General features: G+C 32.8%; 2 protein-coding genes across 2 annotated transcripts; both read right to left on the reverse strand.

Moving 5' to 3' along the window:
- Positions 1-14287: 14287 nt before the first annotated feature.
- LOC140450326 (myrosinase 1-like) lies at positions 14288-65227 on the reverse strand. Its single transcript, XM_072543907.1, has 9 exons — positions 65069-65227; positions 59248-59333; positions 36942-37142; positions 31720-32112; positions 23147-23241; positions 21481-21780; positions 17845-17979; positions 17649-17755; positions 14288-14442 (listed from the first exon to the last, which is right to left on the reverse strand). Exons 1-9 carry the CDS (start codon positions 65116-65118, stop codon positions 14307-14309), a joined length of 1503 nt encoding a protein of 500 aa, XP_072400008.1. The 5' UTR covers positions 65119-65227; the 3' UTR covers positions 14288-14306.
- Positions 65228-87182: 21955 nt separating this feature from the next.
- Positions 87183-136499, reverse strand: LOC140450333 (myrosinase 1-like). The gene is made up of 9 exons (XM_072543920.1): positions 136342-136499; positions 134752-134834; positions 127795-127995; positions 115508-115900; positions 108714-108808; positions 101507-101809; positions 91475-91606; positions 87407-87513; positions 87183-87348 (listed from the first exon to the last, which is right to left on the reverse strand). Exons 1-9 carry the CDS (start codon positions 136377-136379, stop codon positions 87219-87221), a joined length of 1482 nt encoding a protein of 493 aa, XP_072400021.1. The 5' UTR covers positions 136380-136499; the 3' UTR covers positions 87183-87218.
- Between the last annotated feature and the right edge of the window lie 7680 nt (positions 136500-144179).

Consider the following 144179-nt stretch of genomic DNA (forward strand, 5'->3'; position numbering starts at 1 on the left):
AACAAGGTTACGACAGCAGCTCCTGGCATAAATAATAAACCAGCACCTGATAGTAGTAGTAGCAGTACTTCAAAACGGTCTAAAAAGCGACTTTGCCAACGTTCAAAGTGGACTAAGAATATAAAAAAATATATGCGCAATTCTGGGCAAGCTTTTGCAAATCCTGCTGGGAAAAAAATTCCAGCCCGTAAAGTGCAAGGATATTGCACTGAGAAATGCAGACTAAAATGTCCGACGAAAATAACTGACGAAGAGAGGCAACAGATTCACACAAGATATTGGTCTTTGCCATCAACAGACAACGAGACTTCTTAGTTAAAATCTAAAACCTGTCAGGCCTAAATATCGTCGCCGTGGATGTGAAGAGAGCTAACCAACAAAAGGCAGTTTCGAGATAATGAGCATTTTAGATTACCATGTCCAGGAAAAAATTCATTTTAGCTTATAACTTTCCTGTTCATTGAACTATTCCTAAAATTTTTTTAGGATTTATCAAACAAAGTGTTACTTTGTACTGAACCAAACACTAATAAAACATTGATTTATATGAGGTTGAAGGGTTTCATTCACTTAGCTCCATTCACCACTAGATAACTTTTCACAAGTCATACTGTTTTTTGTTGTGTGAAAAAATCTAAGTCTACGAAATTAAATAATACAAGGTGATATTATGCTTAAAATGTTTAATTTTGGATACAAAAATTACACAAAAGTATGAGAAATTCAATTTAGTTCTTAGTCTTTAACATTGAATATTATTTAACATTGAATATACAGAAATCTTATTATTTTATCGCTACTCGGATTCTGAATCGTCTGCAGCGATTCTCTCTATTGGTTTTAGAAGTCGGAGGTAGTAATCATGGTAGGTGGCTGGGATAGTACCTGACCTACAAAGGTCTTGTAGATCTTTTAGTTTCTTAGATTCCTTAAGCAAAAGGATACAGTTTCGGAACCTCACTGAAAACATTGTTGTCAACTCGAGTGTTTCTACGAATGCACAAATGTTTGAAGTCTACCTGACTACGTTGTGTTTTATAGAAGATTATATCAAGGTGTTCTTTTCTATATTGCAGCCATTTGATATTTAACCACTTCATAACATCGCTATCGACTGTCTTCGTTTTGTTAATAATTAATTTTTCGCTGTTTTAAAATCTAAAAAATGACTGTAAGCTAATTTCTTAACGAAGTATAGAGGGTAATTTACTTTGGCTGTTCTTGCCACTGTATACCACCCGTCAGGCATATATATTTTAATTTTTCGTCCCCTACTTTCAATCGCAGAATGAAAGCTGTCGCATTCCATTCTGGAATGTCCAGATTCCATGAACTTTTGATTAATAATTTGTAAATTATCAAAAGAAGACAAAGCTTTTATAAACAATGCAGATAAAATGAAATTTCTATTTTGACCTGTTGCAGTATCAGAATAATAATGCAGCTACTTCTGATGATCATTTTGTACCATTCAATTCGTGCCACATGTAGTTAATAGCAACAGTAGTTTTGAGATTATACACCGTAAAATTGTAGGTTTTTACCGTTTATAATATAATTGCCCCACTTCTAATTGAGAAGTCAGTAAAAGCTTTTCCATATCCATAGTGAAGGTATTGAAAGTATTATAAATTTTAGAACGATCTTTGTCAATTTTCTTATGCTCTCTAGCCTTCTTCTTTCGAATTTGATGTAGATTGCATTCATCTTGATGTTTTTCTTTTTCGTCTTCGGTTTTATTTGTGAATTGTGTTCAAAAGCTACATAGGTCTGTTTTTGGTTTATGGAAACCATAGTTAAATTCGGTACTGAATATATGTTTATAATAATAAAACGACACTGAATCTTCCTGATACTTTTCGCAGTATTTTAAATAATCCTGGTAAAGTCGTTTTTCAGACAAACCAGAAGGTACGCATTTCCTCTTGGTTGAACTTCGACAATAGTGAAAATCAATCACCGGTAGTGATTTAATGTGATTGCGTACTACCTCCTTTTAATTATCTGGGATTTTATTAGGGGGGACTTTTTTACCTATCTTGTCCTCCTCTATGATACCTGACGACTTTGACTTTTTTAAAGCCGTTTCAACTTTTTTTCCAGATATATCAAATGTACCCAGAAAAAACTTTTTACATACTTGGATGTTCTTGTCGTCCAACCTTAAATTGTACACCATAGTGTATTGGCGTCTAGAAGCGGCATCTTCATTATTTGTTTTATATCGCCGATTAGGTATTTTTTGCGTAATTCTACTACTGATAAAGCTCCATCTTCCTATTTTATCTTGAGTGGAGTGAAAATCATCAAATAATTTTTGCCTCTTTTTCTGGCTAATTTTTTCTGTGCACCTCTAGTGACATTTACAATTAATGGGTTTAACAGATTTTCCTCTAACAATATTAACTTTTTGCGAAAGATGTTCTTTTAAAGAAAGTCTGAGGCTCCTTTGTTGATTGCGTTTCCAAGTTAATGGAAGCCTTTTGCGTTTACGTATAAAATAAATTTAATACTTGTTACAATCGAGTACCGTGAGATTTTGCTTTAACAGCAAACCCCAGCTAACGATAAGGTGACTAATCGACTGTGTCATAATAATTTATCTCTCTGTTGTTATTTGCATACTAAGCTCAAGCGTCTGATAGCTCTGTTCACCACTGACAATATGTTCAGTACCCGGTGGTGGTAAGTGGCATAGATCACTTCACTTCAAAAAATAAGGATTGTGAGTTCACTTAGCATCCTTTCACACTTTAGAATATAAACCATTTGAAACAACATATTTACTTAAATCTCTTCATTTTAGCTCATTTTTAAGAAAATTTAAGTTAGCTTCTCTTCACATCCACGACGACGATATTTTATAAAGCAGCCTGAAAGTACAAGGACATGCAATTATAGATACCATTTCAATTTACACAAAAATGAAATTGGAGTCTGTAAGATCTATTTCAAAAATACATTAATTCTAAACAACAGAGTTATACATACAGCTTTAAAGAATATTACAAATACAGGTTTTATAGAAAAATTGCAAGAAGGCACATATATATTTCCCCGTAGTAGAATCTCATTACTGCCGAGTACGCACACAAATAACATATTTACAGGGGGACTTGAACTTATCTAAAATGTATCGATTGTATTTGAAGCAGTGTACAGAAAACAATTGTCAGTCTATTAAAAAGAATTTATATGAAAATATTTTTAATGCTGAGTATAATATTTCATTTTTTTCAACCAAAAAAAGATGCATGTTGTTTTTGTGAATATTTTAAGAATCTATACAATGAAGAGAAGCTGAAAAACTAGGAAAGCTTTGATACTCATATTAACGAAAAGAACCAAAGTCGATTAGAAAAAGAAAATGATTTAAAAATGTCTTCTTCGTTAACTGTAGTATGTTGTTTTTACTTAAGCAGTTCAAGTTGTTCCAAACTGAGACCACTGATTTTTTTATAAACGAAGGCTTTCCTGTTATAACATCACAATTTACGATATAAATAATAAATTAGGATATTGTTATTTATGGCACGAAGGAATAGCTCGTAGAAATGTTAACGAAATAGGTAGTTGTTTGCTAAAATATTTGAGGAATCATGTTACGGTAAAACATGTCATATTTTACTCAAATAATTGCCATGGGCAAAATAAAACTAAGTTTATATGGGCTCTTTACTCCTAGATTGCACTAAATACACATATTGAAATCATCACTCATAAGTTTTTTGATGCAATGAATGCTCTTATAGAACGTGAGAAAAACGTGCTCTGAAAGGAGGACCACTGTATGTGCATTCACAACTAACACCTTTAATAAATTTGGCAAAGAAAAATGGAAAACCCTATATTACTAACGAATTTCGAAATTTCATGGATAATAAAGTAAAATGGAGTGGTATTGTGAGTGCATATTGTTCAAGTAGAAAAATCCGCTCCCTACGCATAATTTTTTGAGAAAGAATTCAAAAGTATAAATGTTGATCGGAGAACAAGAGGACAGCGAGCAGACATTAAGCTAAACCCTGCTTATAGCTATCCACCAGGTATTTCACTTTTATAGAAAAAAGACCTGATTTCCCTGTGCAATTCTGGATCGATTCCAAGAGCATATTAGGATTTTTGTCACGGCCTTCCTGTAGCCTCCACAACGGTAGGCGAAGAAAACGTATTACCAGATTAATAAATTACGGTTTTGTAGTATATTTAATAAATATAGAACCATACGTTTTTTTTTGTTTTATTCAAGCAAATCTCATACCTAATTAGAACTTTCAATGAAATATGAAAAATCTTTGTTTCCAAAGTGTAACTAGACAAATACCTTCAAATTACTTATTTTATATGTATACATTTCTTTTTTAATAACATAGTTTAGCTTGTATCTCTTGAAACATTAATAAAATATGTCCATTGTTATTATATTAACAAAATAATATAATTATCTGAAACAAACATATTGGAGAATAGATTTTCCCTGTTTTGGAATTGATTTATCGATTTATACATTCGATACCTATTCCATAAATCATAATTCCACCGTATATTTGCGTAAATGTGAAAAAAAATGCTTAATTTTATATCAGAGGATTTGAGATAGAATTTTGTAGAGTACAGAGAGAGATATTCGTAAACCTTTTGGTTTGTATTTGTTATACTACAATAATGTGTAATGTCTCTTTTCAGCCTGATCAAAATCAAGTTGATAATTTCCCAATCTGTATCAGATTTTGTAACTTTTGTATCTTTAATTTAAGTTTTTTGCCGTTAATAATTATTATAATTTTGTATTTCAGTTTAACTCAGTCTTTTTTATCTTCAGTAATTAATGTACTATTTCGTACTTCAAGAATTTTGTAACATTGCGGGACTACACAGTTTCTTATTTTTTTGATTTATACAATTATCTTCTGCAATAATTATAATATTAGAAATTATTATTAAATTAAATATTACACTTAGTGTTATAGGAACGTTAGTTCTCGCCCTGACCTCGTTTTAATCGCCTTCAGTAAGTTAAAATTATAAATTATATTTGGTCACAGTTTTGACTGAAATTAATGCTTTTGTTGTTGTAACAAATATTGTAAAATATGAATTTATGAATCAGTAATATTTATTGGAACATGGCTAAATAACTATGCACATAGTTTAGAGAAAGGTCAAGTATAAAAGATCGTTTTAATTTTTTTGGACGGAGACAGTCTAGACACATTTAATAGATGATTTTCTTAACATGACTGGATTATTGCTATGCACAAATTAATCCTAACATTAAACCCTACTTATTAGGGTAATAAGTGAAATAAGCACAAAGGAGTTAACTAAACTGATTAACGCCATATACGATTCAGGTAATATCCCAGAGGAATAGCTATTGTCAACATTTGTAACACTACCAAAAAAACTATCTGCGAAAACCTGCGAAGATTTTCTAACTAGCAGCCTTATGAGTCATGTCCTTAAGATTTTTCTTAAAATCATACATGCCAGAATTTACAAGAAATGCGAAGAAAATGTCGGTAAAATGCAATTTAGATTCCGCAATTCCATGGGTACACGTGAAGCATTTTTCACCTTACAAGTCTTACTTCAGAGATGCCGCGATGTCAGTTGTGATGATGTCAGATGTCTATATTTGTTTTATTGACTACACCAAGGCATTTGAACGTTGTCAGCACTAGAAGATGTTCGCCGCTCTACAAAGAGTAGGATTGGATGAGAAGGACATTCGGATCATCATGAATTTGTACTGGAACCAGCGTGCTTAATTCTAGGTCGAAGACCAGCTGACCGACCAAGTGAAGATTATACGATATATCGCCGACTCTTTTCAATATATACTCTAAGGAAATTTTTACTAAAGCCTTCACAAGCCTAGAGAAGGGAATCCGAGTGAACGGTGAATACATCAATAATATCCGCTACGCCGATGACACTGTTTTACTAGCAACCAACCGAAATGATCTACAAGCTTTACTAGACCGAGTGAGAACTGTGAGCATAACATACGGACTATACCTTAACCCTTAATATCCTGACTTATTATATTTCTGAAAAATGATATATTTTATGGTAATTTATTGTTAGTATGAGTTCTCAGCAAAATAAGAAAAAATGCGAAAGCTTTATTAAATTCTATATTTAAACAAAAAATGTGTTGTATGAAACAGTAGTTCTAACATAGTATCTATCTATCGAACATAGTATCTAACCATAGATTCATCATAGCATATTTCTTCTTCTGGCACGAAGTTCTTTATAAACTTATTTTGTAAATAATCCATAAGGGGACGGACTTTCCATGCTTTATCCTTTGGGTTTATGCTATTATTATCTGCCCAATGTACAAATTGCATAATTTGCTCGAATCGATTACGCCTCATTGCTTTTTTAACAAAACGATGCTCCATGTCTGGTTTTGAATCCCAGTAATATCTCTTTCCTGGTTTTGGATCGTATCCACTAAGAATCAAAATGCCAATACAGCATTTCAGTTCTTTAAGTGAGATAGGTGGGTCGGCAACATTTTTGAACAGAGCATACTTTTTAGTTTCTGAAACTAAGAATTGGAATAACGGACCATCCCAGAATAACTCAAACAATTCAACAGGTGTTAAATTCTCATAATCAGAAAAATTTGGTGTCGGAAAAGTATCCAGACGATTTTGAAAATCACCTCCTTTTAACCACGAATATGAACATTTTGATGGCGCACCTCTAGGTGCTCTGGCTTCAGTGGCGCCAATTCTATCATTATTTAAAAGTTTTACCTCGGCTTGGGCACGAAGTTGTCTCCCTGGCAAATGGTCAAGATCTCCATCATCATTTTTATTTCCAGATTCTTCGTCTGTTCTGTGAGGACGTTTACTTCTGGAGGTTCTGTGTAGATGGCATCTAAATCTAACTCTACGTCACCGTAAGCTATTTGAAGTGCTTCTTCAAGAGTAAAACCGCGCCTAAAATGGAAAAATCCCTTAAATGCCAAATAAGAAATACATTCTCAGAAAGGCGTTTATGTATTACATAAAAACAAAATAGTTTCTTAAACTTCTGTTTTTTTTTATAGCGTTACATATATGTATAATACTGAATTTTGGGGCTACACAGAACTAAGTGATAGTAAAATATTTAAATAAAATTTGAAAGATGTAGGTTATGTACCTTTATGTAAAGCTTAACTTACTTTTTGAGCTAAAAAATTGCAAGATAAAAAAATAAATGTACTTACTCTAGATTGATGTCCATTTTTTATAAATATTTATCGACAGCTTATTTTAAATGTTTACAGGCACAACATTTTCGCACACTATGTCTGCAAACTAGTAAACATGCATTAGAGGAAGTGTCAAATTGCACTATACTTACACCATTTATGCGATCCTATCACAAGTTTCCTTACAAGGCGCTGTTTAAATTAGACAATATTGCGTAACTTATATGTCACGCTAGGATATTAAGGGTTAATATTAAAAAAACTAAATTCATGGTTATCAGCCGTGTAAATTTAGATCCCGGGGCACTAATGGCAGGTAGCGAAAGATAAAAAGAGTCGACAGATTCACTAACCTCGGAACTACCCTCAACTCACAATGGGACGACGCTCAAGAGATTAAATCCAGAATTGAAATGGCATGATCTACATTTATCAAGTTAAATTCCTAGCTGTGCTGCAGTGATCTCAGTTTGGTAAGCAAGATGCAGATAGTGATGCTACATTCGTCCAGTGTTACTACAGGAGGACACTAAAAATATCGTTTATGGACCATGTCACCAATGTTAAGACCCTACAGCGCATGAGAAAAGAAAAAGAAGTGTTTAATTTAGTGAAGTCCACGTAACCTTGAGTACCTCGGGCATGTAATGCGGAACGAAGAAAAATATTGAAGTTTTCAACTCGTTATGCAGGGTAAAGTATTTGACAGGAGAGGACCGGGACGCCGTCGTATCTCGTGGTTAAAAAACATCCGACAATGGTTTGGGATGACCTCCGCGGATCTGTTTCGCAGAGCAATCAACAAAACCACGATAGCCTTGATGATCGCCAACATCCGGACCGGATAAGGCACTGAAGAAGAAGAAGATGAAGAATAAACCCTATGCTACACAAACCAGAAGACATTGCCAAAAAAAATATTCAATCTCTCACAACAAGTCATAGAAAAACCATTAGCGAAGTTCGGTATCAGTTAAAAGAATTCAAGGAAAATAAACAAAGCTATCAATTATAAAGCTCATAAGTTCTGACGAATTAGCACATGTACTAAACTCCATTAAATGTCAATAAGGCATAGGGCGAAAAGCTTAACCATCTTTGTTTCGCAGATGGCATTGTCCTTATCACAAATAATTTAGGAGAAGCCACAGATATGTTAAATGAAGTGGACTTTGCATGTTGGAAGGAGGGCGTCAGAATGAACTTGGCCAAAACTAAGTTTATGACAAATATGGTCCCCAATAACCATTTAACTATTCGAGACAAAGTGGTAGAACTGGAGAGAAATATACGTATTTGGGTCATGAAATAAGAATCAGTTGCGTTACCGAATAAGAAACGAAGATCTGCGAAGAAGGACGCTTATTGCTGATATTGTGAAACGCATAGCGGAACTAAAATGGAACTGAGTGGGCCATGTAGCGAGAATGAACAACTCACGATGGACGAGTAAAATGACAAATTGAAGACCAAGAGCAGACAAACGTAGTAGAGGAAGACCACCTACACGTTGGGCTGACGACATCAGGCGTATCACCACAATTGACAACAAAGAGCACAATTTCGTAAAGAATGGAAGAGTTTAAGAAAGGTCTATGTTCAGCAGTAGACGTGATAAATGCAGGCTGGATGATGATGATGATGATGATGAAGGCACAGGAGCTGCCAAAATTATCCCGAACTTATAAAATATACTGAACCAAAAGCACGTAAGCAGCTCCTTGAATTATACAGCCAAATAATGTTTAAACACAAGTTGCCTATTTCATTAACAAAAAGTAAAATGCTTGCAATATCTAAACCGGGAAAAAACTCTGCATTATCTAAGAGCTACTAGCCTACTGCTGTTTTAACCGTCTGCTACAAGGTGTTTGAGAGAATAATCTATACGAGCCTTCCTCCGTTTTAAAACCCAAAAATCTTCATACGACAAGCTAGATTTATACCAGGAAGAAGCTGCTGCGATTAAGTTCTTGCCCAAATAACAATTATTGAGAACCGATTAAGAAAATTAACTGAAAATAGGAACAGAAATAATTTTCATAGATCTGATCTAATCTAATTGTTCTAAAATTTGACACAAATCCAGAATACCTCGGAGTAACACTAGACCGTATTCTCACATTCAAACAACAATTGCAAAATACTGCAGCCAAAGTAAAAATGCCTGTTGGCGCCCTGAATGTGGTGTACTCTACTACAGAATATTGAGCATCTGCTGATAAATACAGACATCGATCAGCTAGATTAACAACAATTGTGACTAAAATCCATATAACTATCAACAACAACTGTGAATAAAATGGAAAACTTCATATCTAAGGAGCAATAAATGGTAAATGGAGTCACGACATATAAATCTAGAATTTTGTAGAGAACTTCCTAACCAAGCCAAACGGTTTGTCTGTTCTTTATCGTCGATGGTGCAATCTGAACATGACACGAGTTGGCCATTAAGTTTGTAAAAAATCGCTAAACCAATGGTTCATATTGTCGCTAGCCTGGCATGTGACAAACTAAAGCAGCGTTGCTGAACAAACAATCAACCACATTGTCTGCAAATATCCAGTTTTTAAATTTCAAGACAACCTACAATATATCCAGTAACTCATTTCCGTTGCAAAAGAGTGGCACCAAGGCTGTACCCTTCGACTGTAACGATAATTTAATTTTTATATTTATTTTTGTAATGCAATGAAATGTAATAATTAAAGAAATGGTTATGTATTAATACTACTCGTAATTTAAATACAAAATAGTTATTTTTTCCTATTGAAAAAAGGGTTTTTTACATATCATTGAAAGTATTTAGCCTCAACCCTCTGTGAAATACTTAAAGTAGTAGTAAAAATACATACTCTATTCTAGACCAAATTTAAGAAGATTAATATTAAAATATATCATCTTCCCTCGAATATCTTTCATGTGTTCCTAAAGCTAGAGGTAATTTGCATAAAAAAATCAGGGACTAGTATAAAAAATCAGTTTCTGAGGTAAAATAAAACCTATTAGAGACAAGACGTTTTTTCAAAAATGCTATTTTGCATGTGTTTCTAAATTTTTTATTACCATTTTGACATAGTTTCTGACCAAGTACGTTACATAAACTTTTGTTACGATAAAGTTATCTTCTATATTATTGACTGCATCGAGTTTCTCACTCTCGAAAATAAAGTTGCTGTCAGTTAAACTATCTTTATCTTCAACCTTGTCCGGGTTTTTTTCTCATCTTCAACATGTGTTTTTATTGTCCACCCAATTTTAGATAAACTATTTCTTCTTTGACTTTTTCTGCGATTTCTTTCATTTCAGAGGGGTCTGTTGCAGTAATTCACTCTCACGGTTTTCTTCTTTTTGCATGTATTTTTCCATTCGGGTGCTTTTGAGATGGAAAAAAATTATTTAATTGACGCAAAAGGTGACTGTAACGACATTGATCCAACTGTAACTTAAACTAGGATGGATCTTCAGGTGAAGCATGATTTTCTTCAGAGTAAGAGGCAGCAGAAACCTGCTATAAAAACATTCTCTGTTTTGAGTATGTATTAATCAAACGCAATGTGTATTTAAACACAGATTTAATATTCACATGTGTGGCTGCTATTTTCCATGATTGAAAGTCTATCGAAAACAAACTATATGTTGAAATGGTTTAAACATAATGAGGAATTATCAAAAATTAACTGCACTTTTATAAAGCATCTTCCGCATAATCGATACTGTTGTGTTGAGTGGTTATAATTTATTTAACATATGTAACGAAAACGTCAACAATACAATTTCATTACCTCAACAATACTCAATGCCTCTAATGGTAAATTTGATTCATAATTATCTAGGATTAAAAGGATTTTACTATCATCTAAAAAATTTGTGTTTTTCTGCTTAATGCTTCAATACTCCTATGAAACAAGGCTCAAGAGAAACCTTTGCAGGCCCAGAGCTATTCTGTGGCACCACTAAAGATGCTACAAAAACCGAGGTTCAGAAGTGACTAATAAGAAATCAATAATAAAAGTAGAGAGCCACTCAAGAGAAAATCCAGACCAAGAAAATAACCAAGAATATTGATAAAAAATTGTCGGATAATTTGAGGCATTGCAATATTATTTATTTATTCACTTACCTCTTCATTTTAATACTTTTATTCTCTAAATTCCAATTTTAATTTATTCTTAATATTCTAATTCCCTGTATTTAGACCCCATTATATGATACACATTTAGAACATAATAATATAGACCATATATCAATATCTATGCCCACTTAAGTCAGCAACTATTATATCTGTCAGTTGGCAAGACTGCTCAGTCATGTCACTTTAATTCTGAAGAGGTGAATTATTTTTCTTTATTTTATAATGCCTACTTTTTACTTATTTAAGCAGGATTTTCAGTTGAAAATTAATTTATATTGTTAAATATTTTCCGCGGTGAGTACATTTTTAGCTGATAATTTGTCTTTGATATCTGTCTTTTTATAATTTTATTTTTGACTTTTTTTATACAAACATAACCTTCACCGCACATATTTCTTTCAACCTTATAATTCGTCCCGTACGCAGTTAGTGTCTTTAAGAAACATATAATACAAGATAGACTGACTGCTGCAATAAAGTCGAGTTCCCCCAGTGCGACAAAGATAACTGACGCAAAGCAGTTCCTGTTTCTCTGTCTAATGAGCCATGTTTATCACCACATGACTTTTTCATTGGTCATTTAGGTTACGTGGTATATAAACCTGGCAAATTAGAAAGATATGCAGGGACTGCCTTGTGTCAGTTTTCTCTGTCGCTCTGGAGAACGGGCTGGTATTGCAACGATCAGTTTATTTTGTATTAAATATCTATGGTATCTTTAATATAATTTAACTAATTTGTTTTGTAATAATTATGTTCATTTTATTCTTGCCAATTGGCTATTTTCTATTTAATATTTTAATTATTTGTAATCTTTATATGGCAAGGAAATAATTAAAAATGATGGTGCTATGTATATATATAGATATATATATATATATATATATATATATATATATATATATATATATATATATATATATATATATATAATCAATAACCCTTCTACCCTAAGGTGTTGGGTGTAAAGTCTCTTTTTAGGTTTCATATACAAACTTCCTCCAATTCTTCTTGTTTCTTGCCAATTTCTTCGCTTGTTCCTTGGTGCCTCCTCTCCTGTCTAGGATGGCGGCAATTTCATCGTCCCACGTCTTCATGGGTCTGTCCCTCTATATATGTATATATATATACATATATATATATATATATATATATATATATATATATGTATATATATATATATATATATATATATATATATATATATATACAAGAAATGCTGAATATTAGTGACTGTCGATATAAACAAACAACACAGTTTATTAGGGTTGCAGTCAGAAAATTGGCCGAGATGTTAATGAAACACTCTTTTGACTTTTTTTCTATTTTTTTAGCTTTCGGAATGGTTTTATTCCTTTTTCAAGACGCTGTAATAAGAAAAATATGTAAATATTTATAAAATATCACAATTCTTCAGTGCAACTTACTAGTCGTTGAGATTATTTATAAAAGCATTGATACTCAACATTACAAACACACATATAAAATATAAAATAATGGACAAAATACCTACATTCTAAAATTTTTAAAATTTAAGTTTTGTTCAGATTTACATTTAAGATAAGACGTTCTCACACCTGAGAAACTGATCTAGACGAGGCCTAACAATTGGCTCTCAAAAAAAGTTGTCAGTTTGGCTGGTACATTGGCTCCCAACTTTCGGAGGTAGTTATATTGTTACAAACCAGAGAATAAAACAGTCATTTGTAAGGTGAATGGACCATCGTCCAGAAAATCCGAAATGGAAGAAGACACTGCAATATGTTAAGCGATATGATATATGCATTCACTGGTCAACTGAGGATTGAATCAAAAGAGATTCTAAAATAACCAATAAAGAAACTGTTGCCTTTCGTTAAGGCCACAGGACTTATTAGAGTTTAATGGAAAAAAACAAGGTATGGTACAAATACAAAGATCTTACGAATAATTACCAGAGATTAACGAATCTTACATAAACTAAGAAGAAAAAGACCCTTATCAAATTTGCTTACTTATCTCATGGCTTCAGATTCATTTACGCCATGCTTCATTTTAAACATATCAAAACGTTTATTCGGAAAGATCCAAACTGGTGGCAGTATAATGCCTGCAGCACAAGTGATGCCCACTTGAGTAACTTTAAGTTCTATTCTCTGGAGTGATCTTACTTGTTCGATCTTAAAACATACAGAAATATTAGTATAAGGAAAGGAGTAAGGAAGGGGTATGTATTGTCGCTTAATTCTGTTTAACCCTTTCTCGGCACTGATATTTATGAAAGTCTTGAAAAATCGATCTACAGCTATAAAAATGAATTAAGAATAAATTTCTAATATAAGATTTGCAGATGACTCTGTCATACTAACTGATACAGCCTTAGACCAACATAATCATGCTTGTCGGCAGTTTGAAATGAAGACTAATATGAAAAAAACAAAGATAAACGTAATCCAAAAGGTTATCACGTAGTATTTTTTTATAGCATAAAAAATACTCTTAGAGCCTTAAAAAAACTGAACTCAAGAGTAAGTGAAGAGTAATAAGTGTTTTCACCTGACGCTGTTCTCTCAGATATATTTTCTGTAGAATTAACAAACATGTGAACACAACAACATGGAGATTCTGATAAAACGCAGGGCACTAGTTCGCCAGTATATTCTTTTAGAAGCTGGTTAGGTAATAACCGTATCTTCGAAACTGATAATACACATATTTTTTTAGATACCTCAATTTGTTGAATTAAAAAATGTAGGTAGGTTACACTTAAATATCCAATAAGTGTGGCATGGTCTATTATAGAAAATAACTATATTAAATCGTTAATATAGACAAAATTTAAATTTTTTTTATTTCCTAACCCATTTTTTGTACCTATTGTTCCTCTATATTCCTATTCTAATTGCTATTTTTTCTTAGCCTAGATTTGGATTATGTAAATAAATATAAAGAGCTGTGACAATAATTAATTTATTAATAATCTACACATTCATCTTGATCTACTAGACATCTAGTATGACAAACATTTTGGAAGAACTTTCCAGATTGCTTTATGGTTCTTGTTCTGTTGGGACTGCTAAAGTCCACGCTATATAGACCGAACTTTTGCCTAAAATAAAAACATAAACATATATAGTTATATAATTATTGAGGATAAAAGACTGACTAAATGCAGAATTTTTTAATTTGTTGAGTAATCCGTGAATACCAAATTTAAGGTTTATTTTAGTAGTCGTATTTTATTTTACTGTTTGTTTTTGTTACCCATAATCATATTTTTTATTTTATTGAATTATTTTAACACAAAATTGTTTTGCTTTCTATAATATTTTCTCGTTATTTTTTGAAGTAATATTAAGAAGTAAAAAAGACACGGGTGACACAAAATAAAAGTACAATGTTTTGCAGAAATAAAAATGGTAAGTTACTAGGGGACATGACAAAAAAATTAAACCGATAAACAAAGTATTTCGATGAACTATTAAACGATAAAGGCCAAACAGGAACAAAGTACAACAACAAACAGTACAACAACGAACACAAGAAACAAAACAACAAACATAAGAACCGACAAAGCAGTAGGTAATAGAACTAATAAAAGACTTAAAAAATAATAAAAGTGCAGAAGAAAGCGGAGAATATTAGAAGTAGGAGGAGATATAGGTATTGAACTAAAAATTTAATGGAATACAGCACTAATCTGCCCAATTCTCAAGAAAAGTGATAAAACTGTACGTGAAAATTACAGAGAAATCGAAATTAGAAGTAGTATAATATAAAGTATTAGCAAAAATTATACGAAGTAGATTAAAAATCTACGAAACAAAGCGAATAGTGTTAGCAATTCTGCAACTAGTTTAATTTTGTAAGTGGGCAATGAAAAAATAAAAGAAAAATACAGCTTTAAAAAAAACAACAAAAAAAATATAACAAATAAAATTAAACACAAAAAAAACCAAAGATAAAAAAATAACAACAAAAAAAGTTAAAATAACCAAGAAAAAGAAAACAAAACAAAAATTTGCTCAAAGATTAACTTTTTACTAATATTTTGTGCATTGTAATCGTGAAGAAGGATGAGTTTTCAATTAAGTAAAATTACTATGGTTAAAAATTATTATAGTTAAAAAAAAATTGTCTGGCTAATTGGTCTTTACCAAAGCCATCTAATTAAGAAAAAAAGCTAATAGTAGAAAACGAAGCTTGTTTCAGGCCAGAGAAAAACGACAATCGTCCAAATTTTTATGCTTAAGTTACTAAAAAATAACAGTTACTAACAAAACCTAAGTTTGCATATGCACTTTATTCATTTTATATATATATATATATATATATATATATATATATATATATATATATATATATATATATATATATATATAAATATATATATACCCGGTATTTAGGCGTTCGACGCCCTTCCGGTAGGGATCTATGGAGGAGTATCACCTAGCCGCAAGCCCTTATCTCTTGCCGTACTGCTCCACCATAGGCCGATCAGATACCAGCATATTCTAGTCTAAGCAGCAGGTTCATTTTAGAATTTTAAACTGCTGCGTTAGCCTTTTTGTTTTCTGCACACCGAGCCGGGGATCGAACTGACATCTCTCGCATTGAAGCGAAGGAGAAGCCAGCCGCCCAGCCCGCTTGGCTAATCCGATCGACATTCATTTTAAACAGTCCTAAACCTGACTCCATCTTATGAAACTGACTATAAGAAGCAATGAAGCAATATTACTATAGACAGGGCCAAAAGCTCGAGTTCCCAGTTCTTATTTTCCCAGTCTATTGAAAGATATTTTCTAGGGCAGCTGTAAATAATTTTGGAAATATTGTGTCTCCTTGTCTTACTCCTCGGTTGATTTTTACTGGTCTTGTTTCGATTCCGTTACCCAACGTCACTATCATTTTAGCTTGTTCGTAAATATTATGTATTAATATTCTGTACCTGAAGTCGATCCTATTGTTGACTAATGTTTCTTCTATTGCCCACAGTTCTACGCTATCAAAAGCTTTTTCATAATCTATAAAAGCCAAACATAATGGGAGATTGTATTCATTAGTCTTTTCTATAAGGATTTTCAAAGTATATAGATGGTCACAGGTGCTGTATCCTTTTCTAAATCCGGCTTGTTCTACTGGTTGATATCCATCAAATTTAATTGTTAACCTGTTTGTAATAATCTTTGTAAAGGTTTTGCAAAGTTCTTGTCTCCGCTGCATATATATTAGGATTGGTCTTACTGTTGTCTTGTATACTTTCATTTTGCTTTCCGTGGTCAGATATTTGTTTCTCCATATGGTTTCTCAGAGGCAACCACTTATGCTTGCCGCTTTTGATGCTTGCCTTGTGGTCTCTGTTCTTATATCCCTGTCACTAGTGATCTCTACTCCTAGGTAATTGAATTTCATTACTTTTTCTACAATTTTGCCGTCTATTTCTAGTTTGCATCTACGCGGCTCTTTACTGATCACTATACATTGGGTTTTTTCTACTGATATTCTCATATTAAGTTTGTTTGCTGTGATATTGAAGGTGTGGAGCTGCCTTTGTAGATCATCTTCGTTATCAGCAATTAGTATTGCATCATCGGCATAGCATAGTATCGTGATTTTATGCGCTCCCATGTGGTATCCGTGTCGTTTTCTTACTTCGTGAATTATTTGATTTATCACCATATTGAATAACAATGGGCTGAGCGAGTCTCCTTGGCGGATTCCTCCTTTTAGTTCTATGCATTCTGTTTCCCCTGTTGGCATTATAACTCTGGTCTTGTTGTTCTTGTTAATTTTGTTAATTGTCCTTATTATCTGATGGTCTATTTGTTCAGCTTGTAATAAATTTAAGATGTCATTTCGCTTCACCCTGTCAAAAGCACTTTTTAAATCTACAAAGCACATGTATACTGGTTTTCCATATTCTATATATAATAGACTTCTCTATTATTTGTCTAATAATTTTTATCAAAGAGTGATTTTTATTTTAAAAAATTACATCTTACATCATCTAGTATTAAATTTAAGATCACTGTAGTCAGAGTAGTTGTAAAGATTATTTATAATTTCTAATGACTTATTTTTATTGAAGCTTCTCTTTATTAAAAAAAAAGTTTTTAGAGCATTCTTCTTACTTTTGTGTTTAATTATTTCCTATCTTTCTTAAATTTTTTTTTACGTTCTTAACTGCCTCTACTAAGATTTAAGAAAAATCATTAAATAGAATTTGTTTTTAGTTTTTTTTTGTTGTATTTTTACCTTGATAGAATATTAATTAATTTGCAATATAAAAAAATATATCAAAATTAAAGTACTTACGAATAACCTGATGCCCATTCGAAATTGTCCATAAGACTCCAAGCGGTGTATCCGAAAACTTTAACTTGATCATTGATCATTGCGTCATGAATATAACTCAAATAAAGCTTTAAAAGAAAAAAAACAATAGGTTTACTAGTACATAAATGGCTTTGAATAAATAAAATAAAATATTTGATCATATATCTCAACTTACTTTATGATAATTGACTCTTCGAGGATCATCTAGTCCCCCCAAATCACAGAGCCCGTTCTCTGTAACAATAATATCAGGATTATTGTAGTTATTTTTTATCCAATTCAAAAGATCAACAATACCCCAAGGAGCTACCTACAAATATAAAGAAATCCAATCAATTATATAACAATAACATAATAATATTATCAGCTTTTTATATACCGAGATTATTTATTCATTGCATATTTTTATCGTTTTTACTTATAGTTCCCTTACAAAGTCTATATTTATAGAAGTAAATAATTAAAGATAAAATAAAAAGGTAAGTGAAAAGGCAGGTGATTACATATTGATATCGGCGTTTTAAATTTATTCTAATGTAGTCAGGGATGTCTTGGGGCAAATACTCTGTATATGCTTTTAAATGACCTTCATCGCGAGGTGCAATCTGCCAGAACGTGGAGCGGCGTTCTTCATCGGCAAAGAAAAATAGAAAATACATAATATAAAAACCTGTACCAACCCAATGTGGATTACTGTGGTTTATCCTCAATATTTGTGGTTTATGATCCCTGTGATAGGGCAAAATGGTCTATTGATGGCCACCGTGGCTAGGCCAGCCATTTGTAGGTACATTTATACAGTTCAGAGGAAGATGGAAGCTGATTTATATCACATACTTACCCCATCAAACCTTTCGACGTGACTAGGGTTCAGTAAGCGTCGTAATCATTTTACTATGGAGCGGTTTAACGAAGTGTGTTGGAATTTTTATCATTTTATAAATTACCCAACTTAATAGAATTTTTAATGGCAACGCTGGAGGACCAATCTTACTTAAACCTCAATATCGAAGGGGCACACACCATTTAAGCAGTTATTAAAAAGTAAATATTTATTAATTTCATACTAACATCCAACGTGACAACGCCCACCGTTGTCTCTTTTCTTTTTATTAATATCGATTTTCTGTTTCTCTCTGTCGACGTGAACCAGCGAAGAGTTTCCACTAGCTGTGAGTAACTGGCTATAGATGTGCTGGATCGTCTGTCTAGGGGCGCCGCATTCACACTACGGTGATATCACTCTTCCCCATTTGTGCAGAGAATGCTCACACCTACCATGGCCAGTGCGCACTTAATTTAATGCGGACCATTGTTTGCGATTTAATATCATGCGGGCAATATTGCAGGTGAAGCCTTCAAACCATTATACTACATTACATTACATTACATTAACTTATTATACTAGATGGTCCCCAGGGTAGACCTCGTCTCCTGGATTAAGTTTTTTATTAAATTAGAATATTTTATTTCATGCAAATATCATAAATTAAAATTAGCAAAATAGATCCGGTACTTATTATAAAAAATTTTTAAAACAATTTATTAAAAAAAAATAAATTACGCTTTCATAACAAATAAGTCACTTCTAGAGAATCGCTCAACTTTTTCGTGAAGTCGTTATAGGTGGCGTAGTTACCCTACCGGACAAACAGTGTGACCTGTCGTCCTAGCCTTTTATATAGATAGATGGTAATTATGCTTTGGATTAAATCTTTCTAAAATCACGCAGTTTGGCCTTGGCATTTATGTGAAGATCAGGGAGTAGTACATTACATAGCACCGGTAGCGAGTTTATGGGTGTCGACCTAATAGTACCAGAAATTAGCCTCACTGCATTATTCAATTGTCTATTAATAAGTTTGGTATGACAGGTATTTATCCAAATTGTATTTTCTAGGTGTTTTTGATACGAGAGGGTATGATCAAGTGTTATGAATTCTGGATCAAGTATTTTGGATACTTGTTATGCATAAATTTGGTATTTCCGAGTTGTGAAAGTCGCCGATTCAGTTTTGTTGAGTTTCAGCTTAAGTCTCTATTTCTTGAAATAATTATAGAGAATTTCAAGGTCAATATTAAGGATTTCTTTTAAATTCAAGAAATACTTGTCTTTAATGACCAGAGCTATGTCCTCAGCATAGCAAAATTTTGTGTCTGGGAGATTGGATATATAAAGGTTGAATAGGAGAGGAGCCAGTTCTGAGCCTTGTGAAAGACTATTATTGATAAGGTTTGGCATGTTTATCTCTCCATTGAGAGTTACTTGGAGATTGCTGTTACACAGCATATTTTGTATTGAGCGTACCACTGTCTTCTTCTAATAGTTCCAGATAGTGCCAGACCACCGTCTGGCAAGGAATTACTCTTAGGAGTTTGTAAGTTACTACTATTTTCCAGAAATAGGCGGATGTTCTTCTTCTTTTTCTTCTATCATTTTTGGACATAGGCCTCTCCTAACTCCGTTCATCGACCTTTATCCTGAGCAACATACTTTCAATTTGTTGCTGATGAGGCTAATGTTAGGTCTAGGAATACAGCATTTAATTTTAGATTCTGTTGAAAATAAGCCTTCCTTTAGAATATAAATTCTAGTACTTGGCCACAGCAAAACAAAAAAGGACAAAAGGACAAAAAACAAGGTGTGTTATGTTTTCATAGAATACTACTGAACAAAGAAAAACCAACTACATATCTTACTTATAAGATCTAATTTAAGTCAACAACACCGATTGGTTAGGATCGATAAACAAGTGAAGGGTCGAAAACTATCCATTAAATATCTAGAGCTATCTATTTTATGGCCACATGAAAGACCCATATCCACTGAAAAAAATAAAAAATTTGAAGGAAATGTATAAACTAATTTCCAAATATGCTCAGCAGTTTTACAAAGGTATATTATCATCAATAGGGCCTGCGTGGCGCAAGCGGTAGGATGCTTGCCTTGTAAGCCGGTGGTCCGGAGTTCGAATCCTACCGCCGGCAAGAACATCTAGACATTTTAAAAATGTCTATAGGCCCCAGGTCGACTCAGCCTGAATAAAAATGAGTACCTTGGGTAAAACCAGGGGTAATAATAGACGGTTGAAGCGTAGCACTGGCCATGTTACCTTCCTTGTATACCGTAGGCCCTAGATATAGCAGACTACCCTGCTATACTCCCAAAGCCGCGACAGCGGTACAAAACGGGAGACTATTATATATTATCATCAATCACGGCAGATTTTCAAAATAATGTCGATAGTTTTGGTGCTTTCATTGACTTTGATGTCGATACAGGTTTGGAGAACAACAACTCATAACAGGGGCTTAAACAAAAAATCCAGGGAAGTGACAACGACTCTGATAATTAAGTCAAAGTTAAAGTACTGTTTTTATTATTTCAATTTTACCAAATACCAAACTATTAAATAAAGACGACATCTGGGAAAAAGTAATCGAGGAAGCCCACAAACAAGGTGACACGAGCACTTAACAGCCAAGCATACATTGGATAAAGGAAGCAGATAAATGGCTTCGATCGATATTTATTGCTTTTACCACTAAATCTTCTGTAAAATGCATTTGACAGAGACAGCCGCAATTATCTAATGAAAAACTTTCATAAGCATGTATAGGCGAGAGATATATTATGCCTATTTAAATAAACTACTGGTACCAAAAATGAAATATTAGGAAATATTTGAGGCAGCGATGTATTCTTTCTTGTCTCTTATTTATTGTTTACTCTAAAGAATCTTCTTAAAAATATAGTACTAAGAGAATAAAGGCAATGAAAAAATTGTTCCATTAAAGTTATTTAATTTACCTTAAGCCAACCCAAAGAACTAGATTCCCAGCTCGGATCAGTGTAAGTATTAATTCCCATATCTTGATACCGAGATGGAATATTGAATATTGGAGGATCGGGAATACTATTAGCCAGGCTTCCAGTGTAGGTGTTTAAGGCGAAATAGTCAGCGCTACCTTTCAGGGCAGCTTTTTCCGCGTCTGTAAATTCTGGCAGACGGGACTGTGCTCTTCCTTCGGCGGCACTACGGGCAGCTATACGAGATTTCATTATTTCAGGATAGTCGCCATTAAAGACTGGATTGGCGTACCAACCAAGCTGCAAAAAAGAAATATAACTATATATTTATTTTATTTATCGTATGTCATCCCGTACACACTTCTTAAAATTACAATGTATAAAAAGAAAAAAGTAACAAGTGAAAACACAAAATTCATAGTCAGCGGGAAATCTTTATGATATCCTTTGTAAGCTCTAAGTTGGCATTCCTCGTTTACACGTTATACCGTCTGCCTTGCAGCACCACAATCGCAAGTGGCAGATGATAGCTTTCCGTAATTATACAAAACATCTTCACATTACAAAACATCTTCACATTTGTCATAGGGTGCTTTTTAGAGATATAGAAATGTAAGTTGGTAACACTTTTTTAACTGTCGGTTATTTTGATAGCTGTCAAGTGATGTATGTTAAGTTTGGTTTGGAATTTCCATATGAATAGACTTGGTGCCTAAACAACGCTTCCAATTTGTACAAATTTATTTTGAAATTTGTGGTTCTGTTCGGAATACGTATCGCGCACTATGTCCATTTTATGGTCAACATAATAGTCCATCAGAGCAAGTAATTCGATTAACCATGGAATGTTTTCGCGCCACGTTTACTCTAAATAATAATATGCATCCACAGACACATGGTACAGTGCATATAGAAGAAGTTGTTGCTGTAGAGCTTAGTATACAGGAAGACACGAATCAGTCTATCCGCCATCGTGACCACTTGGAAGACAACATTCGCCGCGTTATTGCCGATATACGGCATATTGGAAAAAGTGATCGAAAATTGGACCTCCATATTAGACTACATCAGAGTCAGCCATGATGGTCATATGCCAGAAATCATATTTAAATTATAACGGCAAAAGATTATCTTTCGAATAAACTAAATTTCATGTCAATTTATAAAAATCATGTTTGTCTTATTCTATTTCAAATTTTTATACCTCTAAAAAACACCCTTTCGTTTAGCCTCTGTTAAAATGTATTTATGTTTTTCTTGAGAGTTCCAATCGAGGTGATGTTTGTATAATACATGATAGATCCTGGGTGAAAAGATAATTTCTGTAACCATTCAGTTCGCCAGGAAATTACAACATTTTACTCCATTTTTTACCGGACACTTAAAGTCCAGATTTATTATCTTCTAATAATACCCATTATTAGAAAAAGATATCTGGAATTTTAAAAGCTTTCGTCCTTGTAATATCTTTGTTATTGAAGATTATTTGCATACAACCTTGGAATCTGGTTCTAACTATTTTTATTCTTCGTTTAATCTAGTTGAAATAGTTGAGTTAACTACTTATTGTTGTAACTAGATACACGAACTTTAGTTTTTGAGCTTTTGATTATTTTTATTAATAAATTGATAGGACAAGGATAAATCTCGGCAGAGATATACTTACTTCGAAATGTAGTGCAGTCGCAGCAGCTGTTTTATCTTCTTCGGAATCAGTGGCACCTCTATACCAACTAGTATCAAGTACTATGGATACTTTTCCTAATACAGAAAAAAATTTAATTACTAAATGTCAATGTAAAAAATATATTTATACCACACTGGCATTCCCCTGTCGTCGTTCGTGCAGTAAACAGCTACTTACTGTCAACGAAGAAAAGAGGTGCGTGTTTGTGCCAAATAGAACAGAATCAAACCTATCCTTGTAAATTGAACAGGTATTTTGAGCATTGTACTTTGCTGTAATATTATTTTAAATTTTAGTTTGATCAAAATAATTTTTTATTCATTTTTTGTGACCAAAAATTTGACATTTCTGACTGATTCTTTATGAATAAGGTGGAGGGGGGGTTACCCCCCCTGATCCCAATGTAAATAAAAAATTAAATTCAACTGTCACTGTCAATATGTATTCTGAAAAAGATGTTGGTCCGTTTTTTGTATTTATAGAGTCAACAAATATAAATAATATTAGAGTTGGTTCTTTTAATAATATAAAAATTGCAAGAGATATTTTTAATTTAAAATTAAATAATATTAATAAAATTAGAAGCAAAGGTTCAAACAGAATTTCTGTAGAGTTTAATAATTATCAATCTGCAAATACATTCCTAAATAACAAAAATTTATTAGATCAAGGTTATAAAATTTATATACCTTTTAATTATATATCTTGTAAAGGTATTGTACGTCAAATAGATGTTGAAATAAATGAAAATAAACTTATTGAATGTTGTTCTACTAACAGCGATATTAAAATTTTGAATGCTAAAAGGCTAAACAGGAGAGTAGTCAAAGGGGATACAACTACATACGAACCTACAGGTACAGTTTTGTTCACATTCAGTTTAATGCCTAAAACAATAAATTTTTACATCTACCAAAATTGGTTAATGTGTACATTCCCCCAGTAACACAATGTTACAATTGTTTAAGATTTGGACACACCAAAACAAATTGTAAAGCAAAAGAAAAATGTATGAATTGTGGTGAACTTAAACATACCGATGATTGTACTATGAAATGTTTCTTTTGCAAAGGTCCACATGTTTCAACAGCGCGTACGTGTCCGGAATATTTACGTCAAAAAAATATTAAAGAACTCATGTCTTACGAAAATTTAACTTTTTTTGAAGCTAGTGAATACATTCCCAAAAATTACATAGAAAAAGACAAATTTATTTTCAATTCAAAAGATTTTCCGTCCCTTCCGAGTAATAGTACTAAAGTAAAACCCCTTAATAATAAAACGATTCAGCACAATACCGTTTCACCATCAGAAAGAAGAACACACAATTTCAAATCTTCGAAAAGGACATTTCAGCAAGTAGTATCAAATACAAATAATAAAAGAAGAGTAATCCAACAAACTTATGACAGAAATGCACATGATGAATGTCTTTATGTTCCAAATGGTAGACCAGAGAATTACTCCTCTTTAACTGCCTTATCTCAATCTAAATCTCCAATACCCTCCCAATCGGAACCAAAATCTTCTAATTCATATAACGTAAATCCAAATTCAGCCTGGAATGCCAGTGCATCGCATAGTAATTATAATTTCGATACAATACCTTCACAAGATTTCCTAAAATCATGTATGAACTTTATTAATATTTCACCAGATAATTTAAATATGGTTAAAAAACTTGTTCTTTCCCATTCTAACCTTAAGTCCTATATGGACTTAGACAATTATTCAGATAGTGATTAATAGGTTAAAACTTAGAATGATCCTAAAAACAAAAATAAAAATCATTCAATGGAACATCAGAAGTATCAATTCAAATAGGGATACTCTGACTGATTTAGTCTCTAAAGAGGACCCAGATATAGTAGTTATTAATGAAACTTGGCTTAAAGAAGATTTCAATTTTACTCTAAAATTTTATCACATTATTAGACAAGATAGGGATGATGGCTATGGTGGGGTAGCTACCTGTATTAAAAATTCTATTTCATTTCAGACTATTAAAAAATATAATTCGGACAAAGTCCAATATATTATAACAAAAATTGATGACATATTCCTAATAAATATCTATTCAAGTTCAAATAATGAAATATCAGTGCCTTTTTTAAATTCCATGTTAGAAAACCTAGATATAAAAAAATTAATCATTATGGGCGATATGAATTCTCATCATCCAATTTGGGATAAATGTTTAATTAATAAAGGTGGTAAAAAAATAGTTGACTTTATATTTGATAACGAGTTGACCATCCTAAATGATGGTTCAGCAACCTTGTTTCAGCTTCCCAACAATAATATCAGTGCTGTTGATTTAATAATCGTGAGTAGTAATCTGGCTTTATGTACCAAATGGGGAATTATTAAAGACTGCGGCAATAGTAACCATTTTCCCACATACATAAAAATCAACGACATTGAACTATCAGATACAACTTTTGTTAAAAATTATAAAATAAGAAATTCTTCAAGAGCTGATTGGGATCTTTTTTATGATGAAATATTAAACAACCTAGTAAATTTCTCAATAAATAAAATAAATTACAAACAATTCATGTCAGTTATCAATAAAGCAGCAGATGTTTCGATTCCTTATAAAAATTGTAGGATACAGGGTAAACCATTCAATCCTTGGTGAAGGGGATGATGAATGTACATTATGGGTAAAGAAACGTAAGGAAGCTTTGCACATATTTGACTCGTCACCATCACTAGAAAATTATTTGTATGTTAAACATATAGTTGCACAAACCAAGCGTAACCTTAGATTAAAAAAGAAAAATAAATTTAAACAATTGTGTGAAACATTAAATAGAGGATCCAATATAACATACGTATGGAATAAAGTAAAAAAAATTTCAAACCATAATAATTGCAAAAATTTTTATAATCCTTCAGATAACATTAAAAGAGAAATATTATATAATATGTCATCAATTTCTATTGATCCTGAATTCCGTTTACTTCACGCTAACCAAGAATTTGAACTTATTTCAATTTCAGAAATTGACACTGCATTGTTCAATAAAAGAAATTCTGCCCCGGGAATTGATGATATTTCTTACTCAATGATAAAACATCTCCCCCTAAAAGCCAAAAAAATCCTCCTAAATATATACAATGAATGTCTTAAAGGAGAACCCTTACCTAGCGATTGGAAAAAATTTAATATTCTTAACATCTTAAAACCCTTAAAGGACCCACTTCTTCCAACTAGTTTTAGACCAATTGTTTTATCCTCTTGCATACTAAAAACTTTAGAAATAATTTTAAAAAATAGATTAGATTGGTTTTTAGAACATAATCTCGTTTTTAAAAATACTCAAGCAGGTTTCAGAAGAGGTAGAGGAACTGCCAACAACTTAGCGCTCCTTCATACCTTCATTTTAGAAGCCTTTGAATCTTCCCATTCAGTCCTTGCCGTCTTCATTGATATTAAATCAGCATATGATAATGTGAATATATATAAACTTTACAATAAATTACAAAATTTAAATGTCCCTTGTCCTATAATTAATATTATTTTTAAAATTTTGCAAAACAGGCTTTTATATACTAGATCCAATAACGGTGACTTTTTGGGCCCGACTGTAGTAACTAAAGGTTTACCCCAGGGTTCACCTTTAAGCACAATTTTATTTAATATATACATATTGGATCTATTTTCCATTCTTCCTGAAGATATAAATATTAATGGGTATGCTGACGATTTGGTTTTATATGTTAAAGGATCAGTTATCCAACAAATGGTTAATAAAGTCAATATGGCATTGTACAATGTACAAGAATGGTTGTTAGAACATGATCTATCTCTTTCTATAGACAAATGTGAAGCTGTATGGTTTTCGAAGGGAAAACGCAAAAATTTTACCCCAGAAATCAAACTTAGTAACACAATTATACCATTAAAAGATCAAGTTAAATTTTTAGGCATAATTTTTCAAAATCATCTCAAGTGGGACAAACATGTTGATAATATATTAGTTAAAACGAAGAAGAATATTAATATTTTACGTGCAATTTGCAGAGTGTGGTGGGTGGCAGACCCTAGGACTCTTTTAATAGTCTTTAATGCTTTAATAAGATCTCACTTAGACTATGGTTAATTCTTATTCAGACCTATATCTCAGAAATGTATTAATAAACTTAACACAATATTTTTTGAAGGGCTAAGAATTTCTTTAGGTTGTATGAAATCTACCCCTCACTTAGCCTTGCTAGCAGAATCGGCGCAATTTGATTTAAAACATAGAAGTTTAATATTAGCTACTAAATTTTTAAGTAAGATCGTTAATATCAAAAACCATCCTTTGATTTTGTCTCTTGTTAACTTACGGAATAAACTTATAATCAAACCTAATTTTTATAATGAAGATAACTGTCCTTACTTAGTTTTAACACTAGAATACTTTTTTCCATATTTTAACAAAATATATAAAGGTAATAATTTTCCATGTTATGAGATGGATTTTGATACATTAGTCAGTCCAGTAAAAACACTAAATTGCGAAATAACAAAGAATGAATATATGATTAGAGAAAAATTTGCAATATTTACTGAAAAATATATCAATGATTTCACGTTCATTTATACGGATGCCTCAAAAAATTATAACAAAGTAGGTTTTGGCATTTATATTCCTAGTATCAATTACAAATTTTCATCCAGACTACCTGATGAACTGTGCATATGCAAAGCAGAAAACATGGCTATATACCAAGCAGTTAATTTATCCATTAATAGACAGATCAATAAAGCTATTATATTTTCTGATTCTCTTAGTGCAATTTCTAAAATTATTAATAGCAATATTTCTGCTTCGGTAGATTATTGGTGCCTTAAAACAAAAAATCTTATTACATCTGCAAATAGAAACGGATTTGAAATACTTATCTCATGGATACCGGGTCATTGCGATATACCGGGCAACCTACAAGCTGACACACTGGCCAAAATAGGGAGAGATCTTAATGTTCCTTTAAATATGAAATTAGATTCTCAAGACGTGTTACCCATAATTAAGAATAAAATTAAAAACAAATTTAAAAACACTTGGAAAACTTTAATTAGCAAAAAATCGTATCAGTATTACAGAGTACAAAATATTTTTCCTAATAAGACATGGTTTCAAAACTTTTCATATAAAGATAGGAGACACATTACAACTATTATAAGAATGCGGACCGGTCATTGTTTAACAAGTCAACATCTTTTCAAACTGAATTTGGTGGACAACCCTTACTGTGAGTGTGGCCTAATAGAGAACCTAAATCATATATTTTTTGAATGCCCGATAAGGATCATTCCGAGTTTTGACCTATACACAAAATTCATTTATATGAATTATAATTCACCAATTACTATATATTCTATATTAAATAAACTTACTGAAGAATCAGTCAGCATTTTGATAAAATTCCTTTCAATTAATAAATTAAATTTGTAATGGACAATGCTCAATACTTTTTGTAGTGTTTACTAACATAACCTATTAATTAACTTTTAATTAATTTTTTTTCCTACAAAATTATTTGGCACAGGCACAAGTAAGTGGCCTCGAGTTGGTTTAGAGCCAGACTTTATCGGGGTCACCAGCAAATTGAGCTGGCGTATCACCATGACGTGAAAGCCATAGAAACAAAAGAAGAAGAAGAAGATACCACACTGGCCATTTTTTGCGTGATTCCTTCGTTAGGTAAATTTAAAATGATTATTATGTGTTATATACCTGTATTATTAACTATTATGTAATACTAGGCTCTCAGAAAATTTCGGTCAATGCCCAACGTTATTCTTAGAAAAACATTGAACATGAGTAGATATAATAATTGTATAAGTAAACTACTATTCCAGTAATCGTACTGGTCAACTATAATCTGACTGATTCGATTTCCATTATAACTGGTTACACTTTCAAAGTAAATTGTTTTATTTACGTTTGTATTAGGTTAAATTCAGTAGAGTTTATACATTTTAATAGGCAGTCGTATTTACTTAAACAAACTCAGTTCTTTAAGAGTTTATTTTTATAATACGTCAATAAAATTTGTAAGTATTCATCTGTCAATATGGTTAACTTCTGTCTATGAATTCGCCAAACGTGTACATCATCGAGCAAAATTTTTGCTCGATGGTGTACATATTACTCTGACTTCAATCATAATGTATAAAATTACAGATTAGTATATTGTTATGAATGTACATTTATTTGCAGATAACGGCTGATTTGCTAAACTTAGAATCGCAACAATCGGTTTCAAATCTGTATGAATATTTAGAGATGGAAAAAATAAATGGAGGCTCTTTAGAACCGCTTTTATCTGTTTAAGAGGTACCACATTAAACTATATTGAAATTGTAAGATTATAAATGTATCTTTTATTTTAGAGAGTTGCCAACATTTTTAATTTTTTAGAAAAGCATGTGACCGTTACAAGAATGAATTAAAAAATAAAGAAATTGTCATCATTCAATCTTCGCTTATCCACTGCTGGACATAGATCTCCCTCATAATTTTCCATCTATTTCGATCTTGTGCCTCTTGCATTCAATTCCTATGACAACGTCTTAGATCGTCAGTCCAACGTGTTGGTGGACGACCTCTGCTTCGGTAGGCATCATCTCTTGGTCTCCGTTCCAGTATCCGTTTTGTCCATCTATTATCTGTCATTCGAGCCACGTGACCTGCCCAGTTCCATTTCAGTGTTGCTACTCTCTCTACTGCATCAGCCACTCCTGTTCTTTGTCGTAGCTGGCGATTTGGGATCTTGTCTCGTAGTGAAACGCCTAACATAGCAAGCTCTATCGCCCTTTGACACACACGGATCTTTTGAACTGTTTGGAAAGAAATTGTATCCATATGCAATTCATCATTGAATAAGGTATTGAAAGAATTGAGATTTAAATATAAAAAGGATAACAATCGATGATCAATAATGGAACGTACTAATATTGCTAATCAAAAGACATGCTTTCTTCGTAAGTATATATGGAAAGTCGTCATAGTGCTTTCCCAAGGGAACTAATTTTTTTAAATGAAACATGGATATATGTCAAAGGAACCAAAATAAATTATTGGCAGGACAGTAATATAAAGGATCCAAGAATCAAGTTTACTGTTTTCTTAAAATTACAGTGTCTTGATATATTATTTTTTCACTAAAACTACTTTCTTATCATTATCTTTGCTCTCATCACTATACGGGGCAGCTTCAACAGTTGCACTTCTCCATAGGTTTCTATTCTGGTTAATACCAATATTGATCTCTTTCAATGACATATCTTGTCTGACTGTCTTTCACAACATCTTTTAAGGTGTTTCTTTCGTCCTTCTTCCTGGAACCTGATATTCAGCGACTATTCGAATTAAGTGATTTTAATTTTGACGTGGAATGTGCCTTAACCATCTCAATCTATGCTCTCTAATTTTTAGACTGATAGCAGCCACGACTAAACTTCTCCTAATATATTCATTTTTAATTCTATCCTTTCTTGTTACTCCACATGCCACATGCTACATTGTTCTTCTTTCTTTTTGATTGCATAACATTAAGTGCCATACATCATAGCTGGTCTCACCGTGTTATAAAATTTACCTTTCAGTTTCATATTCACATAATATCAGATTCTAAATACTCCGTTTTTGACCTACTCAATTTTAAATCTTTTCCCTCCAGAACGTCTCCTTGGCACTCTTTTATCTCATCTAATATTAATGAGAATAGATATAGACCCCGGTTCTAACACTAGAAAAAGTTAAAATGGTGACGACAAATTCAAGTAAGAAGTCCAAACGTTTACACTATTTTCAGTATACACTTGTACTAACTAAAAAATCAGCAACATTGTAAAGTATCAAACAAATATCTGAATTCATTAAGTTAACTTTAACATGGAGAAACTCATAATACTATATTTGCTTACTCATTATTGATGAATTATAAATATATATCAAATAATTAATTACGGTGGTAATAGTAACATTTATTACTAATAAATATATATTATTAGAAGATCACTAGGCCGACCGAGAAAAAGATGGAAGGATGATGTTGAAGCCCATTTATCTAGAATTGGGGTACAACAATGGGAAATAGAAGCGCAAGATCGTAGAAAATAGATCGTAGAAGACTCACCCCGAGTTGTAAAGCCAGTGAAGAAAAAGAAATATATATTATCAGAACAAGAATAACAACAAAAAAATTGTTTGGTAAATTCTTCTGTAGCGAAAAATCCTACGCTGGAGTAGTAGTCACATCCGTTTATTTTCAGTATTAACTTTAGGTAGATATAAGATTTTGTTTTGATTAGAAAGTTTTGATTAGATTCGTATGAATATCATCGATGATACAAGGGTAATCTTTCATTTTTCCGACTGTATATCTATAAAAAAATTACCCAATGAAAGAAACATGTAATTTAATTGATATTCTTGATCAGGCACATAGAAGAAAAGTGGAACAGTTATGGGACAATACCACGCAATAAACGATAGTATGGTAGTATGGATTAAAATATTAACTTTAACAAATATCTTGAATCAACGTACCTCCTTGCCTTGGTCTAAATTCTTGGTCATACATTCTATAGGTCTTCGCATGTGCTTTAAGTAGATTATGTGAACATACATATTCCAAAAGAGCCTGGGAAGGAATTTGAGGGGGATTATAAGCATAACCGTATCCACCATTGCAATAAGATTTAGGTTCGTTGAAAGTAGCCCAGTACTTAACATCTTCTCCAAATTCTTCAAAGCAAACTCTGGCGTAATCTGTGTACCAATCCACGATTGAGTCGTTTAAGAAGCCGTTCATATCTTGAAGAACCTGAGGAATGTCCCAATGGAAAATACTTACTATGGGTTCGATGTTATTAGATTTTAGTTCTTTGATGAGGTTTTTATAGTATTGGACTCCGAGTGGATTAACATAGTCATTGATACCTGAAAAAGAAATAACAGTTTATGAACAGTTTATTTTTCAGAAAGTAAGGAACAATTACTAATTCCACACTTCAATACTAAAGTCACGACATTCAATAGTAACATAACAAATACAAAATATAATAAAACAAAAGAGCATGGCAAAACAGTAGCTAGTGGGTAACACGTAAACAAAAGTAAGAGTAATAGAAAAATTACAATACTAGAAAGACAGGAAATAATAAAATTAAAGAGATAGAAATGAACGACATACACGGGAAGGAAAGGGTGAAACCCTGATGCAACCAATACTATCTCCAGAAGGAATTAAACACCTATAAAGAAGACAAAGTGTAACGATTTAAAAAAAAAATAATTATTATTGTATGCATATTGTAACATCTATATTTTGACATCATAATGTATGTGTGTATATTTTTATGTTTATTATATCGTTAAAATTTTGTTTTCTTCTTATCTTGTCTTCTTTTTTTCCAATTTTTTAGAAACTTTAAAGAAAAAAAATTGTAAGTGCCCTTTCGGCAATAAGGTTGTCATTTGTTTCTTTGTTCTGTTTGTTTAATATTTTTGGTTTACTTTTATTAGCTATTATCTTTTATTCTTTTCTTTGCTTTTTCTCTAATGTTACTTTAGATTGTGTAACAAAGGAAATATTCAAAGAACTATGCCCACATGTCTTCCGATTCTGAGCAACGCAACCTTATTCATTTTGTGTGCCCCAAACATCTCCAGCATAGTTTTAACTCCCAAACATCAGGGGTTTGATCTTTCATAATTATTTCCACGTTGTACTCATTTTTGACATTCACTATACTTTGACCTTATTAGTTGTCACGAGAAGAATAATTAGCACGATAAGGTTGGATTCATTGTTTTCTATAATCATATCTCCATGCTTCTCATCAAACCCAAATGATTTGTGGATCAAGTACAAAGATAATATGTTTGCTGATATTTTGTAACAAATACGGATTAGAAGGGGAAATTCAAATATACAAATAAGCGAAGAAATTTACAATGAAGCATTGAAGCATTGATTTCAATTGAGGACATGTGCTTGATGATGTCAAACAAACTATTATTTCAATTAGGCCTGGCCGCGCCCAATCGTCCAATGCATAAAGCTTTTAACCAAGAGTTGCACCGAAAAAAACTGTATGACCTCAACACTTTGAAATAATTAATTTAAACAAATCTTCCACTATTGAATGAACAATAGAAATATGTATTTGATACACTTATAAAAGTAATAAATGATAAGACTAGGATTTACTTCTTAGATGCACCTGGTGGTACCGGAAAACCTTTTTTAATTTCATTGATATTAGCAACAATTCGCTCACAAAATAAAATTGCACTTGGATGCGCTTCGTCGGGAATCGCAGTAACTTTGCTTTAAAGTGGTCGAACAGCCCATTCGCCATTAAACATGGATAGCAACGAAACTCCAACCTGCAACATTTCGAAGAACTCTACAATGGCAAAGGGTTTGCAGCAATGTGAATTGATTGTTTGTGATGAATGCACGATGGCACATAAAAAATCTTTGAAAGCTTTAGATAGAACCTTACAAGATCTACAGAGTAATTATAACCCATTTGGTGGTGCAATGATTTTATTTGCAGGAGATTTTTGTCAAATATTGCCAGTGATTCCACGATCAATGCCAGCTGATAAACTCAATGTGTGTTTAAGGTCTTTCCACTTTGTGGAAACATGTCAAGGTATTACACTTAAGCAAAAATATGCGTGTCGAGTTGCAAAATGACCAAGGAGACATATTCTCTTAACAACTCATTGACATTGGTAATGGCACATTTCCTATAGACACCTTGACTGGTTGAGAAGATTTTGACTTAACTCTATCAAAAGATGAACTTATATAATAGGTGTTTCCAGATGTTGCTAAAAATTACAGAAACTATAATTGTTTTAGCGAACGGGCTATATTGGCTGCTAAAAACATAGATGTAATTGAATTAAATTTTAAAATTCAATTACAGGCGAATTGAGGATATGTAAATCAGATGATTCGGCTACTAACCAAGATGATGTCGTCAACTATCCATCTGAATTTTTAAACTCGCTGGATTTACCACATTTTTCAATTAAAGGTTGGATCGGTAGTTATAATGTTGAGAAATATCAACCAACCGCGTCTTTGCAATGGCACACGGTAAGCGATAAAAAAATTATTGAACAACGTAATAGAAGCAACTATACTGAAAGGAAAGTCGAAAGAAGAAGACGTTTTGACACCACGCATCCCAATGATTCCGACTGATGTACCATTTGAATTTTATCGACTAAAGTTGCCAGTGCAGCTTGCTTTTGCTGTGACCATAAATAAGTCCCAGGGGCAATCATTAGGTGTTTGTGGTATTAATCTAGAAAACCCTAATTTCTCATATGGTTAATTGTATTTTGTCTGTTCCCGTGTTGGAAAACCATCAGATTTGCTTGTATATTCACCAGGTAATCAACAAAAAACATTGTGTATCATAAAGCACTACAATAAAAATAAAACAGATTTTTGTTAATAATTATGATTCACTTGATTTACAATAAAGCGATTACTGAAGATACTTATATACGTTTTATTTCATTATTCTTTATTACATCGGTTATTAGCCCTATGCTAGTAATAATAATAATAAATAATTAATTATCTCTATGTTTTGTCATTGAAGCACCCATTTTATAAATATTTGTCACCTTTAGGTTCCCACTATCCCTTTAGATTATTTTTCAATCAGGTTTGAACGTTAAGTTCTTCTCTTAGTGTGAAGCCCTCTGGCAGACATCCCAGTCGGGGTTATTGTAGGTTCAAAAGGGTGGCCAAAGTTCGTGGAAGATACTTAGGTCACCCGAGCTGACCCTCACACACCGCGCTATCATCATGGTGACGGTTCTATTTAGGAGAATTAAAGAAATAAACTGCCACATTCCAAATCTATTTGACAGAACGAAGTCTGTCGGGTGCGCTAGTTCTTAATAAAATAAAATATATTTAGAAATAAGAAGAAATTTCATTTGGAAAATTCTAAAGATATCAAACTTTAGTGAAAAAAATAATAACTGAAAAGTTGAAATTATATGTTAGATGTGAAATTATTTAAGAAAAATAAGAGATTCCTGAAATCAAAATAATAAATTATATTATTTGGATGAAAGTTATACAGTGGAAAACATATTCTTCTTCGTTATGTGTAGTCTCCTATCGAAGGTTGGATATCATTACTTTACACATGTTTATTAATAAGATAGGAATAAGAATTAGAACGAATATTAGAAAAACAAGAATGTTTATGACATTCTTCTTTTTTTAATATTCCTATATATTTAATATTGCTATATTATCTCTCTGAGCATTTCATATCACTGTACCCTTAATACATGTGCCGAATATTTTAACTTTGAAATGAAATTGTATACTAAGATAAAAATGTAACAACTTCTTTTCACCCAGCGTTTTTAGATGGGTATTAAACGGGCGCTCTAGTAAAACAAGACCAATTATCATCAATATGGGTAGTGCAGAAGGCTTTCTAATGTTGATCTGTAAAATACTAATTAAAACACACAGTATTCTACTTAGTTGACTATGACTTTGACACTAAACTTGCTCAAAAGTTTGATATTAGACTACGTTTATGGTTCCTGTTGCTTTGTTACTATTACTAACATAAATTTTTCTAACGAGAAACTGATTGATATGGTTTTTGTAATAAAAGAGTATAACACATGTATGCTACTAGTAAAAAGAATTTATCATCAGCAAGTCCCTGTTAAAGGACCATCAAAAAGACAAGCATTTTAAAGTATTGCAAATAAAGAAAATAAGTTAAATGGAATAATTAGTGTCACTGAGAATCCGCATGTTAGTACGATGGAACTTGCCCATGCCTTTGAAATTAGTGGTAGTAGTGTAGGAAAAATTTAAAAAAGAACAAGATGCATCCATATCATGCCTATCAGGAGATAATGAGGATGATTGTAAAAAATAGTAGAATTTTCTCGGTGTCATAGGAAAAAATTTAGAATAATGCATGTTTCTTTAAATACGTGGCGATGAACCTCCTTTCCACAACAATTGTACTTCAAACAGACATAATTTCCACTATTACTCAACTTCTGATTCACACCACATTATCACTCATAATCAAACAAGATGGTCGTTAAAAATTTTGGGCTGGAATGCTTAAAAATCATGTTATCGGACTAAATTTTTCCTTGGATCACGTAAGCGGAGAAATGTATCTATATTTTCTGGCAACAAATTGCCGGAATTATTGAAAGCAATACATACAGTACATCCCAATTTTTTAGTAAATGAGCATTTAAATAATATTGTTATTGAAAGATGGATTGTGTTATGTATTATTGAAAAGAGAATCCAGAAGATGACCTTTACGATCTCCAGAGTTAAACAAGCTAGACATTTTTGTGGTGCAATATACACGACAAGGTATATAAAATACAAGCAACAACTATAGAACTTGTCAATTTGTCAACTTAAAATCATTCAGAACAGAGCACTTCGCATTGCCATAAGTTTATTTAGAATCACACAAGTTACGAATATCTAATGCCTTACGGGAGGACCACCTCTTACCCTACGGAGGAATTTTTTCTCTGATTTGTGAATATCGTATGCATCTTCAGTTGCCAGTAATGAATTCCAGTAAGTGTTTCGAAAAACATTCACGAAACGTTACCTACAAAATTTGGTAGATAAATGGAACTGATGATGTATGAATAAAAATCCACTATCGTAACTTTATTTAGATTATCATAAACACATTTATTTATGAAATATTTATACTCACCATTGGGCAGAATTCTTGTCCAAGCAAGAGAGAATCTGTAGTGACTGACACCCAATTCCTTGAGCATAGCAACATCTCTTTTGTACTGATGATAAGAGTCACAAGCAACGCTCGCGTCAGAACCATCTATCACAAAACCCGGATGATCCGAAATATAGCGCTCCCACATAGTTTCTGTCTTTCCATCTTCATGCGTAGCACCTGAAAACAACAACTTTATGAATTGTATACATTTTTGACCAATAAGTACCTAATCATGATTTTTGGAAAATTAAAAAGGTATTTACTTTAAAAAAATAACAGTGTCGCAGAAACAAGAATTTATCATTCTATTTTTTATAATATTCATAACATGGATACTATTGGATATGGCTTTATACTGAATAGTTTTGATTTTCTTTTGAGGTGTTTTAAAATTCTCATATTTATATATTATATAATTGCATCAAATATTGCTCAAAATAACTTCTTGCTCGTTTATTTAGTCAAAAAATATAACATCAAGTCTACCTATCAAGATTACATACATACATTCAAAAATGTAGTACAGTGAAAATAATATCTAGTTTAGTGAGCTTCATCACGGCTGCTTAATTTTCAGATTAAATAATGTAAAAATTATACAACAATCAATCATTTACAAAAATACAATTTCCTTCTTGAAATATTCTTGCTTAATTACTGACATCAATTTCGTTCACAAATCCGCTATATGTTATTCAGTTCGTGTACATTTAACTCGAATTATTTCTTTGGTAATGAATCTTTAATAAAAATCCAATTTTTTTCTTGAAATATTATTTATTGCTTAATGACTGACGTCAATTCCGTAAGAAAATCAATTATCTTTTTTTCAGTGCGTGTATATTTCACTCAAATTATTTCTGTGGCAACGATATATTTGATAAAGTGGTAAAGAATATGTATATGTTGACTTTTCATCAGATTAATCACTTTTGATTTCTACTAGCATGGTGGTTTGGATTTTTTTTTATTTAAATTAATGTGTCTCGGCTGCAATGTCCATTGACACAAACAATATTGTGTACAATAATTACAATAAGTACATGTAACTAATTGCTACAGTTAATCTATAAGCTTAAAACCTATGACTAAATAATATAATATAAGTAAAGTATATGGAAAACAAAGGGTCATATTCTGTTGAACAACTGAAGGTCTTTTAAGAAACCAATTAGGTTAAAGACTTGATCGCGTGAGTTTAAAACGTCTTTGATATTAGACAAGTTTATGTTGCACTCTGTGTTTTGCGTACCGGGGACACTCGATCAGAATATGTTTCACAGTTAATGCACTTGAGCAGATCTGGCAATTGGGCTTCGGCTCGGACTTCATTAAGTATTCATGTGTGAATCGGGTATGTCCTATTCTTAATCTTCGGATGACAGCTTTTTCGTTTCTAGAGATAGTTGGAAGTTCAAATTTTTCAACAGTCTGCCGGATCTCATGTAATGCACTCTTGATTGTGTTCCAGTGGGTTTGCCAGGTATGATACTGTTGTTGCTTGAAAATTTGCTTTAGGTCATTATGGATTTGAATATGTTGGGCTTTTGACTATTGACTGTTTACACAAGAAGCTTGCTTGGCTATTTGGTTTGCTTTTTCATTACCGGGGATGCCGATATGGGATGAGAGCGAGATGATCGTGACATTTACACCTTGAAAAGCAAGTGCACTGTAAATCCTATGGATTTCTTGAACTAAGGGATGCTGAGAGTACAGATGGTTTGGATTTGTTTTACACCATTAAAATATTTCACTATTCTCAACAAAATAAGTTTAGTAGCCATATATTTTTTAAAAGCCAAGACACTGATACTTTTGCAATATGTTTTTATTTCTCGAAACTTTAAATCTACTGCAATTATTGTACATTTTAATCTAGGATGAACTGACAAACAATATTTGAGACTTAAGGTAAAAGTCAAAAGTGTTAGATTTTATAAAAGACACAAAAAAGTGTTGTTATTGACTTGCGAAGAAAAAAATTCAATTGTTTTCTTTGTAAGAGAGAACTATAAGACGTATAGTATTTTTATTTTCAATTTAAGTACTTTTAACAGTAGATATCCCAGCAGAAATATTAATCATTTCTCTTTACAAAAATATAAAATAAATTCAAGACTTAGGGAAGTTATTATTACGACCGTTACGACTTATAGAAAAGAATCAGAAATTAGAATGTTCTAGACGTCATCTAAATATCCCAAAAGTATCTCGTAATGTTTTTAACGTCAAACAATGTTATAGCAAAGGAAGTTGAGAGTTCAAGTAGTAGTGATATAAATGAGTGTTGTAGTATTATTATTATATTATAATAAATAGTATAAATAGATCAGAAAGATGTGTAACATTACTGCCAGCGGTGCGGTGGGCTAAAAGAGATACTAGGTAATTGTTAATTCCTAATACAAAATCTACGGAATTTGATAGAGAATTGTGTACGTCCGGACCCCCAAAGAGTTTTTGAAAATGGAAAAGAAAAAGGAAAAGCAAAAAGAGAAGCGCACTTAGCAAGAGGAAAAGGTGAAGGAAAAGCGCAGAAAAAAAGTAAAAGATAAAATGAGAAAGGTAGGCAAGAAGAGGAAGAGGTAAAAAAGAAGAGTAAACAAGAAGAGAAAAAAAATTATAAGTAGTTTAATTTATTATATAAATTATTTATATAATTATAAGAAAGTTTAATTAGTCAAAAAATGGCAATCAAAAATTTCAGTGGTTCCGGCCCTGAATGTCAGGCATGAAAGTCGAGTTAATTTTAAGCTCCACAACTTTTATAGTTTTTAATAGAAAAAGTATAAATTTAAATAATTAAAAGTGATATATCAAAGAAGTTTACAGTGATTTGTTAAGTGCCGTAAGTACTTCTGTTTAGTTAATCATAGTTTAATTAGAAATATCACTTTTAAGCATCAATAACATATTCTCATCAATAATAATTATAGTTACAAATTAACCAAAAAACTAGTTGTACTCTTATCGTTATTCAGCTAATTTGATAATTACCAGCCGATCAACTAGTTTTAAAATAAACAGAGTCGGACTTTATTTGATTTAATCTATATATAAAATAAAGTCCTGTTAAAATCGCATATAGAGGATTCATCATGTCCGTAACATCAGATGGAAGTTCCAACGTAATTAACTCTGTACCATAACATACTAACACAGTTAAATCCTACTCAAAAGTTCTAAGCCAACATACATATCCTAGTCCTGAACAAGCGATTGTTTTCTCTTCAAAGGATGGATTACGCCTACAGGACTACCTCATACCACTAGGAGCACTTAAACAGCCCAAAAACATCTTATTTTCTTCAAGGCTGTCCAATAATCGAGTATGCATGAGCAAAGAAATTGTGGATAACTTTATGCAGGTGGTATAATACTAATAAATGATGAACCAGTTCAAGCTAGAATGTATGCCCCTCAATTCCCCATGATTTTCTTATTCACGAATTAGAAAACCTGGGTCTCAAGCCAATGTCATCAATGACCTTTCTTCGTATTAGCTCTACCTTACCGGAATTCAATCATATTTACAGTTTTAGAAGACAAATTTTTATCAACCCTGTTATAAATCCTTTACCAGAATCTTTTTTGATTAATAACGATAACAAATCCTATCGAATTTTCTTATCGCAAGATAATCAGTTATGCTTTAACTGCAAACAGCAAGGACATAATGCTAATAATTGTAAAAATCCCTCAAACTCTCAACATACACCCACACCTTAAACTATTTCAACATCGTTAAATACTCCTTTACAAATGGACACCATACAAAAACTTCCCAATCAGCAATCTACTTCCTTAACAAACAGTACAATTCCTGAACATGTCGAACCAAAAGCATCCTCAGTTACCAATACCATTACACCTCCAGAAAATAACAGCGATATATCACTAGATATTACTCAACAGACAAGCCGTAAGCGTGACGTAGATGAAATTCTATCACCTTCACCAACATATACACCAGCTCTGTCAGAAAAAGATAAACAAACAGAAATAAATTTTAGGAAAATTACACAAAAACCCAGCAAAAAACCCAAGAAAAGTTCTGATACTGACCTAAAAACAATATTAAATGAACATTCACCACCAGATATCCTTAATCACGACCAATTTATAGATCTGTTAGAAAACGAACCAGGTTCTCCAAATATTATCACCACTATAACCAATTATACACATGATTTTACTGGATTACTAACAATGATTAGTAACTTATATGCTCACATAACAGATAGATCTCTTAAAATCAAATGTACCAAACTTAGAAAAAAAACCACAAAACACCTAAATGACGAACTTTCTTCTACCGACAACAAAAATGACATTTTACTTGACACAGACCCAGAGTCTTAATAAAATTAAAACTTTTTTATAACTAGAAAGTAAAAATGGCGTCGTTTAATTCAATTATTCAGTGGAATATAAACGGATACTATAATAACTTACCGATGTTAAAAATTCTACAATCAGAGTATCTACCAGATATTATTTGTCTTCAAGAAACGAATCTTAAGAGCAACCAAGAATCTTGTTTACATAATTATCAAAGTTTTTCAAAAAATAGAGTAAACCAAAGAATAGCAAGCGGTGGGGTGACAATTCTCGTAAATAACAAATTAACCGCAAGTAGGTTACCCCTACAAACACATTTAGAAGCTGTAGCTATTTCTCTAGAAGGAACCACAAAAATAAATATTTGCACGATTTACTTAACCCCAGGACAACCAATTGATAAACAGGACCTTTTTAACCTCGTGAGACAAATACCTTCTCCGCGTATTTTAACAGGTGATTTTAATGCTTACAACAGTATTTGGGGCTCTACATATGACGACAAAAGAGGACTTATTATTGAAGAATTAATAGATCAGTATAACTTATCACTGTTGAATGATGGACGCCCTACAAGATTCAATATACAAACAGGCGAATCAACGCCCTTGGACTTAACGATAGCGGATAATAACTTCTCTGCATTAATGACATGGAACAGATTAGACTACACTTATAACAGTGACCATTACCCAATAATAATCACCAATAACTTGTTCAAGCCCAAAAATGGAAAGCACGCCCCTAGGTGGAAAACAAAGGAAGCAAATTGGACATTATTTGAAGATATCATAGAAAAACATGTCACAAACTGTAAAATATCCAACAGTATTGACACAGACATCGAAACCTTCTTCAGCATCATATTAAAAGCAGCCGAGGAAACCATTAAGAAAACTGCACATATTACAAAACATAAACCAGTCCCTTGGTGGAATGAACAATGTAAGATATCGATCGAAGCTTCCAAAAAAGCCTTTAACAAATACAAAAGACACAAAACACTTAACAATAAAATATAATTTCAAAAACTTAAAGCTAAAGCTCAGTTAGTAGTAAAAACTTCAAAAAGAAATTCGTGGGCTCAAATTGTGTCCAGTATAAACAGTAGGACTCCTATGTCTGAAATGTGGAAGAATGTCAAAAAAATATCTGGAATACCGGCTTATAACAAAATCACTCAACTAAAGAAAGATAATAAAATAATCACAGATGACCTAGAAATAGCAGAAGAATTTGCTAATACGTATAAAAATAGATCTAATACAAGCAATTATAATAATAATTTTATCAACTTTAAACAGAACGAAGAATGCAATGTAATTATACCGTTTGTAGATGACACAGATGCTTTAAACACCAAATTTAATATACATGAATACAAAGATGCATTAAACTCATTTAAAGAGACTAGTGAGGGTCCAGATAACATCCCAATGGTTTTTCTTAAGCATTTACCTGAGAATGCACACAATCATCTTCTTAACATATTTAATATTATTTGGACAGAACAGAAATTTCCAGTGTCTCCTCTGGACACTTGAAGATCGAAATATTATTATTCCAGAACAAAGTGGTTTCCGACAAAATAGATCAACTCTAGACAATATTATAGACCTAGAAAGCAGTGTACATGAAGCCTTCTCCCTTAATCAAAAATGTATTCGAATATTCTTCGACATTGAAAGAGCCTTTGATACAGCTTGGCGCCACCGTATCATCAGATTACTGTACGATTTAGAAATCAAAGGACATTGCCTTGCATTTATAAAAAACTTCTTATATAAAAGATATATCCAAGTTAGAGTAAATGGTAATTTGTCGTCAAAAGTGGAATTGGAAAATGGAATTCCTCAGGGATCTGTTATAAGTCCTACGCTATTTATAATTGCCATAAATGATGTTCTACGAAATTTAAAACTTCCACTTAAAGGCCGCTTATATACTGACGATCTCGTAATATTTGGTCAAAGCAAAAACTTAAACAACCTCTCACAACTTGCACAGAGTTTCTTGTTAGATATTGAAAAATGGTCAGAGGAAACTGGATTTATCTTTTCAACAACTAAAACTAAATATATAGTATTTTCTAAAAAGAAAGTCAGTACACCAATCTCATTATATCTATACAACCAATTACTACAACAAAAAGATTCGCTAAAATTGCTAGGAGTTACTTTTGACAGAAAGTTGAATTGGAAAGAAAATATCAATAATCTAGCATGTAAATGTTACAGAAGATTAAATTTACTAAAAATTCTTGCACACAAGAATTGGGGTTCAGACAGGAGTACATTGCTAATTATATACAGAACTATTATACGATCACAGCTAGACTACGCGGCTATAGCTTACGACTCAGCATCGAAATCAGTACTTAAAAAGCTCGATACTATTCATAACACAGCAGTCAGAATATGCCTGGGAGCCTTTTGTACAACACCGATTGAAAGTTTACTTTGCGAAGCAAATGAATTGTCGTTAAATGATAGAAGAGCTTACCTTAGTCTAACATATGCAACAAAAATTAAAGATAATGCAAAAAATCCTGTCTATAGAAATACTTTTACTGATAATTACAAAAACCTTAATGTAAATCACCGTTTTAATAAACCTTTCTATAAAAGAATAAAAGACCATTTGCATATGTTTGATATTGTCATACCTGAATGTCTTCCATACACATATGATCATAATCCACCTTGGATTCAAAACATACCATCATATAACTTTGAACTTACGTCATTTGATAAAAACTCCACTAATCCTGATCTAATTATTTCCCATTTTAGAAATATCATTAGTCGTTATAAAAATCATACCCGGATATACACTGATGGTTCAAAATCATCCGAAAGTGTGGGAGCGTCTGTAGTAACTCCAGAGAAGGTCCTTAAATTCAAACTATCTAATGTTAGTACTATCTATACAGCTGAACTGTATGCTTTCTATCGCGCCATAGAACTAATCAATCTGACAACAAACTCCAAATATATTATCTTAACAGACTTACAAAGTGCCATACAAAGCATCCGACAACTGTATCCAAAAAACCCGCTTTTAAAAAAAATTAAAACAGTCCTTCTTCAGGCTTATATCAATCATAATGAGATAAATTTCATCTGGATCCCATCCCATATAGGAATAAAAGGCAACGAAACTGCTGACCATAGTGCGAAAGACGCGATAGTGAGTGCCGTTTCCGAGATCGTAAACACATCAGTATCAACGGATATAAAAGCTTATATAAAAAAATCAATCTTAAGTGCGTGGAAAAATAAATGGAATGTGTCGAATTCTAAATTAAAACAAGTGAAACCCAGCATAGAGGCATGGAATGTGTTACCTAAGTCACGAAGCCAAGAAATAATAGTAACGCGCCTCAGACTCGGACATACTAGGTTAACGCATGATTACTTAATTAAAAAGTGCGAACCGCCGCGATGTGAAACGTGTAATACGACACTAACAATAATGAAGCTACTATGTGAATGTCCCATCTACAATCAACAACGAAGCAATAACAAGATACCAGGAACACTTATAGAAGCTCTAGGTGCAGACTGTAACTTTAACAATACTCTGAATTTCTTGAAAAACATTAATAAGTACCACAATATTTAATAAACCAAATTGTATTGAAGTAATTGTACCTAATGTAATATACTAATTTTTCGCTAATGGCCATTTGGTCGATGCGATTTTCTAAATAAAAAAAAAAAAAATTTCAGTCAAATATTCAAATGATACCAAAATACCTACGAAACCAATGGGTTTCCAATATAATTTACAACAGCTTTTAAATCTTTTATTATATTGGGTAGAAAGGTATTTTCAATTGTTCAGAAAAGTGGTTTTTTGGGTTGCTACAACTTTAATATAGGTGTGCGACATAATTATTAATTACTAATAATTAATTAAATGAATTGATATTTCTAACCTAAGTAATACAATATTCCCATTTTAATTATACACATTAGTGTATTAGTATTTAATTATACACTTAAGTTTTATTCTCACCGCCGTATTAATTTTTGGTATACCCATCAATTAGACACAGACTAAAATATTAAAATAAACCTGTCAATATAATGACACCTGTCGGTCTTTGACTGTCTCGCTATGGTTGATATTAGTCAACAGAAACATAGACCCTGTCCATGACCATAAATATTGTATTAGTAAGAAGTTTTTATTTAGATTTTTAAATAAAGGAATGGACAGTGTCATCGCCTTAAGATATAATCAACATTGGCATATAAAAGTAAATGTTATGTATTGCACAATTTGAGTGTTTTATCGATGTCACAAGTTTTTATCTATTCCCGAGGATAAAATACAAAGAAAAATTGTTTTTTTTTTGATTATTATTATTTATTATCATTATTTATTTTATTTATTAGTGGCTATCCTTTACGAGTTTGCTAAAAAAATAACGTATATCTTAACTAATGGTTCCATCCTTCAAGTGACAGAAGCCATAAACAAAGATTTTACCCAGTTTATTCCCAAATTTCTTAGTATTCCCAAAGAGAGAGTTGTATCTAATCGGAAGCAGGTGAATTTTGTCACTTTCTATAAGGGATGTATTCATTTTTTATGTTAGTTTATGTATCTAAAAAATACTGTTTGTAACAAATATGATCTCTTCAAAAATATGTTTTTCTTTCAAGTTAGTAAACTTTTGATTGATTCATTTAACCTGTAATGAGATGACTAAAATCTCTTTTGCCATCGTAGATGACGAACGAGATTTTAGATATGATGGAGGAGAGTCGAAAGTTCAAAGATAAGGATCCGACATTCTACAAAAGGATATATAAAGACATCAAAGAAGGAATAAAAATGGCTAAGGATACACGACTAAGAGATTCATGTATCGAAATGCAGCTATTGCAGAACATAAACACGATTCATTCAATTTGCACAATAAAGTTAAAGAAGCTGCAGGCTTATACAAGCCTTGACGAGTTGGGTGTTTGTCACGTCAACTATTAAAAAAGCTAAAGATAGTAAAACTCTAGGGCATGTCGAGTTTTATGCAGAATTCCTAAAACTTATGGATAAATAGGGAATAAAATTAATAACAACTATATTTAACAAAATACAATATGTAAGTGGGAAAATCACCCAAAGCTGTTTAAAGTCGACGTATATATTTGTTTTGTCGACTACAAAAGCTCATAACCATCTTGACAAAGGGGACTTAGATGATAGAGACTTAAAAATCATATATAATTTATATTACAACTAAACTGCCAACAATAAACAGTCGACAGAGATAATCTCCATAGATAGAGGAGTGAGACAAGGGTGCATTCTGTCCCCGATGTTATTCAACATGTACTCTGAACATATCTTTGAGCAAGTTCTGGGACAACTACAGAAAGGGCTATTAGTCAACAGAATGCGTCTAAACAATATTAGATACGCCGATGACGCAGTATTTTTGCATATAGTTGTGATAGTTTGCAAAGAATAATGTCGCGCATATCAGATATATATATATATATATATATATATATATATATATATATATATATATATATATATATATATATATATATATATACAAGGATTTCCACAGTTTTCACTGTATTCCTTCACTTAACCGTTTTCTCCAATTTTTCCTGTTTAGCCAGTCCCCTTCCTGTAGGTTTCTTCTACTCATTGCTTCGTCCACCTCATCTCTGAAAGATCTTCGGGGTCTGCCTCTCTTTATTCTTCCTATCGGGCTCCACTCTGTTATTCTATTTATCCACCGATTTTGGTCTGCTCTTCTGACATGTCCGTACCAGGTTAACCTCTTCTGTTCGATGTAGTCTATTATGTCGGAGTTCATTCCCATTCTTGTCTTAATCTCCATGTTATTTATTCTATCTCTTCTTGTTACTCTGCAGCTTCTCCTTAGGAATTCCATCTCTGTTGCTCTTATTTTGTTTTTGGTTTTCTTATTCATTGTCCAATTTTCACACCCATAAGTGAGGATACTTCTTGTCATGGTATTATATATTTTTTTCTTTATTTTCATGCTGATGTTCTTATCCCATAGTACCGGGTTCAATTTTCGTATGCAGTCCCTTGTTTGTCCTAGTCTATTTTTTTATATCTTCCTCCGTTGTTCCTTTGTTTGATATTATGAAACCTAAATACTTATACTTGTCTGTTCCTTTGATTTGTTTACCTTCGTCTATTTCCAGCTATTTTATTTCTGTATTCTCCGTTGTTAGGTATTCAATTTTCTTTAGGTTTATTTCCATCCCATTCTTTGTATATTCCTGCTCCAGTTTTCTCATCATAAAACTGAGGTCATCCTCGTCTTGTGCGATCACTATTTGGTCGTCGGCAAAACTTAGCGTATATAGATATTCGTTCCTTACTGGTATACCCATTCCTTCGCACTTTCTTTTCCATGGTTTCAGGGTTTTTTCCAGGAATATTTTGAACAGGGTGGGGGATGTGGAGCAACCCTGTAGTAGTCCCTTTGTCGTCTTAAATGGACTGCATATTTTATTGCCCGTTTTGATAGCTACTTCGTTATTCTTGTAGAGTGCTTTTACCGCGTTTATTAATCTTCGTGGAACTTCGATGTCTTCCATTGCTTCCCATAGCTTGGTTCTAGGTATTGAGTCATATGCCTTCTTAAGATCAACAAAAGCCAGATGGACGGATCTATTTTTGGCCATTCTTTTTTCTATTGGTTGTTCGACCGTGTAAATGTGATCTAAGCATGCTTTCCCCGCTGTGAAACCTGCCTGGTCTTCTCCGATTTTATCTTGTATATATATTTCTAATTTTTCCTTTATGGTCTTTCTATACAGTTTGCCTATAGACGACATAATGCTGATTTCCCGATATTTTTTGCAGTTTTTTCTATTTCCTTTCTTGTATATTGATGTCATATATGCTTGGGTCCATTCTGCCGGTAAGTCTTCTCCATTCAGTGCTCTCTCAAACATTTTATGTATCATACGGAATAACTTTTCCGATCCGTTTTTTATCAATTCATTTGGTATTCCGCCGGGACCTTCTGCTTTTTTGTTCTTTAGAGTTTTGATCGTTCTTTTTACCTCAGCTAGGCTTAATTCAATTTCGTCATGTGTGTAGATTTCTATTCCGTCTATTTCTGATTGTTTGAATTCGGGGCGGTCTTCGGTTAGCATATCAGATATTAGTATAGAAAATGGATCTTAATACGAAAACAACCATGTACATGGTAGTTAGTAAGTGCGAAATATTAAATACACGGTTTTTGGTTTATTAACAACCAATTGACCGGGTTAATAGCTATGCATACCTTGTACAAAAACATTAACAGCCAATGGGACCACTCTACATAAATGATACAACGCATAGAAAATGCAAGATCAGCATTCGGCCAGATAAAGTCTCGTTTAAGTCACGATTTACCACTTGGTAGCAAAATCTCTATCATCAGATGCTAAGTATTTTCTACGTTATTACACGGAGTAGAGGCCTGGACACTTTCTGAAGCTTCTTTAAGAAAGCTTGAGGCCTTTGAGATGTGGTATTACAGACGCATCTTAATAATTTTATGGGTGGATTGTGTCACTAATAACCTACAACGAATGAGCAAGGAATGCGAAACTATTAACACAACCAAAGAACGCAAATTAGAATATCTTGGCCATGTTATGAGAAACGAACAGTATATGGCTTGTTGCAACACATTATTCAGGGCAAGGTATTAGAAAAGAAGGAAACAGGCAGAAGAAGAATATCTTGACTTCAAAACCTAATAAAGTGGTTTAATATGTCTACAACCGGTTATATAAACCAAAAATATTATTAAAATAGTTTATTATGAAAAATATATATTTTTATAAAAGTGAAAATGAATTTTACTATATACGTTTCTAAAAAAATTAAGAAACAAAGTTCAAGAAAACTGAAATTTAAGGTTTCACCTTTTTGAGGTTCAACTCTTATTCGCATTTTTACTATGTTCTTGGTTGTGTTTTATTTGTGGAATCGAGACATGATTGTCATGACTCAGTTCTTTTGCTGCAAGCACATCTTTTTCGAAAATAAACAGGAGGCTGTTCAATATGATTACTGTGAAAAAAAAAATTGTATATCAAATTATGGAGCAAAGTGGAGTTGACTCCTGACTTTTTAAACTTACATAACATAATAAAGCCTCTAAAGTAAGCCAGTTCCTACCAATGTTACCTTCTTAATAAGTAGTTCCTTTTCCAATGGACAACTAATATACCAATTGTCACAAGTTTGGTTTCCATTCTTATCTTTCCATGATTTTAATAAGCCGTGAACTATATCTCTTGCTTTAGATCATTTTTGATATGGCCCTTCCGATTGTTTACTAAAATATATATCCAGGTTGGTGACATAAAAAGTCTTAGAATCGCATAATACAAATGCTTTTATTTGCGTGGCAAGTATTGGTCAAAACTGCATCTACTACGGAAATAAATTAACATTTCATCTATCCTCACATGTGCACCTAGACAGTACCTATTCTAATTTTCTATTAAACGATCAAACACAAATTTATTAGTTTTTTTTTCAACTCTATTTCTTTAGTGTCAAATTGTCTTCTTCCATTATCAATAAAAATTATTACATAGAAGTATATATGTTCAATGACCTTATCGGTAAAAAAAATATTAATTTTTGTCCCACTAAAGATGTTCATAATATTTTTCTTATTGATTTTGCTGTATTTACTTACAACTAGACACCTACTTCATCGTGCTATCTTATCTTTGGCAACACAGAATTTCTCTTTCACTTGAATTCTTCCACTGTCGGAAAAATCGTAATTTTGACTATAAAAGTTTTGCTTCGACTCCGAATTGTGGTCACTTTCACATCCAAATTTTTCTTCACATATATCCGAACAACCTATTATATCTGAAAAATATTCACAAAATGTTTGTGCTTAATGTTCTAGCTCTGCTGCGATATAGGTTTGGAACTTTCAAAACGATTCCAATAATAAATAGTACTGTAATTTTAATTCAAATGCTCTATGTCCGGACTTCACGTTCGACGATGCGATAATACTATGCAGTCCAGAGTTGTGGAGTAAATGATTTAATAGTAGCTAAAAACAGGTAGACTTGCCGTAAGTTCCAAATGACTGAACGTCTTGACTAAGGTAAATATTCTGATAAACGCCGTACACAAAAGAGTTCAACTCAAATTTATAAGCTGAAATTTTAAGACAGCATTTCATCAAAACGACAAACAACTTGTAACTTTGGCCCGAGGTGCTTACATACATATAATATTTCGCATTATCAAATTATTGTTATAGCATTTGCACATGATCTAGTTGTACCGGAAGGTAAAAAACCTCATAAATAAATTAAAATATAGATATCTATCTATTTATTTTACCTATATAGTTATTTAGGTAAAATAAAGAGGTTTAATGGAAGATTACAAATTAAGGGGTCTAATTTGTGATTAAATAGTTTACTAATAATAAGAGTTTATTTCATTAGCATCAAAATTATGTTAAAATAATAAAACAAAATTAAATTTGTGACAATATAAAATTCATATTTAACAATAAAATAACATTGGAAAATTAACTCACATTGCTAGAATAAGCTTAGTGTATTTTGTAAACACCGCCCGGTTCTGATTTTTCGTTGAAAAGAACTAAACTTTTATTCATTATCCATTGCATTTTCCCGCTCGCGCTAAAAAACTTTAATAATTAGTAAAATAACTACAAGTTAAGCTTGCGCTTATTAGCAGTTGTCCCTAAAACCACTCGAGGAGAAGATTGTTAACATCAGGCAAATTGCTCACCGCGCGCCTACTTACGTAACTTAAAAAGGTGTCATATATTAAAACGACAGTATAAACTGTAATTTTTATGGTGGGTTTATCGTGAAAACTAAAAAACTTCAGCATTTAAAAGTATCAAGTGGATCAAAAAGTGATGGCTTAGTCATAATAGTGAGCAAATGGGCACAGAATAGCCAGCAGACAACGACGATTACTGAAATAACACATATTCGTTGCCAATGTACATCTACTTCAGATTCAGAGAGAATGCGTAGCCGTTCACCATAATATGTGATCAGCCTCGATCTCGTCGTCGTTCCAAACGTACAAGACAACCAGGTGATAAATCTTCAACACGCTAGTCCAGTGATGATGATGTATCGTCAGCACAGATAGTTCGGCATAGGGAAACTGTAACGTCCCCGCAGACAAGAAAATCAGCACAATCTTGTCTATTGCTCAAGCTTCTCAATGATAACCTATTAGAGTTGCGATGCACCAAAGTAAAGATGGTACTAAGTGGCAAATTCACTCAATTTCACGACCAATAACTCGGACAAGACATAAAAAATATTGTTATCAGCAGGTCTGGATTAAAAGGTGGAGAAAGCCTTGAATTTGAAAACACCTGAAAAAATGTAGATTGAAATTGTCTTCAATTGTTTATCAATATTGTGTTATTTACTAATACAGTAGACTCCCTCTATAACGAGAACTGAAATGACAGACTAACTACCTCGTTATAAGCCGATCTCGTTATATCAGACAACAATAATACTGTGCATACATATGAATATGTAGTTTTCTGAAACATTAACTTCCTATAGTGAAACCATTCGGAGCAATATAAGATGCTAATAAATATTGTTTGAATGGCGTTTTTGAAAAAAATTTGTTTACTTTTATTGTCAATGAAATACATTAAAACAAAACAGAGTTTTTTTTATTGTCAATGATATAGGTTAAAACAAAAAATTTGTACTTGCATTTTTCCCAACTACATAAGGTACCTGAATACAATATGCCCATGTTGGTAATATGCCCATTTCCATGTTTTGCTTTAATATTTGATATTCGGGGAAGGAGGCGCTGGACACACTGAACGCCTAATATAACTAAGCCCGTGACCGACCTCAAGGTTAGTTGTGAGCTTGCCGTGGTGCAGTCAAGTTGTACGTGGTTTTTAAGAGCGTGTTTATAAAAATTGACGTCAGTTTTCACCTCTGTTTTGCACTTAAACGTTTTAATTTGTCTACGACATTAAGTGATTTTAGTCTGCCATAGAGTACTTAAAATGTAAGTAAAAATAAAATATATTATTATTCAAAATGTTTTTATAATTTAAGAAAATGTATTAATCATCATGTGTCAACAATATGCCCATAGTGTATGCTGACAATTTGCTCAATTGGGCATATTGCCAGCTAATTATAACAGATAATTTATTGATTTTTTTTGTTTTAGATAACATGCCTCGTGTCAGAAATAAGGAAATACGGTCGCAATGGAGCAATCAACAGCTAGAATCCGCAATTGCAGCAGTAATGAATGGAATGTCATACAATGCGGCAAGTCAAAGGTATAATATTTCTAGACGCACTTTGAAACGCTATGTAGAAAAAAATAGTACCAAAAAGGCAAAAATGGGGAGAAAGACTATTTTGAATATAGATCAAGAAAACGAATTGTCTCGACGAATTGTTAGATTGGCAGAAGTTGGGTATCCCCTCAGCAATAAAACTTTAAAAAAATGTGTGTTTACTTATTGTGAACAAAACAATTTGCCACACTTTTTTTCACAAGGAACCAAAATGGCTGGACGTTATTGTTTAAAAGGATTTTTGCAAAGACACCCTGAAATATCGATAAGGAAAGCACAAAACATGAATCCTGCTCGGGCTCAAAAATTGAACAAGTTCATAGTAAAAGACTATTTTGACAAATTAAGGGGTGTACTTCAAGAATTAGATTTAATCGACAAACCTGAAAGAATTTACAATGTGGACGAGAAAGGCTGCAGACTCAGTCTGCATCATCAACAGACCGTTCTAGCAAAGAAAGGCGCGAAACGCGTACATTTGGTTGCTCCGGAACATGGGGAAAATGTAACTATTGTTAGCTGTGCTAACGCCAATGGTACCGCTATTCCTCCTGCCGTTTTGTTTAAAGGACGGCGCATGAAGCCCGAATGGAAAGATAATTTGCCTCATGGCACGTTGGCGTTGATGACCCCTAAAGGCAGTATGAATGTGGAAACCTTCATTATTTGGTTGGAGCATTTAGCAAAATATAAATTGGAGGGAAAGTGTCTTTTAATATTTGATGGAGCCTCATGTCACTTAGACATTTCAATTGTCGAAGCTGCCGAGAAATATCAAATAACCCTTCTGTGTTTGCCTAGCAACACAACTCATGAACTCCAGCCGATGGACAAAGCTGTGTTTCGTTCCTTTGAACACCACTGGGACGAACAAGTGTTGTTGTATTGGACCAAATACAAAGAACGTGCTTTAACAAAGCAGCGATTTGGGGAAATATTTTCGATAGTGTGGGACAAGGCATTGACACCTTCTAACATTAAATCATGCTTTGCTGCAACAGGAATATTTTCTTATAACCCCGATGCTATACCTGAAGTTGCTTTTGCCCCAAGTATTTTATCAGAAATTGAGAACATTGATCCCACTCCCATTAATGTACACCAGAAAACACCATCTCCTACTCCAGGCTGTTCATATAACTCCTCTCAACAAAAAAGGGTACCAAACTATCAAAAGACCCAAGATTACAAAAAAAAAGAACTCTAGAACTGAAACATCATCAAGTGATAGTGATAGAGGACCCATTAATGTACGCCAGAAAACACCATCTCCTACTCCAGTCTGTTGATATAATTCCTCTCAACAAAAAAGTGTACCAAAATATCAAAAGACCCAAGATTACAAAAAAAAGAAACCTAGAACTGAATCATCATCAAGTGATAGTGATAGCGGACCCATTAATCTGCGCCAGAAAACTCCACCACCAACTGCAGGCTATTCAAAAAGCTCTTCCCAACAAAACTGTTTGCCACAATACCAAAAGACGCCAATTCACATGAAAAAGAAGTCTAAAACACAAACTTCATCAAGTGAGAGTTCTGGCAGTTATACTTCGGAATCAGAAGACAGCGGCGAAGAAGTTGAATTGGCAATAAATCAGTTTCATAAAAAAAACGAAACTTTCCTTATGAATTCTGAAAAAAATGATTTGGAGGTTTATAACAAAGAGAATAACAATCTTTGTGAAGAAAAAAGTAATACTGAAGAAATAAAAACTTGCCAGGGCAAAACTTTGGACACATCGTTTACGGAAATGCTTGAGACTCCGGCAAAAATTGAGAAAAAAATACACAAAATAGAAAGAAGGCAATAAATAGCAGAGCTATAGTGGTAAAAAAAATGTATTTTCTACCACTAGCACAGGTATACGAACAGATATAAATAAAGGCACGAAACAAACTCTACCAGGTTGTTTGGTAAAGAAAAACAAAAAATCAGAAGACGTAGCAAAATGGTTTTGCAAAATTTGCGACAAAGCTGAAATAAAAGACATGCGACTATGCTTTATATGTGTATAGTACGTTCATGAAGAATGTGTAGGGCTGACAAAATTCGATAAGGAATCCTTTACCTGTCCTGATTGTACCCCACAATAATGTTCCTTAATTTTAAGTTATTTCAGTTAAAAATTCTTTATTTTGACATTTTAGTTTTTACAAAAAGGATTGTTTAATATCTTTGTTTGGTTAAATGTTTTTTATAGTGTCAATAAATATAAGATTTTGTAAGTATATGATGTTTTTTAATATTTATTTCCACATCATTTAGTGTTTTAGGTAAGCGCATATTACCTTCACTCGACTGGGCATATTACCTTCAGGGGTTGGCAATATGCCCAGATTGAGGGGTTTAAAAAAAAAAAAATTCGATATGAAAAAAAAAATAATTGCCAAACAATAAAAAAACTAGCGATGTTTAAACACCTAAACATTGGTATAGTGTTAAAAAATATATGAAAAATATATTTTTGTAGCAATAAGTTCAAAATTCCCTTAACATGGGCATATTGTATTCAGTTACCTTAATGTATAAAGCCCATTTTCAAGGATAATATAAACTATTGCTTCTGCAATTGAAAGAATTCTGTCATTTTTGACTACTTTAAATTGTCCAGTATTATTCTATTTATCATATTTTCTAAAGATGTGAAACAGTTGTATTTATTGTAAAGAAGTTTATTGCGGGCGGCAGTTATATTTATTTCGGGGCCGTTTAAAAAGGTATTCATTTATAGCCACGTCCGGGCCAAAAACGTAAAAAAACACGTTTTTCAATTTTATTTTATCTCGTTATAACCAAATGTGCCTCGCTATAGAGGGTTATAGTTCAATAGAAATTTTACGGAATATCTAATGCACCTCGTTATAAGCGAAACCTCGTAATAACCGTGTTCGTTATAGAAGGAGTATACTGTACATACATACGAGGACATAAAGATAATTTTTTCCGTGAGAAAGATGCATAAGATTGGATTAAAAAAGATGCATCAACTAAACATTCGAGAAATGTAGAGAAATGATGGTACCACACCTAATATTTTCAGGCCTACTATGCCGATAAAGGGGTTGTTTTATTTATTGCTTAGGCATCTGGAATTTGATGATACAGTACGTTACGTTTTAAATTAGATATAGACCCTATAAATGGCAACACTGCGCGCCGTCGACATTCCGCGAACCTCTATTGACCGGTCGCCAATAATTTGTCATTATAACGTGGTTGTTTAAAGCAATAACAGCGTAGGTTTTTAATTTATTTTTGTAAACAACATGTCTGTTTATACGCCCGCAGAAAAGGTTGAAATAATAAAATGGTTTTATGGTGGTAATTCTGGACAACAGTGGGTAGTTTTATGTTCTGTGTTTTTTGAAGGGAGACCAATTCCTTGCGTACAGTCAATTCATAATATTGTTAAAAATTTTGAAAGCTGTTATTGCCTCAAAAATTGTAGAAAATGTCACGCTTAAGAAGTGTCGCCAGACAAATTTGAGGAAAGAGAATACCGGGATACACAAATTTGTGCAACAATCGAGGTAGATTCAACACGTTCAAGTAGAAGGCTTGCTACAGAGTTAGATGTTAGCAATGTTACTGTAACGAAAGTATGAAAAAAGCACGGTTACAAGAATTTTACAAATTCGAAAACGCAGCAGCTTTATCCAGACGACTACTTTCGAACAATGGAGTTTTGTGAAACTCTAATAACGAAGGCTAACGATGAACCAAAGTTTACTAAAAACATTTTATTTACTATTTAATTATTTACTTTTATATACTTGCATTATGAGGTATAGGGCGCTAAAAAACCAGCACAGAAGTGTTGTTTACCGAAGTTAACGTCTGAACTGGCATTTTAGGAGACTACATAATAGGTCCATTTTTTATTGAGGGCAACTTAAATAGTAGAGTATAAATCGATTTGTTACAGAATCATGTTCTTCCCGCTAATAATGGAAGAAAATCTGGAGAATGTTTGGTTTCATCAAGACGGCTGTTCAGTTCACAACGCTCGAATAATTAGGGGGTACCTAAAAAATACTTTCCTGAATCGAGTTATCATTGGAACAGGCGATATGAAGTGGCCTGCGCGATCTCCAGATATTACACCTATGGACTTTCTTTTTGGGAGATTTCAAAAGCATCATCCACGATCATCCTGAGGCTAGAGCCCAAAATTTGGATGAATCAAAGAACCGAATAAGAGAAGTCTCCAATTCTGCTACAGCAGAAACTGTTTTATCCGTTCCCAGAAGTTTTTATGACATATTGAGATACTGTTCAGCCGTAGGAGAATTGTTTGAATCATTTCTGTGGAGCATAAAGAAATATTTCTTACTTTATTAGGAATTATCTACTATTTTCAATAAGAGTATATTTGTTGTTTTATCTTTTTAAATAAATGCGCTTTTATTTGTAATTTAACCACAAAAAATTGTTCACTTAATTAAAAACCGATACAAATGCACCGCCTTATAAAGGTCAGTGTATTTTTATCGAGTTTATGTTATAAGAAATAAACCGAACATACGTATGAAAACAAAAATTGATGGGCGGAGGTGTATACCCCATGCATTGTTATGTGTTACTAAATGGTTTTTGTTTTCTCGTTTTTTTGTCTAGGTATCGGAAGGTATCTGAGAATATCAATTAAGTGAATCGGAGATGCAATGTTGCCGATTTTAGCGCTGTATGTAGTATGTACAATAATTTAACGTACTGTATGAACACCAGAACAGAGCGTGGTGGTCATGATAATATGGCAGCTATGCGAAATATTTTTAAATTAACAAATGCGAATTTGTTAGGAATTGTCAAAAACATTACCAAATCGAAAAATAGTGTACTATAGACAAAATGCTGGAATCCTTCAGAGAATAATGTAAGTTATAAGTTCCTAATTTATTTTAAATGAACTAATTTTAATTCTTAATAGACCTGCCAAATATTGCATAAAAATAATATGCACTAATTGATTAGCAATTTAGAGATATATGCTTAGAAATAGCCAAAATTGCAGTGTAAAACTAATAATTCAGAAAACGCTTTGGTAAAAAGTATATTCTAAAATATCCACAAATCTGGTCGCAGCATCACTATGGATAAGTTTTTACTAACTTGCCTACCAATTGCTAACTGGTCATAAAACGACTATAGTTGAAACTTTACCTAAAAAAAAAATTTTCACCTAATTTTCTGAACACAAGATCGGTCGAAACCGTCTTCGTGGATTTGGCGAGAAGAAAGTATTGCTGTCTTATAATCCAAACAGGAAGCAAAAAAATAGTCTTACGATTACCAATTTTATTATTTACAATACGATTGTAATTAAAGTTACATTTTATGTTGGTTTTGACGTTTCGATTTCTACTCCCAAAACAGTTTTCGAAAAGGATTTTTTTTTGAAAAATAATTTTTAACCAACGTAAAATGTAATCTTTATTACAATCAAATTGTGTTAAAGTAATATTTAATTTCAATAGTGTTATTTCTTCTGCAAATGCTATTGATTAAAAATAAGCAATCTCCCTTCACAATAATCATTGACATACTGATACTTGAGATAACTTAAATTTATAAAGTAAATACTATATTCGTGAAAGCGTAGGTGGCAACTATAAATAATCCATCATTGATCTTAAGTGTTATTATATTGTCTAGAATTAAGACATTTCGTATTAATGAAATGCAATATACAAGGTTAAAGTTCATTGTAATTTTATCGACAATTATTAATGCGCATTCTAACGCAAGTACTTTATTATTATGTACGTGGTATTGTATATTATAAATTATTAAAATGCCAAGATCGGTTAGATGATTTTTGTTTAACATGTGTAATTTTTGAATAAGTGCAAAAGCTCTCCAAACTATATCTTTTAGCAAAATAGATAATAACTAGAATAATATACTGATGAACCTAAATTATTTAACTAAATGGTAGATGATAATTTATATTTTTTAATATTGTTTTGAAGCTATTTTCTTGTGACATCTTAAAGTAATTACTATTTTAGTGGGAATAACCCACAATTAAAGTTTAAAATAAGTTTATTGACGTTTCAATTTCCGCATCGGAAATCGTTCTCAAAATACAAACATTAATAAAATAAACATTTTTTGTTACTTGGTAAAAAATTCTTCTAATAATTTAATTTTATCTGACTCATTTATATTGACAATTCAGACATATTATACATTTTCAAGTAGATGACTTTAAATATTGAAAATATTGCTGTCGCGTTCCTGGGACGACTTTACTTGTAAGATAGTTCATTCGATTACATGAAATCAACTTTAACTGGAAAATATCCGTCAGAAATCATAGCATGTAATTCGTCTCTAAAAAGGCAAACACATGCCATGATGACAGTAAAAATCTCCTGTTAGTGATTCCATAGTAAACTATAAGTGAAAAACCAGGAAAAAAAACTCATAATAATATCTCGACAGACTAACAGACTAAAAACACCAAATTCTAATTTTATATGTTTGTTATTGTTTGGTATTTTTCTTTGAATAACTTAAATATACAATTATTTATTTCCTTAACTTACCTTCTACCTGCAAAGAAGATGTTCCCACCCCAAACATAAAATTAGTTGGAAAACGTTTATTGTTAATTTGGTAGTCATCGGCGTAGCTGAAAGATAAAATCAATGTTTAAATAAAGTGACGTAATCCTAAACCAACTTACAGGTGGGTTGTTCAATAAGATATAAGAAAAAGGTATAACAAACAAATTATTTTATATTTCATTTTAATTTCAACAAATTTACTTTTCACTGGAATACACGTTTTCATCAATACACATTTCCTCAACTTTTTAAAACTATCCAACAATAGGAATTACGAATGTAAGCAAAACATATTTGTTTCATTAATGATTTTATCGTTTGATGTAAATTATTTTGTATTCTGAGTACTTTTTTTAACTTTGGAAATACAAAACCAATGGTGGCAAATTCAGGTGAATACGGTTTTTCTAATAATAATGCAAATTTTAATTCCCTAATTTTAGATTTTAGTTTTCGGAATGTTTAGATCTTCGTCTAAAAGAATGTTTGTAAAGAGTGAAACGATATCGAAACTTACTAGAATATTTGATGGTAAGATAGGCTATTTTTTATAATAGCGTATTGTATACATTGTATTTGTTATCGAACTTCTTAAATAATACCCTATCTTACCGTCAAGCATTCTAGTTAGTTTCAATATTGTTTCACTCTTTAAAAACATTTCTATAGACAAAATTATAACTATACAGACAAATAAATAGTGCTCCAATGGACTCCCCACTATCTCAAGTAATTACCAATATCTTTATGGAAGATTTCGAGATTCGAGCACTATCCACATAAATTCTCAAATCCCCATAATAGCTACGATATGTTGACGATACATTCGTCATTTGGCCCCATGGCAGGGATGCTTTGGTGGTTATTCAAACCCATCTGCATGGTATCCAGTATCCAGTTCACGATAGAGGTGGAAACTGATTCATCCCTGCCGTTTCTCGGTGTTTTAAAGAAAAACCAATCCAAAGGTTTTCATCACTTTGCTTATCAAAAACCCACCCATACCAATCATTTTTTCATACAATCTAAAGTAGACTCGCTGAGCTCTCTATTTTAAAACAACCCCTCATCCAAAACGGTTACCGCGAAAATCACATCAATATACAAAGTATTTATTTTCTTTACATTGAACTAGTTAGAACAGTGCGATTTAGTACGTACTTAACTTTTTTTTTAAGAGAAACATATTACTCTGTAAAGTATACGTAATGAATTAAGGGATATGCAAGTTGTATTTATTGGCAAACACCTATTAGCATTTTGTTAAAAAAAATGGGATTTAAATATAAAACGGATAATAACCAAAGAGCAGAAGAGCAGTAAGTGAGCGCACCAGCATTGCTGCTCTAAGAGCCAAGTTTGCAACCCAGATACCTTGTTTTTTTTTGACAAAAGGTGGTTTTATTCAAAGGGGAATAGAACAATTTCCTAATAAGACAACTGTGTTAAAATTGTACGCAAACCAGAATAGTATAATGATAAATTATAATTGTTCATACTGGTTCTTCGAAACGATTTGTTACTGAAGAAAGTTTATTATCTTGCTCAAAAACTAAAGCAGCTGGTTATCATACGGAAATAGACAATGAATTTTCACTAAACTGATAAGTGAACAATCAATTCCTAATTAATTTAGAAGAGCTATCTGTTGGAATATCTCCCACATAAAATTACTCTGTTCCCTTTTATTTTACAAAACTGTTACAAAATAACTGTACGCTACGTTACGCCTTCCCTTAATTTTAAAACCTTTAATGACAGAAGATATTTTACAAGACATTCACGCGCTACTCCTCACAAAATATCTCTTTGTAACCGTTTTCCATCCACTCCGGAATGTAGGTCTCTCCCAATTGTTTCCATCTTTCTCTATCTTGTGCCAATATAATCCACTGTTTGCCTGCCACTGTTCTTATGTCGTCTGCCCATCTTTTTTGAGGTCTTCCCATACTTCTTGTTGTCGTCCTTGGTCTCCATTCTAGAATTCTCAGTGTCCACCTGTCATTAAATTGGGCTGCGTGACCTGCCCAGCGCCATTATATTTTTGTAATTTCTTCCACAATATCCCTAATCTTCGTTTTACGTCTTATCTCGGTGTTTCTAATATTGTCTCTCAGTGATATTCCAAACATGATTCGTTTCATTGCTCTTTGCATTGTTTCAAATTTTTTAGCAGATTTTTTGGAAAGGGCTACTGTCTCCAAGCCGTAGGTACAAACTTTTTCTTTAAGTTTACAGGAATGGAGATATTTTTCAAGAGATATGCTAGTTTGCCGAAAGCGCCCCATGCCAGTTGTGTTCTTCTTTTAATTTCAGCATCTTAATTTGGTTTTCCTAGTTTGATGACATGACCTAGGTATACATAATATTCGACATTTTCTATGGTATGATTTTGTATTGTTATATTTGTCTGGTCTCGGCTCAGTATTTTTGTTTTACTGTAGTTAATTTTTAAGCCTATTGCTCCTAAAACTGAATTTAATTGTTGTAACATATCATTTAGTTCTTGGATATTATCGGCTATTAAAACTATGTCACCTGTGAATCTCAAGTGGTTTAAGTATGATCCGTCGACCTTGATACCCTTGTTGTTCCATTCTAGTTTTTTAAAAATGTCTTCTAGAACAAGGGTAAATACTTTGGAAGAGATGGTGTCCACTTGTCTTATTCCCCATTGTAGTCTTATGGGATTAGTTTTTGTGCTTTCGTTCAGCTTTATCTGCATGGTGGCAATTTCATATATGTTTTTAATTATGTTAGTGTATCCTGAATCTATACGTTCATTTTCTAGAGATTCAAGCACTGCCCATAATTCGATGGAATCAAATGCTTTATGGAAATCGACGAACGTCATATGAATTGGAACATTATACTCAATGCATTTTTCTATAAGTGTTCTTACGGTGTGCAAGTGGTCTATGGTACTAAAATGTTTTCTGAATGCAGACTGCTCGATAGGTTGATAGAAATCAAGGTTATGTGTTAGGCGGTTGGTTATAATTTTAGTTGGTAATTTATACAGATGTGATAGCAAGGATATTGGTCGGTAATTCTCGATGTTTGCTTTGTCTCCTTTATCGGATAGTAGAATGACTTCGGAGTTGTACCATTGTTGAGGAATCTTTCCTTCATCAATTACTTTATTAAATAAAATATTTTATAACCTGTTCCATTTTTCTGCCTCCAATTTTCAACATTTCGACTGTAACTTTATCCTCTCCCGGACGTTTATTCGTTTTTAGTTGATTTATGGCCATTCTTATTTCATAGTCGGTTATGTCCGGTATTTCTTCTGGGCCGGTGTTAATTATTGTTCGTTCAGTACGTAGTTGTTGTGGTTGTGTATTGAGCGAGTATAATTTAATGTAGAATTTTTCAATGGCCTTGCTTATTTCCTTTCTGTCTCGGACGGTGACGTTTTTCTCATTTTTTATTTCTATGATTTTTGTTATGCCGCTTTTATGTGAGTTTTTTGCTTTCAGCACTTTCATATTGCAGTTATCTTGTATTATACCTTTTATTAGATTGTTTCTATGATCGTTCCTAATTTCTTTCTTCACGTTTTTGTTTAAACTTTTGAAGCTGTCCGAAGTTCGATCTGTTCTGTTTCGTCTTTCTTGGAGTAGTTTAATTGTATTAGGTTGGAGTTTAGATGTTTTGTTTATTTAACTGCACAAAATACATACCCGATAACTCTACAGTTAGTAAACTGTCATTTTTCTTAAGTGTTTTAGTTTAAGATTAATAATTATAGTGGTGAATTACCACACAGATATTCCAACTTACTACTAGCGCCATCGAAGAAATGTAAATTAGTAGATTTATAAGTGTTGTGATGTTTAAAAGAATATAATAATAGTCTCCCGTTTTATACCGCTTCGCGGCTTTGGAGTATAGCAGGGTAGTCTGCTATATCTAGGGCCTACGGTAAACAAGGAAGGTAACATGGCCAGTGCTACGCTTCAACCGCCTATTATTACCCCTGGTTTTACCCAAGGTACTCATTTTATTCAGGCTGAGTCGACCTGGGGCCTATAGACATTTTTAAAAATGTCTAGTTGTTCTTGCCGGCAGTAGGATTCGAACTCCGGACCACCGGCGTGCGAGGCAAGAATCCTACCGCTTGCGCTACGCAGCCCCTTTTAAAAGAATAAAATCTCAAATAAACCAAGTTTTATTTTAATAATACGACACCCCAAGCTTGGAAGACGTTTTGCTAGGACTACGTAATCAATCACCATCATTAATTTTGATATATAGAAAAGCTCTTTTAGAAAAGCAACCTTCAACTGTTTAAATTATTACAAAATTATTATAAAATATTATAAAATTATTACCTCGAATTATTACTAATTGCAAAAATGAACATAAAAGAGAATGTGTTTATAATATTGACAAGCCCTAAAAGAGCACGGCCATAAAGTATTAGATGCTTATTGCTTATTACTGCGAAGTCAACGCTATTGAATTAATTTGGGCAAACGACAAGTCATATTATAATAAGTATCTTGGTAGATATGGACATTCTGATAGTGCCATTATAAAAATGAGAACGAGGCACTTAACCAATATAACATAGAAATTTATGAAATATAGGTGATACATATTGATACCATTATTAAAAGGTGATATATCCGAGACAAAAATATGGTTGGTTGACAATAACATTCAACCAATCGTAATAGATACTGACAATATAATGTAGCTCCTATTAGGACAATGAAGAAATTTATCATTTTATCCTTCTCCTCTATCCTTTATCCTTCGTAAAGATATGGTGACGTTATGATATTTGACGAATGGTTGCTATCCATTCTTCTCTCACCTGCTATCTCCTTGCCTTCAACGACCAACCTCTGGTCATGTGTCCAAAGTACCTCAATATATTTTGGTTGATGATTATGGTAGGCCTAGTATTGATGTCGAGTTCTGTCAATATTGAGACATTTGTGCGATGTGTTGTCCAGGGTATGCGCATTACTCTACGATATACCCACATTGCAAAGGCCATTATACGTCGTGAGTCGGACTTTTTATTGGTCTAAGTTTCTGACGCATAGGTAGCGATAGCAAAGAGAAGCGTCCTTACTAGGCGCAGTTTCATGTTCCTGGTTATGTCCGCATCTTGCCAGATTTTAGTAAGTTTGATCTTTGATCATTTTATAAAATGCTTAAATAAATATTTAAAATAAATTGTTCTTTTATCCAGCTCAAATAATTTATTTTTTATTTAACGTCGGTTTCTTGATCGTTGTGTTAATTTTTGGAGGTACATTCTTTTTTCAATTTAGTTTGATAACATGTGAAACCTGCATCTAGTCTTAACATTTTTATTACAATTTAAGTAATTTTGTATGAATAATCCTTAAATAATCATCTCCTTAACAGTAAAAAAACAAAGGTTTAATAAACTGAGGTAGATGTCTATTCATTTTATTGAAGCATTAGGTGGCTGTAACATAATCCATCTATTTGTTTATATGCAATAAAAACTCTTAATTCTGATTACTACGATGAAAATATTTATTTATGTTATTGGACAACCTGTAGTTTTCCAAAAATTGAAAAATCACGGTCATAATAAATTGTATACCCCGTTTTCAAACTTCAATAAATAACAAAAAAGAAATATAAAAAAGTTCATCGTAATATTAGCTATTTTCTCATTCTCATAATCGATGTTAGTTTGGCTCACATGATTTGGTTTAATTCTTATAATACAAATAATGACAATGTGCAAAAGGTACAGCGGATCTACTGTATGTTATAATTATGAATAATAAATAATTATTTTACTTACATAGAAACTACAGCAAAGAGCAGAAAACAAATTTTTGGAACTGACCCCATTGTTTGCAAATCTGATCTGATCTGATAAAACTAAAGCTGTTACTTTTTATTTAAACCAATATAATTTGCGCCACGAGTAGATAAGTGTTATTCATTTCTATTTCAAGTGGCAAATTTTACCTGTCGATTTATTATTTAGATTAAAGATTATACGAGTATTTTTATAAATTAATACTTCCTAGAGACAACGCATTAAGAATTAAACTTTTTTAAAAATAAAACTTTGTGGACGACCTTAAGAACCATGAAAGAAAATGTGAGTTAACACGTTAAGAAAATAGATAAAGATAATATTCGCAAAAAACTCACTAGTAACATTGATAATGAATGTAAACACTTACTGAGATCGAGAAATTTTATGAGACTTTTGGATAATTTTTTTTTCTATAATCTAGGTATAAATAATATAAATAAGATATAAATATAAAAATCGGTAAGATAGTTTCGAAACAAGAACGGCTATGAATAACTATTCTGATGAGACTTTTTACGTCGAAATACGTATCAATAGATACATAGACGCTTTGAACGTGAAATCGAATCTTTTCTGTCTTTTTCATTTCAATATAAATATAAATTTACAAGATGGAAGAATTTAGATAGATTGGGTCCTCTAAAATGAAATGTTACAAATCCAAATCTGATGATTAAAGGAAAGTACCTAACTATTATTCTTGAGGCTTACTTAGAATCAGCAATAGAACGAATAACCAACAAAACGGTAACTACGGTAGTGGTAGCCAGAGGCACTCATTGAAAAATGCAGGATTTAAAACCAGATATGTTATATTTAATTTATAACATCACGGTAAAACCAACAATTACATACGTATCAGTTGTAAACTAGTATTCTCAGAATAAGCCGTATATTACCTGTACATTGAACAGAGTTGGCTTACGTCTGCTGACCGCGAAACAATTAGAACACAAAACCAATATAAAAATCCTGATTTCAGATAACGAAGATAACCTACAATGAATAGTAAAAATCTTCAAAACATCAACCAAGACATACATACTACATATATACAACGCGAACTATACGAAATTGTAATTATCGACGAAACAATCGAATTTACAGTGCCTCACAGCTTAAATGATGCAGTCGCTACACAATAAAACTAGCTTGTGTCATCGGTTCAATATTTATTAGAAAAAAATAACATATTGAAATTAAATTACTATATGTAAGTCTTCTAAAATCATATTATGTATGATTTTGATGTCCCAGCTAAAATGATGCAGATAAGATGAAGCATTACACAACTTATCAATATAAAATTTGCGAAGTAGGCGTTGCATTCAATTTATATTGCAGTTATTTTTATGTTTAATAATTTAACATTTCAAAGTATTTAATTAAAGTATTTTAAAAGTAATGGATATAACCAGAGAGACATATCCAAAATGGTAATAAACGTTTATCAATAGTTCAGCACATTATTGAACGTTACTGAAATGAAAATGGAGTTAAAAATAAATCAAGGTTAACTCCAAATAAGATTTTTACCGAACGTGAGGAAAGATGAATTGTCAGAGAAATAGCAAATAATCCTACAAAAAGTGCACCAGAAACTGCGAGATGAGGTAAAAAGACAGTTTGTAAAACAATGTAACCCTGAAGAAATTAAACGGATATTACGAAAGAATAACCTACATGGTTAAACTGCATGAAATAAACCTTTTACTATCCAATGAAATAGGCGTATTAGATTGGTGTTTGCTAGGGAGCATATTAACAAAGATTTGAACTTTTGGAATTCAGTAATTTTTGCTGATGAAACCAAAATAAACTTGTTTGAGTCCGATGAATTCTTAGTAAATCTAAACTGCTAAACATCTTAAAAACTATCTTAAAAAATATCTAATGAATGGTTCTCTAAATTTAGTAATTTTTAAAACTTTTTTAACAAAAATAATTGAAAAATCGGTAAGATAGTTTCGAAACAAATTCAGATTTCTGCTTTAATCTGAACCTTCTATAAATGCAAGGTATAACAGACGTTGATAAAGAAGGTTCAGATTAAAGCAGAAATCAGAATTTGTTTCGAAACTATCTTACCGATTTTTCTATCAGATGTCGCTATTGTGTCCATAACGAAGCCATTTTATTGTTGCTTCCTAAAAGACAGAGAAGATTATTTTTCACGTTGAGAACGGCTATGAATAACTGTTCTGATGAGACTTATTAAGTCGAAATACGTATCAACAGATACATAGACGCTTTGTACGTGAAATCAAATCTTTGCTGTCTTTTTCATTTTAAAAATAATTAAATTTATAAATAAGTTAGAATAGCGACCAATTAGGAATAAGTCTCAATGTCATGAATGCCAACTTACAATTTTCATTTCTGACAATTATATTCTCAAAAAATAAAATTTTGTTTAAAAAATTCCTTTTTATTTAGTAATAAAAAAGAAGATTTATTCATCATTGATAGATGTCTAAAAAAATGTAACAAGTATATGGAATATTAAATTAAAATGTGATATTTTAATGAATAAACTATAGAGAAATAATATAATTATAAATTTTGCTTAGATTTTGTTAAGAGTTGTTAGACTTAAAGCATTATTTTCGCCTTTGGCCATTTTCAAGAGTTGGCTTCCAACGATTTTATCATTTGTTTCCCTTTGTTTCGTCTATACTGACTACTTGTAGTTGTCGATTTACATAAAAGTATTACAAATTCAGTTTGTTTGGAATAAGTAGAACGTAAGTAGGATATTAAAGAAAACCCTCAAATTCCTGTAAAATTTATTCCGAATTTTTGATTTCAGTGAATTTATTGCTGGTTTTAAAATTTTATAGTTGACAATTATATTATTTATGAAGTATTTATAGTGTTTGTCCTTACTGATATTTAAAAAAATGTTAAAGTAATCATTTCTATTAAAAATTTTACTATCTATCAATCTTTATCGATAAGTGAAGTGAAGTGACGTGAATACATCAACAATGTTTACATTTTTAGCTTGTAAGATAGTACCAAATTTTTCGACACGAATAAAAGAGGCTGTAGAAAAAAAACAAGGTTCTGACAAAGTATAAAAACAACTATATATTTTTGAAACAAAAAAAGACGCCATTCATGAAACTTTGCATTCATCTGAAGCCATATTTTTTGTTACTTTTCTTCCGATTTCACCGGAAATACCCTCAACTTATTTAACTTAAATGGGGCAACCCGTATATTTTTGCAGATTTGCAAAATGTAAACACGTGATTGTAGATGACCAAAAAATCTAATAGACTAAGGTCCGGAGAACCAGAAGGGCACTCGTCGATAAATGGGAAAGCGCTTCATCTTAACGAAACTTAAAAGCTTGTGGTAACTGGCCATTCTGTTGAAGTGCAAGATAAATGTTCTTATTTAGTAAATCTAACTACTTGACATCAGTCAAGTTTTCTTTGATAAAAAATGGGTCTATAAGCCTATACAAATAAAAAGGGAACACTGGCAGAGCTTCTCAAAACAGATAAAACGCGACTTCTACAAGACAAAAAAAGAAATATGTAGTATGATCAGAGGATGAAGAAAAGAGATGAACGAACTAATAAAAACAAAACATATTCAGAAGGCAATATGGGTAAACTAGTTTCAGTCCCTATTTGCCAAAGTGAACCACCAACACTAGAAGTGACGACAAATAAAGGAATAAACAGTGAGGAGGAAGACGTAAAGGAAGCAATAAGGAAATTAAAAAATAGGAAATCACCAGGAGAGGAAAGAATACCGAACGAACTCAGTCTGACTCCAGCACGTCGCTGGCTGTTCACCACCATATCTATGTTTCATAGTCGATCTACAGCCTGGTTGACGCAAGCGTAAAGCATCTTTCTCCGAACAGTCGCTGGCATGTCGCTGGCTACGCGCCAGTCGCTTTCACAGTCATCTCACACTTGAATGACGCATGCCCGGTTTAGAGATTTTCGAAGCTTCGCCAGAGAAGATATATGCATGCTCTGGCGATTCGCCGATTCGCCCGTCAATTTAAAATACGTTTGCGATGGACGATTTACATCAATATTATGTAGTTAACCGAGAAATAAAAACAAAACGATATATTACAAGTATCCAGAAGATATATAAGGGACATGCAAAATCCATTACACTTTTATAATGATAATGAATTTCGAAAAAGGTATAGATTTCGAAAACAAACAGTTATTGAAATAATGTTGCCAGTAATAAATGATGAAATGGTGAAAATTAATCGACGTGGATTACCGTTTCCACCCATTTTATGTCTTTTAGTTGCCTTGAGATTTTATGCTACTGGAAATTTTCAGGTAGGATAAATTAAAGAATATATTTTCAGAACATGATATATGTATATATATATATATATATATATATATATATATATATATATATATATATATATATATATATATATATATATATATAATGGTAGATCGTAGTATAGTTAATTTTAATTTAATTTTTAGATTGTAACTGGAGATCTTAGAGGATTTTCACAACCCACGGTTTCGAGATGCATTTTTAAAATTTCCCGCCTACTTGCTCAGCTATTACCCACATATATAAAATTTTCTAAAGGTCTCAAAAACCAGAGAAAGAACCAAAGGCTGTTTTACGATATTGCCAATTTTCTCAAAGTAACAGGGTGTATAGACTGTACCCACATACCAATAAAAAGTCCTGGAGGGAATATGGCCGAGGTATATAGAAACAGGAAAAGATATTTTTCAATAAACGTCCAAGTAGTGGGTGGACCCAATTTAGAAATTTTCGATGTTGTAGCTCGTTGGCCTGGAAGAGAACATGATTCGATGATCTTCAATAATAGTTCAGTGAAACACCGTTTCGAGAATGGCAGTTTAACAGGATTTCTTCTTGGAGATAGTGACTATGCTTGTTTACCGTATTTAATGACGCCTCTTTTAAATCGTGAAATTAAACAAGAAGTAAGGTATAACAGATCTCATATTAGAACAAGAAATACCGTTGAGAGATTGTTTGGATTGTGGAAAAAAAGATTTTGTTGTTTGAGTCGGGGTTTAAATAATAAATTGGAAAGAGTTCCAGAAATAATTATGGCATGTGCAGTTCTTCACAATATTGGGATCAAAGTGAATGATGTAAATGATGAACAAGATAATGTGGAAGAAGAACTAGATGATAATGAACCTCACATACCGAATCAAGCTCAAAATATTGGACAGATTGTACAAAGAAGACTTATTGAACAACATTTTAATTGATTTCAATTTTATGTTACACCGTTTGGCGCTCTTTCACTTAGCTGTGTTGAAGTAATTAATAAATAAATACAATTCTCCCTTTCTAAAATTCCAAATTTTCCTTCTCAATACTACTCAAAATTCCATACAAACCTATCACTTTTTCCATTATAATATCAATAAATAAAAAACAAATCAAGAAAAACAATAATGTATGTACGAGTAATTATAACATATCAATGTGTATAAAATAGAAAATCAAATTAGAAATTGTTAGTGGGACATCAGCTAACAATTAAAAGGTCTTTAAAAAATAAAATTTTTATTCAAACTAATATACTGAATGCAATCTATCTGTTGGTTGAATGGTATTTGCGAAAACAATATCCTATGCATAGACTAGGTTTTTTTTGTCACAATCAGCACACTCGTAAATTGTGTTTTTTCAAATTTTATCCATACAACATATTCTACATCGTTTTTTTGTCACGTACTGGTTACATTTCAATATTGATAATGGTCTGACAACATTCCATCCTCTCTTGGTTGTGTGTTCAGTCAAAGTATTGGCAAATTCAGAAGATCCTTTTTCCCTCTTCGTAGATTCGCCACTGACTACCCAACGCTTAGATACTCTTCATACAATTTGTATTATCTTGTAAAAAAACCAAGCATTTGCAAGAAAATTGCACTTTCATATAAAAAAACGAGTTATTTATCTCGTACTTTTTTTATGCAAGGCGCAATATTTAATTAATTAATATTATTATTAATATCAAAAAACAATATTAAAAGCTTTAATACTATTACCAATATTAAAAACTTTAATATATTATACATTATAATATTAATATGAATGAGTAGAAACGATTACATTTAAATTTGGCAAATTGTAACTCCAGTCGACTAGTTCACAAGTACGATTGCTGTAGATCCTTGTCATCAAATACGTCTATGTTTTCATATCGAGTAGTAAGTAACCGATCGCTCACTAGCGGTTCTCCTAAGATTGACTATGAAACAGGGGATGAAATCTCGATGGAGTGTTCGCTAACTGAAGAACCGCCGGCGACTCTTCCTGGCGACGCACTATGAATACCAGTGTTAAAATACGGAGGGGAAGATCTGACCAAACAACTATTAAAAAGAATCCAAAAAGTATTAGAACAATACAGAATTCCTCAAGAATGGAGATCAAGCATCCTAATACCTCTATTCAAAAAGGAAGACAAATTGGACCCGGAAAATTGCACAGGAATTAATTTATTAAACACAACACTAAAACTAACAACCAAAGTGATAACAAATAAACTAAATAAAATTATAACACTAACAGAAGAACAACAAGGTTTTAGATCAGGAAGATATGCCTCTAAGAATAATCAAAACCATCGAAAATATTTACCAAAACAACACAATAAAAGTAAAAGTAGAAGAAGAACTAACCGATCCTATTGAATTTGGCAATGGAATAACACAGGGAGATTCCCTGATCCTCTATTGTTCAACCTGATTATGGATGAAATAATAAAAAAAGTAGGAACAAACAGTAAGACCTAAAAGAGGTTACCAAATGGGAGAAAAATAACTTAAAATAATCTGCTATGCAGACGATGCAATACTACTCTTTCAAAGTGAAGACGATTTATAACATATGCTGCACCAATTTAATATAACCGCCAGAAAAGTTAATATGTTAATTTAACCAAAACAATAAAAAATGCATGGTTACAACAGCAAATTTACTAAGATGTAAATTGGAACTGGAAGGTCAGATAATAGAACAAGTGGTGGAGTTTAAATATCTATATATACATATAATTGACTTGCTAAAAACAAATGTAAAATTTGTAAACGTAGTTAAATAAATATTGAATCACAAAACAGACAGAGTCGTGTATGTATAAAAATAAGACAAACCTATTTAGAACAATTTTCAGCAAAATATTCAACTTTTTTGGATGCTATTCTAACACGATCATCATCATTATTTTATTAATATTTTAACATGATCTTTTTTACTTAAATGAACCATTTTCATTCTATTAACCCTTAACTGATCCGGCGTCGTCTGACTCTGACAGCCCATTCAATATTTTTAATTCTTTCTTATTGGCAATCGGCACCGCCCACTTGCAAGTCGTTATATCTAATTATTTAGCTATTGGAGCTTGACCAGTGGGTGTATTTGAGACAAGTTTCTCTCAGTTCCTGAAAAGTTGTGGCAACGGTTAGTTCAAGAGTAGTTGCTCAGAGGACGTCTGACTATTTGTGTGACTTTTTTGTGTTTCCTGCATTTTTAGAAATTATGACCGGACCATCACAACGGGGGCGTTTCGGGATGAAGATAATGAGAAAACTCTTTTAAAGTGGGACAGTGACAGTTTTGAATTGGAACAATGATTAATGTGAAGACCATAACAGTGAATCTGAACACGGTACATGTTCGGAATTTTCTGTATCTGACGTGCCTGCAGATTGTGATGAATTAGCACTAGTGATAGTAACAAATACTATGTTGATGGTAAAAATCGAAACAGGTGGTGTACGTCAGAAGTTATCCATTCATCTAAAACACGTAAACACAATATTGTAATAAAAGTACCCATTCTAAAAACAAAGGCATGATACCCTTGTCTGTTTGGAATATGTGGTTCAGTAATAACATTTTAGAGCATATTGAGTAGAATACAAACACAAAATAACGAGCAATAAGTGAAAAATATTCTGCTAATTCTATCCATGTATTTCTTAGAGAAATACATTGTATTGAGTTAAAATCATTTTTGTAAATTTCAGATTCGAAAATATAGACCGTTTATTTACAACAGATGGCACTAAAAGCACTCATGAGCAAAAAATGATTTGCTGTTCTTTTACTTGCTATCCGATTCGACAATCCAAAAGACAGGAAGAAAATCACAAAATATGATCCAACTGCAGCTATTTGATTTATATTCAATACTTTTATAGAAAATTGTCAAAGTGTATATAGACGTGGTCAATCTGCCACAATTGATGAACTGCTTGTAAGTTTTCGAGGTAAATGTCGCTTTAAAATGTACATATGTAACAAACCGGCTAAATACGGTGTACAGCTTAAATGTAAATGTGTACCGGCTAAATACTGTACGCTGTACAGTGTCTTACGGATACATGTAATGGTTATTTATAAAATGCTTATATATACAGCGGAAAAGACTCAGATGGATTTGGTACAGTGACGAGCACAAAAAACTTCTAAAGCCTACACATGCTGCGCTTAGCTGAACCGCTTTTTGGTAGCAACCGAAATATCACAGCTGATAAATGGTATTCTTCTATTCAATTGGTGGATATTATGCGGAAGAAAAATTTCACAAAAAAAAAGGCTGAAATACGTCCGTCTTTTCTGCCAAACAGAAGCAGACCTAAAGACCTTATTATCAGATGTCACCATAGCGTCCATATTAAAGCCATTTTATTGTTGCTTCTTTTGACGGAATAGGTTTGTTTTCAGTAGTAATATCCCTAGGACATTGATAACAGACGAGATAATTTCATGACAATCGAAAGCTCGTTCTTTGGTACGTTACCAAGCAACGAGCTTGAGAAATTTGTCATGAAATTATGAGGCATTCATCAATGTTCGAGGGATATTCGGCGGATAATTTTTCGAAAAAAAAAAAAAATCATAACGAAACATTTATTTATTAAAAGTACAGTTAGTGAAAGTACAATTGTGACAAGTACAGTTGTACAAGATCGTGTTGTCATAGGGATTGAAAATTGCACTGAATGCAATGATCAGTCTAATGTTGACATGATTGGGTGAAATTGTTCCACATGACACAAAATGACGAAATTTGAATGGTTGTTAGAACAGTCGAAAAATTATCACGGTTAGAGCTTCTGTACCAGTCGCTCTAATGATTCCTTGTAGAATGAAATACGTATACGCGAATATACAGAGGCACTATACCTGAAGTGAAATCTTAACTGCCTTTTCTTTTATTTCGGTTTACTCTTTACGAGTACAAGAAATCAATTCGCCAAGGATTTTTGCTTAGATGAGGTGGAATGCAACTTTTAGATTCTCCATATCTTTCTTACATCTTTTCGCATCGTCTGTTTTGCCTTGCAATTTATAGAAGGCACAGATAAAAGCAACAATCTGAATTTTAGTTCCGTCATTAGAAATCTTTGGATTTTTACTTTCGTGATACTCAATTTGGTTTAGATATGTTATGGGAACTAGGGAGGCACTTTTTGCGCCAAATATCCTATTACAAAAATGCTGTGATCAAGGTAAAGATGTATTTGCATGATTCTTAGACTTCGAAAAGGAATTCTATAAAGTACAGCATGTAAAATTAATGCAGATGCTAAAAACTATAGGGATAAATGACAAATATATTCGTCTCTATACTGGAATAAAACTGCTACCATCAATAGTTGAGATAACTACACCGACGAAATTTCCATCCAACGAAGAGTCAGGCAAGGTTGCATTTTGTTCTCAAAATTGTTCAATGTTTATTCGGACCAGTTATTTAAAGAGACACTTGAAAGAGAGCCATAGGGAATAAAAATCAAAGGGAGACTACTTATTGTAATTAGATACACGGACGATACAATAATTCTGTCAGAAAATATTGAAGGTCTTCAAATTCTGCTTGATCATATTCATGAAGTAGGAGAGGAAATGGGCATTAAAATAGACTCAAACAAAACCAAATTTTTAGTCTTCAGTCATAACACATATCCAAATGCAGATCTTGAATTAAATGGAGTTCAAGTTAAAAAATTCACAAAAAACTACTTTTATGAAAATAAAGACATTTGACAAACTTGTCTGTACTTTTGTATGGAGCAGAAATGTGGGCATTAAAAGTATCAAGCATGAATGGAATTCAGGGATTGAAATAGAATGTGGATTTATAAACGGATGCTGAAGGTACCTTGAATAGCAGGAAAAATTAATAAGGACTTACTAAGGAGAGTCAATAGTCAAAGTTAAAGACTGTTAAATACCAGAAAATGTCTTATATGGGACATATAGTGAGGAAGAATCGATATAAAATACTACAACTCATCATAAAAGGCAAAGTAAAAGGCCGTATAGATGTAGGAAGAAAACAGGTTTCTCGGATAAAAAACATTCGTGAATTCAGATATCAAATGCAGGACAACTATTCCATGTGGCAGAAGATAGAGAAGGCTTATTCACTTACTAATAGTGGTATTATCTTTCTATTTTTTCCTCCTATATTATGGATAACCAGATCCTATTGCATTCTGCCGAGAAATTTGCGACGCAGTTGGTTTCATTTAACATAATTAGAGCCGCTTCTTTTATTTTTTTCTTTTTACCATCTGTTTCGTTCAGAAGTATACTTAAATCATTTTATTGAACTCTATGTTTATTTTACCATACGTGTTAAAATATCATTATACATAAAATCATATAAAACTAAAAATCCACTTTATTCGCTCCGTGCGTGACTGACGCGACATCTACCGCCTTCATCTGACAGTTTTGGACCTACCAATTTTCAGGTTAAACATATGACATATGTTTGACATTGTTAAATACATGCGAAATTAACAAATAATAATAATTAACTTTTTAATTATATTTTTTTAGTTTATGTACAAAATAAATGTAGTATTAAAAACTGGGTTTCTTAAAATTCATCATAATATATCTTTTCACCACAAACGGAAAAGAAAGGGAAGAATCTAGTACTGACAAATCAAGTTTTTCACGTGAAAGAGCATATATTTAAAAACAGTAATAGTAAAAGTTATAATATAAAAGCTAAAGTCATCAGGCACTCTGCAGTTAGCTTGAAGCCTTATAAAATATCATTTAAGGTAAATTATTTAAATTTTTTCTATTTCAATTGCATAAAAATGAAGTTATGTGATATTTACTTTTTCATATTAATAGCACGGATCCATCTTTTTCTTTTCTCTAATTTATATGTAATCTTTCGGAACCTATAAAAACTACACTTACTATTTTTGCTATTATTAGCACAATTAAATACGCAATATGTATCTGCACTCATTTTTGATAAAATTTATGCGTAAAAAGGTAGGGCCAATTATGTCATATTTCGCCGCTACGCACGCTGGCATCGTTTCAAAGTACTCCTACCATGGTCACGCACGGAGCGAATAGAAAATAAAAATAAAAAATGTCAAATGAATGTCAAAGTCAGAATACATTATTAAGTTAGAACTCTTTCAACAATACTCAATATTAATTAATATTAAAGTATTTTCACAGTTTCATTTAGTAAAACTGGTTAAAAACTAAGTAGTGTGTGAACTTCGGCAGTAAAAAGGTAGTAAACTTATTGGAGAAAATCTTTATAGTGCTACCTTCAAGTCAACCGAGTAAACGTTACGTGAGTACCAAAAATCACTTCATAGTATTTATATTAATATAACCTATAACGTTCCGAAGAAATAGAAACAAATCCAGTTTTGGGTCAAAATCCACACCGGTTTTCGAACCGGTGATAGGGCCGGACTTATAATTAATCAACCATGACTTCGAATAAAACTATGAATACTACTCACACTTCATCTCACGTCTCATATTCCAGTGTTGTCAACACATTTAAAGATCCAACAAAAGAACAAGCTATAATACTTTCCAGTATTGAAGGAACTAAAGTTCATGACTATATCATCGCCGTTGGTTCACTAGTTGGTCCACGTAACGTATACTTCGCTTCCAGAATTGCCAACAATAGAATATGTCTATATCTATCATCTAAAAATGCAGTCAATTCACTACTACATTCCCACAAATATGTTAATATAAAAGAAACTCAAGTAGAAATAAGAAGACTTATCTCTCCAACTCAAAGACTAGTCATATCAAATGCTTGTCCTACTGTTCCAACTCGTTAATTGAACAAGAACTACATCAGATGGGTATAAACTCCGTCTCAAAAATGACTTTTCTAAGAGTAGGTATGCCTGAAAGCGAATACAATCATGTCTTGAGTTTTAGAAGGCAAATATTTATTACACCTTTAGACAATACATCTATTCCTGATTCTTTCATTATCTCTTATGATAATACCAATTATCGTTTGTACCTTTCTATAGAAGGATTTAACTGTACAAAATGCAAGACTATTGCTACTAAACTACCGAGCTAATTGAGATCCTTAATTTTGTTCACGTTTATACCCACAATTCAAAATTAAAAAATAATATAACTAGATTAAAAAAGAAACTAAAGCCCAATAATATCTGTTCCACAGAAGAAACAGATGAACAATTATCTCAGGCAGAATTCTAACATGTCCAATTCCTTTATTTTACAGTGGAATCTTAATGGGTCTTATACCCATTTGGAACAGTTAAAACTATTAATAAATGAATTATGCTCAAAGATCTTATGTCTTCAAGAAACTCATTTTAAACAAGTTAATATAAATCTTCGAAATTATCTATGTTTTCCAAAAAACAGAGTAGCACAACAGGCCAGTGGCGGAGTAGCTATCTTCATGCTCTAACCCACTGACTGTGAAACACATCCTGCTTGATTGTCCTCAATTCAAGGAAAAAAGAAGATCCCACGAATTCACAGATGATGATCTCAAGACAGTTCTCACCAAAAAAATTTTGACAGTGTTAAGCTATTTAAAAGACATCAAGTTATTCAATTTTATTTAATGTAATATTTCATGTATTTGTTATATCCACTAATAACCCTGCGCGGTTGATGTGGTTTTGTGTTTTAAATAAAAAAAAAGTTTTGTTTCAAAAAATAAAAGAATGTTTGGGGTGGACTAGCCTTACCCCTTAGGGGTACAAAAATTTATATTATATTATAATAATATATTACGACCTAGTATCAGACCTACCGAACACACAGATAAAATGTCATAAAACTAGGTCCAGTCATTTCAAAGGAGTGTGGCAACTAACTTTGTGACCCTAATATGGATATTAAAAAATAGAGGTTAGTAATAAAGGGGGGAAAATTAAGGGCTGTATGTATTTTTTAATGCTATATCATAAAAAACCAAAAATACGAAAAAATGTTTGGGGTGAATCACCCTTACTTCTTGGGGGTATGAAAAATAGATTACAACTTATTGTCTGACCTACCTAACACATGAAAAATTTCATTAAAATCGGTCCAGTCATGTCGGAGAAGTATGGAGAATGAAACTTTGATACGAGAATAGGTTGTAATATATTTTTTATACGGGTTTTATTTTTTGAACCAATTTTTTTTTATTTATTATAATATGAGATTAAAAAATACATACAGCCCTTAATTTTCACCCTCTATTACTAAATCCTATTTTGTAATAGCCATATCAGTCTCACAGAGTTAATTAGGTATTAAATTAATTAAAGTGACCTTCAAAGTGATAATACAGCTATGGTGAAAATACGAGTGATTTAAGCAATCCCGTAAGGCGACCTCGGTGGAACTTACTTTGGCAATGGAGAAGTTTGATGTAACACTAATTTAAGAGCACTGGCTACACTAGGACAAAATCAAGACCGAGGGGTAATTTACAGCACAGTCATTAAGGTTACGAGGACCTACATAATATAAACTAACATAAAAATACTGCAGTTAAATTTTTTTTGAAACTAAGGCCTATAGGAGGGTGGAATGAAGGAACTAATACGCGGATTAGTCTATCTTCCCTACGATAAACTTAATCAACCATTATCACGAGAGTTGGTGAGACTGATGAGTGATTGCAGTGGTAATGGATCGCAGGTGGTCATTGGCTGTGACTCCAATTATCATCATACCGGTTGTACCGGAACCAACGAAAGATATGAGTAACTATTATAATTCGTTTAAAGAATATAACTGTAATGTAGTGAATTTAGTTAATAAACCGACCTTTATACCTTCAAATAGAAAGGAAGTTATCGAAATATCGATAGGTACAATATTTATAAGCGGCGTCATCAAAAACTAACATGTGTCTAACGGAACGAACTGTTCAGACCACGGACATATCTACTTTAAAATAACGGGCTATGATCCAGTATTAGAAACTTATTGGTTTTCCTACGTCTTCCGATACTCATTTTTTCGGTCCATCCTGGTGTTCCCTATTTATTTATCTCTCATTTCTTATTTATGCCTTCCTCCAACTAAAACATAAAGAATACTGGGGACATTTCCGCACATACTGATGAAAAAATTTGAAACAAAACTTTCAAAGAACTTAAAAAAAAAGATCGGCAAAAAGGGAACTGCAGAACTGCACAAAATAGACATGAAGCAGTTCAAAATCATAACAGGATTACTTTCTGGATATGCGGCAGAAAAGGGACATGTTAGTACAATTAAACTATACAACGAAGATCTAAACTGCAGATTATGCAACGAAGAGATCGACAGTCAGACATATTTTGTACGACTGCAAAACATTGGACTTCAGAAGATAAGCAACATAATGGAGACTGTAGACCAACTTTAAATACATATGGCACTCACCTAAAAGACCTATACAAACTGATGGAGGATAAAATTTTTTTAAATAAGTGTCATAATACAATATGGAAGGTAAGCACAATAAACCTAAAGGATGCAGCGTCGCCGAAGAATACGTTCAAACAGCTTCTAAAAGCAAAATAGGTTTAAATTAGTTTGATATGTATTTTTTGAGTTTATACTTTGGAGTAATCGTATTGACAATGAGGGAAACGATTAGGTTTCCTTTGTGGTTTTTTTTGGTCGACCTTAAATTCTAGAGCAGATGCATCTTTTATAAATTATAGATTTTGTATTATCGGGTTGGTTTATAGTTCGACTCGAGCAGTCGAACAGTACGGGTCTCGCGACGGCCAGCGTTGAGAGAGATACAGACGAGAAGTAGCGAAAGCAAAAATCGTCCCGTGTATTATCGATACGTAGATGAATGGTAAATCAGAATATAACTAAACCGAGGGGTGTTATTTTTACCGACTCCTCTCGGAGGTTAGACCTCTGAGGAACCATTAAAGAAAAAAATCGGGTTAAACACAGCGTCCGTTCAGGGATGACACTGTGAACGTTGAATAATTGCATTTAACGTTGGCAGAAACGGCCCCTGTGCCTGTGTTCAGAGAACAGCAAGAGGAACCCTGCCTTAATAGGGTAGTGAACAACCGTGTAAGGGCCTGGGAGACATCCAGAATCCAATCGACAGCGGTCGATTGGAAAAACAAAAAACAGAGTCTTTTAAATAGTAAATCCAAAATTTCCGTCGATTGCAACATGCAATCACCAAGCGCTTCCGCTTACGAAGTCGAAAGCCTTCCTCCCCTTTCCCCCGATCCATCAACGGATTTAGAACTAGTGTCCTTAGATGATACGGCTTTTGACTCCGCCCCCTGCAGTCCAGCGCCCATATCTGAATCGGAGGCAGATGCGGGCGAACAACAATACCCTGACGTCACGGAATCTTTCGTAAAGCGTCAACAAGACAATAAAAACGAACCGCTAACGGTAATTTATTCCGGATTACAGGCCTCTCAGGCAATAGAAACCAATTTTAACACAAGTAGAAATGAAAAACAGACCCCTCAGGTACTATTAGAAAATAACTATAACATTAAAATAAATTCCCTTCAGGATAACGAAATATTTATAACTCCGATTGTAAACACTTTGACTAACTTAAAAGAAAATGTAACGTACGAAGCAATTATAAATGCCCCTCAGGCACTTAATTTTGTAGAGAAAATTGACCATAATGACAATCTAGGAACTGCTCAGGACGCCGTAGATGAGTTTGTTACAAATAAGCAAAGAAACAAAAGGCAGCACGCTATAAGAGATATCTACTCCGAGGAAGGAAATACCAAAAAATCGAAAGAAATGGAAGATAACGCAATGGCACAGTCGATTAAAACGCTAACAAAAGAAATAGAACAACTAAGAAAAGAAATACAATATCTCCACACATCCTACGGAGACCAAATACGGGGATTAAGTGGTCAGATAAATCAGTTACAAAAAAACCATTGACTTCAAAGACAAACAAAATAGCGAATTAACAACGCAAATACTAAAAATATCTAGCGACATAAACTCCAAACACGATATAAAACAGCCAAGCCAAAAGCAAACAGCCACCCGTAGTGAGGAGCCTGAAGACCAGGGAAAAGACTCTGAAATAGAGACAATAATGGACATAGAAGAAAACCAACCAAGCTCAGATTGGAAAATACAACAAAACAGAAAATCAAAAAAGGCGAAAAAAGCCGATAAACCTGTCGAAAAGACAGACGAAACCGTAAAAACAAAAACAGTGAAGAACAACAGCACTAAAAAAGTAGAAAAAACTGACAAAGTCACTCCAAAAAACAACTGCGAACAAGCAGAAATAACAAAAGAAAATAAGTCAACTGAAACAGGGACAAAACCAAAACCAAAGCCCAAAGAAATCGAAAAGCCGGAAACTGTTTCTGAAACAAAAACAGTACAAGAGACTGAAATACCAAAAAAAGCAGAGCCTAAACCTCCAGCTATAATCCTTAAGTCTGTGGATTACAGCCAGCAAATCTTGAAAGTAGCAGCAAACAGAGGTATCGGTTCCTCAAACAAATTTGCGAAATCAGGAAGAAGCATTATTATGCAAACGAAGGATAGAGTTAACTACCTGAAAATGGTCAAAATTCTGGAAGAATTTGACGAAGAACTAAAAAGAAAAGAGAATAAAAATATAGAATACATCGCGTAACCTATAGACCTGGAAAGGACAAAAAGGGTAGTGCTCAGAGGTTTAGGAGCCAAAACTGACGTCGAAACCATCCACCAAGCATTGGAGGATCAAGACATAGACGTCATAAGAGTGACTAGCATGATCTCGAAAAGAGACAAAAAGCCAATGCCGATGTTCTACGTCACGATCAAAGAATCAGATAACCTGAAAATAAAGAACATAAACAACCTATGTTACATGAAAGTGTACATAGAAGACGAGTATAAAAACAAAAAAGAGATCATGCAGTGCTACAACTGCCAGGGTTTCTTCCATGGTTCGAAGGCTTGTCACTGCGGTTCGAAATGTGTAAAATGTGGAGAAAACCACAAGTCAGGAGACTGCGAAAAGGATAGAAACACTCCCCCAAAGTGCGCTAATTGCAACGAGGCTCACACGGCAAACTACAGAGGGTGCAAAAAAGTACCTAAAAGAAAGCCAACACAACAACAACAGGCAACAAATAGGAATACACAAAGTATTCCCACAAAACAAAACGTAAGTTACGCCCAAATGGCGTAACCTGGCAAATACCTTCCAGGAGCAAATAAACCACGTCTCAACAATGTTTGAGAAATTAACAACCGTTATGAGCGCCTTGAGCAGTTTCGGGACAAACCAATAATGCCAGTACAATTGGACGATCTACAAATAGGATCATGGAATTCTGGCGGATTGAGACAAAAAATTAACGATCTGGATGAGTTTACCAACAGGCTCAATCTAGACGTTGTAGCCTTACAAGAGACTTATCTTACGGAAAGGGTGAAAACCAAATTTCCGGGTTACAGCGTCTACAGGAATGACCATAGATCACGTTCTGGAGGCACGGCCATTATGGTGAAAAAAGGAATAGAACACCAATCAATACCTACACCAGGTGGTCTGGTCACTATGGAAGCCACCATAGTTCGGATCATTACGGCCAACGACACGCTGAAGATTGTCTCAGCTTATGTCCGACCGAATGAGCCGATCCAGGGCGAGGATCTGGACGCCATTCTTGATACAGAAGAACCAACCGTCATAATTGGTGACCTAAATGCGAGATCGCCCAATTGGTTTGACAGAACTAGTAATAGAAATGGGAGATTCTTGTGTGAATTATCTGGAAAACCAAATAAATACAGTTGTCACAGGTCCTATGGAGCCCACATGCTTCCATGGAGGGGACAGACTACCTACCTATTTGGACATTGCAATTCTTCACAACGTGGGACAACAACACGATATAATCTCACTCAATGAAGGAGACTCCAACCACAACCTAATCGTGCTGACTCTAGGCGCCGTAGAAACAAACTACGTGCAGTTATACAAGAAAAAGAGGACAAGCTGGCCCAACTTCAAACGTATCGTCTCTGAAACAATAGGAATAGTTCCTGACATCAACAACAAACGGGAACTAGAAGAGTATGTGTTGAAATTCGAAAGAACCATACAAAATGCGCTGGAAACCAGCACAAAAAAAGAAACCTCAACAACACCCAGAGGAAGGTTCAGAGACATCAGCAACGAATTAAAAACTCTCATAAGAGAGAAAAACAGACAGCGAAGAAGGGCAAACAGGACTAGGAACATAGAAGATAAAAGAATTGCCAATGAACTAAATAGGGAGGTAAAAAAACAGCTGGAAATCCACAGAAATAACAGCTGGGACGACTTCATCCAACAGCTAGACCCTAATAAATCAGGTTTCTGGAAGCTTTCTAAAGTCTTGCGAAGGGATAAAAAGCCAATACCCACCTTACATGGGGAAAACGGCCTAGTTTACTCTGAACAAGACAAAGCGGAGGTCATGAAAGATACACTAGAAAGAGGATGCAGAAACAACTACCATCCCGATGAAGATCCAGACTTCGAAGACGAAGTAGAAAGAAGGAGCAGACGTCTAAAGAGAAGTAGAGGCGACATAGCTCTCAGGCATACCACCCCCGAGGAAATCCAGCAGTTTATCAAAATGACCAACGCTAAGAAGGCTCCAGGCCCAGATAACATCACAAACAGGGCCTTAAAAAATCTGCCAGTGAAAGCAATCGTTCATCTAACGAACATAATCAATCATATCATAAGATTAAGATACTTTCCTGACAGGTGGAAGGAGGCCCATGTTATAATGATAGAGAAACCGGGTAAAGACGGAACTTTTCCACAGAACTACCGACCCATTAGCCTACTATCATCAGTAAGCAAAATTGCTGAGCGAGTCATCTTGGCAAGATTAAGAGAAGAATCTGAGGCAACGGATGCAATCCCTGAAGCGCAGTTTGGATTCAGGAGCAATCACTCCTGCGAACTGCAAATACTAAGATTGACAGAGTACATCACTAAGGGGTATAATGAAAGAAAATATACAGCAACCGCCTTCTTAGATGTCAGTAAAGCCTTTGACACAGTATGGGACGACGGATTGCTGTATAAAATGAACGAAATGGGGTACAGTGAAGCGATGACATGTCTCCTCTCCTCGTACCTAGCCAACAGAAGATTCAGAGTTCGAATAGGGCCCACCCTATCCGAAGTCGGAATCATGGAGGCTGGAGTGCCACAGGGAGCCGTGCTGTCGCCTTACCTGTACACCATATACACTTCAGATACCCCTGGTGGTGATCAACATACTATGCTCAGCCTTTACGCCGATGACACTGCTATAGCTGCTAGCAGCATAAATCCTGATCTGGCCACTAGATACTTGCAAACGGCACTAGACCATTTGCAATCTTGGTGTGTTACGTGGAAAATTGCCGTCAACCCGGACAAAATTCAGGCAGTCATGTACAAAAGACGGCACGGAATCCCCAACAGGGAACTATTTATCTTCGATACTCCGGTCGAATGGCAAGACGACGCCAAATATCTCGGAGTAACGCTAGATAAACGTCTCACCTTTACTAAACACATAAACAGAACAGTTCAAAAGGCAAAAATCCTTAAAAGTCAACTCTCCTCGCTTATAGGGAGGAAAAGTAATCTGAGGTTCAAAACGAAAATAAGAATGGCAAATGCCATCATTCTGCCAACCCTCACATACGCCTCAGCAGCGTGGGGGCATGCATGTGAAACAAACAGAAAGAAAATCCAAACTGTACAGAACTACATGATCAGAGAGGCTCTTAAAATTCCTAAATATGTACCACTAAGGTACGTATATAGGGATTCGCAGCAAAAGAGCGTCCTGAACATGATGGTCGAACATGCATATGAGCTTTTTGAAAACCTCAGAAACCATCCGAACCGTTCGCTAAGAGAGTTGACAAACTACGATCCTAATATAAGGACAGTACATAGACGGCCAAAACAACAGCTGGCTGGATACAGGGGAAACCCTAATTAAAAGTAAAGAAAGATATTCACATGAGAAGCCCTAATCTATGGCTTAGCAGATTTGGCCCACAAAAACACAAAAACACAAAAAAAAATCAAAAAACAAAAAAGAGCTTAGCTCACCAAAAAAAAACCCCAAATCCCAACCCAATCCCCCAAATTTTTCTTTTGTTTTTTTATTATTTCAGTTTTATTTATTTCACTAACCAGTTAAAAACAAAACCAAAAAACCCAAAAACATATACACGGGATGTGTGAGAGCATTATACACTTGGGAATGCACATCCTACCCACCCATTAAAACCCCTACCCCTATTATTATTTCACCCAAAAACCCACTAACAAAAATCTGTATAGGCCAATAAAGTAAAATCAATAAACAGGACAAAATCCTAATAAGTAAAGTTACAAGGCTGAGGCCCCTCAGGCACGCCCCTAAGGAAAAAGACCCTTCAGGAATAGCCCTTCAGGACTAAGTTGCCACAGGCAACTCGCGAAAACTGAGCATCGAGGTCGTGTACGACAAGCACGGGCTCGATGGCCAGGCCTATCGATCGCCCAGTCGGCAAGGAGACCAAAACTTGTTTTGCCAAATTGACGACTGTGTGACCGAGCACACAACAACCGAACAGGGGGCCGACAGTTTGCTGTCGACCCCCTGATCGGACACATTTTTTTTTTTTTTTTTTTTTTTTTTAGGGTCACAGAGCCCAAAGTAAAGCCATAGTAAACTCAGTAAAGTAAAAAATAGGGAGAAAAGCTACACTAAGCTACCCCTACAGATAGGTGGCCTAACCACAAGTCATGGAAAACGGAGGGTGTTTCTTTTCCCAAATCGCCCGACGTAACAGTTCAAGCCTCCTCTGCGTATGTCAGACGTAGAGGAGGGGTGGTGGAAAAACCTGGGGGTCAGATAGGTACCGAGCCAAAATGACTTGCTCTTTTGGAACGAGACCGGTCTGATCTTCGGACATGGGGGTCCCACTGTCTAGCAGTGGTACACTCATGTTCCATAGGGGTTGGGATGAACTCATGTGTGTGTGTGTGTGTGTGTGTGTGTGGGTTGGTTTATAAAGGAAGAAATTTTGTGTTTAACTCTAAGGGTGCTATTACGAATTGATCGTATTGTAGTTTAACATATCCTTGAGTAAATCATTGACTTTTTAAAAAGAGAAGCTGGTATTAAGAATGACAGCAGGAATGTAGAAATATTAAAATGATTACTAACACAGAAATAAATGGGAAACGATTTCATAATTGTTAAGAGGGCGACTTCGATTTTAAAAAATAATTTTTTTGGTTGGAATTAAATAGAGAATAATTGCATACTTAATAAAAATAATAAAGTTAAGCTATTTAAACCTAAGGGTATGTTATGCATATCTCAATCCATTTGTTTGACTTTGTTAATAACAAATTAACGAGATCTAGAAACTACCACGAATGATTTTTCTCTATTCTACATTTTTTCTACCACTTTTCTACATTTACGTTATTAAAGAAATATATGTGTGCGGAGGTTGTACAGCTTTCTACCGCATCAATGGAATTAATATACCGAGACCATCTCATCCCTTGCAGTACTGCTTATCCATAGGTCGATCCCATACACAAGCGTAAACTATTTTAAGTCACACGCCCATTTGAGTTTAATACTACTACGTTAGACTTTTTGTTTTCTGTCCGGATTTTGAACTATCAATCCACTAGGACTGGACTACTCAAAGTGAAAGGAGTGCGTTTTTCTCACCAGACCCACTTGACAGAATGACTGAGGGAATATAAAATAAAATAAAATTTATTTATAAATCATATTTATTAATATAAAATGAATTAAAAGTCGGCACACGTTTCTACCAAGCATCTTGTGGCTATGACATTCTTATAAAACATTGCAGATGGTCTTGCTGTTCTTGTTCTGTTTACAGAACTAAAATCTACTTCATAGAGTCCATATTTTTGGCTATAATAAAATATGGATTACTTTCTAGATTTCTACGCAACCAGATTACTTTACTTACCCGAAACCCGAAGTCCACTCAAAATTATCCATAACACTCCACACAGTGTATCCCAAGATGCTCACATTATCCTTTTCCATGGCGTCTCTCAAGGCACTTAAATAACCCTAAAAATAAGGTAAAGTATGTAAGGAGTAACCTTTTTTTAACTTATTTCTTGTATATAGTATATATAGTTTTTTATATTTTCTTGTATATAGTATTTATTATTTAGAGAAAATTGACTGTTGTTTCTACTAGACAAGGCGAAAAGCTAGGGTTCGTTCGGAAAAATATTCCCATGACATTTTTTTACATAACCACTTTCATGAGATACCCATAATCAGGTTCAAGAGATCACCCAAGCGAAAAGTTGTTCAAATTTTTTTAAAAAAATTGTAACAATCGATTTTTTCGGAACGGACAATTTTTTTTAAAATTTTTTGGATTATTCTAAACCAAATAGGTCTCTTGTAGTTTTTTTGTAAACTTGATCGTTTTTGAGTTATAAATAATTTAAAACTGAGAAAAACGTAAGATTACGGTTTTCAAGCTCAAAAACACAAGTAAACAACATTATTTTTAAATTCACCAAGGATCTGAATTCAAGCTCGAACCTTGTTCAATCATTGCCTCGATAAGTATTTTGGGCCTATTTTATTTTAAAACATTGATTTTTAATAGTTAATAAAAAGCTTGACAGGACGTTTAATAGTTATTTATTCGCCAAGGTATTACTAACATTATTACGCCCAGAGAGCAATATAATCCAGCCAGAAGAGGAGTGGTACACACAAAATATGCATATATATTTTGTAGGTGCAGTAAAATAAAAAGTAAAAATGTCTCAGTTTTAATTTTTAGATTATGTGAAATGAAAAATAAAATCTTGTATATACCACTGGTGTTACCGGATGATTACGCCCATCGAGCAATATCCATCCTTCAGACCAGAGGACCTCTATCTGGACTATGTTGCTCTGTGGGCGTAATCTTAATATCATTATTGGTGCATAAATAACTATTAAACCATTGTTTTTAATTTATAATGAAGCGCGTATGGTATGGCGGGCGCTCATTTCATAATTTAAACCAGCAAAAATTTGTGCCCTAGATCTTGTTTATCTCTTATACACGCCGCATCCCGAGCGCCAGACTTGTGATAAGCGTTTCATTACCGATTAAAAAGCAATGTTTTAAAATAAAATAGACCCAAAATACTTGCCTTAAATTTTTTACTCATTTTGTTTACATTTCTGTAGAACTTTCGAGTTTCGTTTTGATTTCTTAGCCATTCTATGTTTTCTAACTGCTTTTCTGCAAATTACCTTTCCGGATAAGATTCCGGATAAACAGGCTTATTATTCATCTTTGTACAGACATAGATTTTACTTTAGGTATAGTCCACATTCGCTCCCATTTTATCCGAAATGTGGACACAAAAGTGGTGCATTTTAATGTAACTTACTACGAGATAAGTTACGAACGAAATAAATCGTTTCCAATCTAAATTTTATGGGACGAAGGAGAAAGGCTTTTAAGATCATTTTCTGCTGAAATATTGCAAAATAGTTTACATACAGCGTAAACGCCCAAAAAAAATGTCGCAAAAACATTTTAAACACGGTTTTATATTCTGACGAATGAAAACAAAATGATGGTTGTGTGCAAGACAGCTTTCATGGATGCTTTGGGTATAACAAGGAGGTGTATTATGTTTTAGTATAAGAAAATTTTGTGCTTATCAAAAAAACATTCTAAGCAGAGAAATTGTTGGTCACAGACTTGGCACTTAGTGGTAACTTGCTTAGTTTTATTTATTTCATACTGTCGTCCATGGTCATCTTTATTTCGTTGGTAACAAATTACGCACCGACTTTTTTTTACCTGCTTGAATAAATTTATGTTCTGATGGTGTGTTGTGGGGAGTATAACTTTGTTTACCTTTTGAAAGTAGTTTCAAGCACAATTTTTTTTTTGACATCTGTTATACTTATACTTTCTGGTACAGTTTTTAGTTGGTCTTACTGGGTTTAGTTTACAGTCTTTTAGTTGGTATGTCACTGCTGTTCCGTGAACTCTCTGTTTCGTAGTCAGGATCTTCTTCAGACTCATTCTCAAATGGATCATCATTATCATTACTCATATCTGATATTTCATCCCATAATGCATGAAGCCGGGCCTTTTCTCTCTCATCTTCTGCTAAATGTGCCTATCTTCTAGATATGTTGGCGACCACATTGACCCATCTTATTCTATTCACAGCAGGTCGAAATAGATCAGTTGACGTTAGACCAGTCCACTTCCTAAGATTGGCCAGCCAGGATATACGTCTACGTCCATTGCTTCTCTTACCCTCAATCTTGCCTTGTAGAATCAACTCTTTCTCATATATAATGACATTTTATACACTTATACAAGAAAAACTGCTTTTTTTTTTCTAGACTGCAAGACTAGTCAATAGACTATACAAGTCTAGACCGTGTATCCGTACTTATACACGCGGCATTGAATAAAAAAATGCTTTTCCAGGCCACGTGGAAAGTTTCGAACGTAGATTTGAAGTTCGAATCGGTTTGTAAATGCCCCTTTGTCCGCTTCTTGTCGATCAACGATGATAGGTATAATAAAAGGTTGAAGTTGTGGAGTAAAAGTGTTGATTTATTGACAGCTACTGGTAATTACACAATATGATGTTCGTTAGGTAACTACTTATGATTGACTGTTGTAGACTGCGCTCACATGAGCTTCAATCCCCAATTTATAATCTCACAAATAATTCATTCCTCAGCACAGAGGTTATTGCTTCCTATCATACCATACCAACTTTGCACTATTAGCTTACATTACAATTTAATCTAGGCCATCATTGCAATACTTAGGAAGTTTAATTAGAAAAAATATATTATTCGACAATTTATTAACAGGTGAATGGACTTTAATTATTAAAATATTACTCGATATCAATTTCACAATGTCACTTATACACGGTGAAACTATAATAGATTAAGAAGTTAAGAATAATGTGAGATTACAAATTAAGGGGTTAATTTGTGATTGAACACCACGTGTATATTTTTCGTACACTACTCAAACTACAAAAAATATAATTAAATTATTTAAGCAATATATTTAAGGTATATTGATAAACAATTTTAAATACATTTTCATAAAAAAATTAGTGTGGCGCACAGGACCCTTATGGTGAATTTGGTGTGGCAGTCAAAATGTTAATTAACCACTTTTGAATAATTAAAAGTGTTTCTATTTTTTTTGTCATCTCACTCTATTATTTTATCTCCTTTGTTAAATTTTTTGACTAATGGTTGTATTATTTCAATAAAATAAATAATAATGTTCGTAAGTTATTATCGTAATGTTCGTAAGTTATTTGCAATGTGGACAAACTCCATTTGATATTTTCATAAAGTACAATATCCAAATATTTTTCTATAATTACTTAGTTATTTTTGAAAAAAATTGTATATTAACTCGTAGTTATCATATAAATGTAATAGAAAAGAACAATTATTTTTTTGTTTGTATGATACAGGTTATTCGTTTTTTTTTCGATTACTAAAAATTTATTCTTGATCTTTACCACTTGAACCTGATTATGTTGTATCTCATGAAAGTGATTATGTAAAAAATCCCATTGGAATATTTTTCCAAACGAACTCGAGCTTTTCTCCTTTTCTATACTGTTTCTGCATGTTTCATTTATTAAATTTTTTACACAGTGCACTTTTTTAACGCTATTAGGTTCTTCGTATTTCGTTTCACTTATGTTTTGTCTTTTGTTAGTTTTATACTTTCGGATTCAAATAGTTTTCTTAATATATCTAGAAAATATTTTTATTTCATTTTGAGGCTTGATTATTTGTAATCAATTTTTAGCGATCTATTTTTTATCAAATTTTTTATTTGGTTACAGAAAAAAATAAAAAAAAAATCAAAAACCATAAAATAATTGCAACATTAAAAAATATACTTGGCCCGCTGGATTACAACAATAATCTTTGGTCAGTGAAATTAGCTCACCATAACAAAATTCAAAAGAAGACATGTCTTAATAATTTAATAACTTACTCTAATATAGAAGATTCTTCTATCATCTTTATCGCCATAAGAAGGATAACCATTTTCTGTTACTAGAATTCCAGGATTGTTATATTTATCCTTAATCCAGTTGACTAAATACCTTGCAGTCCATGGGACTACCTATAAAAAGTGGCCTAAGTAAGAAACGTAATATATATGAAGATTGGGCGTCAGTATTACGTAGTGCTAAAAGTAATTTTTTATATATCAAACAAATTGATAACAAAGCATTATTTATTCAGAAAATAATAGTTTCTTCAAAAATACATAAGAAGTACTAAGTACTATTATTTGTCAGCAACAATGAGTATAAAGGCACAATAAATAGATGGATATTCTCAGTAGCAACCAATAGCAATAAGCAGAAGATCCCAAATAATCCTAACACGTCTCAGATTGAGCCATAGTACTTATTTTTACTTGTTGTGTATATTGACTGTTGGAGATCCCTTATTAAGCCTTTTAATTCCAATACAGCTTTTGGATCATCCTCATGCCACCCTCATTTCACCAAGACCAATCTCCCTTACCGCCTATATTTACACATCATGTCTTACATTATCAAAAGTTTTTTGGCAGTCTGTGTCTCCCGTTCTCCCTTTACATTTGTTATAAATCAGCTTATAATTTACTTTTAAGAACGTTTTGAGTACGTGTCATTAAGTTGATTAGGTGATGATCTTTGCAGCGACTGGCGATTTTGCCATTATTGTATATGTTATTAAAGAGTTTGTATAGGTACTTATATTGAAGAGTTTAACTATTTCTGCATCAGCGTTGTCGGGTTCTACAGATTTATTATTTTTTAAATTTGCGATCGCGTATTTTACTTCTATTCTAATATTGGTGGACCAGTTGAATATGTATTTTCATTCGTAGTAGCGAAGTTATGATCGCCACAGAGAAGGTCTAGTATATATTGTTATGATTCATTTTATCCGCCAAAGATAAAATTAAAATTACTAAATAGACCATCTAAATAGATTTTCAAGATATCCTGGAGAGTTGTTATGCTATGTAAAAATAAAAAAATAATATTGGTTTGCTCTTAATATTTCAAAGTATAAAATATTGAGAGGCTTAGAAGAGGGAGATTGGAGAGATAGGAAAAGATGGAGGCTGAAATGCGGGAAGCGGCAATCGCCGTAGGACCCCCGTTATGTGATGATGATAAAATATTAAACAAATAATTCACCTGATAAACTATGAAAGATATTTCAAAGAAATGAAAGTCCATTATCTTTGGATTACCTGTAGTAAACAAAATTTAAGATATGCATAAATTATTTTCTTTGTAAAATATATTTGAGTGAACGTAGTGAATTGAACAATACGACCGGGTTTTCCAAATGGACTTGTACAGTGAATAAAGACAATAGGGTAGAATTTAGAAATTATATTTCTCCGTTAGTTTTTAAGAATTTGTAGAAACGATTAACATGTTAATAGTTTTTAGGAAAGTTATAATTGTAGTTAAGGTTGTTGTTTGTTATCTAAATGGGGATAAATATGACAAACTTTGATTGGCAAAGAGTGAAAAAAAGTGGGAGAGATAGATGAATGAGAGTTTAGCTAGATTTTAGAGGAAAAAAAGATCTTCGGTTGTTTTCCAAGGGTGCAAGGCGAACAGTCGTAGTTCTTTGGCGGTTCCCAAGGGATAGTAAGCATTAGAAGTGAATGTTTGTGAGTTTTCGTGGACTAAGTGTATCCTGACGGAAGCTGATCCAGTAAAATATTGTAAGTCATACTTTTCTGCTTATATATTCCAAGAGTCACTGTTCAGGCCGGAACGAGAGATTTAGTTTATCGAGAGGAGAAGAAGTTTATCTTTTGAACGATACGTGTATCTGAAGGAGATCATTGAAGACGAGAGGCTCGCAATAATTTGTTGTAAGATTGCTGATTACCTAGGGAACTGCTAAGAATAGATAGTGTAGAAATATTTATTAGGAGATATAGAACAACAATTTTGATTTAAAATTTTAATTTATATAGTATATAACATTAATTTTTAAAGGTTTACATACGTAGAACAAAATTTTGATAATCACTGTATGAGATATTTTTTGTTTAAGATATTTGATTGTGAATTTTATTTCAATATATAATTTTGTATCATATATGTTTATTATTCCGGTATTCTTCAGACCTTACCTATCATATGTAAAGCATAGATATTGAAGAACGAATATAACCCTGAGATAAGAGAATTAAATAGTGTGATAAAATCATAATTGCATCATTTAAATAAGTTTAATTAATTAATTAATTAGCTAATTAATTGCTTGGCGCATCTCTGACTTTTAATATCACATTAATATATTTGCAGAGTTTATCGTTGTGATCTGTTATGATGTTATTGTCTTTTGTTATTTTTGTGTAGTTAAATTTTCTAAAAGTATTTGTTATTTTTTTGGATTTTTTATGGAAGTTAAAACATAGTCCAGTCGTCAGAGAGTTGACCTCTAAAAATCATACGAACAAGCTGAATTTTGCCGAGAATATTAATATTGTAACCCTAAAAAAGATGTATAAAAGTTTACCACTTTTACCCTGGCTTTTCCCATTAAACCCCCTCGTAGGATGGTAAAAAGGCAAGAAAATCAAAGCAAGCAATTTTTGTACGCCGAAGCAAGAATCTCTACGCCGTAGAAAAAAATGTTTTAATTAAAAAATGTAGCTGAGGTAATTCTTAACAAAAATATTTAAAAGAACTTTTTGTGTAGAATGAACCATTCTCTCAGATATAACGCTTGAAGCGACAGTCGATTTTGAATGACATTTACGCATGCTAAATCAATGTTCAAATTTGATTCAACTAGACCGTAAAAATTCGATACCTTTTGATCCAAGTATCCTATCTACAAAAATGTAGATGCGTTAAAGGTAAAGAGTGTAGCTTTCGTTTGCAGTTTTTGTATTTTGCCGCTAATAAAATCAGTTTTTATAAAGGTGTTTTGATAAAGAATTAATCACCTTCATTGACAGTCGTAGTAAAATTTCCATTACTAGAGATCAATCTTTAAAACTTATGACATGAAATTTTAATTTTGATTTGTGGCAATAAATATGAGACAATTAAAATATGAATAAAAAAAGCAGATTTTAATGTTTTACATTACAAATGATCGCACGTCACGGAAAATGTCTTCAAGAAGACGTTTTTAGGTGTAGTTTATAGCAGAAGTTTGGTTCTTTTAAAAATCGTACAACTATACTTATTAAAAAAAAAGTTTTTAATGTTTTAGATCGTTTGTTATGTGAAAGTTTAAATACAGCGTTTTTAAGCATGTAGCAAATACCTCACATTTGTTTCCCAAACTCAAAACTATAATTTTATACTATAGGTTTTAAAAGGCAGGCTCTAGTAATCGAAACTTCATAGTGGCCAGTAAATGAAAGGGATATATTGTATTGATCTCATGGGAATGAAAAAAAAAAAATGGGAAAATCGCGCCACGTTTATTTATTTAACACCTTTATAAACTCTGGGTTTCTTTGCGGAAAAATACAAAAATTGCATACGCATTGCATTTAGGAAAACAGTAAACAAGTAAATTGTACTAACTAAAAGAAAATAGACAAAAAAGTAGAACTAAATAAAAAGGAAAAAGGCCGCCACCTTATCTTTTCTTTCAGTGACAAGGAGATCCCCGAATATTATGTTAGAGCATTGGTTTAAGAAAGAAAAAAATATGACAGATATACTTAAACTCTCTTCAAAATCAGTATGTATATATAGTTTTCCTGAAACGTTCCGGGGAAAAGATAAAGAGGATAATCACCAACTAGATTGTCCGACCAAATTAAGAATTCAGCTGGAAACTCATTCTGCGAAGCTCTCAGAGCAACTGAAGATAGAGACCAATGGAGAAAAATCACACTTACCTTGTATCGTCGTTTTAGCAAACTTGTCAGAATTTATTTATATCTGGTCCAAGATACAATGCTATCTATCAAAAAGCAAAAACTTGAGTACTTGTGCCATGTGATGAGAGGGCAAAAATCTTCATTATTACAACATATTATGTATGGCAAAATTTAATGAGAGGGAAATATGCGAAGACGAAGAGTATCCTGGTTTTAGAAGTGGTCCAAGAGAAAGGAATATTGTCAGAGAAAAAAAAAACCATAAAAACTTTCAAACATACATTTAAAAAAAAGTTAAATAATAATTTCTCTCGATGATCTAGTAAAAAATTTAATTTAAAAATGATCTTAATAAAAAATGTTATTTTTAAAAAAATGAAAAATAAGACTTTGTCTTGGTCATTATCATATTATGATATGCAGGTAGGACAAAACACTCAAAGAAAATAAGAAATTACCCCATTCAAAAAAACTTGTAACACTACACTGGCACTAAGAACATTATACGTTAAAGAAAATAAAAATAATAACACGTGTTTTACCCCTTAAAATACATCTCACCGATTAGCCTAGATAAATAAGACGAATACTTCACAGATCTACTGGCGAAAGATAGGGCAGAATATTTGCAAACACCTCAAACACAATCAGAGGTGCAAGTACATACAATAGCTTGGCCAATTAGGATTGACTACAAAGAAGTAGCACGAGTATTCCAAGCATTAATGAATAGAAAATCACCAGGCCCTGGCAATATCCCACCTAAGCTACTCAAGTACAGTACAAGCAAACTAAATAAGCAGCTAGCCAGAATTTACCAGAGAGAGTATACCAGAGGAGTTTAGGACATCGTTTATCACGACAATACGTAAGAAGGGAAGTAAAGATGTATGTGACAATTATCGAGGAATCGCAGTCCTTAGCACCATCTCGAGAGTTTACGAAAAACTCATCAAAGAGAGAATGGAAGATAAAATATATGATATGGAGGCTGAAAAACAGGCCTGCTGTAGAGCAGGTAGATTAACTATTGACCATCTGTTTACCAGCTAATCGAAAAAAAAAGTATCACGAAACCAACAAATACATCTCCCCTACGTGGATCTTAAAAAAGCTTATAATAGTGTGCCAAAATAAAAACTCTGGGAAGTTCTCGAGAAAACAAATATTAGTGTAACCTTAATCAAGGCTCTTCAAGACCTATACAAGAAGAACACAAGTAAAATAAAGAAAGGTCAGGAGGTATCCAAGGGTTTCACTATCCGCAAAGGACTCATACAAGGATGCTGCGTGTCTCCTACTTTGTTTAAGATCTACTCGGAGCAAGCGATGAAGACATGGAAAAGAAAATGCAGAAATATGGAAATTCGCCTATATAGTGATGGCCCAAGACTATGAACACCTCGACTACATAACCCGTAAATTTATCTAAGAATACGAACTATGGGGGCTAGAAGTAAATATCAAAAAAACTGAATACATGTGTATTGGGAGAATTCAACAAAATCTAATCTTGGAAGAAATACAGCGAGAAATAAATCACTGTCAAAAATACAAATATTTAGCCATGCAAATAACCAACAATGGCAAAATAGACGAAGAAATTATACATAGAAGTAATCAGGGAAGACAAGCCATAAGACAATTAAACAGTGTACTTGGGATAAAACAATCTCCAAAGAAAACAAACACAAAATTTATAACAGCATTATAAAAAGCATTGTTACATATGGAAGTGAGGTATCGTCACTGAAAGAAAAAAACTTAAAAGCATTAGAAGCAACAGAAATAAACTTCTGCAGAAGAGCATCTGGAAAATTAAGATTAGACATAGTTAGAAACAAAAGAATACGAGAAATTACGGGTGTTAAGCACAATATAACAGGACATCAGAATAAATCAACTAGGATGGTATGAACATGTCCAGAGAATTTATGAACACAGAATACCAAAGAAAGTATTGAACTAGATACCGCATGGAAGAAGAAAGCAATGTAGACCGAGATTAAGCTGGTGAGAAGGAATCCATAAAGACTTAAGGAAGAAGGGAGTTGAAGAAAACCCTTGGAACCACCGAGATAAATGGAGACTGGAATTCAGAAGACGGCCTTGAAGATTATAAACTAATTGATTTGATTTTAAAGAAACAATTGCTCATATGGTATTCCCTGATCTTGAGAAAGCATAGAATAGAGTTCCTATGTTGTGGAATTGCGTTTATTTCAACAATAAAAATGTCGGTGGGTTACAATGAGTTGCCAAATCAATTTATAAATTATTGTTTTAGAGGTTTGCTGTTATAAGCTGTTAATATAATAAAATTGTCACGTTACCATCCATATTATACATATATTTATAAGTAAATATTTGGTGACTTGGAAAGCACAAACAATGATCAAAAAAGAGAGGTAAGAATAAAAATCCATTTATCTAGAAATCTTTTCAATAAAATGTGAAAGTTTCTTTGTAGCGGAGATTTTATTTATCATAATCTACATTATGTTCTAAACTTTGCTACATTGAATAGAACGTTAGATACTTAAACAAAAACATACTTAAATAACAAGATATTCAAACAAGGATTGAAAGTAAAACCAATATCTACGTAATGTGAGAAATGCGAAAGGACTAAAAGTTAATGAAAACTATGTAAAAGAAGGAACGTTCAATAATTAAAAGTTAAAGGTACAATAATTATTGGAAGCAGAAAACTGACATATTAAACGCCCTATGTCACCCTAAATATTTTTTCATATTTATATTACAATTCTTGTTCTTATAATATTAAGCTTTGCATTACTGTATAGCGAATTTAACAAGTTATGATCATTTTTATTTCGAAATCTCTATGAAATCAACACCATGTATATAAAGAATTAATGCATAAACAATTATTTATTTTATATAATAAGATGAACAATATATTTTAGTTTTTAAATTAAGTTAATTAAAATCATTGACTTAAATTTGTATACAGGGTGAACGACCTACAAAATGATATTACGATTTTCTCAATTTTTTTAAATGGATCACAATGTATTTTATTTTTTAGAAATATTGTATTTATGGTACTCTTTCATTTTTATATAACATTCTCTATACTGAAACTCATTATTTTCCGAGATATTTTTAGTTTTCTTCAAATTTCAGGAATAAATTCAATTTTTGTAAGTAGAAATAAGTATTGAGTATTGAGTGATAATATATGTTCAAAATGTCCACCCTCAATGTCTTTACAAGTTTGTAACCAATATTCAAATCACCAAGCCACATTTCTTAACATTTGTAAGTCAATTTTATTAAAAGCTTCTCTTATTCTATTTTTCATATTATCTGGTGTTGTTGGAGGCTTCTAGTATACAAGGCCTTTTATATAGCACTGCATGAAAAAATCAATTTTGGAGAATTCCGGTGATAACGGTGGCCAAACAGTTGGCCCTCCTCTGCCTATCCACCTCTCAGGAAAGGTAATTAGATGATTGTAAATTGAAGCAGTGTGGTGAACTGGAACACCGTCGTGTAAAAACCACATTCGTTGTCGAATACTAAGCGGTACATTTTGCAGTAGTATTGGCAAATGATTATTTAATACACCATTAGTATTATTGGCATCATCCACATGGCCGTCAAAGAAATGTGAGCCAATCACATAATCGCCAACAATACCACCACAAATTTTATAAACCAGTTAGTTTGACTATGAGTGTTAACAAAATAGGAATTGCTTGATGCATAGTAATCTGTCGCTTTTCACTTGTTCCTGAGACCATTGACAAAAAACTAATCTCCGTTGATAATCACCGACTGTCAATTCTTGATGTACCTGTATGCGGTAAGGATGCAGTTTATATTTACGAAGGATTTTTGCCGCCGAAGTTTGACTAAATGTCATATTGACGTAAAATTTCACGAGAGCTGACGTGGGGATCTTCAGTAGTAGCTATTATTAGGTACATCACATTCCTTTTCTTTACTTAGAACAGTTTTGATTCTCTCATTTTTTTCATATATAACTGACCCTGTGCGAACAAAACAAAACAAAAAATTCCTGGCTTAGAATACTGTTGATATAACAATCAAAAATTGTTTCATTAATTGTATATTGTTTTGTTTTCTGTTTTGTGTGAGTAATTTATTGAATAAAAATAATCTTTCTATATTATTATACAAAACATTTTATCTTGTATTTGAATTTTGGGACTCTTGTATTTCATTAAGGAAGTATGATATTTCCATAATATCACATTTATTGATACATTCATTGCATATTGTTGCTTTACAATATTTTTTGTTAGTTATTAAATAAAAATAATTTTGTGATATTATCATATCACTTAAGTTTAGTTATAGAGAATGCTATATAAAAATGATAGAGTATCATAAATACAAGATTTCTAAAAAATAAAATATCGAGTGATCTATTTAAAAAAATTAAGAAAATCGTAATTTTGTTTTGTTGTAACACCCTGTATACAAATTTTTGTCAACGATTTTAACTAAACTTAATTTAAAAACTAAAATATATTGTTTACTTTAATATATAAAATAAATAATTGTTGTACAGTAATGCAAAATCATTTCTATAAGAAGAAGAATTATGAGAAGAATACAAGTTTAAAAAAATATATAGGGTGTCCCATTATAAAATTGTATTTTAGCTATACCACGTAGTTATCAATCACCCTGTAGAATTCCATATATTTTCCAAGTATGGAGATTATCATTACCTACACTTTTTCTAAATAAGTTTTTTGGATATTCTATATCATAATGAAATTATCGAGCGATGTCGCATTAAAAACTCACCCTGTATGTCTATTTAGAGCATAATTAAAAAAAAATAAACTGGCCAGAATGATATATAATATACGTTAGAAGATGACACTTAAAGAAGGAGAATTCTCATTACCTAAATGAGAATTACCCTTATGAGTGTTTCGCACTTAGCATTTAAACCAGCTTCTGGGGTGGATCAGTTTTATGTGTTGTTGGTGAGAAATAATAGTTGATTTTTTATATCTAACTTTTTAAACAAGGTTTTAACAGTTCGATTTAATTAAACGTACGCAATAGCTTTTATTAATGATTTTCTTTAAAAATCCAAGAATTTAAACTCGTCAATATAGTAACGAAATAGCCCATCTCCGATGCGTGGTACAATTCTTAGAAGGATGGATCTAGAATATTCAATCGTTGGCGTTCTCGATGCGCTTTCGACGGGAAGAATAGAGGTGGACTACTGCAGAATATTCTAGTACATATTAATAACTTGTATATACAGGGATGAGTGCCTTAAGAACCGGCAAAATAACGCAAAAGATAGAAAACATAATACGTTGTGAAATAAAAAGAGATGAAAGTAGTAGAGGTGAGAAATGATCGATATAAACCTATAATTTACTTTACATTATATTAGAATTATTGAAAATTTCCCACCTTTAGACGTTAGCTTATGAGCTGGTTGACTTCAGTCATAGTAATACGTATCACGTAATGTAAGTAAAAACAGTTTAAGTAGGAGTATTTTTTTATCCCAAATTAAAATATTGATCAATAATAAACTATGATTTGAGACGTCGCATACACTCTTCTCAATACAGAATTATCATAGCTTGTTATTCTGTATTTGTCAACACATAATTAATTATCAAATTACTACTAATTAAACTGTTTATTTACATTTGCTTTATTGCCTTCAATCAAATTTAAAAAATGTTAATGTTCGACGTCATACTTGTAATATTATGACTGAAGTCAACTATAATATTATAGCTCATAAGCTAACGTGTAAAGGTGGGAAACTATCGATAGTCCTAATATAATGTAATGTAAATTAGAGGTTTCTATCGATAATTTCCCACCTCTACTACTTTCATCTCTTTTTATTTCACAACGTATTATGTTTGCTATCTTTTGCGTTATTTTGCCGGTTCTTAAGGCACTCATCACTGTATAAGTAGCGCTGATATTAGCAAGGTTATTTGATAACATATTATCGTGCTGTAAACTTATACAACAATATATTTATATAAATTAGAATCGCTCGTTTTATTTAAAAATGCTGCAATATAAACCATACCAATAAATAGTTGTTTTATTTATTTACGCCTTTTTTATGCATATAACACTAACAAAAATGGAAACAGTTACCTTAGTGAAACTAGTTGTACTATTTTCCCATTCTGGTGGTTGATAAGCATTGACTGCTTCATCTTGCCACTTACTGGGTGGGTTTTGTACTGGTGGGTCATATCCAAGGTCAGCTACCAAGTAGCCGGTGTAAACGTTCAGTCCGAAAAAATCGTGGGTGCCCTTAATATATTCAACTTCTTCTTGTGTGAACGTTGGCAGACGAGATTGTGCTCGTCCTTCAGCCTTGCTACGTTCAGCAACTCTTGTCTTTACAATTTCTGGATAGTCTCCAACATAAATAGGATTGGCATATACACCTAGCTAAAAATAAAAAAAATATTGAAAATATAGATAATAGAGATATCAGCCTGTGAAGATCAAAATAATGATAATGTTTTAGTTATTTAGATACATTTAGGCTCAACACTTTGAATTCCAAAACACAGCGATTTTAAAAATGGTATGAATAATTTCAAATCATAATTTAAAACTGAAGAAATATAACTAAAAAAATAAAATTCAAAAAGATTACAGCATCTAGGAAAGACTCTTACTTGTGAAATTTATTTTCTATAATTGCTATTGTTTTATATGAATTTTATAAATACATCTTCTTTTTTAAGTTTCATCCTTCATCGAAGGTTGGAAATCATCATGGCTATGCGGACCCTGTTGACTGCCGCTCTAAATAGTTCTGCACTGCTGCATTCAAACCACTCCCTCAAGTTTTTAAGCCACGATATTCTTCGTCTTTAGACATTTCACAATTTTTCCTTGTATAAGAAGCTAAAATAATGAGTATCTTTGCCTTCTTATAACATAGATTAAGTACTCAAGTTTTCTTCTTTTGATAGTCAATATTGTTTCAGCTTTTTTTCCCATTCGTCTAGTAACTTCTGCGTTTGACATTCTTTGAGTCCATGATATTCGTAATATTCTCCTGGAACACCAAAATTTAAAGGCGGCCAACTTATTTAGTGCACTTGTTTTAATGTCCATGCTTCTAAGCCATAAAGAACAGTAGTGAATACGTAACACCGAAGCATTCTTACGCGTAGTCCTCACCTTATTTCCCGACAACAAAAAAACTTTTCAAGTTTAACGAATGATTCTTATCTCATTCTTAATGAGTCTTTTTTTTTCTTGGTCTACATTTGATGTTTGATGTATCCATGTTCTTAAGTATTTGTAGGTATCTACACTCTCAATTACAGTATCCTCAACAATCAATTGGATGTTCACATCCGCTGATTTAGTCATGATCATGCATATAGTTTTTTTTTTTCAAATTCATCCTTATTCATGACAGCATTCATTAACACTTTCGGCCCTGACGGTGGCAATTACAAAGCCTATAATTTGGCATAGATATCTGTGATATGACTTATTTTATTTCAACATAATTCTAATAGAGGGCGGCTACAGTCCCTATAAGTGGCAGTTCAGAAGACTATTCACCATTTGATTATTTTTCGCGCTATTTTCTACCCGAAATATTAAAGGAGTTATCTGAAAAAACAAATTCCTATTCTGTTTATAAGAATGGTTAAAGTCTCAGTACTGACGAAAATAAGATACGCCGCCTGGTTGCCCTGCACATTGTAATGGGAATTATTAATTTTCCGAGGCTAAGACTTTATTGCGCTCCCCGTACACAATTTCGTTTGATTAAAGATATCGGTATATCCCGAAACCGATTTAAAAGTTTACATAATCATTTACGTATCTCAGATGTCAACACCGATAAGAATACCAATGATAAACTTTGGAAAGTGAGGAAAATAATTACCAGCTTTGAAAAAGGTTACGAAGAATTAATTCTTGTAGAAAATAACCGCATAGATGAGACAATTATACTATTCAAGGGGCAATTTTCTCTACAACAGCATATTAAAGGCAAACCAAATCCTTGGGGCATAAAAGTCTTTAATTTTTGTGGTGAATCAGGAATAATATACCGATCGGTAGTTTATCAAGGCGCAGCTACATTACTTATGTCTGTAGAAATGAACCACAATGCTACAACTTCACTTGTTCTGTATTTATCACAAAGATTACCAGATAATTTGGGATATAAGCTCTACTTTGATAATTATTGCAATTCAATGGAATTACTAAAATTACTTCACACGAGAGGAATATTTGCTGCTGGAACTATTAGACAAAATCGCATGGGAAATTGTACACTTCGTTCCGAAAAAGAACTTAAACTATCAGGAAGAGGAAGTTCAGACTCGAAAATTACTTCCAATCAAAATACTGTTAAGGTTAATGGTTCGATAACAAGGTCGTAAATAGGGCCTCAAATTTTATAGGCTTAGAGCCTACTGATACTGTCAAACGTTGGGATAAAAAAACAAAAATATATTATGTACTAGTTGAACGTCCATTAGAAATTAAACTTTACAATCAAAGTATGGGCGGCGTGAATAAAAATGATTTCCTTGTATCACTTTATAGAACGGTTATTAGAAGTCAGAAGTGAACTCGTCGTGACAATAAAAATAAACCTAAAAATAAGAAAATAGATTTATTGGAATTCACGTTTTACGTTGCAGAACCTTAAGCTTTCTCTAAAGCTCCACTGAGAACACCGAAAAGAGGTCGTCCTTTAAATGAGTCACCCGGAAGTTCTCCTAGAGGTTTCCCTGGAAGTTCCCCTTTTACGTCTGTAAAAGGTGAACCTTCCAGACGAATGAAACAGCAACAACCTGTCAGCGAAGTGAGATATGATGAAATTTCTCACTGGCCAATTCCTACAAAAGGTCACAAATAGCGTTGCGGTTTTTAAGGATGCAGCGGAAGATCACGCGCGATGTGTGAAAAGTGTAACGTCTTTCTGTGCTTGTTAAAAGACAGAAATTGTTTCAAAAGTTATCATACAAGACGTCAATAAAACATAATATATTTTTATACACGCTTTTTCTGTAATTAAATATTATATATAATTTTATGTTTATTTATGCCTTTATAACCTCTGGTGGCAGTTGCCACCAATTTGTGTAATAAAAAGGGAGGGGTCAAAAATTTTATAAAACATATTTTCAGTATTCTTTGGGTGTCCAATCAAAGAAAATATAAACAAAAAAATTTTACCTTTGAAAAACAATCAGGGCTGAAAAGTTTAAGTCGTTGCATTACGTTCTGTAAATCATTGTTGTTATTCGTCATTACTACTGTATTATCTGCAAAACGCAAGTTATTTAAAACTTCTTCATTAATTAACCTTTTATTGAATCTGAGAATGCTTCTTTAAATATCGCCTCCCTGTACACCCTGTAGACATTGAAGAGTAGTCGTGACAGCACGCAATCCTGGCGGACTCTTCTTTGTATTTTAATATCTCGGGTGTTCTGGTTGTCAACTCTTACCTTGGCAGTTTGATTCCAATATAGATTAAAATAATTTTCATATCACGACTGTCAATATTTTTGCTTTTTAATATTTCTACAACACTTTTATGTTAAACGTATCAAATGCCTTTTCAAAATTTACAAAACGTAAGTACATGTCATGATTTATATCCATGCATCTCTGTGCCAGCACATTCAAGTGGAACAAAGCACCTATTGCGTCCATATCATTTCTAAATCCAAGTGGTGTGTAACTAATTTCATATTCAAGAGTTTTAACAATTCTGCTGTGTATTATTTTCTAATATGTTTTAAGTGTGTGACTCATTAAAGATATTGTTCTATGATCTGAGCAAAATATTGCACTTTTTGGGTATTACCGAGAAGGTCGATTGCAGCCATTGTCTTGGAATTGTGGCATCCTGATATATTAGATTAAAGAGTTCAACCATTACATCAATACCATTTTCATCAATGAGTTTTACTAATTCGATGGGCACATCATCTTGTCCGGTAGCTTTGCCCTCTTTTGTGTTTTTAATGGCATAGATGACTTCTTCTTCTTCTTCTTCTTCTTCTTCGTGCGACTAGGATTACTAATGTTTGTCTGCCTCTTATTCTGTTTCAGTCGTTGTTGACTGTACATTATCTTTCCATATTTTTGGCGGCCTTCTAACGGGTCTTCTGCTATACGGCTTGTTGTTTTTACAAATTTTTGCTAATATATCTGGTCCCATTCGTTTTACATGTTCGTTCCAGTTTTTTTTCCTGTTTTTATCCACCTGTTAATATTTTGAATTTTGCATTGTTCTCGTATACTTCTGTTGGTTTGTCTGTCTCTTAATGATATGCCCGCTATTGATCTTAATACTTTCATTTCGATATTGTTGATTTGTTGTTTCGTCTTTCTTATATCGGTCCTTGTCTCCGCTGCATATGTTAGGATTGGTCTTACTGTTGTCTTGTATACTTTCATTTTGATTTTCGTGGTCAGATATTTGTTTCTCCATATGGTTTCTCGGAGGCAACCACTTACTCTTGCCGCTTTTAATGCTTGCCTTGTGGTTTCTGTTCTTATATCCCTGTCACTAGTGATCTCTACTCGTAGGTAATTGAATTTCATTACTTATTCTACAATTTTGCCGTCTATTTCTAGTTTGCATCTACGCGGCCCTTTACTGATCACTATACATTTAGTTTTTTCTACTGATATTATATAGATGACTTCTTCCTGTAATATTGGTGGTCCGGTATCATCTGTGGTTTCTAATGATAGTTCTTCTCTTTCATCGCTTCATAGCTTTTGGATGTAATTGGTCCAGTGACACAATCTTTTCTTCATATCACTAATAATATCTCCTTTATTATTTTTCAGGATATTCGTTCTTGTACTTTTTCTAACACCTGTTATTTTTTTTAAGTTTTTGTATAAATTAAAGCTACCATACTTTTTATTCAGATCTTCTATTTTCTTACATGTCTCTGAGAGCCACTTCTCTTTTGCCTTTCGAATTTTCTTTCTGATGTTTTTCTGAATTTTTTTGTACTTGAAAAAGACAGTAAAGATTCTATTTCACGTACAAATCGTCTATGTATCTGTTTATACGTATTTCGCTTTAATAAAGCTCATCAGAACAGTTATTCATAGGCGTTCTCAACGTGAAAAATAGATGTTTTCTGTCTTTGGGAAGCAACGATAAAATGGCTTCGAAACGGACGCAATAGCGACATCTGATATTAAATCCGTAAAATAGTTTCAAAACACAATTCAGATTTCTGCTTTAATCTGAACCTTCTATAAATGCAAGGTATAACAGACGTTGATAAAGATGTTAATAGAGACATGGGAAATCTAAAATTTGCATTCCACGACATGTCTCCTCAACTAAGCAGAAATCGTTAGCGAATTGGTTTCTTGTACTCATACAGAGTAGATCCGAATAAAATGAAAAAGACAGTAAAGATTCTATTTCACGTACAAATCGTCTATGTATCTGTTTATACGTATTTCGCTTTAATAAAGCTCATCAGAACAGTTATTCATAGGCGTTCTCAACGTGAAAAATAGATCTTTTCTGTCTTTGGGAAGCAACGATAAAATAGCTTCGAAACGGACGCAATAGCGACATCTGATATTAAATCCGTAAAATAGTTTCGAAACACAATTCAGATTTCTGCTTTAATCTGAACCGCAATGTCGCAATAGCGACATCTGATATTATTTTATACCTTGCATTTATAGAAGGTTCAAATTAAAGCAGAAATCTGAATTGTGTTTTTTTGTATTTATTCAGGCCTTTTGCGTTATGTTTTCGTCGTTCTTTCATAAGTTCAAGAATTTCTCCTGTCATCCAAGGTTTTCTTTTTTCCCCAAGTGATTTGAGGGTTACTTTTTTAACTGACACAAGGGCATATTAATTTTTTTCAATTTTTGGTCAATAGTTAGAGTTTCTGCATTGACTCTCCTTAAGTTTTTGTTTATTTTTCATTTCGTTTCCTCATATGTGTTGTCTTGTTTTATCCGCCTTGTATCCATGATTTTCTTGAAGCTAGGGTGCTTTAAATTATTAGGTTTCACTCTTATCGACAAAACAACCGGATTGTGATCGGAGAATATGTCCGCTGCTGGATAAGTTTTGAATGATATTATAGAATATCGATATCTTCTGTTGACGATAACATAATCTATTTAATTTTTTACTATTTATTGTTATTGCCAGCTAGTGACCTACATGTGTATAATCTACGTTTAGGAACTTTGAACAAGGTATTTACAATTATAAGTTCCTCATTAAAACATAAATCAACCAGTCGATCTACACGTGCATCCCTCTCCCCGAGTCCATATCGCCTTACACAATTCTCCACTTCTCCTTGGTCTACTTTAGCGTTTAAATCTCTGAATATAATATTTAATCATGCCTTTTAGTCAGCTTTAAGACATTCCAATTTATTCATAGAAGTTCTGTATGGTGTCTTAAATAGGTGCATATACTTGGATTATATTTATTTTACGTTTTAAATGAGAGTTGAGAGACAGCATCAATACTCGATCAGAGTAGGGAACAAAGTTACAAACAGGTTTTTGAGAATTCTTAATAACTATAAAACCAACTCCCTGTCTGTAATTGGAGTGGTTGTTACCGGAATAATACGTTGCTTTATTTCTGCTGTTACATTTTCCTGATTCAGGCCATTGTATATCGCTAAGCCCCAGTATGTTAATCTCCATTCTGCACGTTTCTCTGACACAGTGTTGTTTAGTTTGCCAGATTGGTATAAATGTCTTTCGTTCCATGTTCCAATTTTCAAGGCTATAGAGTTATTCATATTTGTTTGACAGGGATTTACCTTGACGACTTGTCTAAATCTGATTGTCCCCCTAATGTGGTAGTCATTTCGTGGCATTCCACTTCTCAATGCCGTTAACTAATTTAGCTCTCCCGCCTTCGGAGTTAATTTTTCAGCTCCAGGTCAATGAAGTGCCCTACCACGTGTCGGTTCTTCCACCCGTAGCTGTTAACCAACAAGTGGGATTACTTATACCGGTAATCAGGTATGTAAGTATAAATACATATGGTTGCTTTTAATAACTTATTGTTTTATAAGATATAAAGCTAATGCCACATTTGAGATCATACTAATGATTTAAAAATGTTTTGAGAAAAAAACTCTTGAGAAATTTGCACCTATACATAATTTTTTCCATGCTGATGCAATCGTCGTCTGTTTATAACTTTGGATGTGCCACTACGAAACCAATTTATCGTTAAAAAAATAATTATTTAATTTACAACTACGGTTACATATTTACTGTTACATAATCACTGTGTGTTTTTAAGAATAAAATTATACACTCTTTAAGTACTTACTGCAAAGTGCTGCATCCTATCAGCTGCCTCTATATCTTCTGACTTATTAGATGCTGGCACATACGAAGAAGTGTCGAGTGTAATAGAAATAACGCCTAAAAATTAATTTAATTTGTGTATATTTATGTAAAAAATGACTTTGTAGCTATGATTGTCCTTTCATCGATATACAGGTGTCAGAAAAAGATTGGTCACAAATTCTATCACTATTTTTAGGGATCAATATGAGTCGATTTGGCATAATTTACTTGTATGGAAAATGGCTACAGAGAAAGTTAGGAAAAAATAAAGTATAAAAATAAAACTGATTTTTTTAATATTACTCCAAAACGGTTTAACCTTCTACCACTGACATGTACTTTATGGAACATGGAACTACTGATGTGGTACCAGGTAGGCCACTTGAAATTTCTATTAGGTATTTCCAACATTTTTTTAAAATATATTAAAAATTATTTTAAACATTTTTTTAATAATATTTTTCTAATTTGTTAGTTATCAAACATTTTACTAAACATATCGTAATTTTTTATTGTTTAAAATGTTTGTAAAATATTTTTGGAAAATTACAGAATAAATATACAAAATACAAGAAAAACAAAATAACCAGAAAAATTAACCTCTTATATAAAAAATTACAACACACAAACTTTGAATTCAGATAAAAATTTACTTTGCAAATTCTTGGCAAACATTAGCTCTACATTTATCACATAATAATATCTTACAAACATTACATGAATTCTTAGTCTTTTTATCATTTTTTCGTGGACGAAACCCACATCTTTTTCGTTTTTGGTTCACATCGGAATGCACGTTTTTATCAATCATCGGTTTCTTCAGTATTGTACTTATGTTCATTCGCAATTCTCTTAGAAGTCTTAGAAGTCTTTGGTCGATAATTCTTTTATTCAAATTTCATTTAACAGATTGTTTGGCGAGCAACTTTACAAATTTCGCTTCATCATCATCCAGCCTCAAGAGTCCACTGCTGAACATAGGCCTCTTCCTCATGTTTACAACCCCGTCTATCTTGCGCCGCTCTTATCCAGTTTTTATTGAGTCTTCTTAAATCGTCAGTCCATCTTGTAGGTGGTCGACCGACGCTTCTCTTGTCTTCCCTTGGCCTCCATTCCAATAACCTCTTTGTTCATCGGCAATCTGTCATTCTGGCTATGTGTCCTGCCCATCTCCATTTTAGTCTGGCTATCTTCTCGATGATGTCAGTCACTTCGGTTCTTCTCCTGATGTCTTCGTTGGTTATTCTGTCTCGCAGAGTTATTCCTAACATGGACCGCTCCATTCTTCTCTGCGTGACTCTCAGTTTGGTAGCTGCTGCTTTTGTTAAGGTAAGTGTTTCTGTTTATATATATATATATATATATATATATATATATATATATATATATATATATATATATATTATACTTCATACTGTCATTTCTATAAAAATTCACTTTCAACATTTTTCCCAATTGCACCTAAAGAAGTATAACTTTAAAAACATGAACTAACATTCTATTCTACACAAAAAAGGTACCTAGTCTTTTTTCACATCGAAAAAGTACACCGTTTTCGAAATAAACGTATTTTGTTAATGATTCATGTCCTTTATGCTTTGACCTTAATGACAACGTCAAGACGTAACTACGAATTTATTTATTATTAGTTGTCAAAGTGCAGTTCATGTCATTATTTGTCAAAGTGCTATTAAGTTTTTTATAAATCACTAAGATAAAGGTAAAATGTCACGTCATAGTGAATTTTCTAATGTACAAATGCGCGATATGATCTGTTTGTATGCCCAAGAAAATTTTTGTTCTCGTAAAGCAGCTCAACGCTATTTCGAACTTTATCCCAATAAAAGGCAACCAAATCATAAAACTATTAGATCATTGTTCGACATATTAGGCGAAACAGGGTCATTTCATCCCAAAAACAGGAATACTGGAAGACCGAGAGTAATTGATGCGGATATGGAGGATGAAATTGTTGTGCGTGTTGCAGAAGATCCAGAAACCAGTACAAGGCTTGTTTCTGCGGCCACTGGTATAAGCAAATCTACGGTGTCAAGAATAATACGGACAGAAAATCTGTGTCCGTATCGTTTTACTACAGTACAGAATCTTTTAACACATGATTTTCCAGCAAGGCTTTAATTTAGTCAGTTTATGATAGGGCAGCATTTAGGCGATCCAATGTTTTATAATAAAATTTTATTTACCGGTGAAGCCACATTTAGTAGAAGAGGTGTGTTTAACTGGCGCAATAGCCATACCTATGCGACAGAAAATACTCATGCATTTCAAGAACATCATTCTCAACATGAGTTTTCCATAAATATTTGGTGTGGCATAGTTCAAGATTATATTGTAGGACCATTCGAATTACCAACTAGGCTTGGCGGAGTAACTAGATACGTTACTAATTTTTTGAGAGAAGATTTACCAACTCTTTTAGAAGACATACATCTAAATTTGAGACGTAACTTTTGGAACATGCATGATGGTGCACCAACACATTATCGCCTAGAAGTTAGAAATTATCTAGATGAAATTTATCCTCATTATAGATGATAAAAGCAGATATCATTATAGTCCCTAAACCAAATAAAAACATCGTTAAAAAATTTGGTTGGGTTGCCGACACACGATCAGATGTTGCCGTCTACTTGGTGAATAAGAGTGTGCATATAAAAAAGGTCACTAAGAAGGAAGGATTTATCAAGATCAATTTGAATGATGTGGCAATAATAGCCTGTTACATTTCTCCAAACATTAACACTACACAATACCAAGATAAGGTAGATAGTATTATTGAGGCGTCACTTGTAGAAAAATACTTCATAATCGTTGGTGATATAAACGCCAAATCCATTCTATTTGGGTCCCCAAGAAATGACAATAGGGGGGAATTATGGAACGAATGGATTTCATCGTCCGACTTGGTAGTGTTAAACAACGAAACACACTTTCGAAAGAGGAGAATCACGGAGTCACATAGATATTACCCTAGCATCAAATAATTATGCAAACAAAATTACAAATTGGGATGTACTAGACGAGAACATGTTTACTTTTCATAAGTACATCTCCTTCGAGATAGGAACAAAGGTCACAACTGGGAACGGCAGAAGAACACTCGCTTTTAATAAAGTAAGATTTGCTAAACAGACCAGAAACTTACAACAAGAAGCTACCGACTTTCCCACCTTTAGAAATGCAATAATACGAGCACACAAGTCAAGCAGTAATAACCAATATGTCACATATACTGTACCATACTGGTGGAATGACGAAATACAGCAAAAACGGACAGAATGCCTTAGAATTAGGCGAATCGCGCAGAGGAACAGGACCCAGCAGATAAAGGACGAGTATAAAAGCGCCAAAAATGAGTTAAAAAAGACGATTAACAGGGTCAAGCGCACATGTTGGAAAAACCTGTGCGAGGCGCTGGAGAACGATGTATGGGGTGATGCATATAGAATAGCCACCAAAACTCTGAGGTCAGAGACCCCGTACAAACTGTGCGATGATAAAAGAAGGGAAATTGCGAATACCCTTTTTCCCTCAAAGCAGAACACACACTCCGTACAAAATGAACATACCTGTCCGAATGGCGTTAGTCTCGCAGAACTTACCAGAGCCGCAGAGTCCATCAAAGTAGGTAAATCTCCTAGACCGTGTGCTACCAGACGCGATAAAATTATTAACCACATTACAACCGGAAGCGTTCAATCAGCTGCTTACAACACAAGAATTCCCTGACGAGCTCAAGCGTGCGCGACTCACATTAATACTTAAACCCGGTAAAGATCCGGACGAAGCCAATTCTTATCGGCCAATATGCTTCCTTGACTGTTTAGGGAAACTCTATGAGAATATCGTCAAAAATCGCCTTGAAGAGGAGTTGAGAGAAAAGGACATTATCTCGACTAGACAGTACGGATTTAGAAAAGCAAAATCGGCGGTAGATGCGGTTAAGCATATTACGGACACTGTTAAGACCACAAGAAGAAGATGGGCCGCTTTGATAATGTTTGATGTGAAGAATGCCTTTAACTCCGCCAACTGGGCACATACGAAAATTGGAAACTGCAGACGTGTTGGGATATTTAATAAACATTATAAAAAGATACTTAACCGACAGATATGTGTCAGTGGCTAGAAACGCAGAGAGTCGATTAACAGCTGGCGTACCGCAAGGATCCGTACTAGGCCCGACATTATGGAATATACTTTACAATGGGGTACTGGACATCGACTACGGCAGAGATAGCATAGCAATAGCCTACGCCGACGATTTAGCTATCTTAACGATTAGTGACATGTATTGGGAAATTGTGGATGAAAAATAATGACCTAGAACTCGCAGGCAGCAAGACCGAGGTGGTCATTCTGAAGGCTCCAAGAAACGGGCCAGATCTGATCTTTCAACTAGGTAGCAATGAGCTGAGACCAACGAACTGTGCTAAATATTTAGGTATTGATTTGGACAGAGGCTTAAGATTTACGAAACATCTTTCGAGAGTGGTTAAGAAGGCGGACAAACAAACAGCAGCCATCCAGAGAATAACACCTAATATAGGAGGTCCAAGCAGCATCAAGAGAAGACTATATCTACATATTGTACAATCGACCCTCCTATACGGAACCCCCGTCTGGATAGATGTACTAAGATATCAAAAATATAAAGATATGATAACAAGAGCACAACGTAAACCCCTACTCAAAGTCATAAGCGCGTACAGAACCACTTCTATTATAGCCCTACAGACAATAGCAGGTACGATCGCCATCCATCTCCTAGCCAAGGAACGGCAGATACTATACGAAAACCGGAATGGTCACTTACCTCTGGTAAGGGCGACCATACGAGAGCAGATATTAACAGAATGGCAAACGGAATGGGAGGCACAGATTACGAAAGCTCAATGGACAAAAACGCTAATCCCAGATGTGGTTGCGTGGTACAACTGTAAATTTAAGCGGGTAAATTACTATTTTACACAATTTTTAACAGGACATGGGTCTTTCAGGTCTTACACATTTAAAATAAAGAAAACCAACGATGATAGGTGCTCTACATGTCATGAGAGAGACGACGCGGAGCATTGCATCTTTCGGTGCAATGTTTTCGCCCAAGAACAAAATAGGCTGCGGAATAGGTTAGGGGATATAAGGCCCAATAATATTATACATATAGCGTTGCATAGTAAACAAAACTTTGAATTTATAATAGACCAGATCACGCAAATTATGAAACGAAAGACCATTCTGGAAAGAGCCGAACAAGATGGGTGAGGAGGGTCTCCTCTCGCACCACATAAGGGACCACTTAGAACTTTTTTCTCCCTTCTAACTCATACGCGATACGTACGTGGATACCGCTGAATCAGCATAGCAGACGCAACATAGGTACACATACCCCTACTCTTCAGGGTACTCTACTATTCCGAATAAAGCTTGATCAGGATGTTAGAAGTCCTCTGAATTCTTTAGGAACAATAGTCCCCTTCTTATCTATCCAATTGTTCCAGATACATACAGACTCCTTTCATATCACATAGTCCATAGTCAACCATGATCTTCAAAGGACGTATACTGCCTTTAACAATAACTACTAGTCCTTGAATTATTGTTACGAATTAGGAACCGGACCTTCCCCTATGTGCTGGCCGCTCCTAGGCAAGCAGCATAGGATAACTTAAGACATCATCTGAGAACGTATCTTTCAGGCAGCGCAGGATATCCCTATGTTTCGTTCTCTAATGAACTCGTCCGGGGATATCCCGCGTCGAAGAGGGGGTGGTTTTAGTTGGTAGGCGACTGGTCAGGGGGGCATGCGGTACATATAATCCATACTCTGGACTGTATGCCCTAGCATGTTTTCCTCTCTGGATCGAATCCAACAGTACTAGGGACACCTTCCCTAGTCGGTTTTGAACCTTTCCACCTCATTCCAAAAAAAAAAGATGAAATTTATCCTCAAAGGTGGATTGATGGAGGTAGTATATACCCATGGCCAGCACGCAGTCCCGAAATAAATCCCGAGACTTTTACTAGTGGGGCTTCCTAAAGTCACTTATTTATAAAAAAAATAAGTAACCGTCAAGAGTTATAGCGGTTGCAAATATTGTAGAGGGAGTTAACGTAATTAGGGCCCAAAGAAACTCATTATTTAAAATAAGACAAAACTTACACAAAAAATTTAGATTAGGTAGTTTATCTAATGGTAAACATTTTAAAGACTTATTGTAATTTTTTTTCGTTTCGTTTTGAAATATTCACTTTGTCAATTGTTTTATATTCACTTCATTATTTAATTTAATTTAATTTCTGATTTTTTTTAAATTGTTTACTGTGTAAAAGGTTTAACAAAAAAAATACATTTATTTCGAAAACGGTATACCTTTTTGATTTAAAACAAGAATACCTTTTTTGTGTAGAATTGAATGTTATTTCATGTTTTTTTCCTAGAATGTTTATACATGCCTGACAAGAAAATTATGGCCACATTAATAAACCAATGTCATAGTAGGTGGCGCTACCTAGTGTCAATGGTAAAACTAATATTATTTTCATATTAAGCATACTAAATAATAGCAAGATACTAAATTACACTTAAATCGGTTGAATAGTTTTCAATATATCCATAAAAATAATATTTTGCTCAAACGCTTTATTTTGATGTCAGCTATCACCCATTAGCTAATGTCCAATTAATTATGGGACAACCTGTATAAGTAAACAAAAAACTAAAACACGGATGATTTAACAATATATTTATACCTTTTTGTGTTGGCCTAAACTCATCATCGTAGATATGCCATGCTTTAGCATGAGCCTTAATAAGATTGTGTACGCATTGAAATTCCAGCAAATCTTCAGATTTTATGGTTGGAGGAAAATATCCGTAACCGTATCCTCCAGAACAAACCTGCTGAGGTTCGTTAATAGTGATCCAGTGTTTGACGTCATCACCGAACAATGTGAAGACAATTCGGGCGTAGTCGGCATACCAATCGACAATTGAACTGTTTAGAAAACCTCCATAATCTTGAAATACTTGTGGCAGGTCCCAATGGTAAATGGTAACTAGCGGTATAATGTTGTTGGCTTTAAGTTCGTCGATCAGACGTTTGTAGTATATTACTCCTTCTACATTGATAAAATTGTCGAGACCTAGAAATGAGGAAAATAAAATTTATATATCTACTTTTTAAAATACTAAATCAATTTAATTTAATTTTGATAGCAAATAAAATTTCATTTATCTGGGAGTCCATCAATAATATCACAGAATTAACACCCAAAGAATAGGACAGCTGGGATGTGTAAAAATATTTTCTAAAAGAAGGGCAGGTAAGAAAATGTTGGAAAGAGACCTAATGAGAAAAAGTCACAAAAGAGTGACCTAAAAGAAAATGTATAGTTAGAGTAGAAGACGATTTAAAAGAGTTCTATTATGTTAGTCCTCGGAACTTCGGCAGATCTGGTATACACGTTTTCCTCCATAATCTAATTTACATTTTATTTAGTCTTGGTTCTTCTAGCAAGACTACATCGGACCTTTTTATACATACGGTAAATTCTGCGTATGCTGCTTTAGTAAACTAGAAGTTTGCTTGTAGGACTCTAATTGGGGTTATTGACAGATATTTAGGGCAGGAACAAAGTCCTCTACCAGGGACCGAATTTTTCGTTACCTTTTTATTTTTATACTCTTATTTTAAGAAACGTCTACCATTTCAAGTCCTAACGAAATCGATGATGAGTTTGGTCAAAATACTGTCAGAAATAGCATTGCTATAAGTCCAAAATTTAGCAGATCTCTGAGGCATCGCTTAGACAACACTTTTCTAGTTCTTCTTCTTTTTCGTCTTTAAAAGTAATTCTGTTTAATCATTGACCAATTGATACCTGTATGGAAGGTTGTCAGTCCATCTTTTGGCCAATCGTCCGAGACATCATCCAGGTGTTTAGTGATTTTTCGATTGAATACATGGTTAGCATATACATTGCATAGTGTATATGTAGATGTGTTTCTGTGTTTTTGCGTTTGAATGTGAGTGTTTGACTGTCTAGTTATGACTGTGTGTTATGTTTAGTCATCACATCTGTGGTTAGCGACATGCTGCAATCAAGCCCCCTTGGTCATATTTTTAGTTTTTCCTCGGGTGTTTATTTGGTTATATATACATTCTTAAAATAGTTGCCAATGGTTAAAATAACTGTCAATGCCATACTTTATCCTGTACAAATCTTTGACTTCCCAGGTTTTTATAAAACATATAAATAAAATAAAAAATTTTTAAATTTGTGCCTCTGCCTGTGCATGTAGTAAAAACAAGGTGTTTTATATTCTTCGCCATAACTTCTTTAGAAAAGAGTACAGTGATTTCTATAGGTACAAATGCTAATAGGTTACCATTAATATCCCTATAATATTTCTTTAAACACAGGAGGATCACGTATTAATTCTCCCTTTTCTCAGGGCAATAGATCGGTAGGAGATCATCTCTACGTCCAATTTCGTATTGTGTTTAATAACATCTGCTGTAATTGCAGATAAAATTTTAGAATAAAATAAAGCCAAAACATGGGCTATAATCCCAATGAAAATTAACCTTTACCAAACACTTGCTACAAAGTCTTACACTTAAACAATAAAATACTTCAAGATTGGGACAAACTACTAAATATTTCTGATATTTCTATCGTCCTACGACATAAAAAATATTAAATTGTTTGGTTCTAGATTTAGCTGTAGTTTTTTGAAGAGGGAAGATTATAGCGCCAAATATACACACTGAAGATTCAGAATTTTTTTGAACGGAAAAAAACTTCTTATCTGTATAGAATCTAACACATTTAAACTTATATCCATTGCTGCACCGACGTATTGACTCACAGAGGGCAGTAAACTTCATTTTTTGCTTTATCTTGGAATTACCAAAGATCTATACAATTCTCACGTCCTTATTATCTTAAATACCTACATAGTGTTTAGATCGTTAAGTTCTAATTTGGCTAACAATCAGAGCAGCGGGGCAAATTTCAAAGATCTACTAAACAACCTAAGATAAAACTATAGCGTGCAAAGTCTTGTACTAGTCACAGGACCTTTTCTTGTAAGTCAATTATTTCTTTTATTAACTAAAAACAATTGAAGAGAATAGGGAAAAAGCCAGATATGTTACTTTTTATTGAAAAACTCGGTAGGGGCGCCATTAAATTCTTCCAATGACGACCTATATTTTAGAGTACTAAAACTGCAAAGAAACTCTCGTAGTATGGCGTAAAACAATGTCTAAATTAATATAGTAGTATAGCGTACCTAATAAAAACCAGCTTAGTCAAAACGTGCAGGGGAAAAAACCAGCGATATCATGATAATACACACCATACACATACATACAATACATTAATTTTTAAGAAACGTTCCAGTATTATTCTAACTACAAATGTGTTAGTTCTTGTTTGTTTGTGTGATTATTAATAACCGATTGAAGTGTTTGTCTTAAGTTTGAAGTGCTTTGAGGTAATTAATGAGGCCTAAAGAAAAGAAATATTGAGAAATTTTAATGGTCTGCGCTCTTACGATAAGCAAAATTATTATATGGGTGGTTTAATTACGCTCTTACCTGTCCAGCATAGAGGGAAACGTCGACATGAGACTACTGCCAGTTTCCATGATGTAAGTTATGCATATCGAGTTCGAGTTCGCGATTGTGATATTCCCGTGTGTGCCAAAGCTTTTTGTTCCATTCATGGGTTTACAAAAAATAAAATAAAAAGAAAAGCCTCAAAACAAAGTGTTACAGCTCCTAAGGACAGACGAGAAAGCCTAACACTAACCACATCACAAGTTTTACGGGGCATTAGAGCCACTATAGTCTGAAAGATATACAGAAAAACTTCACACTACAAAAGCATCTAAATACTAAAGTCCTATATGAAACGTACAGAATAGTTTTTAATAAGACATTTAAATTTTAAATTAAGCTTCAAAGTTTGATTGATACTGATGAAATTAGACAATTAACTATTATAAACGATTTGCATAAAAAAAGAGTAAAGCGTTTTATTCAAGGAGAAGGCAAGCCAAAAAATCGGCAAAAAATAACAACAGAAAGAAAACCATTTGTATTGATTTTTCAAAATTCTAACAATTTTCACTAACGATGTGTACTATAAACGCCAATTGTCTATGTATGCTCTATGTATGTATGTCTAATGTCTAATGTACATGTCCCCTCTTCTGGCCAGTCTGTTTTTTATATCTGTAATGAAGGAATGGCTAAAAAAGGATTAACGGAAGTTGCATCTTTTCTTCTCCATTTTATCAATAATTACTTAGAAGATCATGCTGAAGAATTGCAAATCTTCGGCGACTCTGCCGGAGGACAAAATAAAACCTTTTTTTATTAACTACTATTTTTTTATCTGAAAGAAATAAATATCACATTCCCTGTAAGACGACATTATTATTTGGAGTGTGTTAAAAATGTAGGATTGGAAACATGGTACTGGATTGGAAATCATTTCTAGACACAATATAGTTACAAAAATGCCCATTTAAAACTCAGAGTTTAAAGGAAATTGTGGTATCATCTGATTATAGCCGCCTTATCTACTACCGTTCAACATACAATGGACCAGTACTATCTGGATTAATACGAAAACACTTTGATCAAAAGTCAGCTTTAAGATGTAGAGAATTTTTGCTGCCTGTTCCAGTATACAATGGTAAGTTATAAGAAACTTTTAAATAAAAATAAGATTTATTAGTTTTTAAAAATTTTTGATACACATCCTTTACCAATTCCAAAGGCTAAATTTAACGTACTAATCAGTCTTATGCGGTTTTGCAGACCAAAAGCAGTGACATTTTTCCAGACTGGGTTCATCTCTAACAGTAAGTTTAAATTATTTAAATGTTGATAAATAAATAAACATTAAAATATACATTAACTGTTCAAAAATAAAAATGGCTGGTTTTTGTCTGTTTTAGATGACATTTTTGCTTTTGTTCCTGCAAAACCGTGAGCGATGCAGATTTCTTTGCAATAAAGCCGACTTTAGTTTTTGTAAACCAAAAACTGTAGTTATAATACTTTATAATAATGTTAACTTCTGTTTTAGGTAAACTACTATTTATAATCCCTTTTTGAAATAAAAATAATTAGTTTTAAACACTAAAATTCAATTAACTTAGTTGTGAACATATCTTCTTTTTTACCTGTACCCTTTAATATACTTATTGTATTACAGCTTTTAAATAAAGTGGAAATTATAAAAAAATCTAATTAGTGAAGTAAAAGAATACGATGTTATATATATATACAAAAAATTTGACGCGGTACCAAAAACTTTTTAAAGGGCCATATGTCACCAAATTCCAAGGTTTGAGACAATTATAAACTTCTACAGGGGTCATTGCCTCATTAGTTGGACGGATGGATTTGTATGGCAGAAAAATTGTATATATTATTTTTAATTTATGTTTTAATGAAACTTGGAAATAGGGGATGATGGTGTTATTATTTTGAATGGAAAATAAGCCAAATTTTAACTGAGAATAGGGGTTATTTATTTCGTAAGATGAGAGAGTGGTAAACCTGGCTCAAATTGTCGATGTCGGTTCTTTTGTTTATTGCCGATGAGTTCAGGGACAAAGGCAATGCAACAGTACTAATGATGAGAGAGCAGTACTTAAACCTGAGCCAACAACTTCTAGATGATAATAAATATTATCAGCCTCTTCTCCGCAATCCCACCCCAACTTACACAAATAAAATAAATAAATTCATCACTGAACTAAAAAACAAAAAAATCATCGATGATAAACTAGCCAAATCCCTTCATAACTATAATGGCAATGCCCCTAGGTTCTATTGTCTTTCTAAAATCCATAAGCCCCAACTGAGTATGCGTCCTATAGTATCGTCAATAAACGCTCCTAACACTAACGTAGCCCAATTCCTAACGGACATTCTTTCACAAGTATACAATTATAAGAACGATTTCAACATAGTAGACTCTTTCCAGTTCAGTGAATTTATCAATAATTATCAGTTACCAAGAGAATATGTCTTAGTAAGCTTCGACGTAGTATCACTCGTAGTTTTCTAATCTTCCACTCTCTAGCGTCGTCACGTCACTCCGGAACCATTGGAATGAAATCCAACCACACAGTCCAGTATCATGGGAAACATTCTCGGAATTCTTAAAACTGACGTTTGACACCAATTATCTAATATTTAATGAGAAATATTATCGCCAAATCTTTGGAACTCCCATGGGATTGTCCATTTCCCCCATTCTAGTTAATTTCGTACTCGACAACCTTATCAATGAGAGTATCAGTAAATTAGATTTCCGGGTTCCCTTTGTAAAGCGTTATGTCGACGACTTGATCCTAGCAACACCACCTGATAAGATTTTATACACCTTATCAGTCTTCAATAGCGTTGATCCTCACCTTCAATTTACATGTGAACTGGAGGTTGATAACAGCATACCGTTTTTGGATATGCGAATCATACGCACACATAGTAACACATTGGGCACTACGTGGTACAGGAAAGACATGGCGAGCAACCGGTTCTTAAATTACCACTCTACACACCCAATAAGATACAAACATAACCTTGTACAAGCGTTTAGCTTTAGAGTACACACGTTGATCCATACGCGGTACAAGAGGGAATCTTTGGATTTACTCAAATCCATTCTCATTGATAACTCTTACCCCATATTCATCATCAACAGATATCTTTTCTCTAAAACCTACGGTCATTCTATTTCGGAAACACCTAACGGTGCAATACTAGCCTCCATATCTAATAGCATACCGACGAACATTTCCCCATTAACCCCAAAACAAGCCACAAAATATGCTTCTCTTCCCTATTTCCCACAAATTACGAACAAGCTTACTAAACTATTCAAAAAAATACCCGTCAAAATATCCCTAAAAAATACTAAAACCATTGGAAAGTTATTTTCCAAGTCTAAAACTCCACTAAGCTCGTTAGAGCACACCAATGTTGTCTATCAGATACCCTGTTCAGAATGCAACTCCTGCTACATTGGCCAGATCAGTCGGTCTCTCCTAGGGCGTATAACTTCACACAAAAGCGATATTAGACTTTCCAAACCCTCTTATGCCCTTGCACAACACGCCATTTCCACCAAACATCACATTGACTTCACAAATACCAAAATACTGGCGAAACAAAATAACCATCAGAAACGCTCTTTTATTGAAATGTGTGAGATCCTCAAGAACTCATCGGTAATAAACAAAAGAACCGACATCGACAATTTGAGCCAGAGGTTTACCACACCCTCATCTTACGAAATAAATAACCCCTATTCTCAGTTAAAATTTGGCTTATTTTCCATTCAAAAGAATAACACAATCTTCCCCTATTTCCAAGTTTCATTAAAACATAAATTAAAAATAATATATACAATTTTTCCGCCATACAAATCCACCCGTCCAACTAATCATGCAATGACCCCTGTAGAAGTTCATAATTGTCTCAAACCTTGGAATTTGGTGACATATGGCCTTTTAAAAAGTTTTTGGTATCGCGTCACGTTGTCTGCATAGATTGCAATAAATCAGAGCTTTGTTTGCCTTCAATATGTATATATATATATATATATGTATATATATATATATATATATATATATATATATATATATATATATATATATATATATATATATATATAATTTATCGAAATATGAGTTTAATCAATTTTGTTGTTTGGATGATAATTCGATAGTTAATTTTATCCCAAGCACTATATCTTAAGTGTATAGAATAATTTTGATAATTGATATTTATCATTTTTCTTTATCGATAGATGAAGTGTTTATGAGCATATCAAATTAATAATTTTTTCGCGAATATAAAAATGTATGACCTTTCGTTATTGGTTGCTTACAAAGATAATTAAACTAATATTTAAGTGGAATGCATTTAGAATTTATTTTATTTAGTCGCTCAAACTTGAAAATTCTCTCAATATTGGTGGGTACACGTAAACTCATCACCAATTACCATAAATACCCTCGTACATAGTACAAACTCATCACCGCCATAAAAGTAGGGTTTTCAAAATAGACCCTAAGAGATTGGTAAACTGATCACTGGCCTACCTGTACCCCGGATCAGGTATAGACTATAAAATCCTTGCAAACGGCTAGTTTTTTGTAATTTCACAGAATAATCCAAATTCAGATGTCTCAAATGCAACTGCAATTTATTGGTTTTTATTTGGAAATTTCACAAAATTCTATTGATAGCCACCTAAAATCATGCGAAAAGAAAAATTTCTCTTCATTTGCCCTTGTTCCTTCAACATGAATAGTGAACTGCTAATTGATTACGTTCTGAGCCAACGCGGACAAAAAATGATGATTATAAATAATTTCTAATTTCAATTGCAAAAGACTCTAAAAAAATCGAATTGCTTTTGTGGACTTGTGCGACGAAAGGGTGTAAGGCTAAATGTCATAAAAGTGGTGAGTAGAAGGTAGATTCTTTCGCACTGGTTTTCGCGCATCATCCTGATCAAACAGAAAAAAAAATCAGCGTAATTAAGTGTAGAAAATTAAGTTTCCTTCGACTTCTATGCACTAATAGCACACTCAAGGTTTTAACTTTTACTATTTTTTAGATATTTTATATTTACTAACTGTCCAAAATCGCCTATTATTTTCAAGATAGTCAAATAACCCCAAAACGGTAAGACTTAGACCGAATGTATGCTCAACAAATTATCTCGAGAATTCTATGAGAAATATAGAAATGCAATAAAAATCAAATAACGAAGTTGGGGACTACTTCGATATAAACAAAAATAGCACATGTTGACAAATATTTGCATTTTAAAGTTCACTATCTAAATCCTATGCAACTAAATTTTCTCAAAAGCACTTAGATTGGCAGATACGCCTAATAGGCCACACTGTGAGACATATCAATATCTCAGTTAAATTTTAAAACAACTTGCTTAAAATAATTTCTGAATTTATTAAATTACCACATAAACGAAAAGTGTAACAGGTAAGAGGCAATCTTTCGCATTAGAAACGAGGCAAAAATCCCGGTGATGAGTTTACCTATGTGCGGTGATGAGTTTACCAATCTCCAAAGGATGCCGGTGATCAGTTTACTATATCTCCGAGGGTCTAATAATTTTATGAGGGGCTATATAGTGATGAGTTCGTACACGTCCATATTGGTACAAAATCATGTCATGTAATAAGCTGTAAGAGATTTATAAAAAAGTTATTTGAAACAAGTACCAAATGTAAATATACCTATGACAGAAAAGTAAGTGTAAAAGTTAAACTGGATGTAAAACTTTTGAATGTAATAGCAATCTATGCACCAGAGAACAAGAGAGATACCACCAAAAGGGAAAACTTCTACGAACACCTTTAGACTGTAATAAACGAGACCCCAAATGATGAATATGTAATCATTATGGTCGATTTTAACGCCTGTGTTGACAATGATGTAGTTCCAGGAATAAAACAGCGATATAATGCAAATATAAGAAATAAAAACGGAGACCTTCTGACAGACCTCAAAGAAAATACAAATACACTTTGAAAACAGTAGAGGACAAATATCCATGATAGACTATATTCTGTCAAATAGAGAGTTACAGCCCTCTCAAATCTTGGATGTATGAGCACTAACATCAGCAGAAATAGGAAGCGATCATAAAATGATACTATGCAAAATCCGAATGAAAATACATATGTATGTGATAACAAAACACCAGAATACACCACAAAGATAAAAGTCGAAAGCAGAACCACATTTGTCACAGAAAGTGATGGAGTCGAAGAAAGCTGGGCAAAAATTAAGTCTAATATCTTAGCCTTGGCCAAGGAAGTTGTCGGTGAAAGAAATATAAATAAAAATAAATCGTTCCCAAGGCGAAGAACTCCATGGATTTGTAAAAAAGTGAGGGAAAAATGTAAAGAAAAGAAAAAAGCTTACCTGAAATACATTTCAACCAAAACACAAGAGGCATACCATAATTACACGACAATTAGAAACGAAACACATGCACTTGTAACAAAAATAATAAATGATCACTGGGAACGCTTTTCAAAAGAAATGGAACATTCTTTCTTTTATTATTGAACCGTACAACCTCCACACTGAGCTGATTATCTCCCCTATACGTTACTCCCCTATAATTAGAGCATTTGCGTTTATCCCTTTCTTGAATATTGAGCTGATGTTTCCAACATTCCAATCATCAGGGATATTTTGTCCTTTTAAGCATTTGTTAAATAGTTAAATGTAATGTTTTTGGTCCATACTTTACAAACTCAATAGGGATGTCACCAGGTACCGCTGCTTTACCGTTTTTCGATCTTTTGAGGGCATCGCTTAACTCTCAGGTTGTTATCTCAATTATTTGTGTATGTTCGGATATTTTTTCCATTTCGATCTCTTGGAATTTACATCTATCCTCTGTTAGTAAGATCTCATAATGGTGTTTCCACTGTTTCAGATCTATTAACTGTAAGTTAGATTTTTCCTTTCCATATCTATCATTTTACTATTTTATTCTAAAAATAGCTGGCGCTCAACCCGTTAATTAACTTTCTATTTACTAAATATTCTGTCATCAAAATTACAATTTTTATTTTCACTAAATATTCTAATTCCTTTATTCAGACCCTATTATGTTCCATAAGATGATGGAACATATATAAATTTCTATGCCTCAGAAAGTATATCTGTCAGTTGGCAACTCTGCTCTGTATTGTCACTTCAATGCTGAAGTTGGGATAACTCAACAGAAAAGGAGATTAGTTTTTATATTGTCTTTTGCTTATTTAATCTGGATCTTCGATTCAAAATTCATTTTATTTACTAAATCTTTTCTGATGGGTCGTTCAATGGTTACGTATTGCCACCCAACACCTAAAATGTAGACCTTGATGGTTACACATTGGCGCCCAACGTAACTTATCTTATTTCTAATTTTATTTTGAATTTTGGTTGGTGACAAATTATTAAAAAATTAATATTAATAAATACTATTCATTTTTCTCCAAATCTTGCTATTAGTTTTGACATTTTCAATTTTAATTTTTATATGTAAAAATGTTTTTAGGTAAAATTTATTACAATTTACTATAAATTTTTAAATATTTAATGCGTTTTAGAATACTTTTTTGGCTGATTTTTTTTATGGGAGGTACTATGTAGCGGTTTTTAAATGGTTTTCTGTTTATTTAACTTAAACAGTTCTTTTTGGGTAGCTTTCTTTAATTGCTTTGTTAATTTTTTATATTTTTAATGACCCAAGAGAAAGAAAATTTTGTTTCTCATATCATGCTTTTTTATGACATAGCTACTTTTCCTTTAGTAAAATTTTACCTTTACCCGTATTTTATGTTTCCTTTACCCTTATTTTAATAGGTACTTTTGTTTACTCAATTAATTTTGTTTACTCAAGTATATTTATATCTTATATTTCTTACTTATTATTTAAAGCTCCCAAAGCACGTTTATCATAAATTTTGCTTTATATTTGTATATAATACTTAGTTCTAGATGGTAAAGAACTTGACAGGTTTCATATTTCATTTTATTTTCATTGTGTTCTTATATTCTTATTCTTCGTCTTAAAATATTCAGGACTTTACATTATGTTTTATGTATATTATTATTTTTAGCGATTATGAATAATTTTTATTCGTAATAGCCTAAGATCCCACTGCAGGATCACTACGTTCATAATGTTGTTAATCAAACTAACATTTGTACATACATTTAAAATTAGGAGAATACATTGATAATAGGTTGCCAGTCAAAAAGTGATCGCAACTATTCAATTGATAGTAATTAATTTTTATTTTATTTCGTTTATTTATTTTTTAAATAAGATACGCTGCTTTTAACGTAAATGTTTTTTATATCATATTAAAGCTAATTTTTTTTTAATATGATGATATAAGTTTGCCCGAGAAAAAATAGTCGAAAATTAGTATTGCCAGCAGTTAAAATGCGAGTTATTAAAGATAAAATAAAAGACAGCGATCAACGCTACTGATTTGAAGTGTCAGTTGTGTGCTTGTCAAACCAGTATCGTTGCGCCCTAACTTTATTATATTTAATATTTAATAACTCGCGTTTTTTAATAGTTGGCATCATATTAAGAAAAAAATAAGCTTTAATTTGATATAAAAAAACATGTATATACGTCATGAACAGCGTATTATATTTAAAAATTTAATTAACGAAATAAAATAATTAGAAATCCATTTTCCATTTTCAAGTCTTTGAAAAGTTTTCATACAGACTGCGTTTAGGTGTAAACTGGAAGACACTAGAAAAGACTCGTGTGAAAGAGCTAGTGTCGTTTACAAAAGAACAAAGTTTTTAAGAAACTGTCATAATTTAAAAAAAAGACACGCCTTATTTGTTTCTTTAGACGAAACGTGGATTTTTGCTAAAGATGGAATAAAACTGATTTGACAGGACGAGAGAAAAAAATTTATAAAACTCACCGATACTGAGTAAAAGAGACATATTATATTTCACGTGGGTGGAAAACATGATTTTATTAATTGAGCTTACTTTGTGTTTTAGTCACAATCAACATCGGTATCATGATAACACGAATACGGAGATGTTTACGAAATAGTTGAAAGAAAATTTGCTTTCAGGATTACGTGAATTATCTGTTATGAGTTTTAATAATGCCCCATACCATTCGGAAATTTAAATAAGCAACTAACAAATTCCTGGACAGAACATAAAATAAAATAATGGTTAACAAATAAAATAATACATTTCCTTAGGATTCTTTCAAGCCGGACTTACTATAGTTAGCCAAAAGGAATATAAAACCAAAAATATGTATAGTAGATGAGATTATACATAATTTTGGACATAATGTTGTTTTTATCTTGTATTTTATACAACTTTGTCTTTGTACATTTGTTTAAAAAAAATAAACAAACATTAAAACTAACAAATATGTATTTGTATATGGTCAATAATATTGTATATTCTTACCTGTAGGTAAAATCCTTGTCCAAGATAAAGAAAATCTATAGTGATTTACACCTAGTTCCTTTAAAATTGCTATATCGTCCTTTGCTTTGTGATATGAGTCACATGCCACATCTCCAGTTGAATGATCCTCAATAAAGTTGGGATCAGTGTGAACTCTATGATCCCAAATGCTTTCTCCCTTGCCATCTTCATCCCATCCTCCTGAGAATTAAACAAAAGTGAGTGTGAAGAATTGATTAGAAGGTATATATACCAGGAAGAAATATATCCAGAATATAACTAAATATAATAACTTAAACAAACCAAATTAATTTTTTCTAAAATTGTATCAAATAAGATCAAATTAGGTCTTAAACGAATAAACACAAACATTAAGCGTTTGTAAATCCTCATTTTGTTGCAAAGCTTGACTGTTAAGTATCTATTTTAATTAAAATATTGTTCCTCTTATATTTATTATTAGACTTCGGCAAATATGCATATTGCATATTTTGCATATTGTGCATATTTTATGCAAATATTTCATATTTTGGCATATTTGTATAAAAGTTTGCATAAAGTGCATAGAAGTTCAGATTTTTATACTGTATTTGAAAATTTTTAAACATACCAATTTATTTCAATTCTTGTATAAAATGTTGTAGTCATTTTAATCAAGAAATGATCTAAGTACGTAATCTCTACAGATACAAAACATTTACAATTTCAAAGAAGATCAATTTAAGTAGCCCTCAACATTCTTAGAAAGTCTCGGTCACTGAGGCATTCAGTTATTGGATAATCGCTAAGGGTTCGCTCATTTGCATTTTATGATCTAATCCCCAAATCTATCTACAATTTATTGTATCTTAACAGCAGGTAAACGGCTAATAGTTTTGTTCCTAATTTAGGGATTTTCCAAAATCTCCCAGTTTATTGAATTAGGTACCTAAACATTTCTAATTTGATGCTCAGATTTGTAAATCATTTTTGTTTTGATATTCAAAGCGTAAACACTCGTTGTGCGTAACAAAAAGGAAGATTGTGATTTTATAATGCCTAAAACAACCAGTGCTTCAACTTGGATTAAACCTTATAAAGAGCTGTCTATGGATATGGGAAAAATCTACTGTTCAGTCTGTGGCAAAATTGTAAGTATCTAATATTTTCTATTAAATATCTAATATTTCATACATACAGGGTGTTTCCAAATGACACTTACAACGTTTGACTGTAGATACTTCTCGAAAAATTGAACAAAACGATATAGTTAATGAGGGGTCAAACTTATTTACTTTTCGAGATACAGGGTGTTAAAATTAAAAAAAATTAAATTCTTTTAGTTAATAACAACAATAACTTTAAAACCAATAAACGTATTTACTTGAAATTTAGTACTCGTAGGTTGTTTTTAAATGAAAAATAGCTTCCTTTAGTGAGAAAAAATTGTCCATGGTACAATACAATGGTGTGTATTTAGAAAAATTTTTCACCTTTACTTTTTTTATGAAGTCAGCTATTCTAAAACACAATTATTTTTATTGTAATTGAATTAACAAAAAAAAAAACTTTTGTTGAATTTTAAAATAAGTTATATGATGTACTAATGGTTAGTAACAAAAACTAATTTGTGGATTAATACTGCATTTAAAACACTTAGCGAGTGTTTTTTTTTTCCAAACCAGTTATTTGATTAACCAAAAACACCTTGTATATTTTTATATTTTAAAGGTTGGGTTAAAATAAAGGTTTTTATTTTTATTTATAGATAGCATGTGAGAAGAAATTTCAGATAGACCAACATGTGAGAACTGCTTCACACATTGCAAAAAAAGGAAAAATAGGAGGAAAACATCAAACTTCAATGGCTAAATGTTTCCAATCTACTTCAAAAAAATTAGATGAGCAAGAAACTTTTAATGAAGACTTGTGTCGCGCATTAGTGTCTGCAAACATACCGCTTTCAAAATTAGCAAATGTAAATTTTAGTTCGTTTCTAAAAAAATATTGCAAACTTAATGTTCCAAGTGATCGGTCTCTAAGAAGAAATAATGTGAACGGGCTATACTCGTCGGTGTTAATTAATATTAAGGAAGAAATTGCAGATAATTATTTTTACATATCTGTAGACGAAACCACTGATTCCTCAGGAAAGTATATTGCTCATTTATTGATTGGTGTTCTTAAAGAAGATACCTTACCAAAATCTCATCTTATTTCATGCCAGCAACTTGAGAAAACAAATGCTTTAACAATTTCGCGTTTTATACAAGAAACATTAGCAACTTTTTTTCTTCCGACAACTATTCCTTCTAATAAATTACTGCTTATTTTATCGGATGCTGCTCCTTCTATGGTGAAAGCAGTACAAAATTTAAAAAAAATTTTCCCAGATTTAATACATGTTACTTGTGTAGCGCATGGATTAAACAGAGTTGCAGAGGAAATACGAAAAAAGTTTCCTCTTGTAAATACCATGATATCCAGTGTCAAAAAAGTATTTCTTAAATCTCCTATAAGAATTCAACTTTATAAAGAAATGCTACCTAACATTCCTCTTCCACCACAACCTATTTTAACGCGATGGGGAACATGGTTAGAAGCAGCTAATTTTTATGCAGATCATTTTGTTAAAATAAAGAACATAATTGATACGTTAACAGATGAAAGTTCCCAATCTCTTTTGGATTCTAAACAAACTTTTCAGAGTAACTTGCTTCAACAAGAACTTTCATTTATAAAATCAAATTTTAGTTTTGTTCAAAAAACAATTACTCAGTTAGAATCACCAAAACTGTCATTGTTCGAAAGTACAGCATTATTAAAAGAATTTGCGTCATGTTGTCGGAACATTAGAGGTAATATTGGAAAAGATATTTTAAAAAAATTTGAAGCTACTATGCAAAAAAAATAAAGGTTACTAAGTTTTTCCATATATAAATATATGTACTCAGACAGAAGCCACAAGTTTTTGTTAGAAAATTTTGAACATCACTTGGTCATTTATTGTTACCATAATTCTAAATAAGTTTATTCATACTTAAAAATGATGTAGTTACTTAAAATAAATGTAAATCTTAATGAATAGTAGGAAATATTTAGTTATGTACACTTTTTTTTTTAAATAAAATTGTTACTATTTTACGATTTTTTTATTTATTTGTATGCATATTTTGTAAAATATTTGCATATTTTCGGGTAAACACGTGCATATTTATGCGCATATTTTCTACATTTTTATTTGCATATTTGCCGAAGTCTATTTATTATATATTGTGAATAGTTATTATTCTTATATACTTCTATAGACTTCTTCTAGACTTACACTCTTAATTTATTCTTATTCCTGTTTTCTGCGTTAATAGTTTTTGAAAACATCTTTCAAAGCTTAGGGTTAAGCTGATACTGGATTGGGAATGTAGAATAAATATTTTTTTGCTCGATTATATTGATATATAAGACGCGTGTTGTTTATTTATTTTAATTTTTTTTTGGCGATTTAATTTTTTTTAATCATTCTTTAAGTTTTGATTAGAGACTTGTTTGTGTTGCAATGATTTTTCATTTAGTTTAAAGTATTTTGATCCGTGAGTTCATTTAGTTTTAGTTTTTTTCTTGATAACCCAAACTGTGGCTTAAAAAATGCGAACTATTAGTATATTTTTGAAACCAATTTCAACGAGTAATGAAAGCTTAGATAGCCGATTTTTGACAATCAAATTAAATTTGGAATTTGAGATCGGCAGAGCTCGGAAAAGTTTTTAATATCTCAGTGAAAAATTAACCGTTTTAGATATTGTTTGTATCGGAGGTACCGCAAAAATCATAATATCTACGTAATAAATTGTTTAATATTATGATTATTTGACTGACTTCTTACTTCTTCTTCTTCTTCTGGTTTCTATCCGTTTCGGATGTTGGAAATCATATTAGCAATCATGACCTTGCTCGCTGCGGCTCGAAACAGCTCCGTTGAGGTTTTCTTAAACCATGTTCTTAAATTCCGCAGCCATGATATTCTCCTTCTACCGGGTCCTCGCTTACCTTTGACTTTATCTTGCAATATAGACTGCAGCAGGGAGTAACGGTGCTGATTTGTCATAACGTGTCCCAGATATTGCAATTTCATGCGTTTGATCGTAAACACAATCTCTGGTTCCTTCTTCATTTTTTCTAGAACTTACTTGTTCGTGATCCTTGCTGTCCATGATATTCTCAGCATTCTTCTATAAAGCCACATCTCAAATGCTTCAAGTTTTTTAATAGTGGTGTCTGTAAGCGTCCATGCCTCCGCCCCGTACAACAACACAGAGAAAACATAGCATCTCAAATGTCTCATTTTTGTATCTATGGATATGTTGTGACTTTTGAAGATGGCGCTCATTTTGTTAAAGACCGTTCTTGCCTTTCCTATGCGGCACTTTATTTCCTGTACATTGCTTCACTGTTCGTTTATAATAGTTCCCAGGTAGCAATACTGTTTTACTCGCTCTATCTGCGTCCCGTGAATGTATAGATGAGCCCCATTTATATTCTCCTTGCTGATAATCATTTGTTTCGTTTTGTGGGTATTAATGTTTAGTCCGTACTGTTGACTGTACTCGTTTATTCTGTCCATTAGCCTCTGAAGTCCCTCTAAACTATCTGCTATCACCATGGTGTCGTCGGCATATCTAACATTGTTTACTTTTTCACCATTTAAAAGGATGCCTTCGTCTATTCCGTAAAGAGCCTCGTTAAAAATTTTCTCTGAGTACATATTAAATATCAACGGCGATAGGATACATCCCTGTCTAACTCCACGTAGTATTTTTATATGATCTGTTTCTTCTCCATTAATTTTCATGTATGCGGTCTGATTCCAGTATAGTTCTGAAATTATTCTGAGGTCTTTGTCATCCAGGTCTGCTTCTTTTAAAATATTTATTATCTTTTGATGTTGAACTCTGTCAAATGCCTTTTCATAGTCGATCAAGCACGCGTATACGTCGCAGTTAACGTCCCTGCATCTTTGAATCAGTACTTGTACTCCGAAAAGTGCTTCTCTTTTACCCACTGCGTTAATGAAGCCGAACTGTCTGTCCGATATTTGTTCCTCGCACTTCTTATAAATTCTTCCATGGATGACTCTAAGAAACAGTTTCAACATGTGGCTGGCTCATTAAGCTGATTGTTCGATATTCTTCGCACTTATTAGCCCCCTGTTTTTTAGGTATCGCTATGAATTATGATTCTAGCCATTTATCAGGGATGATTCCTGTATTGTATATTTTATTGAAGACAGCCGTGATCCAATTTATTCCTTCTTCCTCCAAGAATTTTAAAAATTCAGCTTCGACTTCTTACACCCAATCTTAAATTTTATATGTCTTAAATCTCAGATATGCAAACATACGTGGGACAACAAGCACAGAGTACAATGAGAAGATACATCAATAATCGTGAAAGAAACAGACATGAAAAACCGACAAGTCAAAGAAGCATCTCTCGTCCTTCTTAATGTCTTAACTACTTGAGTCTAATGTCTTAATAACTTAATTGTTTGCCAATAGTCAATAAAAAAGTCAACAAGAAGAACATACCACCAATAGCGGATTAATAGAAGATCAGAGACATTTCACCTATAATTATACATAATATTTATATCCTCCTACTGCTCCTCATTCCTTAAGCCCTTGCCAGGGCGTGATGACACTCTAAATATATTAGCTTGCTGTCTCCATTGCTGCGATCCTGTGTCGTATGGTCGGCTGCATGTAGGGATTTTTCCATCAGAGTCTTTATTTGGTCTGCTTTTCATGTTGGACATTTTCCTTTTGGTCTTCGGTCTTCTACCTTTCCTTCAACACCAATAGTTTTATAGTACCCGTTCTTCTAGCTATGTGGCCGTAGTAAATTAGGTATGCTTGGTTTACGTTTTTTAATAGCTTGTCTATTATATGCCCTTGCAGAATTTATAGGTGGGTTCTATGTTCTGTCCAAGACACACGTATAATTCTTCTATAAACCCATATTTTGAAGGCTTCGATCTTACTTCGATCGATTTTTTGGAGAGTCCATGTTTTAGCTGAGTATGTAGCAATAAGAAAATAAGAGCATTCACCAACCTGAGCTTAGTATTCCTTGTTATTGTTTGGTTTTTTCATATTTTAATCAACTTAGCAGTTACGGTTCGGTTCTTCACTAGTTTACGCTTGATTTCTGAGGAGGAATCGCCATTGTTGGTAATCAGGGGCCAAGTATACAAAGCTGTCTACCACTTCCAATTTCGCCACTTGGTGTATGTGCGGTAGATTATTATTTCCTCTGTCTACGATCATTATTTTTGTTTTTCAATTGTTGATATGAAGCCCGAATATTATACCGAAAGATTCGCATTTATTTTATAATATCCTTTTACACGGATAGATCTTTTTATTTTGTTTGCTCAAACTTATTAAATATGTTTTGTTTGTCGTATTTCGAAGTTTATATTTTTGGTTTCATGTGTTTTATACTACCGTAAGATATTATTTAAGTTTATTTGGATAAAAAGGCATTAATGCTTAACTCTAATAAACAATAATAACTCCTAAGTTTACATTAAATTAAAGGCAATATCTCCTATAAGTCACATTACTTTAAGCAATACCTCCTATCTAGCTTATCAAAACTAATTTCAATTAATTACCAAATATTCTTATAATAAATAAATGGCGCTTCTACGCCGATCATAAATTATAAACAAACAATTAAAATGTATTAAAATTTTAAATTTATAAAGTTTTTGTCTCTCCTAAAAAGTTAGGGTGAAGTCAAATAGAAGATATTGCCAGGTCACCGATGATATTTTGTTTCTAAGTACATTTCATAAAGGAGTCATATTTTGTACTAAAGTGATCCTTTAAGCTAAAGTGATTTAGATTTATTCATTGTTATAGTAAATTCAAAATATGTACACTTATTAATTAAACAATATAATATACGCTTATAATTTACCTTCAACTTGGTACGCTGAACTTGCTACGCCGAATAAAAAGTCCTCAGGAAATTTTTTATTGTTGATTGGATCGTCTGCCAAGCTGATAAAGAATTTTATTTAATTAGTTTTTACATTCAAACAGCATTTTATTTATGTTGTCAAGTAGGAGAATTTATTCTAACAATGTTTCGGATATTTTTATAGTGTCCTTTTTTAAGTTTATACGTGGACCTCTGGTAAACAGAAACCTTTTTGTAACTGATTTTTGTCCGTCAACTTGTTTTACATGCTTCCTAAAATCGTTTAAAATTAAATTTGAAAACTTTAAATCATCCTAATTTTTGCAAATGTTTTTTGAATTTAGCTATTAATGCTTAGATCCTGTGGATTTCTTTATTTTAATATTAATATTTTTATATATTTTTGACATTCAACCTATATCATGTTTCTATAAAACATACCCCTAAGGTAGGTACTTGATGCTAGTTTTTTAGCGTTTTTTATAGAATACTGTAAACCATAAGTCTGTTGCAGCTACTTATTTATACCAACACACAGCTCAGCTACATATTCTTGTTTTTCACCCCGTCTATAAGTTTCTACAGCTGTGCCTGACAATTTTGCTTATATATTGATATTGACAATATATTAATGTACCTACAAATCGTAATTACGTGAACATAGAAAATTTTATAAAAGACCGAGAAAAGGAAGAATGACTCAAATTTATAAAAAATTTGTTATTTCAACGTGTAGGTAAAAGTAGATATATGAATTATATTCACATATTATGGTTTTTTTGTATATGTTAAAATTGATATGGACTTATATGGTGAATGGTTAAATTTAGAATATTAGATAATATTTGATTTAATATATGTAAAATAAACAAATTTGTTTTGTTAGCAAAATTCATGAGATAAACTGTTTACCTTCATAGTTTTAATAAACAAAGTATAAGCGATTGACGGTTTCTGTGGTCCTTCGTTTCGGTTTTAAAACCTCTTTGAAATTTCGGAGAAAGTAAATTATGCAGATCCCATTATTGGATTTCTTTATTGAAAACAAAAATGAGAATCTTTTCCATCTTTATAACAAGTTTGATCTAAATTCCTTTAGATAGAAAAAAAACATTTAAAAATGATCTCAATATTAAATGTTATTTAATAACGGTTTCTCTTAATAGAAGAAGGACTGTTTACAAGCGAAGGACAATTTGATGAATTAGAGCACTACTTTACTTCGACTCTCATAAATAGTCAAGTGGAGATATCAAGAAAACCATAGTAGGTTTATCAACAATAAAAACACAAAACTTATACTTTCACTCCATCTTTAGCGGGCGAACAAAACAGAAATTTTTACTTGACTTAATGAACTGAATTGGAAATTGATGTTACTGGGACAAACCCTAATATCTGGCGAAAAAAAAGCCAGGCTTCCGATTTCTGCAAAATCTCAACCGAGATTAAAATCAAAAATTCGTCTTTGCTATCTAATTCACATAACCTTGAATATTCACGTTAATTAAATATTAAAAACAGCAAAAATTAAAAAGAACTCTTTTGTCCATAACTAAAAATTAACCTGAAGAGAAAAATGCTTACCTTAAACCAAGCAGGAGCGAAATTAAAATCACCTTCATCTTATAACCTAATCTGTACTTTTAACCATCACACAGAAAGTTTTTTACAACTACTTAAATGCCCTTATCTTGATAACAAAAATTTAAATCCAGTAAGTTGCCCTCTACTTGAAGTAGATTAATTGTAGTTTATTGATTATCTATTGTGATTTTTCAAGATTAATTTACTTGTGAGCAAATAATAGATAATCATCTACTTTGAGATATGTTTTGTTTGGAGTGCTATGAAATTTTAAGCTTTCTACTGTATAATGTACGGTTGTATTATACGTAGACTTTATTTTAGTAATCTTATTCATCAATCTATATAAAAAAGAAGAAATTTATACCCCTTTTAATAAAAAATTCTCTATCTTTCACCTTTTTTGCTCAGTGAGTTTAAATCTTTAAATTACATATGGAGTAGGGATATTGCGGAGGCTTATTCTGATAATGTTTTTGATTAATACACCAAAAACAATTAGTTTAGTTTATAGCACATTAAATATTGTAATGATAAGACTTAATCCAACTTCTTCTGCGGATCAGTCAGTGGTTGTGAAATACACTGAGTAGCAAATTTGTGATATCCAAGAATATGAAATATGGAACTCTTAGTTCTCACGGTGATACTGAACATATAGAAAAAACGCTCTAGTTTTTATACGCCTATTTTTGTTTAAAGTAATTTCCCGCTGTATAAATTTTTTATATGATGTACCGCTAGGTGAAGATTTAGAACGGATCAAATCATCAATGGATTGTCTTCCTGATCGAACATTTCTGCATTTTTCAACTTTGCTACATAGCGATAAATATAGTAGCCATAACCATTCATCCTATGGCTCTACAGCCCAATTCCAGCCTTGGCCACCCTTATACCGTAAATGTGGTATATGGCCTATTAATTCACAAACTTTTAACGATTCGAATTTTATTGGTGTATACAAAATATAATAAAGAAAGTTCCACTTCAGAAGTAAATAAGTCTTCTTATTCCAGAGAGGATAACACCATCGCAGAAGCTTCAACTTCACTTAACACAACTCCCGAAAGTTCACCGAAAATTATATTATAAGCAATGTTCGTTTATTTCCTACCAGCAATACAAACGAAAACGTTAAAGTCTCCTAAAGCTTCTAAAAACAGTTTCTTAGCCAGCAAGATATAAGCTCTTATCTATCACTTTTACTAAACCGAAAAAAGTCAAATCGCAAAAATGGTGGATCAAAAATCTATATTGGTACACCTGAAAAGAATGAAATTGAAATAGAAACACAAAGAAGAGAAGAGAAGAAATTGAAAGTAGTGAAACGAAAAATACTAGGTAATGTGGCGAAAGATGATTTTAAAAGTGTACAAGTAGAACACAAAAGCCAAGAAAGCAACTCAATTTTATTTAGTCAAGGTAGTAGTGATAGTAAAAAAATATGTCTATTGAAAGATCTAAACCTCCATGAAACTAGTTATTCATCAAGCGATTCAGATGCGTCATTGAAAATAAAAAACTCATCAAATTCAGACATAGACATGACCGAAGATTATAAAATGGATGGTTTACGTGACGATACCAACATTGCTATAGAGGATTATATTTTTGCAAAATTTGCAACAAAAAAACAACATATCATTATCTAGACTGTATTCAAGATATCACCGACCCAGCTGAATCAGTGATCAAGTTTATGAGAAGAAAACAAAAATGTTCTACCCTAATTTTTCTACCCGATACAGGATGATAATAGCTCTATTCTTAAACGCGACATTGTAACTAAACTGCCAAAACCCAATTAAGTTCCAGAGAGTACCAGAATTCCGGCATCTTATATTAACTTTCTAGTCTAGGCGGGATCTGTTTTGGATTGGACATTTTCCATAGGAAGCTATTTTTTTGCTGGAATCCCTTCAGGATGTGAGCAATATCGATAATCACGATATGCGCCAGTCGCAACCCTGTGCTTAATTTTTTATTTAACAAAATCTGAAAACAATTGAAAATTTCTTATTTTTTTGCTCCTATTTTCGTTTATAATTCAGAAAATATTGATCCTAGAGAAAAAATTATAAGAAGTTAAAAGTTTCGTTATTCCATTTTACACAATATTTCGTTAGCTAGAAATTGAAAATTTTATGTTTATTGTTGAAAAAACAGCAATAATTGGAAAAAAAATTACAAAAAAATGAATTTAATCCTTTAAATGTTTTCGACTTTCTAAACTTGACTTACAAGCTCCATATTCCGCCTAGAAAAACTTTTTAGTATGTTTAAGACGTGTGCTAAATTTTGTTAAAATCGGTCGGATAGGTTTTGCATAATAATTTTTCAATCCAGCCTACTGGAAAAAAATCGCAAATTTTCAAATTTATAATAGGCCCTAAATGAGGCTCTCAGATAGTTGCAATTTTTTTTACACTTAAAGGAAGGCTCAAGGTTTGAAACGCTGTTTGTAAAATTCAAATCAGTTCACTAGGAGAGCCTAGAAATTGTTTTAAAGTTTTAAACATTTTTTATATATATTAGGCTTATAAAAAAATTGAATAACTTTAGGAGCTTTAAACATTTCAATTTCAAAATTTATACACTTAAAGAACATTAAAAGATGCTTCTCTCAAAAAAAAAAATTCATTCGGCTTACTGGTTGCCGAGATATTGAAGGTCAAAGTTGGCATACATTTGCCGTGTAACCATAAGTGATATAGGGCTCGTTTTTAAACAAATACCCTCGTCTTGTCAAGTACTTTTTATATCAAAAGTTTTACGTAATGCGCTTCATGGCAACATTCATAAAAAAGACAAATAAAAAACCGTTTTCGCGTAAAATGTCGCTCTGAATGCATCAGAGGTGGTGGTGGGGGACATTCACTCTAAATGTGCGCAAAATCATAGCGCGCGCTAAAAATTCCATTATCTCGGCTTCTTGTTAACCAATTTGGCTCTTTTTTTTTTGAATCGCTGTCTCGGACGACAAGGATTATAAATATCATATTTTCAAATACCATTTTTAATTGTAAATTGGGAAATTTGCAATAAACAATTGTATGTTAAACAAGTATTTGCATTTTTTCTTCATGCATTTTTTTTGAGCTTGCAATTTATACATTGAAGTAAATTGTTACTTTTAATAAACAAATATGTATTTATAAATTCTTAATAAATAATTTAAATGGTTAAAACCAAGGCGAACGAAAAAAATTTTTTTTTATAAATAAACTTTATTTTGACTCAATCTTCAATAATTTTTTTTAAAGTCTTTTTCTTTTTTTTGAAGGATATGTTTAAAGCTTGTAAAGTTAATTTATATTTAAATGGGAATAAGCCACAATTAAAGGTTAAAATACGTTTATTGACGTTTCAATTTCCACTTTGGAAATCGTTCTCAAAATACAAACATTAGTAAATTCTCTTGTATAGAATTTCCAATCTCCGAAAATTTTGAATAACGCTGGGCCCATAACGGTTAAAAATTTTCAACTATCTGAAAGCCTTATCTAGGGCCTACTATAAATTTGAGAATTTGCGATTTTTTTCCAGTAGGCTGGATTGCAAAATTATTATGCAAAACCTATCCGACCGATCTTAACAAAATTTAGCACACGTCTTAAACATATTAAAAAGTTTTAACTTCAAAGGATTAACTTCATTTTTTTGTACTTTTTTTCCAATTATTGCTATTTTTTTAACAATAAACATTAAATTTTTAATGTCTAGCTAACGAAATATTGTGTAAAATTAAATAACGAAACTTTTAACTTCCTATAATTTTTTCTCTAGGATCAATATTTTCCGAATTATAAACGAAAATATGAGCAAAAAAATGAGAAATTTTCAATTGTTTTCAGATTTTGTTAAATAAAAAATTTAGCACAGGGTTTGCAACTGGCGCATATCGTGATTATCGATATTGGGCACATCCTGAAGGGATTCTAGCAAAAAAATAGCTTCCTATGAAAATTTCCATTATGGTCTGAATTTCTACAGATCCCGCCTAGTCTATTCCTGTTTCGTTAATGAACTATGTTTTAATTTTGTGCTGTTTTGTAAAAGTCATAAATAACTTTATTAAAAAGATAAATTTTGTTATTAGTTCCATCTCTCTTACCATTGGCACAGCTTGAAATTATTTTTTGTTCGACTGCTTTACCATAGGATACATTTGGGAAAATGATGTAAATATTTTTTTTCTATTTGTTTCACACAATATAAATTTATACCCAGTTCACAAAAAATAATATCGTGAAACATCATCATAACTATTATTCTGTTTGCTAGACTTGCTAATACAAACAGTGCCAAATATGAGCTTTCGATAAAAAGTGTACCACACTAGCCCACCCTACCCTACTTAAAAAATAATAAAATGCAAATATTTGTGACATATGCGACACAAGTAATTGTACGAACAAAAACAATTAAATTTCCTTGCCAAGTCCACGAACGCATCGCTAGATAGTAATCCCACTGTAAATCGCGAGGAAACCGTCAAAAAAAGAATATGCTACTCATCATAGAAAATCATGGGGATTTGTAGCAGCATTATATTTTCGCTTCGGAACTTGCCATTCAAAATACTGGCTTCGACAATGGTTTTCATTAATGTTTAATGACTAATAGCTGGCCGTTGCAAAGCCGTAGTGGGTTCAAATTCCGAAGTAGACCCGAGACCGGAGACCCTTTTAGTTATACATTACAGTGGTACCTCGCTATACGAGTTCACTAATATACGAGTGTTTTGAGATAGGTACGATCCGCCGAGCGAGCGATATTTTCTTTGAAATAAGAGCAAGATCAGAGAAACGAGGAATCGCACACTATACAACTGCAAATATCCGCGTCTGCATGTTGGTGTCGTGTGCAGCTCCTAACAGTTTCTTTTACCTTAGACTAGACCTTAGTTTGTATGTTTATTTTTCTTGTTTTCGAAGCATTTTTGATATGAAGTAGAGTTCACGTTTTTCGCTTTTTGTATATTTATAAAACACTATCGCATTTTTTTTATATCCATGATGGAGAATTTAAAACCAGGATGGATGAAAAGATGGAGAAACTACTGATGGTGCGGTTGCATAACAGTAGCTTCAAGGAGAAACCGTAACACAAAGCATTATATGTGAGAAGAATCAGAAGACTTGGTTAAAGCCAGTTGGGGCTGGTTTGACAGCTTTAGGAAAAAGACCCGCATTCACTTACGTCGTCAGGCATGGTGATGCAGCATTCGGATGTAAAGGCAGCTGAGGTGTACATCAAAACTAATAGAAGCCAAAGGATACATCTCTCAGCCAGTCTTCAACTGTGACGAGACAGAGTTTTCTAAAAAAGGATGCCAAATGAGACTTATATAATGGCATAGGAGTAAACGATCTCAGCTTTATGCTCAGAAAACTAGAAGAAGAATATAAAAACAACGGAATGGAAATAAACTTAGAGAAAACCGAATACCTAACAACAGAAAACAAGGATATGAGAAACCTAGAGATAGACGAGGGAAGACAAATAAATGGAACAGATAAATTCAAGTATTTAGGAACCATAATATCGAACCAGGGAACAACAGAAGAAGATATAAATAACAGACTGAGACAAACAAGAAACTGTATAAGACAACTAAACTCAGTGTTGTGGGATAAGAACATTACGATAAAGACAAAAAAGAGAATATATAACACCCTGACAAGAAGTATCCTGACATATGGGTCCGAAAACTGGACAATAAACAAGAGAAATAGAGGTAGAATAAGAGCAGTAGAAATGGAGTTCCTGAGGAGAAGCTGTAGACTTACAAAAAGAGACAGAATTGAAAACGCAGAGATTAAGCGGAGAATGGGAGTGCAATCAGACATAATCGACTATATAGAGGAGAAGAGACTATCCTGGTACGGCCACGTCAGAAGAGCGGACAGAGGACGCTGGATAAACAAAATCACAGAATGGAGCCCGATTGGAAGAAGAAAGAGAGGAAGACCCCGAAGGTCATTCAGAGATGAAATCGACGAGGCTATGGAGAAAAGAACCCTGCGAGATGGAGACTGGAATGACAGGGAAAATTGGAGAAAACGGTTGAGTGAAGGAAGACAGTGAAAACTGTGGAAATCCTTAGTAGTAGTAGAGTAAACGATACCAAGTCACAAACTCATAAAGGCACTCATTAACTCTAGCACTTTGCGCCAATGCTAGTAGCGACTCCAAAATCAAGACTCTGCTAGTATACTATGCGGAAAATCCCAGTTCCTTTAAGTCATATAAGATTAAAAAAAAAATACTGCAAGTTATGTGGAGGGCAAATAGAAAGGCAGGGCTCACTAGGATATTATTTGTGGAGCAGATACACCTGGTGTTTGGCCCCGCTAATAAAAAATATCTGCAAAAAAACAATCTATTTACGCAAGCCCTTTTTTCCTCGACAATGACCCTGCTTACGCAAATCTCTAAGATACTTTACTCGAAAAGTTTAAGTTTATAAAGGTTCTCTACCTATCACCGAACACCACTTCTATCCGACTACTCATGTATCAGTAGCCGATGTCTAATTTTAAGAAATTGTACACTATCACATTTTTCGGTGCTGCTTTAAGGTGACGAAAAATACAAACCTTAATCTTTGAGAGTTCTGGAAGGACTACTTTAATATCGTCATATGCCTTAGAATTATTAATCAGGTCTGGCTGAGCATTACAACCAGGGCCTTAAGCTCTGCAGAAAGAAGCTGTGGCTCGAGGCTGTAGCTGTAAGGGCCTTCGAAGGATTGGAACCCAATTAGAGGAAATTGTTTCTCTGGGAAAATTCATTTGTCTGGGGGTGGATGAAAGATATGTGAAAGAACTCGTCGACAAAGTCTCAGAAGATGACAGCCAAGGAGTTACATGGTCTATATTCGCAGAATCATATAGTGGTTCAACGAAAAATTGGTTTTAAGGAGCCAGAGATGAAGGAAATTATCTCTACAAGAGATATAAATGAGATGTTAAGAATGTGGGAGAAAATTGTAGAGTTCGTGGATAAAAATCATCCCAAAAAAGTTGCACTTGGTCGAGCATCGGAGTTGTTCAACGAAACTTGCTTAACTTATTTCCGCAATGTCCTGAAAAAGAGAAAGAAACAAACCTCCTTGGACAGTTTTTTTAAACGATCTGCAAGTGAAAATGATCAAAGCGTGACGAAAAAAGTGAAGACCAGTGATGGAAATTAAGCGCTCCTATGAGCACTTCACTTGTTCCTTTATTAGGTTTTTATAGAATATATATTTGTTATTTATAAATAAATAATTTCTTCTTATACATACATGTTTCTTATTTAAAAACACTTAAAAATAACTGAAATGGTGTTATAGGAGCTGGAAGGGATTAATGGCATTTCAATGCATTTGAATGGAGAAAATTGCTTTGAGATACGAGCAATTTGACATACAAGCAAGGTTACCGAACAAATTTAACTCGTATGTCGAGGTAGCAATGTATATGGTTCGGTGACATGCCTCACAAATCCAATGAGTTTGACAACTCCGTTGGATAATTTACAGTTTTGTTGGCATAGAAAACTGTATCAACCTACTTATACTTAATAAAATGGCATAAGATAATTTAATGAATTAATATAAATAAGTAGATAACTAAAAATACTACTTACATGCCGGTACAAGAATTATTAATTAGTGATTTGTAAAACATAGTTTAAACTATCCTGGATTGCTGGTGATGGGTGATCATCGGTTCTATTGTAACTGTTTGACAATTAAATGGGAAGTTCTTGAGGGAAGTGATATTAATTAATGAAATAGGATGTAGGTATTGTGTAATTGTTTGTTAAAAAAGAAAAATCAAAAAATA

Source organism: Diabrotica undecimpunctata, chromosome 1 (assembly GCF_040954645.1).
Source record: "Diabrotica undecimpunctata isolate CICGRU chromosome 1, icDiaUnde3, whole genome shotgun sequence".
NCBI classification, from domain to species: Eukaryota; Metazoa; Arthropoda; class Insecta; order Coleoptera; family Chrysomelidae; genus Diabrotica; species Diabrotica undecimpunctata.

Bases quoted from the DNA above. Each gene is read 5' to 3' on its own strand.
- LOC140450333 (XM_072543920.1), bottom strand. From the start codon at position 136,379: ATGAAGGTGATTTTAATTTCGCTCCTGCTTGGTTTAAG. The intron at 127,996-134,751 runs GTAAATTATAAG...TTTAATTCTCAG, and splicing joins TTCAGCGTACCAAGTTGAAG to GAGGATGGGATGAAGATGGC. The intron at 115,901-127,794 runs GTAAGAATATAC...CCTCATTTCTAG, and splicing joins GACAAGGATTTTACCTACAG to GTCTCGACAATTTTATCAAT.
- LOC140450326 (XM_072543907.1), bottom strand. From the start codon at position 65,118: ATGGGGTCAGTTCCAAAAATTTGTTTTCTGCTCTTTGCTGTAGTTTCT. The intron at 23,242-31,719 runs GTACGTTGATTC...TTTCTGTATTAG, and splicing joins ATTTAGACCAAGGCAAGGAG to GAAAAGTATCCATAGTACTT. The intron at 21,781-23,146 runs GTAAGTATATCT...TCTTTTTTGCAG, and splicing joins CGACTGCACTACATTTCGAA to CTTGGTTGGTACGCCAATCC.